The sequence below is a fragment of the Cupressus sempervirens genome, chromosome 10 (genome assembly GCF_028749045.1).
Source record: "Cupressus sempervirens isolate cs-2001-9-10 chromosome 10, ASM2874904v1, whole genome shotgun sequence".
In the NCBI taxonomy this organism is placed as follows: Eukaryota; Viridiplantae; Streptophyta; class Pinopsida; order Cupressales; family Cupressaceae; genus Cupressus; species Cupressus sempervirens.
This window is the reverse complement of record NC_143127.1, coordinates 459,384,526-459,528,704: the sequence shown is the minus strand read 5'-3', so window position 1 is coordinate 459,528,704 and position 144,179 is coordinate 459,384,526. Positions and strand designations below refer to the sequence as shown.

Sequence of the window (144,179 nt, the reverse complement as noted above, 5' to 3'; positions counted from 1 at the left end):
TTGCATGTTGCTTCTAATCAGCTGCATGTCAAAATTTATGGTTGCATGCAACTAAGTGAAAGAGAAAAAAGATATTTGCAGCGAGAAAAGAATAAAGAAATTTTGATCAAACCTCCAGTTGAAAGTAAAAGTACAAAATTCAAAGAAGGGAAAAGTATGGCTGATCTAGATGAGATGGCAAAGAAATTCTTCCATGACATCCAAAATACTCAGAAGCAAACAGTGGATAGTTTGGCAGAAACTAGAGAGGCTTTGCGAATATTGACAGAAAAACTACAAGGAGTTGCATCTATTAATGAGAAAGGGAGCACTTTAGAGGAGCCAAGAAATCTAAAATCCACACCATCTAAATCAACCAAAACTATTTTCTTGCCTGCAGATGAGCCACCAGTACCAAATCCAGCCATTAATCCTATGGAAGAGGTTACAGGTAACTTGATTACATTAAGAGCTACTTACAATGGCTTAGATGATGACTTTCATAGTTTAGTTCCTTTTAGAGAATATGTGGATATGATGAACACTTTGATGCCCAAGAAAGAGTTCAGAAGGGAGCATGACATAAGTGGAAGAGAGCTCAAAAATAAAATAAGCAAGTTTATAGCACCTACTTTTGATGGAACAAATAAAATTTCAGCTAGAGCATGGCTACAAAAATTACAGACCTTCTTCACACTTAACCCCATGAAGGAGAGTGATTCTATTCAAATTACAAGTCTACACTTGGAAGATGCAGCCTATGATTGGTGTTATCATGGAATGACTACTCAAGGTCATGATCAGGTAACTACATTTGATGATTTTAGTCAAAGAGTGATAGATAGATTTGACCTCAAGGATGACGATTATGAGGATGTTGGTTTTCATGATGGTGAGATACTTGGTAGAGATGAGTAGACATTGAGCATTCATGACTTTTTTGATAGAGAGTACCAGGCATAGTTAGATGTTTCGTCACATGAGGTTGAGGCTAGTAGTACTTCACATGATTTATCCTGCCAGCTGAAGGTGAGTGAAGACAGTATTGTGACTACATTATCTCATCATGATAGGTATGTGAAATTAGTTGGTATTGGTCATATTACTCAAGTGAAGATTTTTCTTGAGTTACCAGCTGATTATAGTTTACGGATATGGACTCAAGATTGTTATATTGGCATTTGGGATTCAGTTGACTGGAAATCTTTAACACTTTTTGGTAGCAGTGATTGTTTGGGTGCTATCATGGATTTGATTAGAAAATTGCACAGTGTTGTCTTTTCTTGTGCTAGGAGCTTATCCGATGTTGGTATTAGTTTTTATACACCGTTGTTGGGCTTTGTTCATATATCCAGTCGACCATACTTGCTGGAATGTGTTGATGATCTTTCATATTTGGCAGTGTGTACAGATGAGTCCCAGGATCATATTGGCATTGATGACATCCAGGAGGATGCAGTGGGTAGTTTTGAAGACTTAGTTTCTTTGGGTACAGAGGAGTTGGATAGCAGTGCTATAGTTTTTGATACTCCGTATGTTGATATGAGCTTTAGAGTTGATTCACAGGACATGGATGGTAATACTCTAGAGACTAGTAACTTTGAGGATACTCCGTTAGACAGTGCATCAAAGGAGGTTTGTAGGAGACAGTCAAGCAAGTGCCATCATGTGTCAAATTAGTTGAGAGTTAGTGACCGAGACATTGCTATCACTTGCCAGCATTTCGATGTTGCTCGTCAGTTGTTAGCAGTTTATGGATGGGGTTCTCCTACTAGTGATGAGCAGGAAGGCAGTTATCTTTCCTTGACAGAGATCCACTCTTTATGGGAGGCTATTTGGATTTTGAGACAGAATTATATGCAGTTGGTAGCCGACAGAGATTATCTTATGGAGTGGGGCAGTACAGCATATGATGCATTGTTGGCCAAGGAAGATGAGGTGAGTGAGCTTACTAAGCGACTTGAGGTGACTTCTGAGATTCTTGAGAGTACACAGTTGGCTTTCAAGGAGTCACAGTTTCATTTGGCTAAGGTGACCATGGAGTTAGAGCAACTACAGTCTTTGCCTAATTCTATACAGTCACAAGCTGTGGTGTTTGGTGATCTGAGGATGTCCATGGCCGAGATTGTCAGAGACAATGGAGATGGGGATGCATCCATCCTTGATACTAACATTGGCATATCAGGTTCATTCCCACTAGAGTTAGGTTTAGTTGAGTTGGGTGTTGTAGCAGACTGTTGTATGCCTGACATGGTGGTGGCCTCTAGTACTGATGGCACGGAGACTAGAGATGTATCAAAGATCATGTGTGATGTTGGTGAGTCGGCAGTTGGCATGGTTCCTGCTAGTAATACTACTCCCTTGGTGATATCTTCGGAGGTAGTAGTCAGTTCCAACATGGTTAATGATCAATTGCAGTTAGTTTCATCTAGATTACAGTCTGAGCCACTGACTAAGATTGGTGAATTCTATCGGCATTACACTATGAGGTACGCTCATCAATTTACCTTTGATGACCATGTTGATGAGATGATGATACAGAGATGTACTTTGGCTCCTAGTGCTTATCATCAGTTATGGGACAGTTTGATTCCTCAAGATGAGAGTTGTGATGGGCATGAAATGGCAATAGGTTCTGCAGTTGATAGCTTGATAATACATGACTTAGAGCAGGAGTTTTGGAGTGATGCTTCAGTGGGTGTTGTTATTGATTCTACTCCTTTGGCTATGACATCTCCTGACTTAGTTGGTGATCAATCACAGTGGGTTGTATCACTTGTTCATGGTGAGTTGTTGACTAAGGTTGGTTTTTTTTATCAACATTATATTGTAGGGTATGTACATCAGTTAGCATTTGATCCTTGTGTTGAGGAGTTGATGGCAGGCAAATTTGGTTTGGGTTCCATTTCTTGTTGTTTATCTTGTGATGGCTTTTCACCATCAGGGGTGCATGGGAGTTATGGTTATGAGATAGTGGCTGATGATCTATAGAGTTGTGTTGACTGCAAGAGTTGTACAGGGTGTGGATTCTCCATACTTGGTACAATTTCATTCAAGAGCGTTCACCATTGTTGCAGAGTTGGATTGTACATTCTGTATAGGCCAGTGGGATGCATTGATGGTATTTACTGTGTTGGTAGTTTGATTTGTCCACTTTACTTGGGTTTTGATGTTTTAAGAGTTTGTGTCTCATGGGTTTTTGACTATGGTGGTGGTGATTTTGGAGTTTGGTTGAGCTATAATTTTCAGTTTGATTATGGATTCCTCTTGGTCATATTGCAGAGGATATTGCAAGAGCTTGTGTTAATTGGTAGTAGTATAGTTCATGACTACATTTGGGATCCAGGTGGATTGATTGGTTTATTGTTCAGCCATTGCTTGAGGACAAGCAATGTTTGGGAGGGGAGGACTTGTCATGTCCCCTTTTCAAATAATAAAAAAATAATAATCTTTGCTAAGGCAGGCAGGCCCAAGTAAGTGAAGTTTCGGAAAAAGGGAGTTAATCTTTGGAAACTGTTGGACTAATAAATGAAATTATTATTAAAATATGTTTCATTAACCTCTCTTGGACGTGAGTTACGGTTATGGCCTCTTTTAAGGGGTTTGGAGGCATTTTGGGCAGATTCCAGAACTTGATTTTTGCTCATTCTTTGTTATTCTTCAGAGGCTGCCAAACCTGTGGAGAAGGAGACCCAAGAACGGGAGTTTGTAGGTTTCCAAGAAGGCTAAAGATGGTATTTTTAATTCATTCCATGTGCATGCTCATACAGAGTTTTCCTTTGTGTTGAACAGTGCAGATTTGTGGGTTTTCGGGTGTGTTTTTTGTATGAGTTTGGTGTTTTCAGTTGAGTATTTCATATCAGTTTGGGTTGCTGCTGTATTTCAGACTTTAAGGTGTTAAAATAGAGCTGAATATATGTATTGGGACGTGATTAAACTTCTGAGATAGATTATTAGTATTTTTGTGGTGTTTTCGAGCATTTTTGTGTTAATTTCGAGAGCCCGATGAGCATAGTTTTTGTCCTACATTTGAGAACTGTTTTGTAAAGGATATACAGATCTGGAAATGTCACTTTGTAGGCTGTTATGCTGCTGAAATTTCTGTAAAAATGTCCACTTTTAGATTTATTAATAATAGGTGAAGCTGTGAAGCTTTTGGCACAATTTCTGGCATACCCGATTTGGGGTTTCTTGAGAAATTTGGTGGATCTTTGTGATATTAGTTGTTTGATCTTGAAAATCTGATTAGAGGTCGAGAATATCATACAAAACCAGTAAAGGGACATTTCAATTTGCAGCTATTAATTGACAAAACAAATTTATTTTCTACTTTTAGAACTCTGTACTTAATAGAAACATGACTACTATACATGTTGCATAAAAAGAAGAAGTATTTAGTGTGTTTTTTACCTATACTTTGTCATCATCATTATTTTCATCTTTTATGTCAACAACATATTGGGAGCTAGTATGTCATCCTACAACTACTAGTGCACCTATTGTACCAATGGCATAGGTACTTGTGCTTGTGAGTAGCTGTTTGATTGTGGAGCTTGGTATGAATTTGTATTCTTGGCAAAGTCACGGTATAGTTTCAATTGTACTTGAATCTTGGAGCTTCAAGATGCAATCTGAATCTCCATGATCAAAGGTTGTTTTGTGTCCTAGTTGAAATCCTAACACTATAATGGATGTTCCTAGAACTATCTTGTGTTTGTACTCTTGTACTAAGTTCCCTGTGACATTCAAAGTTATTGTCATTTCTCCTTTAGAGTCTGTCAAGTCTACACGTAGCACCTCTCATGTTTTTTTTTCTCTATCTAGCGTTGTTGTATATATGACAAGTATGTCTCCTCCAAAAATGTTTCCTGCTTTTCTTGCATTCAAGTCTTCAATTGATATTGCATTGGGGTTTCCTAGTTTTGACCTGCACAAAGTATTATGGTGTTAGTCTAGTATTGTAGTTGTTTGGTATTTAACATTTCTTCAAATACTAGAAATTCATGTATTGATTTGTCATTTTTCATGTGGGAATTCATGTTATTGGAGATGAGAAAAGCTCAGTATCTTTTTGTTGTTTGATCTTGCTTGACATGTGTTCCCTTTCCTGTTCTTTTGCTTCCTTCCATTATTGTGCTACACAAAAAAGTAGAACATTGAAATATATACCATTATATTAGAGTTATTGTCTTTGATACATAAAACTCTTAGGTGTAAATTGTATTTGCATTCTTGTATGTGTTCTTCTATTTAATTTTGTGTTTGGTTGTCTATGTATTAGCAATCTAGAGTGGAGTATGGAACCTTATGAATGTAGCAAGGTGATCAGTCCAGTATGCTTTTTCTTTGTAACAACAACATATATTACTTGAGTTTGTCCAGATCTGATCAATTGATGGATTGTATACATTTTTTGTTTTTTCTGTGATGTAATTCATGTTGTGGTATTGCATATATTTTTGAAGATTTTCTTTCTTAGCATTTCTTATTGACATATCAATATTTAAATTTCCTACAATGTATAGATTAGTCATTGGTTTGACATATGCGATGACTTGTTGAATAATAGTGGCATATTCTTCAATGGGTGTGTTAGGTCTTGCATAAACATTACATATATTTAGTTCATTGCTTTTGATCAAAGTTGTTATTGTAATAGATTCTATATTTTTTGTGTTATATTGCTTTATCTTTGAAATGACTAGAGTTTTGTTGGCTAGTGTCATTATACCATGTATGTAGTAGGCATTGAAGTTGTTGAAATGTTGGAATTCATCATTTATTTTAGGGATTTGTATGTGTACTTCTTGAATGCACATGATGTCAAATGACATTAAATCATACTCATTAGTTATATCATTTATGTTAGGCTTTAAACTACATGTGTTTAGTGTGCATAATAGCATGGATGGTGTGTTATGAAAACATGTATCATCATTCTTGAATTGCCATTTTGCACTTGATTCTAGGCGAGACATTTCGAGATGTATTCTCTCTTTGATTATAAAATGTTTTGGTGTTAGAGGTTTTAAAAAGAATAATGAGTCAATTGTTTTAGTTCGTGATAGTGTTGTGTATGTTAATCCATGTTGTCTAATGCCTGTGGGGTCGAAAGCCATTGCCTCCATTGTAAGCCCTTATGACCTATGTATTATTCTTGCACATGCTATCTGTATAGGGAATTATTTTCGTACAATAATTTTATTTTTTATCGATGCCTTTTGGATAGGTCGAATAATGCGTAATATTAGTACCCAGTCATTTTCAATTTTTTCTGTATAACATTGTACGAGTTTCTTGCGTTGTTGCTATCCAATTGTATTGTTGTTAAATTTTATCCAAACTATGTCAAAATCATTATATTTTGTGTATGCTTTGAATATTCCATCTAATCATCTTTTGTGTTGTAGCTTCCTGCATATAGTTCTACCAGAATATTTGGTTTGAGATGAATTTGATGTGGGAGTGAAATTGTTCGTGTGTGTAGGTGTAATGCATTGTTATTTTCATCATGTTCATCAATGGCATTGAGGACATTCATTTCACCAGGAACTATTCAAGCATTTTTGTATTATGAGCATCGACATCGATTCTTCTATAGAAAAGGAATGGCAGTGTTGGGTCCAATGGTGGTTTTCTCATGCATTGTTCATTGATGTAGTGCAAATCTTCATTTGTTTGCATGCCTATTCGTATTTTGTTGAGAACATTAATGAATTTTTCATCATTTTGCCTTACTGTATGTGTTAACGAATAACATTTAACATTGTCTATCCAAAAATTGTAAGGCATCAATTCTGACATAGTTGCTTTATTTTCAAATACGACTGCATCAAGTACTGGTTGTGCTTGGTACAAGTCTCCACAAAAAATTATATCGACATTTCCAAAGTGTATAGTAGGCATTTGCATTATCTCACGCAATTGTTTGTCAATGTTACATAGGAATGTTGCACCAACTAATGATATCTCATCAATGAGACGTACACGTAATTGATCATAGTGCTTTGACATTGCATCTAGTATGTCGCTATTGAGTGGCAAGAAGTCAGATGTGATAAAAGGTATGTGGAATGTTGAATGTAATGTGACTCCACCTACATTGTGTGCTGCCTTTCCTGTGTAAGCCGTTATTAGGCCTTTTGGTTTTTTGGGATCACTGTCGATGTACTTATTGTAGATCCGAAGGAGAGCTTGGTATATAACTTTTGTCGTGAAAGTCTTTCCAGTTCTGGCTCCGCCTGTCAAGAATAGATGCAATGGGTTCTTGTTGTTTTTAATTTTTTTTTAACAATATCTTTGATGATTGCTTGTTGTTCTCTATTTAGCATTTGCCTCAATTTGTAGTACTCATTGTTGTCCATAATTTGTGGATGGTGGCTTATTTTAAATGTGTTATAACGTATGTTACTTTGTATTTGTTGTACCTTGTGTTGGATGTCTTTTTGTATGTCATATTGCTCAATTTTCTCGTGTTTTTTGACTGTGAGGGTTTGGCTATCCATTTTTTCATTTTCAGTATCTAGATCCTTGACTACTTTTTCCATGTCACCCCATGCAGGAGCTGTGTTATGGTTAAACTTTTCTTGATTCGTTATGATTATTTGCTGATAGTATAAATGTGCTTGTTCCCATGATGTAAAACTTTGTTTCAATGTGCTCTCATTGATTGTAAATGGAACATAGAGTATTAATTGTTCTCTACAATGATTTTCTAGATCCATGTGTTTGCTGAAGTTGATAAATCATATTATACTCGGTTTTGCTTTTTGTGTGTATTTTGTGCCCTTTTTGCTATACTTGGAGACAAATTCTGCAAGGCATGTGCTATGAAGGATTGGAGATCGATTTAAATAGTAGTCCACTAAGGATTTTGAGAGGACATTTTCTGACTCATCAGGTTCTTTAAGTAATTCTTTATTGCTTTTTAGTATAAATGTGCAATTGTGATCATCTCTTGTGTCTATGAATATGCACTTTCTTGAGCTATGATATAGTGGTAGTGATAGAACTATGTTTATTGCTTGTTGTGATGACATTTGTTGTAAATTTAGTAGCGCATTTCCTAGCTTTGTTATCATTCGTATTGCATCAATACTATCTTGTTTGTGGTCATTACATATTCTTTTAAATGTATTTGTCATTGTTTTGTCCACTTTTGTCATGTATGAGCTACAATACATTGTTGCAACATATGCGTTCAATACAAATTGTGCATCAGTATTGGCTCTCCATAGTTGTGGAATTCTCTTCGTAAAGCTGTTGTTCCAAATTTCTAATGGCTTTCATCGCAAAAAGAGCATTGATCATTGTAGAGTTGATCTTAGTGCCAAGATATATTCTTCTTCATTCATTCCAATTTCATCTAAGAACATTTGAAATGTGTATGATAGGTCATAGTTTGCCTTTTTCTAATATTGCAAAGATACTTGTTGCTTTTGAACTTATTGCTTCATTCTTCTCTGACAATGGTTCAAGTATTACTGTCCTTTGGAGGGGTGGAAAAGGAAAATTATATCTGCATGAAATCTTTCTTAGTCTTCTACATCACTTTGTGTGGTGGTGCTTATGAATTGTACGAAGACTAGGCTCTATATGTTCAGTTGCACAAGTAATGTACTTGTCAATAAAGTCTATGATGGATGTATTGCTATTTGTTCCATATATTGGTGCATTTTTACCCAGAGTAGGAAATGATCATGTTCATTTCCTCTATTTTGGAATTCAGTTACAAAGAAGTAATCCACAACATTTCCAAAGAACGATTCATCAATTAAAATTAATTTCTTCATTGCATCTATTCAGTGCCTATAGTATCGTGCACAAGTCACTAGGTCTTTCTTTATTAGATTGAATTTGTCACCTTTTGTTTCATACTCTTTTTGTTGTTCAATTTTTGACAGATGCACATTGTGCAATTGTTCGAGTGCACTTAATAGTGGATCCCAATTTTGTTCTGCACTAATAAAAGTAACAAAAAAAGTTGGAGGCCCTAGTTGGCATATCATTGCAAAAACATTCTTCTTAAGTTGGTGTACATAGTCTGGTGATATTCTTATTCTTTTGAAGTCAACGTATCCAATGTCTGATTTGAGAATTCTTTCCAAGTTGGGTTTTTGCTTAACATCTTTTGCTTGTAATTTGCATCCTTTCAATTGTCCCTTTCGTTTCTTATCCACATTGTAGAGAGTACCTGTTGCACCAATATCTTGATAGTCTTGAAGAATATATTTGTCGTGTGGTATGCAAAGTACCTTTTTGATTGTAGGAGTTCCCATCGTGCAATCTTTTGGTAAGAAAATCTTTGAATGATGTCTTCGTCACGTGGTTTACCAAAGAATAATGTGGGAAAATTCATTTTTTCAGCATATTTGTCTTTGAATATTCCAATTGGGTGGTGCTCTTGTGCAGGTGCGATGTCAATTATCTTGTCTTTCATTTTATGTATGGATCTAGATTCGGTGAATCCATGTACCAAGGTTTCTGAAGGCTCATTATGTTCTTCGTCATCGTTTGACTGTGTTGCATTTTCACTGAATGGAGAGGATGTTTCATCTTTGCAACTTACATATGTCCTTTCATTTTGAACATTAATCTCAAGAGCTTCTTTCCAATCTTCTTTTATTTTAACATTTTCGATTATGTATAGTGGTGTACTTGTGAGTTTTGAGAGTGCTTGCATCACTACATTTGGTCGCACCATTCCTATTTGAAATGCATTTTTGTATTGTAGTCACCTTTTGAGAGCAACAGAAATAGTTGTTGTGCTATTGGTTGTTTGTGGTAGTGCATTTTGTATGATATTCATGTTCACAGGAACATTGATAATAGAACCTGTCAATCCCACTTGCGATCTTTTCTATCCTAATTCCCATATTTGAGCAAATGCAATTCTCACTAACACTAATCGTTCTTCTAGTTGTGACAAGATTTGCACATCTTCTATTGCTTCATTAATTCTAATATTTTTTGGTGTACTATATGTTGGGAGCTTGAAGTGTTTTAATGCAAACAAGCATGTTCGATAGATGAAATTATTTGGCGCTTCATATTTTATTTGCGTCAGAGTATAACAGTTGTTCTTTTCCTTTTGTTTCATTGGTCTGATGTGTTTCATGAAACATAATAGTTGACAAATTGAGCATGTGTGTTTTGGTGTATCCTGGATTGTTGTTTCAAATATCTCTATTGGTGACAATCCAGTTTTTATTTTTTTACCAGATGACACTGTCCTGCCTCTTCTTTTTGTTCTTTGGATTCTAGATGTGCATGTTGACTTATTTTGAGTGTTCTTGCTTCGATTTTCATTATTCGTTGTATTATTTTGCGTATCTCTAATAAATTTCTTAAGATGACATAGTCGAAGTGCATTTGTTGTATTTTTTCTAGTATTACTTGGAGAATCTCTGATAAATCTCTTGAGGTGACATAGTCGAAGTACATGCTTTCTATTAGGGCTCTCTAGTTTGATATTTTTAATGTGCACCTTGTCATGTCCTATATTATTTTTGTTTGTAACTTCTACAATGTGTTGTGCGTTATGCTCTTTTATAAATCTCTTCAGTTTTTTGTATCGCATTTGTGCTCGATGAATGACTCTTTCTAACTGTAATCTTAGTAGTGGTTCAAAGTGACCAACAGTAGGATTTGTATCATGAAAGAGGATTGAGTATGCTTCTTCTTCTGTTGATTCATTGAAGTGCAAGTACTTTCTTGTTGTTGTTGTTGACCAAATGCATATTTGTATTTTTAACCACTTTGATAACCAATGAATGCAGAATATATCTCCCCATAGTTTGACTTCTCCATTGTGTATGTTTTACTTTGCAGAAAGTTGCATTCTACGCAAATATGTTTTTGGATCATGTACTCGGTGCAATTCATATAGAGTTTGTGGATGAAGTTTTGTACTATACGAATGCAATGCTTCTAATTCACCTTCTTGTTTGCATTGTAAGAAGTAATCAATGGTTCCATTTCTTAGCTCAAGTGATGTATATCTATAATTTAGTAGGAATTCCAAGGCATCAAATAAGTAGTCTCCTATGTTGTACTTGAATATTGGTACTCTGCATAGTCCTTCATTCTCTAGTGCAATGTCAATATTGCAAGTTCTATCTTGACGTGTTGGCTTGTAATGCTCTAGGTCTATAATTCCTATTTGATTTTGTATCATTTTATGTTTTAGAAAGGACTAGTACCACCTTGGTTTTCTTGTCACTTGTATACTTACACTATGTTTCTTTTCTACATGCAGATATTGCTTTCCTACATGACAAGATGCATCTTTTCAATATACTATTTTTAGTTATCTTGGATTATTTAGTTTGCGTTTTCTATTCTTTAAAATTACACTTGCCATAAGAAACTATACTATACATTGCAATATGTAGTCTCATTTATTCAGAAGTATCTAGTATGGAACAATTCAACTTTCATAGAATGATTTAGATTTGCACTATGGTCATCATGACAAGAAAGTGTACTTCCACATTGATATTTTAATAGAGGAATAATTTCATACACTATCTCACAATGATAAATGTAACTTGAAGACATGTAGACCATACAAAAACTTGTACTTCTTTCTACTATTGCATAGTAAAAAAAGATATATTATGATACTAGAACAGAAAATACATAACATGTTGCATCATTAGAATTCCTTGATGAAATATTCAAAAAACAACATGCTAATATTTTTATAGAGGAATAATTGCATGCACTATTTCACAATGATAAATGTAACCTAAAGACTAGGCAGTACAAAAACTTATACTTCTTATCTCTTCTACTATAGCATATTAGAAAAAGATATATTATGATACTAGACTAAAACACACATAACATATTGCATCATTAGAATTCCTTGATGAAATATTCAAAAAACATAATGCTAATAGAAAACACAAGTAGCAAATACAAACATTGATACTCCTCTTGTTTTTTGTTCATGTCTCCATGTTATCTTTATGTTTTTTTTCATGTTTCCTCTTCACATTGCCACCTCAATATTAAACAGTCATTGATGAAGTAAAGAAAAATGTTAATACAAAACACAAGTAGCAAATATACAAATTGCTACTATGCTTTTCTTCAATCATGCCTCCATATTATCTTTTTGCTTTTTCCACCTTCTCTTCACATCTCCACATCAAATATGATATGTTGACTATGTCATCAAGCAATAGAAATAATGTTGAGATTGCTCTATGTCTGCACCATTTGAATCATAACTTCAATGGTGAAGCTCAATGACATTATTCTCTAATGTCACATGGAAACTAGAGAAGTCAAATGTGTCATGGTTAACACCACGCATGTCTATATTGTTAGGATTTGTAGCAAGATTGTTTAGAAATGAAGGAACATTTTCATTGGGAACATTACTATCATATTTTTCTATAATTGGATCCATGTTGAAAATTACAGAATTCCATTTTTCATGAGACAGGTGCATGGGGGAAACAACTTGTTCTAGTTGTTGCAATGGGCATGAGTTTATCAAATTTGAGGGATGTATATTCTGATAACTTGTTTCAAAATTGGGTAGTCGAATTGTAGTAGGATAGGTTGATTCAAATAATGGATAGTGAATTTTTGTGTCACTTTCTAAAGAATACATGCTATCTATGCTAGTAGCATATATGGAATTGATATGTTCTTTCAATGGAAGATCTTGTACTAGATTTCTATGAAAACTTTCAAGGATGTTAGGTTTCATGTGCATCATGGTTAGATAGTGCTGGTTCTCAGTGATAGGTATTGTTTGACCAAAATGATCATTTGTATAGACCATTGACATTGGACCATTTTTTCCTATTTCTATTGTACATTGTTCAACTTGAAGGGTCAATCCAAGTTGACCTTTCTCTAAGTGAGAGATACTTTTTGTTTCATGTATCTCTGTATCAGGATGCACAATATTTGTAATGGCTTTGTATCCTTTGAAGGATATTGCAGCCAGATCATATGCGATAGTAGCTTCCTCTTTGGTATCAAATGTTCCTAGCCATTTTTGCTTTTTTTGTATAGGATTCCACACTTGTGCAACATAACAACCACTTGAACATTTCCATACACCTCAATATGACTTTTCTTTTGGACAGATTTTAGATCCATTGCAAAATGACATATGTCCTTTTTTTTCTTCAACTTTTTCCAAACGTTCTTGCAATTCAAACAATTTCATGTATTTAGTTTTCTTCCTGTTTGATCTCATTACATTTGAGATCTGAGTGCTTTGCACATTGGAAGATTGATTATGAGGTGTATAGTTGACATGGCAAAAGTTGGTGTATGCATTACTACCTCTCATTGACATGCTGGCCATATCATAGGCAAAGGCTGCTTGTTCTGCTGTGTCAAATGTTCCTAGCCATTTTTGTCTTCGTAGCTTGGGCAATGTTATCTCTGCTGAAAATTGACCAGATGCTTTCTTGCGAACACCCTTTATGTCTTCTCCATTTCTTCTTTTGTGTTTCTATAGCACAATTAAACTTTTGTTAAGACATGTCTCAATACACACATGTTTATATTACACTACAAATGACCAATCCTCTCAAACAACAATTTCAATTATAAAGAAATGAAAATGATATGCAATTCCAAAAATTAGTAGGTCAAAAATGACTGTTGTCATATTGTTCATAATCATCTTTTTTCAGTAGTTACTAGTAGCTTATCTCCATTATAAACATTATTTCCATACTATGATCAATTAGAACACTACCAGCCAATAAATACTAAATGTCATTACTACTGTCATGACTAGTGACATTATTGTTATTGTATGTTGCTTGGTTACATACCAAATGCATACAATATGGCTACCATACACAGTACAATTAACGTTACAAACAATGGAGTATTGTCCATTGTGAAGAATAGTGTAAAACCTACTAATGTTATCAAGATTAGTGTCATCCATGCTTTTATTACAAGTTCTTCATAGGTAGGCACATGCTCAATTTTGTTGTCAGCCAACTTAGTCACCATGTTCAGTGGATATGCTCCATTCACTGCAAGGGGGTCAGCAATCCAGAGACATTGTTCAAAAAGTGGAAAACAAATTCTTTGACTGTGAGTGGTCTCGACTTACAAATGTATATATGCATTTTAATCTATTCAATGAGGTTCTGATTATAGATTTTGTAGTCAAGAAGACAATACAATTAGTAATTTTGCATCTTTGAGATCTATTCAAGCACACTGTGTCTTTGACTTCTTTCGTTGGCAATCACTACTTTGAAGACAGAAACTTATGCCAATAGAGATCTTCTGAAATGCTAACATGGATCTTAAGGAAATAATACACAAAGAAACAAGCAAATTTTGGAAACTTGTAACTTTGAAATTTCTAGATTCTAATCAAATGTATAACTTTACTTACTATTTTTTTCTTCACTCAACTGCCAAGCTTGTGTATTTGGTCCTTGTTGATTTTCTTGCTTTGCAATCAAAATGTCATATTAAGAAAAGCATAATCAAACCTTCACAACATTAGATGTAATTAATTAGGTCACTAGTTCTTATTCTACATATGTGAAAAATAATGTATTGTGTGGCATAATCATTGTGCACAAATTAAACATAGTAGATCAAACTTTTACTAGTTCGTAGTCAACTTTGCAAAAAAATGATCAGCTAAATAAAGCTATCTGCATGTTTGCAACAGTCAAAGTTCAAAACAACTTCTAATATATTATAAAGTGAGATGGAAATTACTAGATACATATTGTAATATATTTTTTGAAGCCTCAAGGGATACTTCACTAAGAAGAAAATGACATTGAAATGACCAAATACATATTATACTATATCATAGTGAAAAATATTATAGCTTTTACATGCAAGTTGTGAACTTTCGTCATAGTAAGCATAAACTTATACATCATCACTATATTCTTGTGGTAATTGTCATCTTGTAATCATTAGTTCATCAATAAAGAAAGCGCCATCTCCCAATATCTGCTACAAGATGACTGCTAAGTGGCTCAAAACTATTCTCAAATACAAACAAAAAATGGCATGAGTAATGATGCTTTATGGTCTTAGCTGCCAACGCTCTTGTATCATTATCATACCATTGCCTGATAATTTATGTGTTTTCATGTCTTATAATACATTCAAGTGAAAACATTGGATATGTTACCACAAGGTTTATTATGGACAAAAGTGTTTCACCTTCAGCAACCGTGCTAAATGGTGATAGTTCGCAGAATAGTGTCTTGCATGCTGGATTGAAAATAGTTGTTAATTCTTGTGCAGTGTGATTTCCAGGAGGGAAATGTCTTATGATATCTTCACAATGAACTATGGTATGAGCTTCCCTATATTGCCGCACCAGATGTTTTAAGTAAATCAATTCACCATTATTCATGAATGGGGATAGAACACAAATTTGATTAGTGTGTGGTATTGGTTGAATGTCTCCCCATCCATCATATCTGAACATGACAACATGCTTATCATAAAAATATCTTTCCAATATTTTCCTTTGGCATTCCTCTGGAAGTTCTAGAATTTTTTCAAGAATACTAGATACTGGACTTTCAGAGAGGTGATCTGTATCACGATCTAATGAAACAAATGCATCAAGAAAATCCATTCTTGTGTAATATGGAGATGAAAAACCTGTTTGCAATGAGGAAAATTTCTTAGAATTTATTGAGCATCAGTTAGTTCTAAGATATATGTTGCACTTAGTGTCATTCTTTCATGGATATACTTTTTATGGCAATAATCATACAAATATCATTAATATAAATGATTCCATACATACTATTGAATAAATGTGCAATAGATGACTATCAATTACAATGTTTCATTTTCCATCAATGGTTTCCACTATTCATTGCATGTTAATAGTATACTATTCAATAAATGTGCAACAAATGACTATCAATTACAATGTTTAATTTTGCATCAACAAATTCCACTATGCATTGCATCTTAATAGTATAATTAGTATTCAAGTTCTAAACTTTGCTATAGTAATTATAGTATCATAAGTTTACAACCAATTATATTCATAACAAAGCTAGAAGAGACATTACTTTAATAATCTTTTTATTCATATATCGATACAATATTCACATTACTTGTACATACTTTTTCATTCATAGCATAAAGTACCTACATATAGCACCTAGTCTTTGCAGTATTCTCCATACTTTGTAGATACATGTAACAATACGCAAAGCACAATAGTTTATGTGCTATTTTTCACACTTCATACATACATGTAACCATAGGACAAGGACGATGTGGTAATTGAACTTTGACATTAGTACTTCCAATTTATGAGCAAAAGTCAGTTTATAGTACTACTAGACAATCAAACAGTTCATGAAGAGCTTGTAGTTGAAGGAGTTGGAGCAGTCAAATCTGTAGTTGGAGCAGTGAGATTTGCTTTAGTTGGGAGTTGTTTGTCACTTGGATGCTTCTGTTCACATGGAACACTAGTTTCCTTGGGTAGATTTGTGTACAAAGACATGAATGCATTATACAAATTTGTCACTCTTGTCACAAGATGTTCACCCAAATGAGTAGCATGTGCATTTAACACATGAACTAGAACAAGGTCACATTCATTAGTAATAGCTAGACGCACAGCACTATAAATGCATGATGCAACCTCACACTCTTCAACTGCTTTATGAGAAAAGAGGCTGCCAACAATAGATGCATGTGGAGTTCCTCGATATGCACAAATTGCTTCATGGTATCCTGTCGGTGGCACAAAGTACTCTCGTACATAAGCATTTGCTAGTTTCTCAACGATTGTTGCTTCTTGTACGAAGTCCATACAATTTGACAAGAATCGTGAAACAATATCAGCATAGAAAATTTTTTCTGAAGCATTTTGCAGAAAGTCCTCAGCTATCAGTGTCCTTAGAGATTGGTCAACACATGAACAGTCAAATATGAAGACATGTCGCATTGTGGTTGATTCAATTGGTCCTATAATAGGACAGTCCCACTGCGGCCTTGGAATACATACTGGCTTATCCATTTTCAAGTTGTAAAGTCTATTATCAACTTTTCAATTGTCAGATTCTACAGTACTTTGAATTTCTAAAGCTAGTTATATTAGTCACTAGTATAATTCTCCTAGTAGAGAAAGTAATTGCTCAAGATTTTGAAAAATATGTTGCAAGTATTGTCTATAGCACAAGTTTTTTTGATTGAAAAGAAAAATCAACAAGATGCACAATAATACTATTTATTTTTCTGTTATTTTGTTATGTTTTATTTATTATAGCAATCAATTAACATTCAAGATGCAGTAGATGAAAATATTGGCTTCTAGGTTTGCTTTCAAAAAACCAATAATCAGCATTGAAGTAGTCCTTTGAATTTCTAAAGCTAGTTATATTAATTGTTCAAGATTTTGAAAAATATGTTACAAGTATTGTCTATAGCACAAGTTTTATTGATTGAAAAGAAAAATCAACAAGATGCACAATAATACTATTTATTTTTCTATTATTTTATTATGTTTTATTTATTATGGCAATCAATTAACATTCAAGATGCAGTAGATGAAAATATTGGCTTCTAGGTTTGCTTTCAAAAAAACAATAATTAGCATTGAAATCTTCATTATTATTATTTTTAAAGAAATTTAGTGAAAGTTTGTATTTATAAAGAAATCAAATATTCTCTTTTACCAATGAGATATTCTAATGATGGAAAATATAATAAGAAAGTTCTTAAGTGGGAAATGTTGTTTTATTCATAGATTGGCAAAAATATTGTCAATAACATGAAATATGATTATGATCAACATCTTTATTTCCATTGTACCGTATGAATATATTGGTCCCACTCTGTATTACGTCTTCTTCAACATTAATGCTTTTTTCTAAGTGAAATATGTGATGATTGTATTTTAAGCTAATCAGTATCAAAATTGGTAATATTGCAGCTATGATATGCACATTAGATCTAGGGGTTTCATTTTGTTGAATGTTTGTGTAACTTTTCTAAACGTGAATTAGAAATATAGAAACTAATTATAACATTTCAAAAAATTTGATATAAAAATCCAAAAACAATACGTGAAAACTTATTTAATTTTCTTTGTTTTCAATGAATCATTATTATTAAAACATTTTAAATAGGTATCATAATGAAATGTAGTTATATATATAATAATAATAATATATTATACATAGTGCAATTAAAATAAAACAACACAAACACCTAATAATAATAATATATAAGTTTCACTACTACAAATTGCCACTCTTCTATGAGTGCTATTTCAAGGTCTCTTGTGGGGCCTTTTACATCACTATTTTTGTCCCCTCTCCAAACATCAAAGATGTCACATGTAGACAATGCAATATATTTTCATTAAGGCTTTGTTTCCTAGATGCTTTTTTTCACATTCTAGTATTTCTCACATTAGATCTAGGGGGTTCATTTTGTTGAATGTTTGTGTAACTTTTCTAAACATGAATTAGAAACATAGAAACTAATTATAACATTTCAAAAAATTTGATATAAAAATCAAAAAACAATATTTGAAGAGGAAAACTTATTCAATTTTCTTTGTTTTCAGTGAATCATTATTATTAAAACATCTTAAATAGGTATCATAATGAAATCTAGTTATATATATAATAATAATAATATATTCAACATAGTGCAATTAAAATAAAACAACACAAATATATAACCAAAGATGTCGCATGTAGACAATGCAATATATTTTCATTAAGGCTTTGTTTCCTAGATGTTTTTTTCACATTCTAGTATTTCTCACATTAGATCTAGGGGGTTCATTTTGTTGAATGTTTGTGTAACTTTTCTAAACATGAATTAGAAACATAGAAACTAATTATAACATTTCAAAAAATTTGATATAAAAATCAAAAAATAATATTTGAAGAGGAAAACTTATTTAATTTTCTTTGTTTTCAGTGAATCATTATTATTAAAATATCTTAAATAGGTATCATAATGAAATCTAGTTATATATATAATAATATTAATATATTCAACATAGTGCAATTAAAATAAAACAACACAAATATATAATAATAATAATAATATATAAGTTTCACTACCACAAATTACCACTCTTCTATGAATGTTATTTCAAGGTCTCTTGTGGGGCCTTTTACATCACTATTTTTGTCTGCTCTCCAAACACCAATAGAATGTGACCCTAGAAGGAACTAAATCATGGAAGCATCTCCACATAAATCTTGAGGAGAATGTGGGCATCAATTGACATCAAATCTTTTTCTTAAATTTAGTGGATGATGAATAATGCGATAAGGATAGAAATATCAAACAAAATGTGGTCACAACAGCCATGAACATGGAAAGAAGTCACGAAGTAGCTAACATCATAATTATGGAAGGAAGATAACCACAAACATTATGGCTTCTAGAAGGATTCCTTTGACCTACCACATTATGGCTTCTAGACAGAATATTTGGGCCTATCAAATTATGGCTGCTAGAAGGATACTTCCATGGCGTTTTCATGCTTCTTTGGCTTTGCATTCATCAATGTCAATCTCATGAGATTGTGGATTTGGAGGTAGTGGGAGATAGGTCTCTCGCATGACATAGGTGTATGAGAGGAGTATAAGTGCAGGATTCATACATCACTCCAACACATATTGAAGACTCAGGGGGAGTCTAGTAACCTTGACTAGTGCTTCACATAATTGAAGGTAGGTACACGAATTAGTTGGCCAATATGGAGGCAGGCACTCGAAGGATATTGGGCTTTTCTTGGTTATGGGCCATAAGGTAGTAGATCAAGATGTTAAGCAGTTGTCGGTGTCATTTTTTAACCTGATTGTAGGTTAGAAAAGAAAAACTGGGAGATAGAATCACAGCTTTACAACAGCTAGTATCTCCCTTTGGAAAGGTATTCCTATTATCATGACCCAATACAATGCTAATTATATCTATGATCCAAATGGGTCTCTTGAAAACATTTCAGACAGTTTTCAGTCTTCGAAAATACACCATTTTTTTGTTATTGAAAACTGTGATGGGTATATTTGCAGACTGACACTGCATCTGTGCTACTGGAAGCGATTGGCTATATTAAATTCCTTCAAGACCAAGTCTGGGTATAAAAATATAGTTTTTTTTTTCAATACAAAATAAGAGCATGAAGAATAATCAGAACAATCTCAGTGTCAGAAGAATTTCTAATACATTTCTTCTTTGTCATTTTCCCTACAGGCTCTGAGTATACCATACATGAAGACTGGCTGTAGCAGCATGGTACAAGGGGTATAATTCTTTCTTTAAAAAACTCTAAATTAATATGTGATATCTAGCAAGAATCAATAGTCATATGTATTATATTCAATTGTGGGTATGGGCATAGGGATCAGTTGGCAGTTGGAAGTACATTTGGCCCAGGAGAGGGTTGAGAGGGCAGCAAGGATGTAGGGTTGAACCATGAGACGAATGAGTGGATGCTGGTGGAGTCTTGCCTTCCTACAGCTATGGAGGAGATAGACATGAAGGATAAGGAGATCTCGGAGGCAACATTCATGGTGAAATCCACTTGGGAGGGATAGGTGTTAGCGGATTAATATTGCTTGAACTCTGCGACAGGCCTCATTTGGATTCCTCTAGTTTCATAACTTTAACTATACAGCCTGTGTATAGCAATACCATCATGGCAAAAATCTTGTTCGCTGGAAGATTTGGAAGGGACCGTTAAAGCATTTTGACTGATGAATTATCATGTCTACTTCTATCTTTGAGAAAGTATTTCACTTTCGGATTTATTTTCCTATTTGTCCTGTGTTTTTTATTGTCTACTGGTTCAAGATTCTCTAATATATATGCAGCTGTAACAAACCTTTTGAGTTTTGTCACGATGAACATTCGAAGGATCATATCATTAAACTTTTGACCTAGCTTATCTAGTATACCTGTCGAACATTTAATTACTTGCATGTACTTACCAAATTTGGTTGTCTTCTGCTCTAAAGTTGATGATATATTTTATTGGCTCCCTATCACGGAGGGCCAGGACCATGGCTCCCTATCAATGTGGAGAGCACATGGATACAGCCTTGTGGGATTCAAGCATATATAGAATCATTATATGTTGCTTATAGTTTAGAACATAATCCAAGATGGTTCAAATCAGGCTCTAAATTGGATAATGGCCCTCTTACAAGGGATCCCTGCAAGGAAGCTAAAAAGATCAACAATAAGCCCTTAGATCCCTAGAGAAATCACTCCCAGCATCCTTCCAACCAATAGGAATATAAATCACCACAAACATGCCGTTTAGATTTGTAAAATATAGGAAAATGACCATCAATGCTATCAGATAGTGGTCTGAAGATTCTCTTAATTAGAGTCTTTTAATTAAATTAGTAACTGATGTTTTTAAATTCCTACTCTCTACAAAAGAAATATAACTGTTTAAATTCCTCTATTTTAATTTACTCAACAACAGGAAATATTTTCAACTTCAGAAATTTTGACAAAATCCAGGTGACAACAAGAATACCAATTTATTCGGTTTATAAGAAAACGCATTGTGACACTCGGTAAAAACCTATCCTAAGTAATGTTGTTCAAGTTATTGCAGCAATTGCAAAACTGTTTGAGATAGAATCACATGATTGTACATAGTGCTAGTATTAGTATTGTTGGGCTAAGAAGAAAAGCTCTTTTCTACCATAGCTCATGGCTCTATGAAATTTTTTAATGCCCTCATTATCATCATAATTTATGAGTTTTGGACACCTTAAAGACTTGACAATATTTATATGTCCAAAAATATTGTTTACTTTAGCTAAAATCTGCTTTTATACTCGTGCGATTGATGTATAATTATGTATGCAATATAAGTAGCTTCTATGTAATTAACTAATTGTGTCTTCATATATTGTACATTGAAGGGTGCATGAAACTGGTTTGAAAGCCTTAAATTCATATAGTTCAGGGTTTTTCCAAATTGTCGCGTATTATAACACTGTTATAAATTCTAATACAGAACTTAAAATGTTTCAAATAATAAATAATTCTATATGGCAACACAACCGCCTCTATATCACCTTAACTTCCATAAACCAAAAATAGTAAGTAGTAAATTTGGAAAAAATTGAAATAATAATCGGGAGCTAGATGAAAATTTCATATCCTATGGAACCATTTCCCTCCAAAGGAATCCCAAATAGCTCACAAGCATTATTAACTCAAAAGGATCCTAAATTAACTCAGCTCCATTCCTTTAAGATATATCTAAACTTTGTTCATAGAAAAAATAAGACCTGAGCCGAGTGACCACTAAGACGTAAGCTTTATAGGCGATCTGGTGTTTCAATCAAAAATTCAAAATTTAATTTTCTGAAACAAAATACACAACATAAAACCATTCAATTATATAACTGAAAGTAAGAAACATATAAAATTATAGACCTTAACTTCGTCTGGAGGGACTTAAAGAGTGGCAGAGAATTGCAAATGAGCACAATAATGGCAATACAAATCACAAGCAATCATCAGAGCAGGCTAGGAGAAAAGAGATGGCCCGGGCACTGCTTCGCATAGTAAAAGTTAAGAGAGGCTCCATGGAATTTTGTGGAGAGCAAGGAGGCCCTGCGGTCTTCTTTTGCATCAAAAGAAGGGCCAAGATCTTCATTTTCAAAGGATTCTGAATTATAGCATTTGTCATCCCTCACCGACGATAGCTCCTCCATCCCGTGGTGGACCCTCGTCTATGCTTAAACATGGATATGAGACTTGTTTAAAGCTTGATCACATGCCTTCTTTAGTTGGCAAAGACACTGATTTGCAATCAGATCTTACATTCCAATCCAACCTGAGTAAGTTCAGGGCAAACAGTCCCTTATGCAACAAAGTGTTAGCAAAAACTATATTCTTATCTATTTGTAAAGAATGCTCTATAAATGCACTATTTGCATTAGTCTATACCATTTCATGTTTTTTGGGTCCTTACCTGATGAACCTAGGCACATGTTGTGCACATAGTAGGTTGACAATCATGATACCAGTGATTATTTCTCTTCATCGGGTATAATACAAACTCATACAACTATTCATCAGGCTGACATCAGTGCACACAGATGGTTGACATCGATGTTGACATTGAAAACATAATGCTAATAGAAGCTTACCAAACAATCCAAGTTAGCTGAGACAACTAATTGCCTTTACCATTAATAAAAGCAATTAGTTCAAAAATAACAAACATTCCCTTGCTCTTGGTTCGTCAAGATATTGGGTGAATGGGCTTCGGGTAACTTGATGTGAAAATGTTATTGGAAGCTTATGGAACAATCCAAGTTAGCCAAGACAACTAATTTCTTTTGGTTGGTTAAGACAGTGGATGAATGGGCTTCCATTAATCTAATGAAGTCACACTGGTGTGAAGATAAGATACAAGGCTCCTGTGACTTACAAAGGGAATGCTTTCTCTTGTAATAACAGTGTACATCCTTTATACCTTCCTAAAGTTAGATTCTCACTACAGGCTGTTCCTCAGGTACAAGCATCATCCTGATTATTTGTGGGCTTTTAGTTAGAAAACTGCATTATGCCTTCAAAATGTGCTGGTAATCAGTCAGTGATCCAATTGCCTGCCTAGTAAGCTTTTCATATAAAGTCTGAGAAAAATCTGAAACATTCATTGCCTTATGCCTAAAAGCAAAATTATGACTCACATTTAATATTGAGATCTCTGAATCAAATTGGATCTCTGCCACACATGAAATCTTGGTCAGCCTTAAAGCCCCAATATTTTGATATCTTTTTCGTTTCTGTGAATAGATTAAGTGGCAGCTGTATGGATTGGTTTTGGTTGATCTCATTAAAAAAACTCTGTTGAGTTAATTTGTTAAAGTCTTTACAGCATAGTTTGCCCGTTTTATTCTTTGTATCGTCCATGATGGCATGGTTCACGGGCAAGTTGTCTCATGCTGGACCAAATGACTATTGGGTAGTTGAAATATTCTACTCCACTCGGGTGGGCTCCTCGCTTTCATTTGAAGATGCCGCATAGTTCCTATTGAGTTGAGGTTTCCATACGATGGTAAGGAAATACCTCGTTCCTCATCTCTAAAAGTCAAAGAACCTCCAAGACTGTCCTTGGACAGTAGAGAATCTTCGAGAAATTTCGTTGATTCTAAAAGAAATGCTTCTGTTAATGACACACCCATTACTACGCAAAGGCATAGCCATTCTAATGGGGATTTCATAGAGTTGGAATGGTGTAGTGGAAATAAGCCTTCACCAAGTCTTGTTACACGACTGATGGGTTTAGAAGAGATGCCAACCGGTTCAGCTACTCCCTCTCAAAAAAGGGAACTACTGAACCAATGCTCATCTGAAGAAGCATCTGTCTCAAGAACTTCCGCAGAGATGAAGAAAAGCTTAGAATATTTGAAGGTTGAATCTCATAATCGGAGTAGAGAAAAAGAAAATAGTTTACTTGAATTGTTAAAGAGCCATAACTTTAAACAACAGTTCAAGACAGATAGATCTAATCTTGTTCAAGAAACATATGATGGAAAGTTGAATTCTACAAGACAAATTCAATGCTCAGATTCACCCAGATTTAAGCATCAGGAAACAATTCCAAAAACAATCTTGGCTCAAAGTTGTCCTGTTGAAACTGCTCCATGAGACAACCAGATAGTTGCCAGACATTACCAAGAAAAGCAGTTGAAGCTCAACACTTCTTGCCAGACTTGACCAAAAAGAACGATGGATCATCCCAAGATATTTACAGTGAAATTGAAAAGAGGCTAAAGCTACTAGAGCTTGAAAATTGTGATAAAGATCTTTGGACTCTCAAACAGATTTTTGAAGCAATGCAGCATAAGGATCTCCTGGATTCCACTAAAGAGAGGCTAAATTGGCATCAAAATGATAGAAGTTGCACACCTAGATCCAAAGTCTTTCAAGAAGCTAAACGTAATTCAAGGGCATCTGAAATGCAAGGATTCCATATGAAATCTGGAAGCTCAAACTCATCTCTGACCATAAATGGCAAATCACAATAACAGATTTTATATTTTTTGAATGCTCTTTATACTTCAAATAGTCGTATAACATGAAAGATATTATAACATCAAAGAAAAGTTGTGCCAAGCTTATAAAGATATTATAACATCAAAATAAAGTTGTGCTAAAAATGAAGGAAAAAACTAACACCTAACAGAAATAAAAGAAATAAGGACACTTATTTTAAAAGCAAAAAGAGTTATGAACTTATAAGAAAATGTTTGAGAGAAAGAGGAAGAAGAGCGAACTTGTTGGGAAGGAGTGAATATGCAACCTATAAGGTTTTCAATTGCATAAACCTCACTTTTAAATGTGAACCTCATTATAAGTCAAATTTAAGGCGCAGTATTCTTCTATTCATTATGTATTAACAATCATTGATTTTGATCTTGTTGTTGCACTAAGTAGTGGAATGTAGAATCCAACTATTCGCAAGTCAACATATTATTATTTCCTATTGTCATAGCTTGGCTCTTGACCAATTGTATGCAACTGATTTAACTACACTAATTGTGATGGGTCATCCATATTCCTATAAAGTAGTGGAATGTAGAATCGAATACAAAACACAAATATATAATAATAATAATAGTATATAAGTTACACTAGCACAAATTGTCAGTGTTGTGTGAATGCTATTTCAAGGTCTCTTGTTGCGCCTTTTACATCACTGTTTTTGTCCCCTCTCGAAACGCCAATAGAATGTGACCTTACAAGGCATTAAATCATGGAAGCTCCTCCACATCAAGTCTTTTTCTTAAATTTAGTGGATGATGAATAATGTGATAAGGATAGGCATATCAATGTGTTGATTGCAAGATTGATAATTGAAAAATGATATAATCAGAGCAAATACAAAATACTAACAAAAAACTACAAAATTATCTTGTATTTAAACCATTTTATTGTAAAATCCAACTATTTCCAAGTAAGCATACGATTATTTTTTCCTATTCCCATAGCTTGGTTCTTTTGATACAATTGTCATGTCATCAAATATAACTCTAAAGCATTCTTTTTTTTATAAGTATTTCAATAGCACAATATATGAGTTTAATAAAACCTTGAACAATACGAGTTTAGTAAAACTTTGGACAATCTTAATGATAAATCACAATAATAATATATTAAATAATATGAAATATTATTATCACCTTTTATTTCAAAATCTGTTATTTCAATCAAAATATAAACTAATACTTCAAAAAAAATCCACAGGCCTGTTACTATATAACTTTTGTATCCTTTAGAAAATGATATTCTCTTTCATTCAAACCCTATCTCCATAAAACTCAGAGATCTTTTCTAATGCCAAACAGTCGTGAGTCATAATGTTCCACTAGCAACAATCACAAACATACTGGAATCACAATAAACTACTAGTGATGCTATATTAGTTCATTGAGTTTGGCTTTACACCCTTTCTCAGGGGACTTTCCCCAACAATTTGACAAGATCCATGTTTTGTGATTGTGTTTTGGTAAACTCCTGAACCATTTTGTGGATTAAATTATAAAAATTATTGAGAATATGCATCTGAAGATTACCAAGGTTCATTCTATAGTAGCCAAGCTCATATATTTCAAAAGCTTCAAGGCTTTTTCTACTAACACAACAAAGTTACAAAAATACCATCAAACATAAAAAAAATCTAATAACATTTCGTGCACAAAAGTATTGTGATCTAACATATCTGCATAGATCTTCACACAAAAAACTCAATTTTTTACAACAAATTTGATTCTACACAATAGATCATTGATTTCAAATTTGGACCAATGGATCTGAAATTTTCAAACAAAAAACTCAATTCTTCTACAAAAAATCGATTCTAAACAATAGACTTGGAGAAGCTTCCATAGATAGATTTCATATAAATATGATGATCACAAAAAATAATACAACTACAACACAATATGTTCTAAACAATAGATTTGGACAAGATTTCATGTAAATATGATCATCACATAAAACAATACAACTAGAACACAATATAATCTCAAATAAAAAGAATAGAGAAATCTCTGACATACCTTGTACTCTAGTAGAAAGAGAAGAAAGCCAAGCCTTTAGAAATGTGAATTAAAAGTAATCAACCAATGCTATAAATAAGCAAATAACAATTCTAGAAGATTCCATAATCAATGCTCACACATGACAAATGTTGACTTAAAAATTATTTATAAGCCACAACTATAAAGAAATATATTCCCTAACATCCATAATCAATGCTCACAAGACAAATGTTGATTTAAAAATAATTTATAAGCCACAACTATAAAGAAACATCTTTTCCAAGGAAACTTATGCAACACTACAATCATAAACGACAAGACATGTCATCTCTCTAAGTGCTTATCATGTCATATTATTTTGTTTGTTTGTGTTAATTTTTTAAAAATGGAATACAACTGTAACCACAACAATAATAAACGACAAGAAATGTCATCTTTGTAAATGCTTCATGTTGTCTTGTTTTGTTTGTTTCTATTGATTTTTTAAAAATCAAATACAATTGTAACCACAATCTATAAATATTTGACAATATGTTTCATTCTATTACTAGTATTGATATCTAAAGTTTGAAAAAATGATAAAAATAAAAAATTATTTTGTGTGCACAAAACAATAATGAAAAAAAAACTTTCAAACTCATGACTGTAGCACACAGACCAATCAAATTGCATGAAAATAAGCTTGACTAATTTTGCAAAAATGTCAAGAAAAAGATATGTCTATAGTGGAAAATGGATACAAATAAATAAAAGCTCCTGATTGGACAAACTAATAAGATCATTCGCTTTTAACGAATGCATAAGTTTCCTGCCATGGCAGGAACTAAAAAATGAAGAATTTTAGAAAGAAAATATAGAGTTGAGATAATCTAGAAGGACTAATTCACTAAAGGGTTGACTAATGATAGAGCCACATGGACAGAGCAAAGAGGAAGTTAAGAAAGGTATGTTTATGGATTATATTTGTTTAATTATGTTTATATATTTATTTATATTAGTGAATCATACTTGTGGATAATTTATGCATATGCATATGTATATGCAAATATGTAATTCAAAATGGATAACACATATGACTTAATGGTTAATAGCTTAAGATCAAGAGAGTCTCTTTGGGAAGAGAATGATCTTAATGTGGTTAATAGCTTAAGATCAAGAGAGTCCCTTTGGGAAGAGAGTGATCTTAATATGGTTATAAGACCAAAATATTCCGTAGATGTTAACATATGAATGTGTTAAGGGCCCTAGATAGAGAATGTCTCTTCTAGGAATGACCTTAAAGGGAGCACTTCTTAGAAGATGGAGAAGTAACCAGGGATCCAAGGATCCCCAAGAGGGTGATCCCGATGTGGAGACATCTTTAAGGTTGGGTTGGAATAGAGGGTAGAATAGTAAAATATATTTTTTTATTGTATAAATTCTAACATTGATTTTGCAGGTATTATTGTCCTCACTAGCAGGGACATTACACAAGACCATTTGGTACACCAATGATCACATGATGTAAATTATCAAAGGAAGATGACTCTGCCAAGGTGAATGAAATATTTTATAGATCAATGATTGGTAAGTTACAGTATGTTGTTCATCGGAAACCAAATATTACTCATGCTTTTAATATGTGGCAAGATTTTCTTCTAATCCTAAAAAACACATATGGTTGTTATAGATAGAATCTTTAGATATCTAACATGAATAAAGCACTATGGTTTATGGTACAAAAAAGATGAAGATTTTGAGTTTAGAGTCTATATTGATGTTGATTGGGTAGGCAATGTGGATGATAGAAAAGGTACAAGTGGAGGAGCTTTCTTTTTTGGGAGAAAGATTAATGAAATGGATAAGCAAGAAACAAAGTTGTATTTCACAATCTACTATTCATGCAGAATATGTAGCAATTACAATCAATTTCTCTAACATTGTGTGATTTAAACAATTACTAGAAGGTATGCAAGAGTAAGTGATTGATCCTATAACAATCTATTGTGACAATAAAAGTCCTATAAACATTTCAAAGAATTTGGTGATGCATGCAAAAATAAAGAATATATCAACTAAGTATCATTATTTGATAGAGAAAGTTTAGAAGAAACGAGTGAGGATAGAAAATGTGAAGTCAAAAGAGTAGATTGTTGATATATTTACAAAGTCATTACCTAAGGATACCTTTGAATATCTAAGAGGTAAGTGCGAGGTCATTCCCTTATCTAATGTTCACTAGAGGAAGATGTAGGATTGTGTGAATTCAAGCTTTATCAGAACATATATTTTTGAGTTGATGCAAGAGTTCACTCTTTAGGAGCAACCTAAAGTTGTGAAAATATTGTGAGAAAATAGAGGTGACCAGTACAAGTAAGGTAAGTACAACTACAAAATAAATGAGTTTACAATAAGGTTTATAGATACCTTTGGAATTATTTTCAAATAGGGGGAATATTGTACGGGAGATGAGTATCCTAAGGGGGAGAAGAGTCAAAAAGATCAGTAAAATATAGAAGAGCTGAAAAAAGGAAGAGAATGAAGTAAGAAGTTTTCAATGGAGGAGAGAATTACTAAAAGGAAGATGAGTAAAGGAAGGGGATAATGTGAAGAGAAAGAAGAAAGATCAAAAAGGTGTTAGATTGTGGTGATTGATTAGGGAAGTACTATACATGCTCCATAATTTTTCGACAGATTTCGAGGTCGGGTCAGGCCCCAAGTGGGGGTTTGGGGGTGGCAACCCCCAATACAGTCGAGGCTATCTAAGGGTTCGAGGCAAAGCCCCTAAGGAAAAAAATTGGGCCTTATTTTATTGATATTTTGGGTTGACGTATAATTATTAATTATAATCGTAAAGCGGTAAAAATACTTGTATAAAAGCGGTTAGGGATTGTTTCATTGTGGGTGATGCGAAAATTATTTTTTACAGCAGTATTGAGTTGTAAGGAATTATAGATTGTAATCAGGTTGTAATCACTGGATCGTACTAATATTGAACTTGTTATTTGGTGGACATAGCCCAAAGATTGGGTGAACCACATTAAATCTTGGTGTCTCGTGTTCTTTTCTATGTGATATATTATTTTTTGATATTTTTTATATTTGCATGTAATTGTTATTTATGTCTGTGGTTTAATCCTAACAAGAGGGAGATGTTGAGATGGAAGAAGGAGAACATGAAGTAAAGAAGTATAATATGAGATGTGTTGCTGAGATGATGAAGCTTGGCATTGGATGGTATATATCATAAGTGTTAGAAGCATTTAAGTGTTGTCATCAATACCAAAGGGGGATATTGTTAGACACAATTGATATTTGTTAATGAGAGAACTATTGGGTAAGTGCACAAAGTTGTGGTGCCAAAAGGGGGGTATAAGTGGACACCTTTTTCCTGAAATCAACAAATTCTGGACTTCAACAAGAATTTGAAGATAGTTACGCTCAAAATTTTAAGATATGACAAAAACAAAAGTCATAGTCCGTTGAATCTAGTTTCTAAAATACTAATTTTTTTTCAAAATGGTTTAGTTTTAGGTCCTCAAAAAAGGAGGCCACAGAAAGTGGTACTGTTTATTCCAAAAAAACATAACATAGTACAAAGTGTGGCCCCCCTAAAATTTCAACTTTTTTTTTGAAATTCTTTAATCGCTCCAGTCAAAGTTTACCTAACACTATGTAGTTTATCCCAGATTTTTCGGGTAATTTTATAATGTGTATTTTTTTTAATGAATTTTTAAATTAGACCCATCCCAAAAACGTGAAATATCTATGTGCTCCCCCTAGAAATGATTGAAAACTAATCTAAAATCGAAACTTCTTTTTTTCAAAGTGTGTAGAATGGAGTCTAGTTTCTAAAAAACTAAGTTGTTACAAAATTCGATGAATGAGCTAAAATATACAGCCCAATTAGTACATGGTGGTTTTTGACAAAAAATGAACATACATTCAAAAGAAATTATAGATGAAAGAATTAAAATAGTTTAAATTAAAAATAAATTATATGGTTAGATAGCTAACACAGAGACCTATAATGTTATGTAACCTGATCTTATCGATATCCAACCACGAAGAATCTTGAAGGGGAGCACACCAGAAAAATCAATCATTTTTTGTATGTTTGCTGGAAAACACGTCTCAGACCTGTTTATAAACTCCAAACCTTTGGGTTGGATCTCCAAGGCAAAACCAAGCCTTAGGCTTGGTTTTAATGCAAAGCTTTGAATAGCGCGTGCGCCCTATAGCGCACACACCCTATTAAAACGCTATTGAATTCGAGGTAGTGCGCATGCGCTATAGTGCGCACGCACTATTGAGACCTAAATTGCAAACCAAAACCAAGAGAGAGCTGGGGGGTGGGGTGAGGGAATGGCTATTTGTGTGTGTGAGAGAGATAGAGAGAAAGTAGGGGATGGGAGAGGGGAGAGAGGAAGTGAGAAAGAGTAGGGGTGGCAGAGAGAGTATAGGATAGGAGATAGAGGAAATGTGAGAGAGTAGGGGTGGCAAAGAGAGTACAAGATTCAAGAGAGAGGAAGTGTGTGAGAGAGAGTAGAGGTGGCAAAGAGAGAGTATGGGATGGGAGAGAGAGATTGAAAGTAGGGGATGGGAGAGAGAGATTGAAAGTAGGGGATGGGAGAGAGAGGAAGTGTGAGAGAGAGAGAGTACAAGTTGGGAGAGAGAGATTGAGAGTAGGGGATGGGGGAGAGAGAGAGTAGGTGGTGGGAGACGGAGTGGGAGAGGAAGAGCGAGAGAGAGGAGGATGGGAGTGCATCTGTGTGAAAGAGAGAGAGTAGGGAATGGGAGAGGGGGAAGATAGAGTAGCTTGAGAGAGAGTAGGGGATGGAAGAGAGAGTAGGGGATGGAAGAGAGAGTAGGCGATGGGAGAGGGAGCGGGAGAGGGAGAGAGAGAGAGGGGGGATGGAAATGTGTGTAAGAGAGAAAGAGAGAGTGTGTGAAAATGTGAGAGAGGGTAGGGGGTAGCAGAGAGAGAGTAGAGAGGGAGAGAGTGAGAGAGAGAGAGAGAGAGAGAGAGAGAGAGTGAGAGTAGGTAGTGGGAGAGGGAGAGTGAGTGAGAGAAAAAGTAGAGGATGGGAGAGGAGAGAGGGGGGATGGGTGTGTGTGAAAGAGAGAGAGTAGGGAATGAGAGAGGGGAGAGAGAGATAGAGAAAGTAGGGGATGGGATAGAAAGAGAGTAGGCAATGGCAGAGGGAGTGGGAGAGGGAGAGAGAGGGTGGATGGAAGAGAAAGAGATTAGGCAATGGTAGAGGGAGTGGGAGAGGGAGAGAGAGGGGGGATGGAAGTGTGTGTAAGAGAGAAAGTAGGGGATGGGAGAGAGTGTGAGAGAGAGTAGGGGTGGCAAAGAGAGAGAGTGAGAGTAGGGGATGAGAGAGAGAGGGAGAGAGAGAGAGAGAGAGAGAGAGAGAGAGAGATAGTAGGCGATGGGAGAGGGAGTGGGAGGGAGAGAGAGGGGGAATGGAAGTGTGTAAGAGAGATAGAGTTGGGGATGGGAGAGAGTAGGCAATGGGAGAGGGAGTGAGAGAGAGAGAGGGGGGGGGAATGGGAATGTGTATAAGAGAGATAGAGTAGGGGATGGGAGAGAGTGTGAGAGTTTGAGAGAGAGTAGGGGGTGGTAGAGAGAGCTTGTACAGGATGGGGGTGAGAGAGAGAGAGAGTATGAGAGAGTGTAGGGGATGGAAGAGAGAGAGTGAGAGTAGGGGATGGGAGAGAGAAATTAAAGAGGGAAAGAGAGTACTTGAGAGAGAGAGAGAGAGATAGTAGGTGGTGCAAGAGGGAGTGGGAGAGGGAGAGAGAGGGGGGATGGGAGTGTGTGTGACAAATCTAGAGAGTAGAGGATGGGAGAGGAGAGAGAGATGGGGGGGATGGGAGTGTGTGTCTATGAAAGAGAGAGAGTAGGGGATGGGAGAGGGGATAGAGAGAGTAGGGGATGGGGGAGAGGGAGTGGGAGAGGGAGAGAGAGAGGGGGGGAATGGGAATGTGTGTAAGAGAGACAGAGTAGGGGATGGGAGAGAGTGTGAGAGTGTGAGAGAGAGTAGGTGGTGGCAGAGAGAGCTCGTATGGGATGGGAGAGAGAGAGTGAGATTAGGGGATGGGAGTGTGAGAGAGAGTAGGGGATGGGAGAGAGAGAGAGCGAGAGTAAGGGATGGGATGGGAGAGAGAGAGAGTAGAGAGGGAGAGAGAGAACTTGAGAGAGAGATCTAGTAGGCAGTAGGAGAGGGAGAGGGAGAGAGATAGGGGGGATGGGAGTGTGCGTGACAGATGTAGAGAGTAGGGGATGGGAGAGAAGAGAGTGGGGGGATAAGAGTGTGTGTGTCTGTGAAAGAGAGAGAGTAGGGGATGGGAGAGAGTGTGAGAGTGTGAGAGAGAGAGTAGGGGGTGGCAGAGAGAGTACGAGATGGGAGAGACAGAGTGAAAGGATGGGAGAGATAGAGTGAAAGGATGGGAGAGAGTGAGAGAGAGAGTAGGGGGCGGCAGAGAGAGAGAGAGATTACAGGATGGGAGAGACAGAGTGAAAGGATGGGAGAGAGTGTGAGAGAGAGTAGGGGATGGGAGAGAGTGTGAGAGAGAGTTGGGAATGGGAGAGAGAGAGAGAGAGAGAGTAAGAGTAGGGGATGGGAGAGAGAGAGTAGAGAGGGAGAGAGAGAAATAGTAGGTGACCTGGGAGAGGGAGTGGGAGAGGAGGAGAGAGAGGGATGGGAGTGTGTGTGACAAATCTAGAGAGTAGGGAATGGGAGAGAAGAGAGAGGGGGGATGGGAGTGTGAGTGTGTGTGTGTGTGTCTATGAAAGAGAGAGAGTAGGGGATAGGAGAGAGTGTGAGAGTGTGAGAGAGAGTAGGGGGTGGCAAAGAGAGAGTACGAGATGGGAGAGACAGAGTGAAAGGATGGGAAAGAGTGTGAGAGAGAGTAGGAGGTGACAGAGAGAGAGAGAGAGAGAGAGAGTACGAGATGAGAGAGACAGAGTGAAAGGATGAGAGAGAGTGTCAGAGAGAGTAGGGGATGGGAGAGAGTGTGAGAGAGAGTTGGGGATTGGAGAGAGAGAGAGAGAGTAAGAGTAGGGGATGGGAGAGAGAGAGAGAGAGAGAGTAGAGAGGGAGAGAGAGAACTTGAGAGAGAGAGAGAGATAGTAGGTGGTGGGAGAGGGAGTGGGAGAGGAGGAGAGAGAGGGATGGGAGTGCGTGTGAGCGATCTAGAGAGTAAGGGATGGGAGAGAGAGAGGGGGATGGGAGTGTGTATCTGCAAAAGAGAGAGTTTAGGGGATGGGAGAGGGGAGAGAGAGAGTAGCGGATGGGAGTGTGTGTAAGAGAGAGTAGGGGATGGGAGAGAGTGTGAGAGAGAGTAGGAGGTGGCAGAGAGAGAGAGAGAATAAGAAGTGGGAGAGGGAGGATGGGAGTGTGTGTGAGAGATCTAAAGAGTAAAGGATGGGAGAGGGGAGAGAGAGAGTGTGTAGCGGATGGGAGAGGGGAGAGAGAGTAGGAAGAGAGAGAGAGTAAGGAGAGAGAGAGAGTAGGGAGGGTGGAGAGTGATGTGTACTCATATAGTGCGTACGCGCTATAGCGCGTATGCACTATGTGAAATCACCTAAAAATGGTCAAAAAGCAACTTTGGGGCCCGTTTCATTCATTCTCTGCTTTTGTTCTGTTCTGCACTCTGTTATCCCGATAGAAATCATGGGTTTCAACACAGCAAACATTCTTTCAAAGTGGAAAACACTATTTCAAGCTAACAAACACTATTTAAAGGTGGCAAACACTTTTGGAAGCTAACAAACACCAAATTCAATCATTGGATACACGATTTGAAGACTTTTTGAATATTCCTTGTATAGAAAAGGTTAGTGCAATCTATTTTAAATATTGTTTGTTGATATATAGATACAAATTTGATTATAATTTGACACGTTGTTTAATATATAGTAAATTCATTGAAATTTGTATGTTTCAATGAAATGTTATTTCGAAATGGTTAGAAATTTGACAAGTCGTTTTATATATATATTGTGTATTCATTCAAATAATTATAATTTTTATATGTATTTGAATAATTTGTAATTTACACATTTTAAGTAATTCAAATGTTTGAATAATTTGACATGTAGAAATCATCATCATGCCAAGGAAGAAACCAAAAAATCAAACAAATGAAGATAGGGAGAGAGATTTGGCAATTAAAAGAGATAAAATGAAATTACTACATGAGCAAAGAAAATTGCAAAGCAATAATGAAGAATTGACTTTCGAAGAGGATCAAGAACCACCGGTACCAAGAAACAAAGAGGAAGAATTGGAAAGACAAAGAGGACGAATGAGACCGTTACGCTCAAGAAGACAATTGAATTGTGAAGCTACACCATCTTCTAATGTTGGAGTCATATCGTCCGCTACACCATCTTCCAATGTTGAAGTCATATCGTCTTCTCATGTTGAAGAGACATCGATTTGTAGATCTGACGATATACACACTCCATCATGTCATGTTGAAGGCACAACATCAACACATCAAGTAGGTGTTATTCCATCTTTTGCATCTTATTGCCAAGGCACATCATCTTCGGTTCAAGGTACGCAATACACTCAACCTTATGTTGATGTTCAAAATGTTGAGAGAATTGAAGAGATTATAACAACTTCTAGAATTCATTTTAGAAGACCAAAATATTTGATTGATATTGATAGTAACATTTTGAAATCAATGCCAATTATTTGTTGAAGCAAGCGTACTTGTCAAAGAAAAGTTAATCGTATGTGGAGATTATTTTTTGATGAATTAAATATTACAAGTCAATGCCAATTATTTGTTGAAATGATGAGGAATTTAAAATTTAGGCCTATCATGAAGATTCTTGGGCTAAGAACGATGGATGATTCAAATGAAAAAAACATTGTAAAGAATCTAATGAATGCTTATGAAAAAGTGGGTTCTAAATCACGCACCAAAGATAGTAATATCGCAAGACGAGTACTTACATCGACAATAGTAAGTAGCCAAATGAAGAAAGCTCGACTCATGAGAAAGACAAGCAAAACATTAAAAATTGGTAGAGGTACTCTAAGGAGAGCCATGCTAAAGCGTGAAAGATTGGAAGATCCAACAAAAAATGAGTTATGGACATTTAGCGGTAGACTACCATGAAAGGATAAAGAAATTAGTGAAGTCTTGAAATCATTGATCGAAGATTTTTGGAAAAATAACACACGTGTTTCCCCTAATCAAAGAGATGTTGTAAGAAGGAGGATTGGTAGCCAAAATCGCGAGCCACATGCAAAACATTTTTTGGACATAACTCAGACAAAATTTTTTGCAAAATTTATTGGTATGTATCCTCAAATTCGAATAAGTCAAAGATTTTTTGAGATGGGTAAACCTTTTTATGTGAAGATAAATCACACACGCACAACTTGTTGTTGTAGGATACATATTGAATTTTCTAACCATTTTGATATTTTTAGGCATATATGCATAATTTTGCATTCTCAATTTGTTTTGCAGGATTGTGACATAAATGAGCCACCAAGATCTTCAAGGGAATTCATATCCAACATTTTATGTGAAATAAGGGAGGGCCAACAATTTTACAAGACATCATGCTTGGATGGTACGTGCTTATTTTGTGGTTCTTTGCAACTTTTATCAACTTGTCAACATATGGATAGTACACATGCAATTGGAAATGAAATAGTAGATTATGGAAAATTTAAGACAGTGACATATGCTCTAAAAGATGGGAAACATGGTAAAAGATGTGATTTAGTCATTGAAAAGATTCCAGTATATGAGTTCATGAAGATTTTTTGTGAAAACATTATTTACGAGTATGCAAGGCATACCCATAGAGCTCGATGGTTGGATTTGCAATTCAAGTTGTGAAAGGATACGTTTCCACTGGATACCATTGTTTCGATTGTAGATTTCACAGAGAACTACACACTACAACCACAAAATGAGGTGCAAGCAAAGTATTATACTTCTCAACAGGTTTCCATATTTGTTCACATAACATTCATGCATTCACCTACAAGTACAGAGGATGACAGGAAGATTTTGAGGGAGTACCATTTTTACATCAACGATGATCGATCACATTCTATGGAGTTTGTACATGGTTGTTTTCAACTATTTTATGGAGATTTGGCTAACAGGGGCATCACATATCGTCAGCACATTATTTGGTCAGACAATTGTGCATCTCAATTCAAGAAAGCACGAATGTTCTATTGGTTGAGCAGGATGCACAAGTTGTGTAGAATTCAATACATGTGGAATTTCACAGAGGCTGGTCATGGAAAGGGAGAGCACGATGGTGCAGGCGCATGCATCAAAAGAGCCTTAGCTCATGAAGAACTAAAGTACAAAGATGGAGCAATATTGACAGATGCAAAATCCATCGTCTAGTGGTGTAACACTACAATGGGTCCAGGTAAGGAAGGTGAGTCTACGATTCGTAGATTTTTTTGGTTGATAGATAATACTAACATTGCACCATATCAGGATTGTTGCACACTAACAGGATCCAGTGAGTTGCACTCTTTTAGAAGCTCTGATGCAGGTTCATGGAGTATCCACACACGAAAAATGGCATGCTATTGTCCATCATGTGCAGAGGAAAATTGGGATGACTGTGAGTCAACTGAATGGGTGGACAAATGGGATATACGAGTTTTGGACCCAATTGACACCTATCGTCCCCCACAAGCACTGGAAATGGTACAGATGGAATCGTCTATTGATTTTGACCACTTGTCTAATCTAGTGCAACCTAGTAATATATATATTTATATATTTTTGTAATTTCAATATGTAACTTTATAACTTTTACGCAAGTATTTTCTGAATTAATGACCGCATTTTGTACATTTGTCACTACAGGCCATGTTTTTGTTGTTATTGCACCTGAAGACAATGAAGAAGGGACAGATTATTATTTGTGTCGTTGTGTTCAAGCCAAACAAAAATTGGATCACTCGGTTATAGATGGTGAAGGTTTAGAGTACCATGTCAATGCAGTGGTTGTAACCGGCACATGGCTTAGACGATATTCTATGAAGAACCCTAACTTGTGGTTATTCGAGGATTGGCAAACAGAGAGGAAGATTCTTCATTATTCAAATCTTGTTGTCGCATCAAATGTCCACTTGATAAAATATGGTGGAAAACCACATAATAAGAATCTTTGGAGAGTTCGTGAGTCAGACCACGAGGCAATACTTGAGACATTAAAATGTCGAGCAGATCCAATTGGCTCATTAGATTGAATACAGAGAGAGGGAGAGAGAGAAAGAGTGATCAACTGGATCCAAATATATTGTTGCAACCTCTTCCCCAAGACTGTCCACATGACTAAGGTGGACCGTATTGTTATGATGTGTAAGTGATGAGATTTAGTTTAAATCATAGATTTTATGTTTTGATTTGTTTAGAATCTAGATTTTATGTTTTGATGTCTCCAATTTTTTTAAAGCTAGAACAATATTTTTCATATTTTCTTATTGTGACGATATTTTTCTTTCATTGCATGTTCTCTTGGATGACAGGAGGGAGAGAAGAAAAATAAGTAGATTTCCAAATAGCCAGCCACCCTTCTTCATGTAATTTATTCATTTAAGGTAAAAGTCCCATTTCCTTTGTTTGGCTTTGGTATTTTGTTATTTAAAGTCATTATTCTAGTTGGACCTTCGTATGTTTGAATTTGGGATTGTTTAGTGTCTATTTGTTATGATTATACTGAATTATTAATTCTACGATGTTTCTATTATTTAATTATTTAAAATAAATTAAAACTTTTTGTATAAAATTATTATTTTTTATTTCTATCTATTTGTTATGATTATTTCTATTATTTAAAATAAATTAATTCTATAATATCTCTATGATGAACTATTTATATTTCTAAACTTTACATATTTTACGCCATGACCAACAATCAAACTATTATAACAATACAAATACATTTAAATAGTAATGTAAGAATGGTTTAGTTCACATAAAAAATAAGTCTATCTTAGATATTCTAAATACATCACAAAACTTTATCGCTTCAAAAAAATTGGAATTTCTCCCATCTACTTGAGTTCCCATCAATTGTCCGTAAAACTGGGAAAGGGAATAGGTGTTATGCTCCCAATCCCAACATCCTCCTGTCCACTACTAGGAGATGTGTGTAATGTAGGATTCAGCTCCATCAACTTAGTCATTTTTTTCACTAGTTGATTGGGACTCTCACCATTTGTTGCCAACTATGGTGACAATGCTTGGGGTTACACTTATTAAGTAAGAATATTTCCTAATCTAGGGATTAGAGCATTGAACATATCAGAATGTGATTTATGCTATGGGAGAAGAGGTATGTTGGGCATACTAATTGATTCTAGGGCTAGTGCAATTACATCTCCTTCCACTAGTGTTGTAAATATAATTTCTATAGTTGTTGAAGGTGCACCTCCAATATTTGGTCTATATCTCTTTCAAACATTTAGATTATCCTCTCTTTCTTTCCTCTTCTATTCCTTTAGTGCAACCTTCTCCACAACTCATTTTCCCCTCTCTATAGCATATAAGATCTCATTTCTTGCAATCTTTTCCTCTCTCCCATCTTTCCTATCCCTGATCTTCTCCTTCATGTAAAGTGCATTAGCCTCAAATAACTTCTTAGTCTCTCTTGTTCCTTAGAATTTTGTATCCTTTTCTTTGGTAGCTATAGGAATCTACTAGGTAAACCACTATGTTGTTTTCTGTCTAGTGGCATGTAACGTATAAAATCATCATCTCCATCATAGTCATTTTGGGCCTAGGTATCAAAAAATTGTTAACTATTTATTTCACCATGGTTGCCACCATTTGCAAAGCATTAGATGACGTCCTTGGGGTCAACATGTGGTGGGGATGGAATTAAAAGGGAAACATTTTCATCCCCACAAGTATTTGGTTACCCAAGGTTTGTGACAACCTCCTACAACCAATCTGGTTGTGAATCTTGCACTAGCAAGCTTAATCTAATATCAATGTTTGTTGTATGCTCAAGGTTTTATCTCCTATAATAGTCCACTGGTTGGTTCAGGTTTTCTGGTTGGGTATTTTTAGGTGCAATTGTACCTAGTCCCTTCATATTTTGTCCATAACTCCTCAAAAAAGTGTTAATTGGTTCATCTAATAAGCCATTGATTTTTAGGTAGGATTCAATAGTGATTTCCTCCCCCTCGCTTTACAACTCATCAATATTTGCATCATCTACAGTAGTTGTTTCTTGCAACTCATCTCTTACACTTTCTCAATTTTGCCTCTTCTAGGCTTGTTCCAACTAGCCCTTGCCAATCCTAAACTATTGGGTGATTAAAATACCCTTTTCCTCACTCTAAAATATACTCCAAAACCAACTACACTTGTTTTGTAAAATATCACTCAAAACTGGCTATTTCAGTCTGCCAACTAGGCCTAGTTTGAGGCCATTTACAAAGCAACTCACAATCCCTTGACTTTTGGAACTCCCATGACCCAAAAAAGTCTTAAGACACGACTCAAATGCAAGGATTCTTTTATTTTTTTGGTCTCATGATCAACTTTACAATGGTTTTTACAAAACCCTCCTTTCTAGCCCCTTTACCCTAGGGCTTTCTAGAACTCTTACTTTGCAACGTCTCTAGAACCCCAAAATGGTTCAACCACCTTCACTTTGGTTATATTAGATGACTTCAAACATAAAATGCAACTCTTGTTTGGAGAAAACACTAAATCCACCTTGGGAGCAATCACATACCCCTTTTTATGCACTCAAATTTTAGGGAAAACTATGCAAATACTTCTTAAATGGTTTCAACACTCGACTTTTCAGATGGAAATGGTTATTATAGACTCAAACCAACAAGAAAAATCCCAAACTTGAGGTTTCTCAACACTCAACAATCAAATTTCAAAACTATTACCAGCACGTACTACTAGGACAATTTCTAGTTTTAATGGTCAAACTCCCAAACCATACAAAGGACCCCCCATTGTTTTTGCATTTTTAAACACTCTTTTTAGAGACCTACAATAACCTCTCTCACTTTTTGGAGATCACACTCCGTTTTCATTTTACGACGCCATCTCGGGTGTTGCTGAAACTTGCAATGTCGGCTAGTACAAAGTTGCCAACTGCCAAATCTCTCTCACCTTTCCTCGTGGGATCGAACTGTCTACTCCATTAGCTCTACGTGGTTGGGTAAACCCTATCCCCAACCTCATCCTATCCCCTTCATTGCTCGAACGTTCTCAGGCACGCCAATCCAGAATGTCCCCAAGGGTCACTAAATGCCATAGGGCTGCGATCTTTGACGGGGCATATCTCAGAGCTCGTGCGAGGTATGGATGCAATTCTAGTTCCTACAAGACCGTGTTGCAAAGACCTACAATAACCTCTCTCACTTTTTGGAGATCACACTCCATTTTTGTTTTACAACGCCATCTCGGGTGATGCTGAAACTTGCAGTGTGGGCCAGTACAAAGTTGCCAACTGCCAAATCTCTCTCACCTTTCGTCGTAGGATCAAACTGTCTGCTCCGTTAGCTCCGGGTGGCCGGGTAAACCCTATCCCCAACCTCATCCTATCCCCTTCAATGCTCAAACGTTCTCAGGCACGCCAATCCGAAATGTCCCCAAGGGTCACTAAATGCCATAGGGCTGCGATCTTTGACGGGGCATATCTCGGAGCTCGTGCAAGGTATGGATGGGATTCCAGTTCCTACAGGACCGTGTTGCGAAGACCTACAATAACCTCTCTCACTTTTTGGAGATCACATTCTGTTTTCATTTTACAACGCCATCTCGGGTGATGTTGAAACTTGTAGTGTTGGCCAGTACAAAGTTGCCAACTGCCAAATCTCTCTCATCTTTCGTCGTGGGATCAAACTGTCTCCTCCATTAGCTCCGGGTGGCCAGGTAAACCTTATCCCCAACCTCTTCATGTCCCCTTCAGTGCTCAAACGTTCTCAGGCACGCTGAACCAGAATGTCCCTAAGGGTCACTAAATGCCTCAAGGCTGCGATCTTTGACGGGGCATATCTCGAAGCTCGTGCGAGGTATGGATGCAATTTCAGTTCCTACAGGACCTTGTTGCGGAGACCTACAATAACCTCTCTCGCTTTTTGGAGATCACATTCTATTTTCATTTTACAACGCCATCTCGGGTGATGCTAAAACTTGTAGTGTTGGCCAGTACAAAGTTGCCAACTGCCAAATCTCTCTCATCTTTCGTCGTGGGATCAAACGGTCTCCTCCATTAGCTCTGAATGGCCAGGTAAACCTTATCCCCAACCTCTTCCTATCCCCTTCAGTGCTTGAACGTTCTCAGGCACGCTGAACCAGAATGTCCCTAAGGGTCACTAAATGCCACAGGGCTGCGATCTTTGACAGGGCATATCTCGAAGCTCGTGCGAGGTATGGATACAATTCCAATTCCTACAGGACCGTGTTGCGGAGACCTACAATAACCTCTCTCACTTTTTGGAAATCACACTCCATTTTTGTTTTATAACGCCATCTCGGGTGATGCTAAAACTTGCAGTGTGGGCTAGTACAAAGTTGCCAACTGCCAAATCTCTCTCACCTTTTGTCGTGGGATCGAACTGTCTGCTCTATTAGCTTCGAGTGGTCGGGTAAACCCTATCCCCAACCTCGTCCTATCCCCTTTAGTGCTCGAACGTTCTCAGGCATGCCAATCCGAAATGTCCCCAAGGGTCACTAAATGCCATAGGGCTGCGATCTTTGACGGGGCATATCTCGGAGCTCGTGGGAGGTATGGATGTGATTCTAGTTCCTATAGGACCGTGTTGCAGAGACCTAAAATAACCTCTCTCACTTTTTGGAGATCGCATTATGTTTTCATTTTACAACACCATCTCGGGTGATGCTGAAACTTGTAGTGTTGGCCAGTACAAAGTTGCCAACTGCCAAATCTCTCTCATCTTTCGTCGTTGGATCAAACTGTCTGCTCCATTAGCTCCGAGTAGCCGGGTAAACCCTATCCCCAACCTTGTCTTGTCCCCTTCAATGCTTGAATGTTCTCAGGCACGCCGAACCAGAATGTCCCTAAGGGTCACTAAATGCCACAGGGCTGCGATCTTTGACGGGGCATATATCGAAGCTCGTACAATATATGGATGAGATTCCAATTCCTACAGGACTGTGTTGCAGAGACCTACAATAATCTCTCTCACTTTTTGGAGATCACATTCCATTTTCATTCTACAATGCCATCTCGGGTGATGCTGAAACTTGTAGTGTTGGCCAGTACAAAGTTGCCAACTGCCAAATCTCTCTCATCTTTCATCATGGGATCAAACTGTTTGCTCCATTAGCTCCAAGTGGCCGGGTAAACCCTATCCCCAACCTCTTCCTATCCCCTTCAATGCTCGAACGTTCTCAGGCACACTAAACCAGAATGTCCCTAAGGGTCACTAAATGCCACAGGGCTATGATCTTTGACGGGGCATATCTATGGGCTGTCAATACTTCGATTATACTTTAAGTCAACGATTATCAATATGTGAAAAAATGGAACTCGTTGTATTTTGATGTACTGAGAAGATGGCCTTGCCCTTCCCCAGGAGTTTCAGAAATGGGAGACATTAGGTAAGAGAGTGAAAATGTTACTATCACTTCAACGCACATGACGCAATTAGAAATGCAAATTTTGATGGTAATCATTTTGTGATAAGGGAGAGACTAGGGATGATCATTGTTGCTATCTCTTTAGTAGTGGAATTTTGTTTTCTCTTGAATTTGGTGGTGGGGGATCAGTGGTAAGACTCCTTGGATATTCCTTCTTATGATGTTAGTGACAAGTGTTGCTCTTTGAAAACACTTGTACAATCTGTTTTAGATTATTAGATAAAAACAGAGAATTGTAAGTATTAAACATGATTAGCCTTTAGTTCCTAGAAGATCTTTATTTCCCCATCAATGCATTTAGAAAGTTAAGTTTGAAGAAGATCATAAATAGAAAAAATTAGAGAAGCGATTTAAACATTTATATTGATTGGAAACATGTGAGTCTTGAGTTTCCTCTACCTTTTAAAGAACGTTCCTTAGCTAGCAGACCTAATTCCACATTCCATAAGACTGTCATTGTGCTAAAGATTTAGGAAACCAACTGCTCTAAGATAAAGCTTCCCGGTCAATAATAATCTAGCCTATTGAGGTACATAATACTTCTCAATTAAACTTGTGTTAATTCAGTATTAATTTCGTAATTAACCACAATTTCAGTATCTGTGTACAGGGGGTGACTGAGAAAACTATTTGACGTCCAATTTGAAAATATATTTGTAAGGATCTCGACCAAGGTTCATAACTTTGATGATTAATACATTCATTCAGGCCAAAACCTCACTACAAAAAAATAATATAAAAAAAAGGTAGTGAATAACGTCATGTCTAGACCCAAATCAACCAATGAAAGTCAAATTAGCATAATGTGGAACAACAATATATGCATTGAGTGGGTTGTCATAAAAAAGCTTCATAATAAAATTCATGTCTAGAATTAAAAGACCTTAAAGAACATTTATGCTTGTAACACAAATGGCCATTCAAAATTGAATATGATTACAATATGTGAAATAGCATTACAAGAACTTGTAATGCTCTTGTGAACATCGTGTTAATTCTTGTAAGAATCCCTAAGATTCTTGTTATACTCAAAAAATTTTTGAAATCGAATTAATTTTTATCCTGTCGGTTAATTGGCTTAGGGTGATATATGCTTCTTGGATGGAATAATGAGTTCGTGATTAACTCTGTATTAAGATTCATAGCATCTTCTAGTTATTTGCAAAGGAAATTTATAAATTACTTGCTAATGTCATATGGCTTGCTTGAGAAAGATGTTTGTGTTCTTATTGATGGGTACTAATGACTATCCACATTTAGTTCTTTAATATCCTATTTGACAAGCTTTCCATATACATTTCTTTGCCATACTAAGTATTTTTGAAAACATATTTGAGTAGGACTATAGTAGATACTACCAAAAACAGCTTCTTTGCAGTTTTTGAGACATACTAATAAAGCAAAAAAGAACATCTACTAGTTGGTAGACATAATGGCAACTCTCTAGAAATTGAATTTAATTTCATACATGCACATATCTAATTTAATGTCATACACGAACATATCTAATTTTACGTCATACATGAACAAACATATAATATAAAATGATAACCAATAATGTCATATACATTAACAAACACATAATATATTATGATAACCAATAATGTCGTATATGAACAAACATATCATATATTAACCAATAATGTCATAAATCAAATATAGAATGTCATATGTACATCAAATGTGTATCGAATATGTCTCTCAGATGCCTATATATATACATGGGGAAGGAAACAACTCTCTCTCTCTCTCTCTCTCTCTCTCTCTCTCTCTCTCTCTCTCTCTCTCTCTCTCTCTCTCTCTCTCTCTATATATATATATATATATATATATATATATATATATATGTATCAAATATCTCAACTACATCTTTTCCTTCCCACGAGGGGAAGGAAACAAGTCTCTCGACATCCTCTGTCGTCATGTGGAGGGAGACAGTGGAGATGACGGGGCCTTCCTGACACGCTCACTTGACCTCTTGTTGAGGCTCTTCTCCAGGTCCAACTAATACAAAGAAAGTAGATATGAATCAATATTTATTATACGTTGAAATCAAATATATGTACTCACAAAATCAATTATTTTCTTACCGCCAACAAATAGTCACTCTGTAAGTCCACCTCAAATGCTCGTGGATGATCAGGCATGACAAGACCCTACAACAATTCAATAAATATAATCACTTATAAATAACATTAGAAATTTTGATATTAACTATTATAAACAACAACTAAAATGAAGAAAATTCTTTCATACCTCCGTCAGTGGCTGTGAGCTAGCCCCAGCTGCGGCCACTCCACTATCAACAGACTGTCACAGATGAGGAGGTGTGTCCGACATCATGAGCTGCACATCATACAATACACATTATATCTAACATGAAACATGGAATAAATATAATCAAATGAATTAAATTAACATGAAACAACTGTACCTGTGTGAAGCTCATATGATGTCTCTGCTCTACGTCTATGGTAAAGGTTGAGGGTCCTGTGGAGAACTGATGCACATGCATATTTTTTTTGGTCAATCCTTAATATGATTACGTAATAGATATATGTATTAATTAAAATGATTAAATTGATACATACCTTAGGACTCGTCGAAGGGACAAAAAATGGGACTGGAGGATCACTGCTAGGCCCAGGAACACTTTGACCCTAAATTTTGAACAATGTCAATAAATCCTAATTAATTAATCATTCACTATACGTATGAAATGTGATCAAATTAGTAATTTACCTGTGTGTCAATGCCCAATGTCTCATTCAGGAACTGATCGGTGACAAGCCCATCATCTGCACCATCTCCGACATGAGTGCCAAATGTGCATAGGGATCCACATGAAGTGCACATGTGACCACGACGTATAGAAGGATCCCCCTCAACTAATGGGCTCGTGGAATGGATGAGGGTCTGTGTCAAAGCATTAATGGTCCCTAGAGTGATGGCCTCTACATGTTCCTTCACAACTGAAGGAATAATCACATGCTCACGTTGTGGATGGACCACGGGTGCCCTAACTACATTAGGGTCACGACGTGCTCCGGGCCTCTCAAATGATGATCCCCCACCTCTACCCTGGGAGTCTAACATATCAAAATAATTGGGGATCTCCCCAAGGACAAACTCACAATATAATTTCTTCAAAAAATACATGGGGACCTCGTGATTGTTGCAAGGAGGGGCATCAAAAACCATCCACCATCTATCCCAAAAATTATTTCTAATAGCATCATGTATGCACCAATGGATGGGGAATCATTTAGTACCCTCTATAACAATATTTTGCTCACCGGGTTTTCTAAATAATGCACATATACTACCTTTTGGTATTTCCTTTTTTTTAACATCTTCATATGACAATTTATTTGCATAAAATCTTTTTTGTTCATCCCTCTTAGCCCGCCAAATATCTAACTGACCACTAACTGAGGCTATCTGAGTGTTAATGGATTCGAGGGATGATGCCAATTGAGCCATCATTGGATTGGTTTGTCCGAATTCTTTCAACCGAGCAATGATTCCTTCTAATTCAGTTTTGCCTCTCTCTATTTCATTTCTTAGATTTTCTTGTGTGCCTGGTGGAGGTCTTGCAATTGGTTCGGGTTGTGGAATTTGTTCTTCTTCTTGAGGAGGGTTTTGGTTTTGGGGTTCTTGAGGGTTTTGATGTTCTTGTGGATTTTCTGGTTGATTATGAACATTTCTTGATAAAAAATCAATTGAAATTCAAATAAATAAACAAATCTAAATGAAATTTGTAAAAATCCTACAAAAGAATATAAAAAACTTACAAAACAATATGAAAAATATATCAAACAATGCAAAGTTAGGTTTATATCACTTACGGCGTCATCGTGGGTGCGCTTGTGGTCTTGGATTTCGTCGACAAGGAGACATTTTGGCAAATGGTGGTGCAAATGTTGAGTCTTCAACTCGCGTATGCGCTGCTCGCTGTAGGAGTAGAAGAAAATGGTAATGAAAATGATGGGCTGCGGGTTTGCAGCCCATCATACATACTTTTTTTTTTTTTTTAAAGCGCATACGCGCTATAGCGCGTGCGCGCTGTTTAAAATAGGAAGAAAAAAATTCGTTGTCACCTTTTTGGCACCACAACTTGGTGCATATGCCCTATTATGGTTATGCAAGTGATGTTGATGAGGAAAAAATTCAAATAATCGAGCTATGAATTGTATGTAGAAGAGTTAGATCAATTGTTATGTTGTCATTGATGTCAAGCTAATTGAAGTTATTGATTCATGCAAGTTGCAAATCATCTTAAGGATGTGGTGTTGAATAAAAAAATAGATAGTAAAGATAGAAGATGAGATGAAAAAGTGATGCTAAGTATTTGAACTTAATTGGGTGACTGATGAATTGGTCTATAGAAAGATAATATATTAATATATTAGTTTGATTACTTTACATGATTTTATGAAGTGTTAAGATGATGCACAAGAAATTTATTTTGGTTGTTAAGAAAGAATGTGTAATGACCCCTTTTTGAATTTCTTAAACCTGTGTTCAATTTAGGTATAAATTAGGAAATCATTCATTTTTTTAAAACAAACAGCCTAAGATCCTTTCTTCTATTGATTATGCAAGGAATTGAGCATTATCATTAATCTATGGATTTTCAAGGAATACTTTTCCTCATAGTGTCAGGTCACCTTTCATCCTAATTATGATTAGTCCAAGACGGTAGAATGACGGCGCAGAGGGAGCGTGAAACAAGGTCCAAGCGTATCCGACAAGTTCTCGAAATTACTCTGCCTTTCCCCCCCACCAACTCCCTATCTCAGGATTTCATAATTCAGGTGAAGGTACAGCCTTTACACTATAATTTGAAAAGCATCTTGATGTTATTTAAGTTTTGTAAATACATATAAGTTGATTTCTTGATTACCATATTTATTATTATCTTATATGTGAATATTCATTTGAGACCTTGATTATAACGTCTATATATATCACGTCTACACATATATATATATACATATATATATACATATATATACATATATATATACATATATACATATATATATACATATATACATATACATATATATATACATATATATATATATATATGCATATATACATATATATATACACACAATAAAAAATACAAAAAAAACATATTAAATTTTACTAAAATCATATGAAATTTAACTAAAAACATTAGAGAGGGTTAAAAAAAATGAAAATCCATACCTTTTTTCGAAGTTTCATGAGTTGGATGCTTGGTTTTACACTTCTGATCAAAACTATAGACTCCACTGCCAAAAATGACATGTGGGGTCAAATATGAGCCTTTTAAAGTTTCAAAAGTCTTTTTATTAGTTTCGATCAAAACTAAATTAGTTGGTTTCGATTGAACCTAGCTAGCATGTGAGTGGGGTTAAAAAACACCGTCTTAGATAGTTTCGATCAAAATTATCTTGGTAGTTTCTATTGAAACTACATGGCAACTTTAGTTTCTATCGAAACCATGCACATAGCTTGTTTCAATAGAAACTAAATAGTTTCTATCATAACTTTTAGAAACAAAAATTGGTTGTTGCGCATTTTTGGAGGAATTTCTTCCTCCAAAAAAGTGTAACCCACTATTATGGGTTCACCTGTTTACATGTGAAAATTGTTATTTAATGTTTTGTGTCTATTGATTATGCTTAATCTATTTACCAAGTGAATTTGCTGATAAGTTTAAGTTGTTGAAAGTTAGTGAGATTTTTTTTAATGGCTTGAGGATAACTAATTCAACATTGCACGACCAAATAAAATTGATACTTTACAAATCATTTATATATTCTTCCCTGTACCTATTCTTTCATCTATTACATAAAAAAATTTGAATGCATCTAAGCCAAAACTCAATCTCAAACCATAAAAGGAAGCAAAAGCAACTCACTAGTTAAATCATGAGATGTAACTATAGAGAAATGTGCCTCATAGATCCAATCTACAGTTGGCGTGCACCTTTGTAACCAATAAATTTGGGACCTACTAAGCTTGTCTTTGTCAATTCTATCTTGAATTTTTTGTATACCAAGCCTTAAAAAATACTCCACAAAGGTCTCATAATCATAAGGTTTATACAAAATCGTAGTCTAGAGGGAAAGAAGCTTCCTTCTCTGGGCTAAATCCCAAACATCTAATGGCACATGTAAGTTTGAAAGTAATCAACATCTTGATATAAAATCATATGGATCAAGATGAACTTATACCTAAATGTTGAGGTGTATGATAAGCTTGCAATTATTGAGTTATGTTATCTTCTATGAGGTATGCAAATTATATCAAATATTAGGATCCAAAGATTCTTTCAACCAGTAGGAAATTGCTACTTCAAATTCCTCAACTATTGTTTCTTCACCTATTTTACAAATGAAAGTAAGCATGGAGAAAATATCTCTTGAGTCATTTTTAATTCTTCATGCCCAAATAGAAATTTGGGCATTATTATAAATTTCATGGTGTTAATCTCCTTGTTAAGGAAAACAAGGAAATCACTTCTATTTTCCCAATCATAGTCCATTTTTTATTATCAAACACCATTATATTCCTTGGTTCATAAGCGATACAAAGCATTTATCTCACCTTGATTGGGCTTATAATTAATTTCAAATCTCCATGCTAAATAATTCTTCATCTATATTAGAATGACTAGACATAACTTCAATTAATTATGGGCAAGGATGGACATACAACACTATATGCAAGGCTAGCCCATATTTCCAAATTCATGGGCTCCCATGAAGATATATTTCTTGTTGTTTTTCCTTTGCAAGACTCTCTCTTTAAGGCCCTTGGATTTTTAAACCAACTATGGGTCTTGAATTTCATCTACAATATATTTCACAAATATTAGGTCTCTGAACTTTCTATCTAGTATTATCTTTGTTTTCTTAGGGTTGGCCTAGAAGATCCTATGAACTCTAAAAAATAATACATTTATGCAAAAATTTATAATATTTACAAATCAAAGCTTATTTGACTCAAAGAAGTTTCCTAAGAGACCATTCTCTACAGACAACCTATTAACAAGTTGTCACTTCAACTGTATTAGCTAAAATATTTTAACTATGATCCTTGTAGTGCCTACCCCTAGTTAACTTTTTTTATTTTATTGCCGAACTCTTTTAGGCCAACTTATGTTTATGCTTGATGATCGGTGACATTATTTTCTAGATTATTGGATATTGTTTTCATACTCAGTTGATTATATGATGAGACTACTTTGGTACTAGTTACTTCATGTATGCATGATTATACTTTGATGATGATTATTTATAGTAATTCCAGTTATTTAATGATGATAGTTGGATTATTTGTATGTGTTTTCTATGGATACTTACCCCATACTGCATGTGTGTGTGTGTGTGTGTGTGTGTGTGTGTGTGTGTATGTGTGTGTGTGTGTGTGTGTAAGTTTTCTTTATGTATGACATTTCTGATGTGGTTAAGGAAGAGAGTTGTAGTCACCTACTAGTCAAGATCTACAGGATGCACCACTTTCTGCCATTCAAATTTCAAATAACTTCTTTACTGCACATAACTTAAAACCCCTTAAAGGGAACTTAAATAACTAGTTATGTGCAAGTTAATTATATGAATTAGAGAACTTTATATAATTGTGTGTTCACTTTGTTAATTTAGAGTTATCATGTGTATGATGTGTTCACTATGGATACTTACCTCATACTACGTGTGTGTGTGTGTGTGTGTGTGTGTGTGTGTGTGTGTGTGTGTGTGTGTGTGTGTAAGTTTTCTTTATGTATAATGTTTATGATGTGGTTAAGGAAGGGAATCGTAGTCACTTGCTAGTCAAGATCTACAAGATGCACTACTTCCTGCCATTACCTATTTAGTTTAGAATATATGTGTTTGTACATGCATAGATTTTATGCAGATTGCAAGTACCAGGCATTGACTTGCCTGAATTGTCAAGATGAGCATACCTTATCGCAAGATCTCAATGGTAAGAGAGGGGAGATAAATTCTTGAGTCCAAATCCTAACCTTAAAACCAATTGTCCTAGAAAATTAGGACAAGTATCTGAGATGATTACCCTTCTAAATTTGTCATATGATGTAGATTTGTGATTATAACCCTTGAGTTTGATCTTGTATGTGGTATTTTATGATGGGTTTGCATATTTTGTCTTGTAGGTCTTTAGTGATTTTTATGTTAATTAAGTCAAATTAAAAGAATAATTAGTGATTTAATTTAGTAGAAAATTATTAAGATAATTTCAATATTTAATTAATTGAATAAAAAGAATTAAATTTAAAGAGAACATTATAGTTCTAATTTGAGAGCGTAATAATATTTATTTAATTTAATAATAATATATTTAGGAGATTATTTTTTAAATAAATGTTAAATATTATTATTACTTAAGTTGATAAATATTTTATCAAAAAATGCTTCGAAAATTAATTAAAGAGAGAAAGAGAAATAAATTTATTAAAGATGTTTCAAAATTGCAAAAAGTGTGCATGAATATTCAAAAAGTAAATAAAGAGTTAAAAGATTGTGAGCAACGAGTTACCTCGCGTGATCGCACAATCACTGCCCTAAATTTAGGGGAGAGCTCCATATCAGAGATTGTGAGTTCACTTCACAGGGACCGAGATTTTTGGAGAAGGGATTTTTAGAGAGAAGGTTTTGAGAGAAAAGAGAATTCTCTCACAATCTTTGGGTGGTTGAGTATTAGCATCAAATTCAGGTAAAATCTTGTGCTTTATTTGCATAATAAATTATGTTATTCAATATTCTTGTCTACATTGCGTCTGTTAAATCTGGTTGCAAAATTTTGTCTATGATGAATCTTTCATTGTGAATCTATTGGTATTCATATCAATTTCTATCTGTATATGGGGATTGAAAAAAAATTAGAAAACCCCTCGTTCTATAAATTAAATAGTTGATATTTTAATTAGAAAGGATTTTGGGAAGAAATTGAATTGTTAGAATGCAAAATTCGATTAGCTTCTCGTATTTTTCGTATCAGAGTATTGTTTGAACTTTTATATAAAAAAATAATGTTGGGGGGACTGTTTGTTTATTATTAAAATGCATATTGAAAAAAAAAAATTATTAAATTGTTTGTTTTAAAAAAAGAATTAATATTAAATAAATTTGAAAAGGAGGCAGGGCCACCAAACCCCCAACTCCCTTTTCTCCCTCTCAGCAACGATGTGAGCTACAGCTTCTCGCAGTAGTACTACGGCAGCAACAGCAGTACAAAGTACTACTACTGCAGTCGTAAGACTAATGCAGCAGCAATCATTGAAGGTCGATCGGCAGGCCTTTTCATATGCATATTTTTTTAATTATTTTATTAATTATAATTTTTATTAAATTTAATTATTATTCATTACTAATTTTATTAATAGTTTTTATTATTTATTAATTTAATTAATGACTAATGAATTTTTAATATAGTTTGTTTTAAATAATTATTAATTTAATTTAATTAATTTAGTTTAATTAAGTTTTTAATAAATAATAATTTATTATTTAATAATGTTTAAGTAATGTTTTTTGATATTATTATTTGATAATTTTAATTGTCAATAAAATCGTACTGATTTTAATTAATGGTTAATTATTATTATTATTATTATTATTTATTAGAGATAATTATTTTAAAGTAATCTTACGATATTTAATTGTGAACTTTGGAATTTCATAATTTAAGGGTATCTATGTAATTTGTTCTATCATGAGAAATGGGTTAATTGGTAAGGGTAAAAATGTAAATCTCATCTACTTACATTGAAACGAAAACTTAAACCTTACTGTTAACATAGACTGTGTCTTCAAAATCAAACCAAACTATGAAACTACATTGTTAACTATATGTTGTCTTATGTTTTGGGGTTTGGGTTGACTAGAGTGTTGACCAGTCCTAGGATGTTTACCAGAGGCTCGGGAGTTATGTATTTTGTGATGGTGTTTTGATCTCAATCTTTTATACTCAACCATGGTAATGTGTCCAGTATGCTCTATGAGGAGTTTTGATCTACTGATTATTATTGCTTTCTAGTGTTCTTGTGTGAAACTGAGGTGAACGATTGACCTATCTGATTTAACCTTTGAGCCTTTGATCAATTATTTTTTGATGCTTTCCAATTTCTTGTAAAGGACTGAGGTGTTATTGTGAATTGTCTTTTGACACTTTTAGTGTTAGCAAATAGTCTTACAATGTTAGCAAGGGCAGAGTGATAACGTTGGGAATAGCAGTGAGGAATCTTAGTAGGAGAAATTGGGAGGTTGTTGGAGTTCTGCTAATAAGAGCAAGGAATTTTGTAGCTCTTGATTTGATGAAATTAATATAATTCCTCATCTGTAGAACTAGTTTTCCCTTAGGAGTTTTTCCAGGGAAGATTTATCCAAAAATATTGTGTCATTGTGTTGCTTTTTTTCGTATTTTATTGGTGAAGTTGCAATTGTGTTATTTTTCGATATTAGTTATGAATTATTTTTCGGCGATTAAATAATTGTTTAAGATAGGAGATTAATAATCAGTGACTACAATAGTAATTTTCACAAAAAGGGTAAGCTTTCACAAGAATTGGATCCTCTTCTATAAATAGGTGATCATTTTGATGTTTTAAAAAACAAGTTTTTATGCAATGCTCCTTTTTAGAGCTGATGCATGGTTGAAGATCTTATTCTCATAATGTGTATTCAGTTGGAAAAGAATGTATCTATTTTCAATATAATATTATGATTTGATTAGTTATTTATGATTTCTATCTAATTGAGGTGGATGCTAAATGTGAAGTCATGTGGAATGGTATGTTGATTATGCTACAAATTGATTATGAGGATTAAGATTGGTTCTCAAATTAATTTTGTTTTGTTGGCCTTAACTAAGTAAAAGTTAAAATCAATAAGACGTAGTAACAATAATTCAAACTCCTTAAGCATATAGAAGTCCTCTAGTTGACAAACTTGTTTAAGGAACAAATTATAAAAATCTTTAATAAAGTCATACAAAGAATCATCTCAAACATAATCGCATTATTTTAAGGAAATAAGGCATTGGTCTTCAATTGTCTTAAGATAGATTAAATCAGCACTCATCAAAGCAATTTTAAACATAAGCTATTTAAATGCTCTCAATGTTTTCTAAGCAATTATACCAATGCAAGCAATCAAAGATTCTTAGATTTTAGTCTTCATACAATCAAATGTCACTCAAGAAATAACTTGCCACTTTGAAGAATCATCTTAAAGTTAAAATATAAATTTTGCAATCTTCTACAAAAAGACTCCAACCAATAGATTGAAGTTGAGGTATAAGCCCACCTGTCATAGTTCTATGAAGCCTAAAGTGTAGGGCAGGGGAAGCATAATCAATTGCTCCTATTCAAGCCAAGTCAATTGGAAAATCTCAAAATTGAGCAAGCAAGCTTATATGATTTCCAATTTGTTGATTTGGGAACCAACACGTGGTCTTGTCTTATATCCCATAGGTATGGCCTTACTAATTGCACGTTTTTACTACCTTGCTTATTGAGCTTCTACTTCTTGCTTATTTTCAAGGAGGGTTATATAAAAGAATACCTCATTCAAACTCCCATATCACTAAGGGACAAGTTCTCTTAGATCAATCTTGAGAGAGACAAAACTTCATAGTTGTGTTAATGATGAACCATCAAACATGAAAGTTATCTACATGTTGAATTTTGATGACATAATTTTATCTCTCACATGTTCATATATTAAATGTCTTTAGAATGTTAGGTTTTGAATTACCATAAGTTGTGAATAAATGTCTATAATGTATATCTATAAATGTTACTACACAATATCTGTGATGTACCCCAACACATGTTGAGAATGGGTTAGGCAAGGTCTCACAATATTCTAAATTTGAATTTTATTTCCAAAAATGTTACATCCATGTTAAACAAGATTTAACCAACAGTGAAACAACTAACTTTATGCAACAAATAAATGTGCAAACAGAGGACACAATAAATGTCAAAAAAACATATGTGAAAATGGTCAATGTTTTGTCAAATATATTAAAATGTGTATATATGTGAATATGTAAAAAATTAAGCAATAAACCCAATTTCACTTTACATGTATTACTTGTTTGTATGTATATTGCAATAAGTCATTCCCTCAAATAGAACCAAAATGCAAATTTCCACCATTCTTATATTATTTAAAATATTAAATAATTTTTATGACCCTGTAATTATGCCTCGAGCAATTTTGTGACAATTTGCATGTGCCACAATTCCAGAGTTTTTAAATGTTTTGAGTAGAGCAAATTTTGAAGTGCATTTGTTCAAGTTACTATGATAAATTCCTTTTTTAAATCATGGGTAAAGTTCTTAATTTTAAATTTTTTGGGGTTTTAGCACATTAATTCAAATAGTCGTTAATTTGACTTCATATTACTCATATATACAACTCTTAAATTTGTTCTCAATTTTACTTTAATTGTGCTCACAAGGACATGTGAATGTGCATGAACACAAACATGAACATGTATGACGAACTAAATCCACTATAATAGTAAAATACTTTTTCCAAAGATCATAAAGAAGAATTTGCTACATTCTATCGGTACAATGGAAAAAAATATAAGCAGACCTTGTGTCATCGATTTGTTGCATTATATTTGCTCAATCAAAATCTTCCTAAACTTAAATTAATTGTTGCAAAGGTGATGTGAGATGCATCATCTACCATTGATTTATCATGTAGACATAAATTTCAAGCTCCAAAACCACAAAACTTAATTCTTTATTATAATGGTTCATATCACAAAAAATGGTGCAATGATAAGACTATTGGCATGTATGTTATAACCACAAAAAGGTGTTCATTGTGAACACATCACTTGCATGATTATTTTTACAATATATAATGTTAAAAACTTTATAGAAGAAGATGACCAAATAAATGTTGCGTCACTTTCTAAATATTCTTAGAATTGTCTATGACTTCATTTTATTGAGACATTTTATTTTCAATCTAGAAACAACTTAATCTTCAGTCACCTTCTACATATTCTTACAATTATCTATAACTACATTTTCTTAAAATGATTTCAGGTGAACCTGGAAATAATAATTTCAATCTCAAATTAATAGGGTCATAGGAAAAAAACAATACACCAACACACTAGCACTCAAATGATGCTTGAGGGTCAACAATATTACATAATTAAATATTCATATCATGCTAAAAGTCAAATATATATATATGAAATTAGAATAAACAATGTTTGTTTCGACCCCTATAATGTAACATTATCTAAGAGAACCATTATTAGACAGGATGGGGCAGGAGCGAAATTCTCCATAAAAAATGTGCCACTTTTGAATAGGCTTCTACTTTTTGGAATCTATATAAGCAATAGTCAAAAGGTAAGGACTCCATTAGACATGCAAGGGCCATAAATATTCAACCTTTGTTTCGTTTACATAAAACTGAGAATTGGAAAAGAAAAATACACGCTGTAAGACACCATTACTTCATTCAGCCGACTAAGTTGACGTTACGATATTAGACATCCTTTCCTGTTAAATCCATAGGGAAACAATTGCGAGATGAGTGGGTTATGAATATAGATTAGGCGGAAGCATTCCCACTGGAAATTAATGCACGTAAATAGAATTAAGCTTGTGGAAACCTAAAGGTAATATAAAGTATGTTCAAATGGTCCAGGCACATACCCTACTAACAGTTCTAGGCTAGTCGTTAACCGTTTCTTGATCTCTTGTACAGCACAGCCCAAGGACTGTCATTGTCAAATATAAACACCATGATATTTAAATTTCATAGTACTATTCAAGTGAATCAGACTGGAAGACAAAATGTAGCCCAACTGGAGAAACACGAAAAAGCTATAAGAGCTCTTTCTCAGGTTTTAAAAGCATACAGCATCTTTATTTCTCAATTGTTTTCGTGAATAACATTTTTGGATATATTAATGACCATCAAAAGAGAAATTGTTTGATCCTTTCATTTGCAAATCTGAAATATCTACTTAATTGAATGGATTGAAATAATAGCATTTAAAAGCAAGAAAGAACCCACCTGATCTTAACAGAGTATTGCTTGAAGTCATGTGGGCTCGTATGATGAAATTTGCCCCCATGTTGCAATGAAATTGTACAATAGGCCCTCTGAATATCTTCAGTGACTTGAATATTAGAATAGATATCAATTTATCAATCTTCTGGGTGCTTAGAAGAGCTCCCCAGGTGCTGCCCGTAAAAAGCAGTACAATGGCCTGTAGTTATAGCTAAAAGGTGCTCTATCAAAAGTTGTTGAAAAGCCAATTACAAAGACAAGCTCAATAACTTGATAATCGTATATTGAAGCTATTTCAATGACTGCAATGTGACCCACAATTAAATAATAATAATTACAATTTAGCAATGTCAGGATTCACTTCCTTGACAACATATTGCTATCTAGTAATAATTTACCCGAATGAGGGCTTTTATACAAACAATTAATGTATAGGACCTTCAGTAAATAATCTAGCAAGGAATTGTTGTGGCTGATGATTAGCTGCTCATCGTCCATTCTTTTCAAATTTAGCATATTCATAGCTAATCCAATCCCGTGCATTAACAAATAGCTAAAAATTTGATACACCGGCATCTGTTGCTTGCACATTATGTGTTTGTGCTTTAACTGTATGCTCATTGACTTGTCCCTGTGCGAGCTGCTTTTTCCGCATTCCTGCCTCCAGTTTCTTCTGATGCTCTGTACAGCAAGAAGTGCATATCAAGGGAATGGAAATTATAACAAATTAAAAAGTACTGATGGGGGAGTAGGAAACTACATCAATCAAAAAGTGCATTTTTATGGAAATTACAACATGTAAAAAAGTGCTATGAGTAGGAAACTACATAAACAGACATATTCCTCAAGATAGCTGAAATCAAATTTGGCACTATGAAATCCCTTTCTTCTTGAAAATTCTGATAGCATTTGTGCAGGACGCACAATTCAATATCTCTATATTTGGTTATTGATAAGAAAAATGAAGTTTTTGGAAAGCTTCTTTATCATGATTTTTGGCTGACAGTTCATGAGAGGATACGGTGGCCTTCACAAATCATCAGCATGACTGGTGTTACTAATTATTTTTTAAGGCACTGACATTTGTGAGAAAAATCAGCCCCAAAGTTCACAAAATCTAATTTCATTTTTGCCTCACTGTTTAAATGCCATATTGCATATAAGAAGGGTTGATACTTGTTAGTAAACAGTTTTTCCCAAGATTTTGACAATTTTAAAGGGAAGATACTTGCATACTAACAAATTGAATTCTTAATTACAGGTAAGGAATTCTCTGCTTGAGATTTGCTTTGTGTTATACAAGGTGCAGCTAACTTCTTATAAAAAGATGATCATTAAGTCCTCTATTGAGGGAAAATCTTCCCAATGAGTATTTCACTGAAAATACTGAAAAGCTTTAAATTATCTCATGCATACAAGATAAATGCGAATACTGAAAAACCATTTTATTTTAACAATTAGTATCAACCACATGATCGAATGTTAAAACAAAGGATAAATAGTGAAGTAATATAGATTCCACCTCCCACGACCTTCAAGATTTAAAACAAATAATTCCAGAATGCACAGCAAATATAACTTCACTCCCACATATAACATACACCCTCAAGAATGTAAATCATCATAAAGCAGACAATAGTATCTACTTCAGGAAGCTTCAGCACATAAAACTATAGAATTTTACTTTAATTGCTGCTAATCCAGGAAATATTCTATTCAAAAATCAAAGTGCAGAGTATCAAAACAAAAGTATTTCTGTTTTAGTCTACGGAGAGATTAACCCTATTAGACATTATCTATTACATATTCATAGAGCATAGGGCTGGATAGTTATCCAAAATTACCCCACCAAGAGTAAATCGTGTCTTAGTTAACACAACCGTGTTAACTGAAATGCATTAAAGAAATAAACAGGAGCAAATAAAAATGCAGCTGCCTAATGAACATGTGCCATGTCAAGAGGAACTGTCAGTGCCAGTCACGATTCTTGCGGCCTTCCATGTTTCGTATGCAGTGGTAAATGCGGAGATAACTGACTGATGAGGTAAGCCGATGTATGCAATTCTCTGTTTCCAGACTTCATTTTCCCTCTTCAGTTCTATTACCTTTTCTTCATGCATCTCCAAATGTTTCAGGTTTATTATGAACATAGCTTCAGTATGACCGACATTTGAAAAATCTTGTCTACATGGCACTTTCTTCTCCTGAATCTCTTGGAATTTCTTTTGGACTTCATTTATCAATTCTTCCACAGGGGCTACGGAGTCACTTTCCTTACCCGCGCAATGCTTTTTGAACCACTTCAGATCACCTTGGATTATTTCGTCCACAAGCTTAAGACCGTCCAAGATTTCTTTGATTTCACTTACTGCCTGGACCAGTGCCTCATTCCTCCATTCGATACAATCTTTAATCACATACAAAGTTTTATCATCCAGACCGGCCACAGGGCATTCAACTTGGAATCTTTGTAATCCAAATCCTTGAATTTTCTCTATCTAGAGCACCACTTTTACCCAATTGTTTCTTTCTTTCTCAAAGCCTTCATTATTGGACTCCACCTTCTTGATGATGGCAGTAGTTTCTTTTGAAGCCTTATCCAAAAGGCTTATCTCCTTCACGATTTCACTCAGGACAAATTGCAACCATTCTTCAGACGTTTTTGCAACAGCTTTACATTTCTTGCAAATTATCTAGAAACTGATGGTTGGCCGAAGAAGATACATCCACAATTGCTGACATCTCATTCAAAGGTTTGGGTTCCAAGTGCAGGATAGCATTGATGTATTGCGCCATGCTCCTCAATGCTTCTTTCATACCTTGTTTATCCTGAGCATCCTTCCAATCCCTATCTACAATCTTTTTGTTAGAAGCTTCGAAAATTTTCATATCCACTGCATGACTCCCCTTTCCAAGATCAATCCTTGATACTTGATAATCTTGAGTGAGGTCCTCATGTGAACTACCTTCTGGTGGTTTGGCTATCTCAGCTGACCAGTGTCCTGAACTTTTTATCAAACTTTATCCTAGATTTCGTTCTAGCTTTCTTGGTTTTTGAAGACTTTCCTAGGCACTTGCTAACTAGGTCATCGATAGGCATTGACAAGGGCACCAAGCTTCTTTTCTTCTCGATGGAGGTTTCCAGCCACTTAGGTGTGGCAAGTTCTTTGCCTGCTATGGGGGAAACCTTAGTTAAAGCGAGGGTACCTGATTAAGTACCCACGCTTTCAGGTAACTTTTGAGAATCTGGTGTATTATTGGCCATGGGAGAACTAGGCGACTGCTCTGGATTTGACTTTGTTTCGGCGGGATCTAGATCAACTGTCACTATGTCCTTTCCTTTGCTCGACGTTGCTTTCTTAGTACTCGAGCAAGTTCCCTTTCTGACCTTCGGCCCATCCTTATGAACTTGAAGTTGAAGTGGCTGCGAAGTTACTTCTTCTTCAACTTCAGGAGAACCTACAATAGGATCATCAATACTTGGGTTAGTTATGGCCTTTAGCTTTGAGTGTACCTTTTTATGTTTGGCTCGAGTATTTCTCTGGGGCCCTAGGGATAGCTGTTTCAACATTCTTTGACTTTAACCATTTTTCAATTCTTAACACTTCTGAGGTACAGGAAAGTAGATCATCCTCTTCCCTTTTAGTCCAATCAATTTCAAAGATAGGCATGCATTCAATTTGATCAACATAAAACAGGTCAATCACTTTTTCAACTTCATCTTCCGTTATCCCATGGGTGTTGAGGTTAACTTTAAACATGTTAATCTGGCTTACTGTCACCCTAGACCATAATCTTTTTATGACTTCAAATTCATCAGGACTTTTGACCCAATAATCTTCCATATGTGGAACATGGACTAGTGAAGATCCATGCTTGAAATTATCCCTAGCAAAACCTATATAATCAAAATCTTCTCTAGGGGAGTAAGGTTTGAGGCGTAAGCGTGACAATGCAATTTTTGTTAACATAGCCTGCTTGAAGTTTGGGCATTTGTAATGGCCAATTTCAATGGGAAATATGGAAGATGACTTTTTAGTGCTTTTAGGAGACTCTATCACAAAAACAAACTACCTACATATCTCAGAAAAGACGATGTTGTCTAAACAATAGTGTGGCAACCAAAGAGGTTCACTAGAAAAACCTCCAACTCTGAGATACGTGAATTTAGGAAATTGAATATAAAAACAGCCATAAATCTTGATAGCTTGCATTGATTCTTCTGATAACCTGTGATTTTCGTGTCCTTGGAGCTCAAATACTAACCTCCCAAGGAATACATCATTAACCCTCCTGAATTCTTTACAAAATTTAGTTGCCTGGAGATCTTTGTAGTACTGATATATAGTCATTTCATCGGTCCAAGGCATGTGTGAAAGTCCCTCCCATTCCTTAGATGTCGCTAAAATGTAGATTAAGGAGGACAGAAAGAATGAGCTGAAACTACTCATAGCTATGAAACCCTTATGTAAATTTTCAGCTATTAAATCAGTCCAATCAATGAATTTTTCACCCTTGACAATCTTTTGAATAAAGAGGTACATCCAGCTTTTCCAGTGGAAGGCGTGGTCATTACCCTTGACTCTATTTAAAAGTAACACAATATCTGCAATCTCCCTAATGAAATGCTCAATAGTCAAGGGTTTGGGCAATCTAGAGCCTCCTTCAGCCAGTTTCAAAAGCCAAGACTCTGCCACAATAGAATCATAGTGCTTTTTTCTATCACCATATAGGCGTTCTGCTTCCTCAAATGTCCAGGGCTCGTAAGGTTCTTTATGAGGAATTCTTAGAGCCGAACTGACATTAACCTTGTTTATCCTAACCAATACCTCCCCGAAAGCCTTCTTTATGCACCTAGTGTTGGGGTCATTGTGATTTGCACATTCAACAACCAATTCTAGACATTCTATGGCTGATGGGAAGGTGGCGGCTTCGAGTAAACCGCTACTAGCTAATTTCTGATGTATGGGCCCAGACTAGACATTTTTCGCCCGCTTGACTATATCAGCTGGATTTTTATTTACTAGGAAAGTACCCCAAATTTTGGGGAGGGAACTCAAGAGGCATGGCTTTTCTAGCTTAGGCATCTTAGGGCGGAAAAGCGTCATCATTTAATTTGAAAGATGAAAGTTTTACAGAGATAAACGGAAGTAGCTAAACGAAAACTAGGCACAAAAATGACAGAGTAGAGGATAATGCACTTATAGTTCTTGACAAAGCCCAACCTTCCACTTCTCTTGCTTACCAATTCACGATGAGAGCTCAAAATGATTAAATGAGCAATTATGCAAGCCAAATGAGTAATTGGTAGGAAATGATTTCTTGAAAATCTCAGGACAGATAATGAGCAGGCAGAATTATTTATAACAATCATGTCGCTTTACCTGACAAGACTTGCAAGGTTGTTTGCAGTTAATGCAAATCAAATCCGCACGCAGCTTTACATCTCATGATATCACCAAATCTAAACGCCACCTTTTCCCATAAAAGTAACCGTACTTCGGCACAATTTTTCACAGCTGTCATATTTATTGCCTTTCATGTCTTTAAGATCGCCACTAGGTGGGACCCACTTCTTGCCTCGCAAATGAGTTCATAATTTCTTAATATAACCTGCGAGAAAACAAGCAAACGTCAGAAAACCACGAAGTCGAGGTTGAAGTTGAAGTTTCGAATCAACTCCTACTTCCACTTCAACTTCGAGAATATGAAGTTGGGTTGACAGGTAAAGACCTTGCCGAGGTGACGAGAAGTGGGTGGAGCTGAACTTGAACTTGAAGTAGGTTAAAACTTCAAGTTCGACTTCAAGTTACAAAAAGGACTCTTGGCTAACAATATTGCACATTGCGAAAAAGTGTAGGGTAACAATACTAAATAGTGAATTAAACCAATATTGCAGTTAGTCTGCATGTTTGCAATTTGTAGTTAGGACCTTAATGTCCTTACCCATACAGCACCTAGTGTAATTCACCATAGTAAGCTCTTCTGCCATAAAAGATAAAATAGAAAGTTCATGCAAAAATAAAATCCTGGCTGTTTGGAGTGATGAATTTTCTAGGCCTTAAATATCTTGAAGAGCAAATTATACTTTCTGCAACAATCTACCTACTCCAGACTATATGGCTCGTGATTTATGGGCCATTACATGGTTTTCTGCAAATTCTGCAAATACACAAACTTTTGTCCATGTGCTTCTTCTAGTTGGGGATTGTGGCTCCAATAAAATCCTTAATTTGAACACACAACATTTGGCACATCATTGCCAAATCAGATTTAACATAACTACACAGATGAGGCTGTACCAACCATGACCAAAGGACTCTCTTTGTACATATTAGAATTGTGTCTTGTAGAAACCTGTTGAGTTCACTGGGAAAACTCATTTAGCCGCACACAGCAAGTTCATAAGAAAAAATATACTTAACTTCTTTACATTTTTTATTGTTGTTCTTGCAGCAAGGATTTCAAATGACAAGACTAGGGTTTCAAACAATGAAGCAAATCAATATAATAGCATATAAGACTCAATTTCCTTGTTGGCTGAAGGGCAAGGGTTCATAGGAGCTGCAATTTATAAGTATTTCCACCAGTGGGAAGGGGTTTTCTTTCCTAATTCTTGATCTCAAAAAGTGCTGGAACACTTAATTGCACAAGCATCCTGAGCATTGGGCAGTCAGCATCTACAAGAGAAAAAAAACCTTTTTCAATTGTTAGCAGCATTAATGTAACAGAACAAGAGAATGTTTAAGGGATGGAAAGTTCATTGGTCAAGGAAACCCAATCAAATCATTGGTTTTATAATTAATGTTATAAACTAAATTGGAACTCGCAGAGAGGAGTTGGAAAAACTCCTATCAGATTTTGTAAAGAGAGTTTAAGTGAATGGTACAAGTGTATTTGAAAGCCTCCCATAAATTTTTTTATTCAAATCTGTGTCCTTGCTCAAGGTTCTTTGTGTGATTTAAAATCTGAATTAAAACCATTAAATTTTGTCACTTCTATGGGGCATCAAGGATATGTGTATTGAATACGAGTTTTGGCTGCAAGAGCAAGCCACCGTGTCTTGTCTCCCAGTCCTTGACTGTATCACACTTGGGCACGGGTGCTGAATCTCCATTTTCAATAGTAAGCAGGCACCTACGTTATTGAAAATTGAAACTAATTTTAATGCGCTTTAAATGCAAAAGGTCATTGAAAACTGGTCAAGGTTGCCAGGAGAGGGAATCAGGGGTGGGGCCTGGTGCAGAGGATAGCTGCCCTACCATGGCCCGTAGGGGGCGGGTGGTGCCCTTTATTATATTATTCTTCAGTAGGAAAGCTTTCTTTGCATGTTCCTCTCCCGCCAGTCTACATGCAGAGTGACTTCCTCTGCCCCACAAACGATCCTTCCTAATGCTACAGAAGGCGGGCCAGGTCCCTGACTGTGTCACACTTGGGCATGGGTTCTGAATCTCCATTTTTAATAGTAAGCAGGCAACTATGTTACTGAAAATTGAAAATGATTTTAATGCGCTTTAAATCCAAAAGGTCATTGAAAATTGATTCAATCATTTGTACATGAACTCAGATTTTTATAAGAAAAAATTGACAAGCTCCAAGTTGAAGATTAATTAGGTATAATCATCATTTTAAGCAAATTATTGCTTCTATGTTTCCAAGTACCATATCACCTTTTCATTGCTTTTAGTAATTTATATCATGGTATGAATGAAGATCATTCTCCTTTGCATTCTGGTTATTTTAAGAGAGAGAGAGAAACATTCCCCCCTCAAAAACCTGCATTTCAGAAACCAAGACACCTAGGAGACACCAAAGTTCAGAGGAAACCTCTACCCTTCCTCAACCTGCCAAAACCACCACCAATAAGGAGAGGTCTCTGAGATAAAGCCCTCCCATCACTCGGGTGGCCTAGGGACTTCAAGAAGTCCCTCAACCATCTTGTGGATGCTAGCGAGTCACCACAATTTCTTTGTCATGATAACAAATATGATTTATGTCAAAGCTTTGAACAACGTGACATGTACAAATGGTTGACCTTGGAAGATAGGAGGAATATTTACATGGTTTTGGAGGAAAATTAGACTATTAAACAGTTGTTACAGTATTTGTTTTCTCACATGCATACTCTATTATCTTATCTTTAGAAAGATGTTCAAATATTTCATAATTCGTATATCATCAACATGTCAGGCTCGGTAGAGTGGAGGCCGTGAAAGTGGCATGAGTGACAATGGATGTTATCAAGTTTACATAAATGTTTGAGTTTCTTCTGACTTCTGTAAGGAGTTTCTAGAAACTCTTCTACTAGGAAAAGGAAGGGGAAATAAGAAAAGAAAAAGAATCCAGAATGGTGATATTCCCGTCTTCAACTAGTACTAAGTACCTTATCTTTCTTCAAAGGAAATCAAACTCTGATAAATAAGAATATGACTACCACAAGGTTCTCTTAGTCAGGTCTTGAGTATGCAAAATCACTCAGTTGTCCATGTAATTGCTGTTTCACAAGGGGCCTTGCATTGACTAGCTTGAAACTGAATGAGAATTCTATATAGATTTGGACAAAATGTGAAAACCCTTGACAAATCTTGAGACGTGAGTCAGAAATTTAGCAGTGGTGCTCCTCTGCTTTCAAAATAATCTTTGAACTATAGGGTTAGAGAGGAAGAGACTACGGAACCCTAAGGACAATTGCAGAGATAACTCAATGCTGTAGATGATGAATCCCTCATAATAAAGCAATTTCTGCTTAATCAAAATGTTCAGAACTATTGAAGTAATATTGTTATATGTAGTTTATAATGGTTATTTAAGTCGTTTAGTTAGTTTTCAGTAACTTCCTTTTATATCTTTAATTCTCAATCGTTTCCACTAGAAAGATCTTTTGAAATCACTTAATTAAGGAGTATTCCTCTCCTTTGTTTAATATCAATTATCTCACATTTAATGTTATTTAAGCTTAGGTAAATTTTTGGCAATTTTTTGATGGTAAAAATATTGATCTTTTTACCTAGAAAGTTTGAAGAAATTTTTGAAATTTTTTTGATTGATTTTTTTAATAAAAACCTACCCAGTACTAATCTATGAATCCAACCAACCAAGGATCTTTGTTTCTGCTATAGAAAGTCAAGTGTCCCTTTCACAAATCTCAGTACTCGCTTCACTGCAACCCTATGCTTTGTCTATGGCGCTATCATGAAACGAGAAATGTAATTCGCGGCATAACTCATATCAGGTCTAGTAGTTGTATGATAGATGAGACTGCCTAATAGTTGCCAAATGCTGACTCAATCACCAGCGTTTCTGATTTGGATGAAAGTTCCAGCCCTTTCTCCACAAGTGTTGACCCAATTTTGCAATCTGTCATTCTGACCCTGTCTAGCAAACTGCTGACATACTTATACTAAGAAATGAAAATACTACCACCTGCCTGCCAAACTTCTGCACCTAGAAATTAATGCAAAAGACCTGAATTTTCCATATCAAAAGCTTGGCACTGATTCAATTCTATTTGCTCAAACAAACGTGCCTTGTTACCAGTAACAATAACATCCTCAGCATAAATGACAAGAATGATATCCCTAACAGTACTTTTGAATGTATAATTGGGATCTGAAGGACTTCATTGAAAGCTCTATTCATCCAAATACTCGTCAATCTTTATGTATCATATGCCTTGGGGCCTGCTTTAGGCCATAAAATGCCTTCACTAGTCTGCATACTTGACTTTCTTTTCCTACAACTTCAAAACCTTGAAGTTGTGTCATGTATGCTACTTCCTCCAAATCTCCATTGAGAAAGGCACTCTTCACGTCCATTTGATGAACTTTCCAGTCAAATTGTGCTACAATGGCTAAAACGGGACAAATAAATTCTCATCTTTGTTGTAGGAGCAGAAGTCTCCTCATGGTCTGTGCCTTCTCTCTGTGAGAATCCTTTAGCCACCAATGGTACCTCTATTTGTCGAGGGTCCCATCAGCTTTCTACTTGAATTTGTACATGCATAAGCAACCAACGGGTTTCTTCTTGGTGGAAGATCTGAAAGAACCCAAGTATTGTTCTTCAAAAGAGTGGTATTCATATGCCATAGCCTCTTCCGATTCAAGCTTACCTTTTACCTTTGAATAATTATGGGGCTCATAAACAGTTAAAGAGTGTTGGCCATGAGCAAAGTTCACTATACTCTGCTTGTTCTTACCTCTAGATGATCTATCCTCAACTAGCTCATCTTCTTCCAAATCAGTATGATCACCATGACTTGGGCTGCCTAGAATGAAATCATCTAGATACTGATCTAGGTTGTCTCGAGGAAAATATGCTCGTATGGGGTCTAGGAGATTCCAAATTGTCAAAATCATCATAATACTCCCTATAGGTGAAGCAAATGGAAAACAAACACCCTAATCTTAAGTCTTAAGAGGCTTATCTTCAGGATCATTGATGAGAGAAAAGAGCTGAAAAAGTCCACCTTCTCCATCAATAACTAAATCTTTGTTGTGTTAGGCAATCAGTATCCACATCAGTCAACATGTAGGTTTCGTGATTGCTACTTTATCCTATAAGCAGCAACTGACTTTTGGAATCCAGTTTGGTTCTCTTAGCATCTGGAAACGAAACATATGTTGTAGAACCTTAAACCTTAAGATGGCAAAATTTTGGTTTCCTCCTAGACCAAACTTCCTCTGGGGTCTTCTTGATGGCCTAAGTGGGAGACTTGTTAAGAAGGTATACTTCAGTGTAAACTGTCTCAACGTCGAACTTCTTTGGACATCTTTTCCAACTTACATCCAGCCATAGATGTATTACTAGCAGAGTAGTCACCAAGTTGCAAAAATTGGCCGAGTTTTCTTGCCTGGTGAGTTTCTATGACTTTTACTAGCACCAGAAACTCGATGAGTACTTGTCGAGTTTTTGTTAAAAACGATGTCGTATTTTTATAATGGCACTTAAAGGCAAAAAATGACCCTAATAAATTACATTTCTCATTCTTCACTTGTATTTTTCTTAGAGGGGGAAAATAGTCTTCCAACCACTTGCAAACTGATTTCTATTGATTTGAAACAGATTTGAGGTGGTTTTTGAAGAGGAAGACATCAAGGGTGGATTTGGTTTCACACTGGATGACACTGAATTAAATGAGTAGTCATTGTTAGTGTCAGGAGAAGCTAGAGGCAAAGCTATATCTAGGATGGAGGATGAGCCATAGACTGAGTCTGATATATCAAGTGACGAAGCACAATCAAACCCAGTGCAGACTTCTAGCACTAGAGCCTCTAGCTCTACCTTTCCCTTAGTTTTAACTAGAGCTGGGAGAGGAAGATGTGATTGTAATGATGTATTTATTTTTAGTTTTACATAAATTATTTACTACTTTGCTTCCAGCCATCAACATACATTATTGTAATGCGATTTTGTACCCACTTTGTATTTAATATATCTAGACTAAGCTTGTTTCTTTGGTGTTTTCATTTATTGACACATTGGATGCATCTTCTCATTGAATTTTGCAAAAAAAAATTGCATTTCTAATTGAACTTTGTTTTATTAAGATACTGATTTTTTTGCTGAAAACTTCCCGAATTTTTTCAAGCCTTGGCAAGTTTTTGGCTTTGGCGAGTTTTCCACTTATGCATCCAGCCCTGTAACAATACAATTTCTCTCAACTACATTCTGTTGAGGGGTATAGGGCGTGGTAAGTTGACCCTTCGTACTGGGTTTAGAATAGGATGTCCATGAATTTTGTTTGCCAGTGTATTCATTCAAACAAAATTCACCCCCATTATCTAAACTAAGAGTCATGATTGGGCATCCTGACTCTTTTTCAACGAAGGCTTTGAACTTCTAAAATTGATTTAACACATTTGATTTTTGCTTTGAGGAAATAAATGTACATTTTCCCTTCTAAAATCATCAATAAACAATAGAAAATGCATGGCACCAATAACTAATGCAATATTCATTGGTCCACAAATGTCTACATGAACCAGCTGAAGGACCTATAAAATTCAATATACTTGTCCTTCTGAAAATGGAGTTCAATGTTGCTTCCCTACTTCGCACACCACATGTATTTGGCGTTCAATCTTAGGTATGTCTTCTACCATTTTCTATTGAGCCAACTAGGAGAGATGAGATGCTCATAACACTAATTTTACTCAACCATTAAGGGAGGGTATAAAGTAATATTGTTATATTTTATTTTTAATAGTCATTTAAGTTTAGTTAGTTTTTAGTAACTTCCTTTTATGTCGTCAATTCTCAATCATTTCCCTTATGGAAAGAACTTTTGTAATCACTTTTTTAAGAAGTATTCCTCTCCTTTGTTTAATAACAATTATTTTAATCATTTCAACACACAAAAATGATGCAATCTTCAACGGAAACAACAGATTTTCAGATTGTAAGAATTCATTGAAATACCTAAAACAGGTATATCTCTAAAAAATGTTCACAATTGAACTGAGATAGGATATAAGGGATTAGAATACTGTACAAAGCAACTTACAGTCAACAAGCCACAAACAGTATGAACCAGAAATCCATCAAATACCCTGAAACTTTATTATTAATACAACTAGACATTATTTTAATATTGCAGTAAAAACCATGTACACAATTTAAACAAGAAGAAAAAATCGCAATCTATGTTTATAATTGCATCAATTTCGAGAAGTCCAGTAAAAATGATTCCTAGTCAACCAATCTTAATGAGAGTGTTCCCTTTGATAGGTAAGGACAACAGACTTGAGCTACAACCAACATAGGAGATCATCTCAATACCAAGGGCCAGGATTACATGAGAATCGATTGGTTCAGGCACATCATACCCCCTCATCCACATTCAATAAAATTAGGCTACAACAGTCTCAAATAAGACAAAATTGCAGCTTACAAGATGTTTTGAGTAAATGGATGGATTATACAGTTGATGCATGTTTAGCATGATATTCAAAACAATGGCAGCTAACACTTCAACTTGCATTCGAGAATTTACACCAATAGTAAGGCATTACAGTAGATACAAATTATACTTTTGTTTTTAGCTTTCTCTTGATGCGCATATTTTAATGAAGTTGTTAGTATTGTTATAGCATCCTCTTGCCGAGGACCTCGGGTAGCATGTATGCCATAGCAATATCACAATCATCAAAATAACCAAATGCACACCCTGTCAGTACCCTTTGATCTAGATGTGCTCCAGTCCAAACGTATGCTCTAGATGTAGTCCAAATGCACACAAGATGTCCATCTCAGAGGATTATTGTGCAACACACGCATCCATAGCCCAAGATTCGCATCCAACACATGTCTGAACACATCCACAACCTAGAATTCACATCCACTGCACATCCACATGCTAGTCACTTCTTACTTTAAAAACACACCAAAAAGAGAGTATTTTCTTTTTCCTTTTTTTGCTCAAAACCCTAAAACAGCCCTTTACGAGGCCACTCAAAACATACCATTTTGTTTGCTCTCATCTCATTTTGTCTCCATTTTGGCCTTTTGAAGGCCAGATGGTTTTTCCCGAAGGGAATCATTCGTGGAGTGCCAGATAGCTTCCACAAAGGAGATTTAAGCATCTAAGGTAAGCATTTGACCCTTTCTTTAATCTTTTAATGATTTTTTTTTAAAAAATCTGAATTTTTACAAGATTGTGGTGAATTTTTTTAAGATTATTTCTGTTTTTTTAGAAAAAGAGGAAAAAGTTTAGCTTTGTTATAAAGTTGTTGCATCTTTATTTTGCACTTGTATGCTTGTATTTATTATTATTTCTCTAATTTACAATTATGTAATTTCTTATAATGGCAACAATTATGTAATTTCTTATAATGGCAAAAAATCAGATTCCAAGAATGGTCAACAGTCAAAGTTCAGTGGGTGGGGGTGCGGAAGTAAACCAACAATTCAAACTTGATAATAAAGACATTCTACAAGGATTTAATAAATTCTAGGTGGGAGATATATTTGGGATTGTAATTGTTTAATTTATAAAAAAATAGCTCATTCTCGAGTGAAACCTCACTTTATGGGCCCTTCTGATAAAGGATGGAAATGTGTGAGGGGGCCCTTTGGAAGGGGCTGCCTATCGTAGAAACGACATTTGTAAAAGAACAAGAAGATGTTGATAAATTAATTGCTAGTAGAAAACAAAGTGTTAATCCTTTCAGAAAGGAAAAAACAATGAATTTAACCACTGATACAGCAGCAACCTCTAAAAATCCCTTCTTGCATATGCCCTCTACAGTTATCAAAGATGAGGTAGAAATTCCCAGCTGCAAAAGAGGTCCATTGGACAAGGCATTTAAAATAGAAGCAAGAGGTATTACAAAACGAAAAATTGCACCTAGCAACAATGCTAATTGTTTTCCATTCAACTTGGTTAGGTCACCATACTAACACAAAATGGTGTTGGCAATCAATAGTACACCTCCTAGTTTCATGAGTCGTAAGTATGAAAAGGTGTGTACCACCTACTAATGTGAGTTTTGTTCCACTACAACACACAGAATCAAATACTCAGTATTCCAGGATAAAACACCAAATCTCCAACTCTCTTGAATAAGGATGCTCATATGCTAAACAAGAACAAATGAGACAACCTCAAGGTTCCTACTTATTGTGGATTTTCAGAAAATTTTACGATGTGAAATGCTAGTTATCATAAAAGGACTTATGCTATTTATGGAGGTGGGGGATATATTTGTTAGTGTAATTGTTTATCTTTAAAAAAAATAGCTAATTCGCAAGTAAAACTTCACTATATGGGCCCTTCTAGTAAAGGGATGGGAATGTGTAGAGGCCAACTCGGAAGGGATTGCCTATCAAGAAAAAGCAACATTCATAAAAGAACAAGATGTTGATAAAATGATTGCAAGTGGTAAACAAAGAGTTCATCCTTTCAAAAAGAAAAAACAATGAATTTAACCACTGATACAACAACCTCTAAATATCCATTCATGCATATGCCCTCTACAAAAGTGAAAGATGAGGTAGAAATTCTCACTTGCAAATGTGGCCCATTGGACAAGACATTTAAAATAGAAGCAAGAGGTATTGGTGAACGGAAAATTGCACATTGCATCTATGCCAATGGTTTTTTGTTCAACTTGGTGAGATTACCATATTGACAAGAAATGATGTCGGCAATCAATAATGCACCTCCTAGTTTCACAAGTCCATATTGAAAAGTGTGTACCACCTATTGATGTGATTTTTGTTCCACTACAACATACAACATCAAATACATAGTATTTCAAGATGAAACACAAAATCTCCAACTCTCTCTTGAATAAGGATGCTCATATGCTAAACAATATATGGATTGTGTAGTCAAATGAGACAACCTCAAGGTTCTTTATTGTGGAATTTTACTCAATTTTATGACGTGATATGCTAGTTATCACAAAGGGACTTACACTTTTCACTCTATGGATATCAACTTGACTTCAACTTCTCTATTCACTTCCAACTAGACATCTTGCAAAGAGATATGGATTTAGAAATTTTATCTAATTCAAAGAATGTATGAGTGTTGATGATGGGGTAAGGTTCTAACCGATCCTTGCTTCATCATGTCAACTAGCATACGAGGGTGTTACCTTCTAGGGATGTAAGAATGGTTTTCACATTATCAATATTCATCTAAATACCCCATTGTTACATTCCAAATTTTGACCTAACTTTAAATTTATTCATAGCCGTTAGACTAAACGGATTTTTCTTTCATAATCATGTGAAGTAGGTAGTTATTTATATCCGTTGTATTCATTATATTAACTATTTAATGAAGATGGTTGTTATCCATTATATGTCATGTGATGTTTAGCAGATACTTGATTTTGGAATTATGGTTAATAATTAAATTTTTTATTTATATTAAATGTTATTATGAAAATTATTATGAAACTTGTTATTATCATGGAAGTATTGCACGTGTGATTGCCGGAGAAGATGAAGGGCGGAAACATTGCTAAACGGGATCAACAAAATGGGATACTAGCTTAGTCCAGTCATCAAGTTGACAGGTATGACCTTAAATTCCCTTGGTAAGGACCTAGCGACTTGAACTTCAAGATACAATGGAAGGACCCGCATGAGCTATTAAATAAACAATTTAGAACATGAATTAATTTAATTAAAAATAATGCGTACCTTAAAGGTTTTTGATTGATCTTTTATCCATGTCATTATAATATATACCTATGTATGTACACAGATATAAGAACAAAGTGGCACCATAATATTATATTCTTTATAATAAAATGATGTCACCTCATAAGTATATCTACGTGCACATAGATAGATATAAACCATAATTATTTTTGATTCATAACCTTCAAATCATTTTTTTATCTTTTTATATTTTTTCTTACTTGAAAACCGATTGAACACTTGGCATATTTATTTGGCGTCCAAGAGCCAAGACACTTCTTTTATGTTACGGCTTCTTGGAAGCCGAGGAGACATTATTTCTTAATATTAAGAAGTCGAGAGATGTCGAAGACATTCATATTTCCATCTCCAAGCACTCGACTTCCATTTTCAAGCACCCAACTTCCATGCGACTATATCATATTACCTGACCATGTTTATCATAGCATCCGATAGCTCTGTCAATTAGTAACCATTGCATTGTTTCCATCCACGATTCCTGGTTATACTAATGCCCTGCTGAAATCATGAGCAATACTCATTCCGGAATTTAGCGTTCAAGATCTTTTCTGAGGCGGGTTGTTGAGCATTCAGCAAGACTCCATTCATTCTTTCAGATTATACCATGTTATGCAGTTAACCAAAAGTCCCAAAACATTGCAATGTGATTTCTTTATCAGTTGTTACAGCATTTCAATTTATATAGCAGTAAGCTATAGATTATATCATGATGCAAAACAACTTGCTTAATATCATAGGTTAGACCTTCTCTAAGTTAGAGTGTTTATGGCAAATAAAAGCCAAGTAACCATGTTATGAACTCATGATTTACTTATGCCACTCGAATATAGAATCAAATGATATTTTTCTGCAAGTCTTAATGAACACATTCCTAAAATCACAGATTGTGATAAGTATTCATAAATCAATTGAGAATGAAAAAACAAAGCCGATTGCTCTAAGATCCGAGCACCTAGGACTCACCGGCTATCTAGCCATGGAAAAGGTGAAGAGGTGAGATGGAATCTGCAATGACATGGAAATAAAGTCAGATATGATACAATAAATCTAAAATAATTTTATTAAATAGCTCATGTTCGTCCATATTATTGTTCCCACATTGTCAAGTCCAGTAGTGGTGATTGGGTCAATGAACCCATCAGAAAACCTTGGCCAAGGTCATTTAAAGGCATGTTTGCCATCTACGATCACTTGATGTCAGTGGAGCTAATTATTCAAACACGTCTGTCCATAACGGTGCGAACATTCTAAACACCGAAATGCTCAAGTGGCTGGACTAAAAATATCCCAAGCCCGATTCCAAGGTAGGGAGGGCCTTTCTAATTCAATAGATTGTGTGGGGATAAGTATGGTCTGAGGTTGGGAGGTTAACCCTAAGTCAATGCTTCTCCTCTTAACGAAAGCCGAGGCTTGCACAACCAACTAAAGACTCACCTGATATTACTTATATGTTCTTTTCATGTTAAGTATTTACTTTATTTGTATGTAGAGAAAGATAGTAAATTGTTATTCCAGTTATTACAGTTGATCATTGATATAGTTATTTTCAGTTAATCGTTATTATAGTTATTACAGTTGATCACTATTCAGTTGATCATTGATATAGTTAATTCAATTGAGCTTGGTTATTTCAGTTGAGCGATGGTAGTTAAAAGCAGTTAATGTCCCATGAAAAGGAATTCAATTATTTGTTCAATAATTTGTTGGGAAAAACTCGTCTTTATTTTGTTATGAAAATCCGTTTGTTACACCCATGAAGGTACAATATAAATGAACATTTCCAATAGAAGTCTAACACTTGAAATTTTAGCCCAAACTAACATTGCACTGTTACTTTCAATCAACAAGTACCAAAAGGTATGGGCATTAGCTCTACCATTAAACACCAATTTCAACAAGTCTTCTCCTACTACTCTAAAACTAATGAGTTACAAATGAGGAGGCCTTGGCCTTTAATAGTTGTTCAATTACATTGTAGAGCCAAGACCGATTCAAGATCAAAGGCAAAGATTGATACATTAAAAACCCAAATTAGGAGTGCCAAACTATCATCCTATTACATGATGGCACCACCGTGTGGGCTAATAAGAAAATTACAATGCTTTTGAGAACCAATGAGAAAATTGACATGTATAACTATAATTTTTTGATTGGTTGAAGACAAGTGGGAACCACTTTAGTATCCTTATCTCATAGACTAGATTGAAGACAACTGTGTGCCACCTCAACATCCTTGTCTCATAGAATTGAGTAATCCTATGACGATGAGAAAATATCTCTTGATACTCAACATTATCAAGCCTTCAATTGTAATGGCATATCCCCAAATTGCTTCATCTTCTCAAATATTCTCCATCTTCCTTGGAAATTGTCTTGTTGTCATGATTTGAACTTGATTGTACTTGCAAAAATTCATGTCTCTTTTGATGCCTTGACCTTGATCTTCTTGATCTACTAGATGTTTCAAGGTAAACTTGGATTTTTGAGGGAAATTCATGTTAAATTTTCTCTCACTTGTAAGCTCTGATTTTCCTTTATCCTTATTCTTTGTTTTCTTGAACTCACTTGATCTTGTCTTGATTTTGCTCTTTGATAATCTGATTTTCAAGCCTCCTCATTTGAAGTCCTCGACCTTGATCGTAGCACCTACTCATTCTTTGAGCATCTACTTGCTCCATATTCACCTTGCAAAAGCAAAAGAGAAAATTCATCAAGCTCATGAAATGATGAAAATAAGGAAATTTGAAAGTTCTCATTAAGTAAAACTGCATCAACCCTTTCTTCTACATCAAAAGAAGAAGGCAAAAGGCATTTGATCATGAATTTTCTTAAGTTGAAGACCACATTTTTCTTCTTTTTTGCAAATCCTACGTTCTGATTTTGACAAAATGACTCCACTCCTTTACTTGAAATGAAACTTCTTCTAAATTTTGGAAATTAAAGGCGTTTGAGACCATTTTGTATGCCCAAATTTCTTCTCAATATAGCACTCTATTTCTGATTTTTAGGAGAGTGAAAGGCGTGTTTTTGACCATCAAATTTCATGCAACCGTACCTTGATCTCCCCATCGATTTCACCTAGTCCTAGGCAGAAAATTTGGGGAGACCTAGGATTTGAAATCCCAGCTAGGGGGCAGATTTTGCCCCTTAGTTGAGATTGAATCCATGTTTAGTTATTGAACTTGATTTACCCCTTGTCCTCTCATTTTGTTCCTCTTACTTCACCTCTAGATTGTCTCAAACACCATTGACTTAGCTCTTGTCCAAATTGCCTCTCGATTTGGTTGCTCTACAAAGAGGCAGAATTTAAAAAGGTGTTAGGATTACGAATTCCAAGAGGAGGGCAGATTCTGCTTGTTGGGATTCTTCCTTTGCTGTTTCAAACTCTTCCCAAGTCCATTACAACATGCCTTGGATGAGGGTGATCCTTCCTTTCCATCGCTCAAGTTTTGGCTAGTTCTACCAAGGAGGAAATTTCATGTCCATTGGGATTAAGAATCCCAAGTGGAAGGCAGATTCTGCCCTCTCCTTGGGATTTTTCTTTTATCTTCGCAGATTCTCCTCCAAAAATTATCATTTTATATTCTTCCTTAACCTTTCTCATTAATTTACACTCAAAACTTGCTCTTACTAGGGGAGGAATTTTGGGGTTTGCTGGGATTGTGAATCCTAAGACATGGTCAGATTCCGACCTAGTGTTAGGATTTTTGTTTGCAAGTTAACTCCCAAACTCCTCAAGTCAATTTCTTCAGCTCAAAGGGTAAATTGATTTATTAAGATATAACATTTAAGTTGCATTTACTCATAATTTAAGTGATGTTTTATATAAATACAGTTAGGATGTTTGAAATAGGTTTCAGGTTCATAGGAGTTATAATAGAGATTTTAGATTATGGGAGTTTCTAAAAAATTCCAGACTTCACCAAATTTCAAAGTTCAGCACACCTTCAGTTGTGCTATCTCCAACAACCTTTCCTAACTTTCTAAGATGAAATTGACACTAGAACAAGGATTTTCAAAAGGTTTTATCTCATTTCATCACAAATCCTTCGATTTCAACTCCAACTCCTTGACTAGCTTAGCCCAACTCTCACTCACAACCCTGACAGACTCGACTACCCAACAAGCCAAAGTTGCTCAAACTCATATCTTTGAGTTGGAGACTTGAAACTTGCTACCAAGACCACCTAAGACCACTACTCCTACCACCAAAACAAAAAGAGGGCTCCCTATTTGCAAAAGGGTGATGGTGCAAAAACCTCACAACACCGCCTTATTGAAAAAAGAAAACAATTGCAGAGGCCTCACTAAAACCAATTAGAGATTCTTGGCTTAAATCAGGTCTTTCTATTGTTGCTATTAGATGGAAAGATTGTCATAATCCTCCATTGAAAAAAATTATTGTGTTGCTCCCGAAAAGGGCAACATTTTTATAGCGGTTGATTGTGAAGGGGGAGTCAAAGATGCAAAGTTCATTTCTAAGATCCTCATTAAGTTCCTAGAGACTATGAGTCATGAGAATTTGATCCAAATAAACACGAACAATGCAAAAAAATTGTAGGGCTACAAGTGCCTTGATTGAGGCAAGATATGAGCATATTTTTTTAACACAATGCACTACCTTGATTGAGGCAAAATATGAGCATTTTTTTGAACACAATGCACTATCATTCCCTCAACTTGGTGATGCAAGTAATTGGCAAGCAAATAAAGTATGTGAAAGAAATATACCAAGAGGGCGAGGAGATCTAGATGTTTGTGACAAACCACCATATGCCACAAACAATTTTCAAGACTTTCACAAGATTGGAATTTTTGAAGGTAGACTTGATTTTATGTCATGTTCAATATATGAATATAAATTTTAATATTTTTTTAATGTGTTATATACATGTTTTTAATGTGTTACTAAATTACAAGTAATATGATCCTAGGTTATTGAGACCCGATTTGCATCTCACACAATTGTTTTAAGATAACTTTTGAAGGTGCGAGGAGCATTGGGTCAAATGGTTATTAGCAATCAATGGGGTGTTTAGAAGCAATCAAAATCAAATATAGCCAAAAAGTCAAGTTGTTGATCTTATATGGCAATCAGTGGGTTCGTGTGGAATGTGTTGGATTTCACTAAGCCTATCATGACTATGCTCTCATTTTCTAATACAAATGCACCATGTTTGGAGTTTGCCTATTATGGCATGGACACAATGATTGAGAAAATAAAAGTGCTAACATAAAAAAGAACGACCCCAAACAAATCTTTTTCAAAATTCTTTCAAATGTGTGGAAACAGTCATTCTTCATTGTTGGAACAACATAACCACCCCATTGCACCTCCTTGCATACACCCTATCTAGCAATGTTTTACTTTCTATGCCAAGGAGATAACCACCATATAGAAATTTTGAAGTTGCTAATGGATACGAGCAAGCATTTAGTAGACCCTTCCAAGATCCAAAAGTGGAGAAAAATGTTACAAGAGAATTCGTCTTGTTTGTCTCAAGAAGAAATCATACTCCTTGTGTTGTTAATGACCATTCTGAAATGGATGCCACGACATGGTGGTACCTCCATGGTCAAGATTATATGTACCTTCAACCTCTTCCAATCAAGATCCTCTCACAAGTTTTTTTTTTTAAATCCATTTGTATTCTAAAATTTAGTAATTAAAGCTCTTTAATTTATTTTGCATTTTTTATTTTTTACTGTGTTGGTTTTCTCTCCAAGTTGTAAGTTTTTATGCCATTGAACAGAATTGGAGTGCATACTCCTTTATCCACTTAGTGAAGCATAATCGGCTGGCTACAAAAAAGTTGAAAACTTGCTTTATATTCATTCCAATTTGCATCTTTGTTGTTCCTGTTCAAGCAGATTAGCATATTGATCTTCAATTTCTTCCGTATTCTCATGCTCTTGTGATTTCAATAAAATCACATTCTCTGGTGCATTTGGAGGCGAAAGAAAATTAATTTTGGCCATCTTCCTGGGCTTGTAATTCTTCACAGACACTTCAATAGCAACTACTGTTTTCAAATGCAAAATTGTAACCTGCATGCAGCTAGTATTTCTGTGCAAACAACATATCTATTGACAGAATTCATCATTCTAAGCCGAATCATGATTCTATACAAATATAGTTTGTAAACTGCTATCTAGAACATTGTACTATCTGAGATTAAGACTTAAGAAAAAAGCATACCATGGAGTCACTTTGAACATAATCGCGGGGTTCAACATAAAAGTTGAAGCTCGGACTGATGAGAGAAAAAAATGCCAAATGTCATGAAATATATATTGACAGAATATAATCAAGATCCATGGACTTTATTCTTAAGAGACAAATTTCTAATTAAAATGGCCTTGCTGAAGACACTGGTAATAATATTTTAGTTCTCAGCACTGATACAATCAGACCACAAATTACAAATGCATAATCTCTCTCTTTTTTGGTTCACTCCCCTATCTAATTCGATAATGACCATTCTTACTAAAGTTTACAGAGGGTATACGGCTGCAAGAAAGAATAATGACAAAGATTCTCCCTGCCAAACATGGGCTATGAAGTTGCTCCCTAATTTTAAGACCTTCAAAATGCAGTCTATCCAAACTGATAAAAAGAAGAGGACAGAGGAATACATATTTTTAACACAAAGAATCCATCTCACAACTAAGTCTATGGTCAATCACTTGTACTGAAGAAGCAATGGAAGAAAAAAACAACAGATATAAATAATTGCTCTGTTTATGTGACAAATTTAGAGCTGCAAAAGATGAAGCAAAAAAATTATCATTACCATTCACTGTTATTGTTTATATACTCCTAATATTGAAATTCCCTAACACATGATACTTTGAGGGAATCAAAATCTTTGGAGCACAATGTCAATCAATTGATAAGTAGGAGATATTTTCCACAGCAAGTCAAATTGTTAAGTGTCGCATTCATTCTCACGAGAGATGAGTTATTGTGAACCACTACTCTCATGAAACATGGTCAATGAATTTGACTCAAAAACTACACAGTTAAATCTTGATAGCAATATCATAAAGTTATCAAATAATGCAAGAATAATAAAGTTGCCTTGAGATTTAGCTCATGGAATTCAACCAACTCATAAAAAATGTCCAACCCTCCAATGTTGTGACATTGTACTGAAGTAGCATGCTCGCATTGCCTCTTTTCCACTTATCCCTACATGATATTATGATTATTCTGAAGACCCTGGACATACAAGAACCAAGAGGGATAACCGAACTAACATGCCAGAAAATTGGTTTAGCTTCAAAAGGAAGCTGTTATTCACATTAATATGAGACAAGTAGCAAAAGGAAAGCAGAAAACTAAAGCACGAGAAATCAAAACAATCTTCTGTTCAAAAAGTGAGCCATATGACTGTAAAGAAAAGAACAAACTACTTAGAGAGGTGAGCCAAATGAAAGGTAAGGCAACAGGCAAACCTTTTTAGCACAGTCTGAGGATCAAACAAGTTCATCGTCATAGATATCTTAAGATGTTACAAATTCTCTAGAATAAAAACATATAATATGCAGGAGGCCCAACACATGCAAAACATCTTTTTTCAGCAGAATGATTAGTAGACCAGCACTTGTTTCTAACAAAGTGCTGTAAAGTGGTCTGGAAAACATATGGAAGAGGAAGTATCACTCAACAAAGTGTCAGTGTATGCTGAAGGGAATTCACTATATATAATTTGCAACAACAGAAGCACAACACAAAGGAAACAACATCGTTTCCTTTCACAATTACTACTGCAGAACTGGTATCTTAGTGCATAGATGTTAAGCCATAGATGAAAATAAGGGCTAATAACTCGTGTGAAGGGAATTGCAACCAATATAGTCAAACTGAACATGCATAGACCTCTCTCATCCTGATGATGGAACATTGAGTATGATCCGAAACGTTGATGTTGATAAACTTACACAAAATCTCACCCAGAAGCATAAATGAATGCATAGAGCTGATTGTGCCTAGACCCAATCTTGGAGAACATGGCTACCCACACAAAGACAGATGGCTTTAATACCTTTGTGGTATCATTCATTTTAGCAGGTTGTATTATTAATCAGAAAGCTTAAAAAGTGAGCTATAGTTGCCAGTGTGATTGCACCGTTGCTGTGCCTCTGTGATTTTGGTACCCGGTTTAAATTTATATAAGAAATTAGTTAGGGATGTATATAATTTTCAGTGAAATTAGCATTTTTAGCAAATCTAATCAAAATCACAAGACAGGAAATGAATTGAAAATAGATAATTTGATCAGGTCAATTAAAAATGAAACAAACAGTGCCCCAGCAAAGTGAAAAATGAAAAACAAAATAAGCTCCTTAGTGCACTTACACTAACAGAACTGTTAAGCAATAATATATTAAAACTGATAACTATCAAGGGATAAAATTTGACATGCTAACAGTATATATTTTTTAATTCCAAAGAACTACAGAGAATGTTTGGCATAAGGAAGGATAATGGGAAAGGCCTGTCAGAATGAAAGAACTTACTTTTATTTGTAATCGCATTGCGTGTTAGTTCCAGAAATTCCTCCCAATTGAATTTACGCAGCTCCTGCTTCTCCTCTTCAGAAAGCTCAAAGTTTGGTTCCCTTCCACACATGAATGCTGCCCTGAGAAGACAATGTTCCAAATATTATTGGCATTGAGATATGCAAAATTTGAAGATAAGCAAATGTGCATGCTCCTCACCCGGCAAGACAATCTTCAGTTAAAACTATATAATTTCTTGTGAAGCCAAAAACAAGAGTTTATGAATCATAATATAGAGAGGTCTTGATTCTCTAGGAATGCAGTACTTAAGTGAACCAATTTCTGTCTTAGTAAGAAAAGTGAAACACCTTATGACAAAGGTATTCAGATGAGAAAAATACAGCAATTTGACCACATGTCCAAAAACCAGTTACAGAATCAATAACTAACAGAATAGGTAGTGAGATAATCAAATTACTGGTATTTTATTCCATGCATGCGCACTCTTGAAAGCAGACTCTGGTTCATTTTTGTGATTGCTAAAAGAAGCAGGAAAAAAATAATTTCTAATTACAAAATTATTTTACTGTCAGCGAGATATCACAATGGACTCAGATAGGAAAAATTGTAGTAACAACATAATTCTATCTTTTTCGAAGTTTCTGGTTTGGGTTTCAATATCTGAACAAATGTCAAGGATTATGTGAAAAAAATGTTTATCATTTCTTGTAACATAATATTATAAAGCTCTATCTGGTGGCTGGCAACAAGCATAATGTAGAAAAACGGTTTCAGGTGATAGATGTATAGCTTGAACCAATTGGCTCCAATCATAATTTTCATCTCAATACATGAAAGTACAGCCTGCGGTATAAAATAGGGGACTCACATGTGAAAAATACTAGAATATAAGTTTTTCAAGATAATCAGATGACTACCCTCTTGGTAAATCAATAAAACATCACTGATGCCCTTTAATTCAATCAGAAATAATATATTTAGCAGTATTTTCTTTAACTGTTGTTGTATACTTGCAAAATGTGTATGCATTCTCAACAATTTGTACAAAATGTTTCTTCTCTAGATGAATAAACAAGTTGATGCTCCAGAAATATCAGGCCTCAATGCAACTACCATCATCATTGGAATAACATATTAAAACGGGCTAAAAGTTAGTACACCAAGTGAACAATATTAATATTAGGCCAGGATTTGTTGTTTGGAATAGGAATGGATAAGTCATTTCAAGCCAAAAGAATCTATGAAATATGAGATGGACTTGTCATAGTGGCTTAGTCAGAATAAGATGAACTTATTGCCTAGACAAATGCATGAAAAGGGAGACAACTTTTTTTTTTCATTATTTCATCTTCTAAGTTCACATATCAGAAATTTAAATTAACAAAATCAAGAAAGATTGCTGTCTCATATATGAAATCTCACTTTTTCAAGTGACTGATTTCAAAAGAGGATAAATGGCACATAATATAAGACTAGTGAGATTTGAAATCCGGAACAGTCTGCATGACCAGACCCTAAGCACAGAATAACAAATAAGATATATATATGCAGTATTAAGGAAAATCAATGATCAACAATCTACTGGAATTCATAACAGTCCTGATACAATTAGTAAGGCATGTCTACTTTGCAACAGCAGACTGAAAACTATATAACCTGCAATAATCTTATGTTCTAACAAGTATAGTGATATGAAATAGAAGAATCAATAATTGTTATGTGATAATGTGAATTGCACATTCTAAAACATCAATCTATTTAACCCAGCAAATAAACACGCTGTGGAGAAAAGCAAATGCAAAAAAGGGGACATTATACAAGATCACCATCCAAGTAGACCACCCCCATGATGGATGTCCAATGTCCCTGCCACCTGGGGCCAAGGGGGTATAAAGTCCAGTCTTGGGCTTTAGATAGGAGGGTTTCCAGGCACCAAACCATCAAAAAAAGTCAGCAGAACATTTTGGAGCCATAACAGTTATAGCAAGCATATTATTAATTTGTTGATAATCCTAAAGTTTGGAGCTGACCGGAAAAAGTGCCTTACACCAAAGCACCAAAAGTCTCCTCCACAATTACATCCTGAGTTTAGTATCCAGTCAAGTGACAGTTCCAACAGACGTATTCAAATTGGTTCTTCAAGTTCCAAATTAATGTAAGAACTTTACGTATTAGTAACTATTACTCCTTTCTAAGAGCAATATCTTGCTCAGATCCAGGCAGCTAGAATTTCTGGCATGTACAAAGAGTCCTTAACATTTTACACAGGCACAGAGAAATTTCTTTCTGGATTCAACTAAGATTGAGCTGCAACCCAATAATACATCTTGATAGCATTTGCATGGACATGTCCCATTTTGATCATGGACATCGAGACTGTCACATTTAGAATTTTAATCGAGACTTTTGAAGAAAAAGCCTTTGACAAAGTATCAAAAATTGAGCTCTCCATGAAAAGATGAAACAGTTTAGAAACAGATTTATCCCAATCTTGTTTCCTATGCATATATTTACAAACATAGAATCGATTGAAGATAGAGAAGATGATAGAGAAACCATCTGATAAGTCAATATTTGTTTACATAGTACAAAACAAAATTTTCAAAGTTTGCAAGGCAGCAGAAAATAATTTTTAGACATAAAATTTAAATGCACTTAAGCCCTGGTATGAGAAGTATTCTGAAGAAGCAGAAACTCAACGCTGTGCAAGATGCCCACAGAAGTATCATGAATATTAAAAACATCCTGCTGTAATTCATCAATGCCTCATCTTGAAAACACTTAACACGGTAAAATTTTTTGGTATAATCCTAAGTTGCCACTTCTGGTATTTGGTTTGGGTTCAGGGATTCATTTCATGGGTTTGGCTAAAAATATTTGAGGGGTTTGGGTTCCTTTTGGGTTGGTCTGTACAAAAAAAATGTAAAAATCATAAATAAATTTCAAATTTTCCATTCTATTTTATTTAGAATAAAGTTTTGATCCAGTGTTATTTTACCTGTTGACCACTATGTATGCTTCACTTTCTGTGTTCAAATTCAAGTTTTGGAGTGTTATCTCAATTCTTTTATCTTTCATATAAATAATAAATTATAGACTAATTTTTATCGGGTTCACTGTTTGAAACGTTGATTCAGATATAATAAGAAATATTTCGGTCAGTTACTTCCAATAGTCCAATTTACTTCTGAGAGTAAACCATGTGAAAGGAATTGTCCGTACTTTATTTAACTTACAGAATTGATAGTAACATACAATTACATTTAATTTCTTGTGAAATAATAAACATTTTGAATGCTGATTACATTCCTGTTTTTAGAATGATGAAATCATTGTTTCAAAATTCTTGAAACTGAGTCAGACAAGGGAGAAACCATTCTGAATAACCCTGTTTTGCCTTTCATCGATACAAACTTTTCCTTTATACAGACGATTACTCAAGAACAGAAAATAACTGAAGTTCAAGATGCTTTGGCAGTGCATAAAATAAGAGTCCCTGTAGGAACAGAATAGCAAAAATTTTAAGAAACAGTTTAGGTCTCGATTAAGTTCTTAAACCGTTGCTGTATCCTTGTTACTATAGCTTATCAAATGTAAAAAAGACTCAAGATGCCATGTTATTCAAGATCTATATAAGCTATCTACAAACTGATCATGTTTGCAGGAAATGTGAACTAAGACAAATTGACATTTTCATGTCACTCTGAACATCTATGGACTTAAGCTGCAAAACTGACCCCTTGATTTAAAAGTATCAAATAATGCTACAGCTATGAGGGAGCATTATAAAGTATTCTTGGGTTGAAAGCATCAAAACTTATGGGCCAAATATAAAAATGCAAACCTGGTCAGTAAAGCTGTTAGGAGAAGTCAAGTATCCCCCTCTTAAGTTGGCATGAGCAACCCTAAAATCTTGACTTCTGGATATTCTAGCTGTAACTTGCAAGAAGCTTATGCTATGTTTAAGAAAACAAACGGTGTGCTTCTCTTTTGGCAATTTGATGACACAATGATCATATAGAAGGCCCTCAATAGAAAATGTATGGCACATGTTCTGCCACTGTGTTTCAAATGTAGGCCACCCAAATAATGATATTTGTTTCAGGGGACTAAAGCCAGAACCTGTTAAATAATGAAATCTAAAGAAAACAATTCAATTCATGATGCAGTTGAAAGATATCTAGTCCATATTCTTTGATGGAGTAAGGTGAATATTTAAAGTAATGGATGGCAAAATTTACCAATCGCCTCAATATAGTTGATTGAATTTTGTTTCACCTTAAGGTAGTTTAATTCAATTCTCATATACGTCGGAATTTGAGTGCCTACACAACATAGCAGAATATGAAGCTCTTAATCTTGGTTTATATGAATCTCTAGATCTGAAAATCAAAAATTAGAAGTATAATATTGATTGTCCACAAAGTTAATTTTATATACTAGGTTAAAAACAATTAAATTGGAGCACTAAAGATTGTGTCCGGTATCATATAGGATGTTTCATATCCATATAATTTCAAACGAGGACATTCAATTGGCAGATCCTATAGCTGTATCAACATCCTTATGTTATCCACATCCCAACCATTACAATAAATGTCTCTCTCTATTCCAGTAACTTCTCTATATTAATAAATGGTTTTCCAGTGTCTGATTAAGATAAATTGGCACAGCTTCAAATAATTCACAAAATTTTGAGGATTTTAAAGTAACCTATTAAATGATTAATACTAGCATAGATATTTTGAATTCATCTATGACCTATCTAAAAACTATCAAAATTCTACAGTTATTTTATTTTAATAAAAAATTACGAATTAAATTATTTTTTATTGACTTTAAGAGTTATTTTTTAATTATAGTTATTCTATTTCCTTTAAAGTTATTTTATCTTTCTTCAAAAATATCTATCTTTTATTTAGTTATAAATTATTTTATTTTTCTTTAGAACTATTTATTTTATTTTTATCTATATTGTTTGTTTTATTTTTAGTTTTCCTTTTACTTTGAAAACAGCAGTAACTTATATGTTACTTATCAATACTTTAAAAATTTTAATAAATAGATTCAGTTGTTTGATCTTTGTTACACATATGTCGTCTAATTTAGGTTTTTACCAAGGTCATCAGGAGACAGGGAGACTTTGAGGTCTCCGGTACTGGTACTGGTACTGGTACGGCAATTTTTCAAATAGGAGATGGGGGTACTTGGAGACGGCAATTTTCATTTTATTTTTTATTTTTAATAGTTTAAAGAGTAACAATAAAATTAAATACAAAATTTGAAAATAGTAATACTGTAAGACTAAAGTAAATAATAATAGTAATGTCACATTAAAAATTACAATAGACTCATAGGGTCAAAGATTTCAAAACTCACATGATCACAATATTGTATCTCATTGACATATTTGTTTTTCGAATATTGCTTATGATCACCATCATATCAGATTGATAATCGCTGAGATTATCATTACATATTCAAATTTTAAATTCAAAAAAGTATAGTTTGATGCTGAATTGCCGATATGCAAACAAAAATGAACACTTTGTACAATAAACAAAAATCAGAAATATATCTAGTATTAGTATGTCGATGGTACTATCATCTACTCTACAAGGTTGTGATCATCCATCTCAAAGTCTTCAGCTATCATGCTCTCCAAAAAATCATCACATCCAAAAATATTTTAAATGATTTAATCATTTAAATTGTTGAATAAAAATAAATTTTTAAAAGTGTTTCTAATGTTTTTAAAGTTATTAATTTATTAAATAAAATATTTTAAATGATTTAATCATTTAAATTGTTAGTGGTCTCAATTTTTGTATTAAAAACATTAAAATGAGGGCTAAAATATATAAAATTATTTAATATTATATTTTACATTTATATTTTACCAATAGACTTCGGGGACACTTCACTTTTTGGATTAGGAGACGGGGAGACTTCACGAGACTTCGTCATGAAGCCTCCAACCTTTTTTGAGGTCTCCGAGATGCGACTTTTAGGGGGGAGACGGGTCTCCTGGTAACCATGGTTTTTACAACACGGTAGCAAAATGAGACTCCTCCCCTTGATGCCACTGAAGAAAGCCTCTCGATGTAATAGAGGAGCATGGCTTTTTATAATGAGTAGAAATTTGGGAATTTTAAAGGCCTCAAGCTTTGAGGAATCTATTTTAATGACAGGTGATTTTAAGTTGAAAGCTACTTCTTGTACTTTTATGTATGAAAAAGAAACCTTAAGACTTGCTTATTAGGAAAAAGCAAACTCAAAAGAGTCTTCAAAGAGAGGTGCACAGAATCTTTCAAGTTAATATGGACACTGAGAAACATGCTAAGTTATTAAAGTTGGAGTCTATTGTATGGTTAAAAAAAGGAATAGATTTGAGTCTCGTTTAAAAATATACAAAAATATTTTTGCCCAATTCTGTAGCAACCTGAACGTTTTTAATTCTAACGGAAAGCAAAAGTGATGACTTTGAAAGAAATGTATTTCACATGTGTTGGACTTAAAAATTTGAATAGTTTGTAATCTCCATGTAAGATAGTTCTGATTAAGTAAAGTGGAAAAGGGCCCAAACCCATTACAAAATTAACATCAAGTTCATAAACAGAGAGATAGGGTCACAAGCAATGACACCCTACTAAAGAAGAACAGAACTAAACTAAGTAGCAGAAACAGCAAGACAAAAAACATGAGAAAGTATCAGGTTGGGAAGGCCAAAACAAAAATTCCCAGCAACAGCTAAAACACACAAAAAACTAACCAACAAGCAAAAACCATCAAATACCAAACCAGAAGCACAGAACCAGCAAAACCACGGCCAGAAACCAACGAACACCAAAACAGCAGCAACAAAACTAACAATCATCAGATCCCGGCAATCAAACACCCAGCATCCACCACCACCAGAGGCAAAGAAACAGAAGACCACCCAGCTACCTCCACAACTCCTTGAGCTGGTCCAGGAAGGACTGCATGAGGGGGTGGAAGGAAGTAGCCTCACCCATCCCCTGAGAAGCTTGCAGCTTAACCTCCTCTTTACTCAGAGCCTCCTCCCTTCTTTTCCTCTTTGTTTTCCTGTCCCACAGCTCCATTCTGATTCCACTAATGGCAGACTCCATCTTAATCTGGGCAGCATTGTGTTGAGAGGCCAACTCCTTAAGTTGTTCGCCAAGGTTATCCTGAGCCTTTTATATAGAGCCAAGAGTCATGAGTATTTTATTTTTCTCCTCCTCTGATGGCACCTTGTTACGAATCTCCAACACTTGCTCCTCCAGCTACTCCCAATTATGCAATTTTTCACCCAATTCTCTCCCCACAATCCACCAGGCCTCACCATGTCTGCCAGTGGTCCAATTTTCCTCTTTCTTTTCCGCCTCCGCAATCAAAATTTGGACTTTTCCACAGAAATAGAAAGAGAGGAAAAAATCCAGTAAGGAAAACAGAACAAATCCTTTCTTCTAAAGTGATTAAGCATCAGAAATAGGTGAGAATGAAAACGCTTAGTTTAGAACACTTTGTGATAGGTTCAGTAATTTAGAACATATTGTCCAGGCTTTAAGAAGGGTCCCCCAAGAAAATTGGGAGACATTTGTTACTATAGAATCTTTCAATTAATGAAAACAAATTATCTAGCAACAGATCTTATGAGAATTGTTGTTTCATGTAAGTTGATGGTAGTCATTAGCATAGGTACCTGTATAAGTGGAGGTGAAACTCTGGGGACAGAACCCCAGTCTCGCTTGAGGGAGTTTCTTGGTAACTATGCTTATTAACAATAACAGTGTAGTAAGGATGAATCTGTAGAAGCTGACTCCACTCACAAACCCTTTGGCTTGAGTTAAACCTCTTGGTGTAAGGAGTTCTTAGAAGTTGGAAAATTAATTCCTCTGGATCCCCACAACACCTATTGAAACTGATCAGAAGCCCAAGATAATTATTAAATTCTTGCCTGGAAAAATAACACATTTATAGCTTCTCCTTAGATGTTAGCATGGAATTCCCAAGATAATTTTGGAAAATTTCAACTGAGCTTCCAAATAGGTGTTAAAGAGCAAGATATCATCAAGAAATGTGCAATAATAAACTCTCTAATGGATGGCTGCATGATGTGATGCAATGCTCATGAAGGTTACACAAGCATAGATTGGGCCAAACAGCATTGCCAAACACTGAAAAAGACCAAACTCAAGAACCTTGTTGGTAACCAATTGTCCAATACAATCTTGCTAAACTAATCACCCCTTATAATTGATCAATGAGATAATGTGATGAGTAAGATACGTGTTTCAAGGTGATTCGTGTAAGGACACAACTACCGCAATCTTCCTTTTAAACGACTGGCAAAGTCAGAAACCCACAAGTAGATCTTCTATGCTATATCTTGATATATTAGGCGATCAGAACCTGGTTATGAAATTACCCAAGGAAATAAAATCTCTGAAAAGGACGATGATTATATCAGAAGCTAGGAAGAAGTTTCTTAACAAGGGCGCCTAGAATTTCATTTGTCCTGGATTTTGTGGCATAACTCATGATGATGAAAGCCCTTCTATGTGGGCTCGACCTGAACTTATTTATCCTTGTATGACTGAGATGCAAAAACAGTCTCCTAAATCCTAATGTATCTCAGGGATATTTTCATAAGCAAATAACTTAAGTGTTGATGCCTTCATCTTTGGAAAGAAAAAGTTGTCATGCTATGAGGAGGCGAAAGAGGTGCATATAAAAAAAAATGTTTTAGCAGCTGGTATGATGTCTTCCTCTGTCTTTTTCTTTTGTAGAAGCCTTGGGATTATTTTCTGTGAGGGAAACAGAACACTTCTCCTAGTGAGCCTTTGGTAATCATCATTGCCATCACCATTTTCATCTCCTATCATACTCAATGTAGCCTTTCATTTGAAGGATGGTGAGACAGGTCCATGCAAAAATCTCTATCAATATGACGACATAGGAGGTGACTTTGTGCTTATGGCAATGATTTTAAAAACAAGTTGATCGGTCAGATGTGATGTTGGGATCAATGGAATGACTTGTTGAAATGCACTAACATAAGGAAGCCCCTTAGGCTATTCGGAGACTTTCAATAAGCATCCTAAAGTTCTAAAGACTTATTTTGATGGAAGGCTTTTACAAGTGTGTTTAAGCCATTGTATTACAAAAAATGAGGGAAGCTTCTTGACGAATACCTAAAATTAAAGAGTTTTTCATCCTTTTCATTATAAAGTTGTGATTCACATCATAAACAAAACATTTTGTTATGCTAATAAGGTTGGCCACAAAAATCCATGGCATCTGCATTCATTGGGCCATGCAGGGTTCAACTGGAAAAGCAATATCACAAATTTTGCCAACAATGCCAACATTCTCCATTCCAAGTTTGTAAGAAATAATTTGTAAGGAGTCCTTTCCAAATATTAATCTTTTTATGGGCACAAACCTCTTAGGTGGTCTAATCCTACAGTTTTACAAGATAAACGAATTCCCTTCTGAACTCAAATATATTCTTTAAAAGACAAATACAATGAATGATGAGAAGCTGTTTCCCATACAATAAACCCCACGACAATTTGACAAGAGTTAGATCCCTCTATAATATAGAAAGCCACCATGTATTTTTTTATTTTTCTAACCTGTCAAGGACTCTATAAATCACCTTTTCTTGGAGAATAAATATTGCCTTGGAAAATAAATCAAACTTTATGATCCCACTCAATGTAAACTCGTGTATTATGAAAAAATACCTGTTCCTCTCATTTTTTTTCATCAAGGAAACTTTCTTGTTAATGCCACTCACACTTACTGAGAATGATTAGATAAATGATTTTGAGTAATATAAATTATTTAGTTAATCTGAGTTTATCAGAGTTTCAAGGATGCATGAATGGGGCAATGATTGCCAAGAATATTTGTATTTTGTATTTAGATGATTGTGTCATTGATGTCTCGTTGATGGAATATTTACTCTTACTGCCATTTCCTAAAGACATGCTTTACAATATATGCTGGACATATCACATATGTTTGAGTGCTGTATTACTATATGTCTTCAATCCAATCATGATCACTTGTCAAGTTTAATGAACCGTCTTAACACAAAACACAACTATTCATGACAACCATTAGCACATTATAGTATCAATTCATAAACTTCTGTGACTCTTGGAAACACAGTCTGGCTATCATGGGTCAGCACTACAGGTTTCTCATAGGATTTCCTCTGATTTTTGTGGATCAGAAGTTAGAACCATAGGCATCCCACAAAATCCCCTCCAACTCTCATGGTTCAAATCCACTAAAGCTCTATCTAGACATTTGCAAGCTGTCTTGCTTGCCTAGAGTTTTCCCATTGATGAGAAATAATCTATTAGTGTACCTACGGGGTAAATCCACTAATGCTCTAGCTAGACCTTGCTTGCCTAAGCTTTCTCATTCAAGAGAAGTCAACCATGCATGTACTACCACTAAGAATATTTATATGCATGTAAAACTATCAAAAAAGAAAAGACGAACAGGTGCAGCTACATGGATGAAGGAGAGAATGATATGGTAGATCATTTGGAAGATCTTATGGGAGGCAGCAGGAGTCATACTGGGAATAGAGAAAACCTGTCCAGGGTTAATCTTGCTACTTCAACAAGCACATACATTCTGCTCAAAATTCCTGTAAGTGCAGTATTTTGGAACCCTCTAAGACCTTGAATTCTGCAGCTGCGTAAGAGTGCAAAATAGCCTAAACAATTCTGCTACTGAGAAGAATTTCAGACAGTGGATTGCCCTTGATCATCCCAATTTATCTGCCCTTCTAATCGAGTGGTAGCAGTTTGTTCTTTGTTCTTCACCTGCTCTCCTCAAAGAGGACAAGTTGAGGGTTACAGTTGATGGTCTTCTTTAATATCCTTTGCATACAGCTTCTCCTCAAGGTAATGGTTCTGCAGATGGTTATGGGGCTCAGGCAAAAAAATGTTAAATTTTGTTTTGCAGGACGTTCCAATCTAAACAAGGGTGGATTCCACGACTGAACGTTCTTGCCAGTAGCTTTTGAAAACTCTCCATGGAGCAGGAATTTATTGGTTTACATTTTTTTGATAGTAGACCTCCATTCAATGAGATTTATATATGGGTGGAGACTGTTTGGAGCAATGCCACTCACCCTTTTAAACTTTTTTGGCATTATTATCAAAGACCTCGCAAGCTTAGTCAAGTGAAAATCATGTCTTTCCCAAAACAAATAGTCCTTTGTTTTTTGGCATTAAGTGGTTCACGTATTTATCCATGGACGTCATTATTTGATCCACGGAATGAAGTTGGATTCTCCACAACTAAATAATCTTTCCAGTAGCTTCTGAAAACTCTCCATGAAGCAGGAATTCATTGGTGTACATATTTTTGGGTAGGAAACCTCCATTCAATGAGATTTATATATGGATGGAGGCTGTTTCGAGAAATGCCACTCACCCTTTTTAGCATTGTTATCAAAGAACTCTTCACCAGCTTTAGTCAAGTGAAAATCATGTCTTTGCCGAAACAAATAGGCCTTTGTTTTTTCGCATAAGTGGTTTGCCTATTTATCCATGGACATCATTTTTTTGATCCACGGTATGAAGCTATTACAAAGGTCCCTCATGGATTCACTATATAGGCTTCCTTCAAGATTAGGGAATTTATAAATAGTTAAACTGTTGCAAGGAAGAATTGTAAATTCCATCAAATTTGATTCAAGGAAAGTTGATTTCCACAACCATTTTTGTGAGGTTATGCATTTGAACTTCCATTCCATCCATCCAAGTTGTCGCTAAACATGGTTATTGGCATGGTTACCAGGAGACCCGTCTCCCCACTAAAAGTTGCATCTCGGAGACTTTTCGCGTCTCCGGAGACCTCAAAAAAGGTTGGAAACTTCATGATGAAGTCTCTTGAAGTCTCCCCGTCTCCTAAACCAAAAAGTGAAGTCTCCCCGAAGTCTCCTAATAAAATATAAATTTAAAATATAATATTAAATAATTTTATATTTTAGCCCTCATTTTAATGTTTTTAATGCAAAAATTAAGACCACTGACAATTTAAATGATTAAATCATTTAAAATATTTTTGGAGAGTGATGATTTTTTGGAGAGCATGATAGCTGAAGACCTTGAGATGGATGATCACAACCTTGTGGAGTAGATGATAGTACCATCGACATACTAATACTAGATATATTTCTATTTTTTGTTTATTGTACAAAGTGTTCATTTTTGTTTGCATATCGGCAATTCAGCATCAAACTATACTTTTTTGAATTTAAAATTTGAATATGTAATGATCAGCGATTATCAATCTGATATGATGGTAATCATATGCAATATTCGAAAAACAAATATGTCTGAGATACAATATTGTGATCATGTGAGTTTTGATGATGGCTGAAGACCTTGAGATGGATGATCACAACCTTGTGGAGTAGATGATAGTACCATCAACATACTAATACTAGATATATTTCTGTTTTTTGTTTATTGTACAAAGTGTTCATTTTTGTTTGCATATCGGCAATTCAGCATCAAACTATACTTTTTTGAATTTTAAATTTGAATATGTAATGAAAATCTCAGCGATTATCAATCTGATATGATGGTGATCATATGCAATATTCGAAAAACAAATATGTCTAAGATACAATATTGTGATCATGTGAGTTTTGAAATCTTTGACTCTATGAGTCTATTTTAATTTTTAATGTGACATTACTATTATTATTTACTTTAGTCTTACAGTATTACTATTTTCAAATTTTGAATTTACTTTTAATATTAGACTCTTTAAACTATTAAAAAAAAAATTAAAAAATTTTGCCATCTCCAAGTACCCCCGTCTCCTATTTGAAAAATTGCCGTACCGGTACCAGTACCAGTACCGGAGACCTCGAAGTCCCCCCCATCTCCCGGTGACCTTGGTTATTGGGTTTGCTTTGTTAATTATTGGCATTTGTCAATCAAGCATTCAATATGTAACCTTTGGGGCATAACATTCCAGTTTGTGAGCACAGCCTTCTTGTTCTCCTCATTTTTATCTCCCAGTGGTTAAAACATCAGTTTCAACCAACGCTGACATTGTCCCCCTCCAGCGAGTAGCACAGAGGAAGCTAACCAGGCTTGTGCAGTCCTTTGAGTTCTAGTGGCTTCAAGAAGCCTAACATACCAAAATGTTCGAAGGATGATCATGTTTGCAGGGGTTGGACAATGTTGAGGGGTCAGATTTTGGAGGAGTCACAGGGGTTGGTTGAGAGCGAAGCTGAAGAATGACCAATTGATCTCCAATAATATTTTAAAAAATTAAGAAGACTAACCCAATTGTGACTCTTAAGGGTCGAGGGAGAATGTCTGAAGCCAAGAAGTGATGTGCAAATGATTCAGGGATTAAAGGATCACAGCAGACAATGATGGCCCTTTTGCCTTTAAAAGAGAGAAGGTTGCTAGCAACCAAGACATGATAATGCATAGCTTTTTGAAACAACTTGTGATGCCCCGAGCTGAACCCTCACAGCCATTCCTTCTTTAGACTAATGAGCACGTACCTAATTCAGAAGGTGAGGCCAACAGCCACACGTTCATGCAGGGATTCACCTGTGATGTTACTCTGGTGATTTGAAAGCCTCACTGTTTACATCAATTGGTACCTCCAGGCTTTCGGAGTAGTGTTAGCTTAATTGCTATGATACCTAATGAAATGCCCCTTAAATGTTAGCAAACGCTAATTTTTTAAAATATTTTAATGGCAAACCCTGATTTCTATTTTTGAATTTTCCAGTGAAAATGGAATGGTGACAAGCAGTATTAACTTTGAAGACTGAAGCTGTAAAATTGTATTCCTTTTTCCATTTTTCAATAAACTGGAATGTAACAGCCCACCAGTATTTAATTCAAAAAAATGCAATTTTCTTCAAATTTCAGAGAAAACCTTGGATAGGAAAAAAATATTGGTTTCCCAAAGATTCGTATCCCAGCCCCAGAGACACACCTTGGAGACGGAGACACAACTTCAGTGCCAGACGGCTGCCATCTCCTGCTGTCTCTTAATTCTCCCAACTAGAAATCGATGTCTTCCACCAAAAAACTTTAGGGCAAAATGTGTTAAATAGAAAAAAAAAGGAAGGCCAAAAATAAATTAAGCCTGCATAATGTTTAGTGCTGATATTTTGAACGATACAAAATCCATGCAAAATTATAGTGATCAGATCCACTAATAGTCTAATAGTGCAGACTTTTGGAGAGGGGCATTAATAGTTCTTTGACTGATTTCTTGTCCTTGTAATGGTCTAAAGAGGTATTTCCGTTGCTATTTACGGTTGTTGTATCACTATTTTACTTTTCTTTTTTTCAAAGTTCTAAGCCATGATATTTTCTGAAATTTTTAAGTTATATTAAAAAGGAATATTCAAGTACCCCCATCTCTATTTTTGAAAATTAGCCATACCAGTACCAGTCTCTGACATCTCAAAGTACCCAAGTCCTGGTAACTTTGGGAAAAAAATGCTTGATACCTCCCAAAATGACTTATTTAAATTATTTTACTTGTGAAAAATAGATTTCTCATTTTTTAATCAAACCCTACTACTATAGAAAATTTCAAATAAATTCTAGAGATAGAAAATAGCTGGAAAATTCTAGAGCTAGAAAATAGCTGGAAAATTCATACGATAGCACAGATTGGCTTTTCCACCATCTGAATGCTGAAAAATTCAAAGTTCCTTCTTCCTTTAAAAGTTTGGATCTGGGAACAATTCAGATTATGCTGAGAAACTCCTTTGAAAAGAGGAGAGCCCCAGGAAGAAAATCATTAAAAGTCTCCCTCTTCGACAGGTTGAAAGGTCAAATTCCAGTTCTGAAGAAGAAATAGTGATCATTAAGAAGAAGTAGAGAGGTTGATTAAATAGGACTGTGTTTAGTGTTTATATTAGGTCCTTTTTTCCTGCTTTTAGATTTGGTCGATCTATAGATTAAGCTAGTTTATTTCCTTAAAATGTTCAAATTCTCAGCATGCATACTGTATACATAAAGGGCATAACCTGTCTAGAATACATAAATCCTATAAACTCCGAAAAAGACTTATAAGCGGATATCATTCTAGTTTGATACTAACGCCAAACAGGTATGCAGCAAGAATATATCATAGACCTAACCAATCTGGAATAGGCATTTTTTATTACATTGTATAGGTCTTTTAATGCATGCAAACACTATAAATGGACTCACCTTCTTGGTAAGGCTATAATAGCCTGTTTACTGCTTTGCCATTATTGGTTTAAGCTTATTTCTAAATTTATGGTTGTTAGAAATAGGAGGTGAACTGGGGTGACCTCCATATAGGAGGTCTTAAGTTCCACACTCACCTACTAATATATGTGCCTGGCCTACTTTGCCTAAAAAAAGAAAAAATATCATGGCAGGATATTGTATCCTGGGTAATCAGTTACCTGGTTATAAAAGGGGTTAATATCCAGATAAAAGATTATCAAGATACAACAAGCTGAAATATTATTTGATCATAAAAAGAGGATAATGAGCTTTTGGAATTGTATCATAAATTGAGAATTGGTTAGGTTTTATTATAATCATTGAGATCAGTTTCCCAACATTAAAATTAATAATCCTCAATTGGAACCATCTTTATGAGGCTTCACATTCATTAACAACATACCCTTTTTGAAATCTACAAATTTTGCAGTAAATAAAATTGGTTAGATTTATTTTCAATTAGAATATTACAGCATAACATTACATTATTGATGATGACTGATTTCAAAATAAAGTTTCATTTAAAACATTTATTTAGTTTTAACTTCTGTACTATTAACCAGGTAACATTATTATTTTAATTCTTTTATCCCAACAGTCTAACAACTTGATCTAGCTGTTAAATGAGGAAGTATGTGCAGATCTATATCCTCAGTACAGAATGACAGGGAGGCACACTGGTCAAGTCACAGTTTCTATCTTTACTAATAAGGAGATTATAAAAAGGGGCTTTACTAATAAGAATATTATAAAAAGGGGTATGCCCCATTCTCATGTATTTCTATGTATAAAAGGGTAATGCCCTATTAATCAAATGTAAAATGAGGAATGCCTCATTATAGTTTTTGTAATCAGGACATAGGACGAAAGTCCTGGGCAAAAGGGAGGTTTTTCTTGCCTCCATTGCCCGCATTGGATGGAGGAGAATGTACAAATTATCTTGAGTTATTAATAAAAAGGCCTTTGCCATCGGTTTGGCTATAAAAACAAAGAAAAAAAGATAATAGCTGGAAACCCTTTCAAAAAATAATTATTTAATTCCAGAAAAATAAACTGTTTACAATGCCAAAATGCAAATATTCTCAAGTTTACAAAATTGTCACTCACTGTAACATCTGTACAAGCATATGGCTAGGGATTTTTACTGCTGTAGGAATGGTTGTACATGCACCTTTTGCAGCACAGCCATTGAAAAATTATAAATATTTTTATGCTGTTGTTTGAACCCTAAGAATGCAGTTTCAAATTCAATCCTTCCCCATGGTGCTGATCTGGTAGGATGTACAGAGCACTGAAAAACTGTACAAATGACTGGAGATAGTTTAGATCTGAAAAAAATCAAAAAAAGTATAAAAGACTGTAATGATGAATCCAATGTATGGTTACCAACATTCATAAGATTAGAATTTCATCTTGACACAGGTTCTACAGTGGATCTCCCATTCAACAAGTGATCTAGGTCATAGAATGGACAAAGAATATTTGCACCAATCCTTGTAATCTTAGTATTCAATTGTTTTTCTTGAATTCCACATGATTTATATTCAACTCAACCTATTAGGTACCTATTCTCAATCCCTTTTTCAAATATATGGTGAACATGAGATGAAATGAGTTTGAGGAGCTGAATTTAATAGACGAAAGCTAAGTCACAGGATTCGTCGAATTTCATCCATGAGATTCAGATTTCAGCGAACTTTTAATCTTTCCGAACTTCGAATTTTATGATATTTAATATAATAGTATTTTATTTTAAACTGATTTTGAGTTATTTAGTTAAATTGTTTAGCAGTGTTGAACTATTTTGACAATTTTGTGGTTATATTACTAATATTTAAAAATACATAAGTATATATAACTAAAATTTAAAGTCGAATTTTTTTCCAAATTTTTACCCTTGCTGAATTTCATTTGAATTTTATGATTGACGAACTCGAATTCGAATTCGAACCTTGTGACTTAGGACGAAAGTATCTAATAGTGTGCCTACATATCCAGAACTGCAGAATCAGGCTCATGTAGTTCTCCTAGGGACTCTACTATTTCTAATAAGTCAATTAAGAGATTCAAATTATATCTTGATTCTCTAAGACATGACACAAACTAAGCTTCATAATCAAAAGACTCAAAGGTTTGCTAAAGTCGAGAAAGATAATAATCTTTATTTTTTGCTTGATTAAAATTTTCATTCAAATAGCCAATAGTGGCATGTTGTGATGGTTAAGTTGTTGTGTTGTTATCCTTGCCATCAAGGTTCAAATCTCATGGGGATGAGGTCCCCCGTTTGTGGCCTCACTGGTTCATAGCTCCAGGTCAAAGCGTTACCCCTCAAATAAATAAATAAAATTTTCATTCAAATAGCATTTGGTTTTTGTTTTTGGTTCAATTTCTTCTGCACTCCAAATGATCCAAATTTTGGTTTAGGTGTTCAAACAAGCAAGTTTCACGGCTAGGAAAATGTCACAAGTGCACTTGCAGCAAGGTGTAAGTCACTGGCAACAATATTGCAAGTACTTGTTGAGCTGTTGCAGGTGATCAATAACGTGCTACAACACATGAGGTTGTTCTTGACCTTATCTTCTATCTGTTTGTTTCTTTTCTTGAAACCATAATAAATTGTTCCTCTTTTGACAGTCACTATAGCCAACCATTGCCGTTCACGGAAACAGTTTCTCTTGCATGCATAGGTGTAGTCATTCCCCTACACCTTGTAAGACTTCTATTATAATCCTAAGATAAGATACAAAGCCAACAACACATAAAGGCAAGGCACAATAGTGTCTAAGTACTCTAGTGTCTAGCACACTAGTAATGTCTTTAAGTTTCCAATGATTGATGCACTAACCAACCTATCTGATGAATCCTCAATGCCAACCTAAACTAATTCCACTCTAGACAATACATATTTTTACCTCATATGGACAAGAGTGTCATCATCAATTACCATCTTTCACATGTCCCCATTTAATATAGACATTTTACACAAGCTAATATCATGGAACCATATCGAATAAGGTAATTTATTGCTAAACATTCATTAGAGCAGCTATAGAATTAAACTTTCTATTAAGTAATGATGAATCCAATTATAAGTTAACTGATCATGAATCCAATGTATGGTTACCAACATTTATAAGATTAGAATTTCATCTTGATACAGGTTCTACGGTTGATCTCCCCATTCAACAAGTGATCTAGGTCATAGAATGGACAAAGTATGTTTGCACCAATCCTCGTAAATCTTAATATTCAGATGGTTTTCTTGAATTCAACATGATCTATATTCAACTCAACTTATTAGGTACCTATTCTCAAACCCTCTTCAAATATATTGTGAACATGAGATGAAATGAGTTTGAGGAGCTGAATTCAATAGACAAAAGTATCTAATGGTGTGCCTACATATCCAGAACTGCAGAATCACGCTCATGTAATTCTCCTAGGGACTCTACTATTTCCAATAAGTCAATTGAGAGTTTTAGATTATGTTTTGATTCACTAAAACATGACATAAACCAAGCTTCATTACCAAAAGACTCAAAGGTTCGCTATAGTCTAGAAAAATAATAATTTTTATAATTTGCTTGATCAAAATTTTCATTCAAATAGCATTTGATTTTTGTTTTTGGTTCAATTTCTTCTGCACTCCAAATGATCCAAATTTTGGTTTAGGTGTTCAAACAAGAAGGTTCCATGACTAGGAAAATGTCACAAGTACACTTGTAGCAAGGCACAAGTCACTTGCAACAATATTGCAAGTGTTTGTTGAGCTGTCGCAGGTTATCAATAACATGCTACAAGCTTTTTCTTCCTGCTGCAAATCACATAAGGTTGTTCTTGACCTTGTCTTCTATCTGTTTGTTTCTTTTCATGAAACCATAATAAATTGTTCCCCTTTTGGCAGTCACTATAGCCAACCATTGCAGTCATGGCAACAGTTTCTCTTGCATGCATAGGTGCAGTCAGGAGAGAATTTAGAGCAAAAAATGAGGTGATTGAGATTGGCTCGCTTGAGAGAAACTCTCATTGCAATACTGAAGAGGGCATCAGGTGTAAAAGGCTTGTCTTTGTAGCAAGAGCAGAATGGAGGCAGAAGAGACTGTAGAAATGTTGAAAAGCTCTGAAATAACCATTGGAATGGTATAATAACCAGCCCTTTGGGTATTCTCCAGCTAAAGATCTGTGTCATGTGTTCTTGCATGTGCCTTGTTTATTTGTCTGATTCCTTTCTGTTTATTTGCTTGATTCCTCTCTTTTTATGCTGCTGCAAGTTAATTAACCATCAGAGCATATGATGAAAATTGCGATTTTAGAGCTAACTTAAGAAAATACATAACCAATGCATTACTGGGGTTATAAAACAGTTGTTTGCAGATCACTGAAGATCTGTGTCGTGCATTCTTGCACATCATGTGCCTTGTTTATTTGTTTGATTGCTTTTTGTTTATTTGTTTGATATTTGATTCCTTTCTGTTTATTCAAATGTTTATGCTGCTGAAAGTTAATTAACCATTAGAGAAGTGTATGCTGAGAGCTGTAGTATTAGAGCTAACTTAAGAAAATCCGTAACCAGTGCATCACTAGGGTTATATACAGTGGTTTGGAGATCACATGGTATCAAAATGGGTTTGTATAACTGCTCTATGATCTTATTGGCTTGTACCCAACACAAGATCAAGTTGCTGTCAAAGTCTTGCATCTATTGAGCTTCATATTGAATCAAGATATTTGGATAAGAAGGGCAAGGTCAGCAAGAATGGAAACAGAAGATGGCAAAGCAAGATCCTAGTTGAAAGTGGATGTGACCAATATATTTCTGGTTGAGGTAAAGACAAATAGGCTAGAACGTATGATGTTCTCCTTTATAGCAAGAATGGACAGTCAAAGGGTGCACCAAAATGAAGGTGAACCTAAGAAAGTGAATATTAAGCAAGAAGACTCTTGGGAATTTGATTGCGGTGGAAGATTTGTGTCTTTTCAGCCTAAAATTGAATTGAAAGAGTGATTGAGGAGGGTGAGACCAGCAAGAATGGAGAGAGAAGATGGAGAAGCAAGATTCTAGTTGAAAGTGGATGTGGCCAATCTACTTTTTGGTTTGAGGTAAAGCTATAGATAGGCTAGGAAATAAGATGCTCAGCTTGATAGTGAGAATAAATAGTGGATGGACCAAGACTAAGGTGAATCTGAAAAAGCAAGTATTGAGCAAGAACACACTCAAAAACCTGATTGAACTGAAAGACTTGTGCCTTTTGAACCTAAAATTTTATGCAAGGGCTGGGGTTAAGAAAAGTGAGGTCGGCAAGAATGGAAAGAGAAGATAGGGAAGCAAGAATCTAACTGAAAGTGGATGTGGTAAAGATATTTGTGGTTGAGAGAAAACTAGATAGACTAGGAAGTAAGATGCTCTCTTTGATAGCGAGAATGGATGGTAGGAGGCTGCACCAAAACGAAGGTGAATCTGAGAACACAAATGCTGAGCAATAAGTCACACTAAAAAAACCAATAAATTCTTCTTAGTGGAGGCTTAAATTGATATCCAACCATATGATGGAGAAATAAGTGCAAGAATGTAGACCAATTGGGTGTTCCAAATGGAAATAACTTTCAGTTTGACTTTAGACCCATCAATTTCCATAACAACAAATATCTTCTTTGAGGCTAAAACTTGCCAGGCATGCTTATATCTAGTGTTAGAGTTGTGTGCATTCCTTCAAGACTCAAAAATTTGCACCTGTTTTGATGTAGGAAGATTTCAAATTACTGTTGCCTATGCAATTTTACCCCAGCTGCTATGAAAAAGAGTGGTTGATGGAATGACGCCATTTGAAGCAAGAACAAGGACAGAACAAAAAGCTCATTTGAGAAAATTGAAGAAAAAAAAGGTACAGCTTGGTAAGGACATCTTGGAACGTAAGGTGCTAATTAAGCATGTGTCAAGTTCACTTGACATTTATAAAGTGTAATTCTCATTGCTTAACTCCAAAATATTGATCAGGCGTACCCAAGCCAATACCTTGAATTCAATGGAAAGAGGGATCTGTTCACTTGCAGCAAGGGTGATGAGCAGCAATGTGATGGCAAGAAGAATCCAGCGGACAAAGGAAGAATTGTAGTTCCCTGTCAAAGACAAAAGGCAAAGGTAGAAATAAAATTCAACATAGTTATCAGAGATATGCATGAAGAGGTGAGTTGTTGGTATTTGCATCCCAGCTTAATACCTTCTTGGAGGAAGAAGAAGAAAGAAAAACCATAATCTACATGGAGGAAGAAAACAAAGATGCGGAGACTTTGAGGTTAATGAGCATCTTTCTTATCACATGTTGAACAAGGGTGTTGTTTTAGTGAGTGGCGAAGTCCAAGTGAAAAGCTGCTCATCAGGTTACTCCATGTCAAGATGAAAGCCAGAGGTAAAAAAAGTTTGATGCTTTTTTAATCTGTGTACTCAAGCAAATCTGATTGCTTGCAATATGTTAGAAGAGACTGATCTGAAAGAGGCTGACCAGCCATTTTCATATTCTTTGGGTTGGTTGAAAGATGACGTGAAGATAAAAATTACAAAATAGTGCAAGTTGTGATTTAGATTATCATTAGATTTAATTGATGAGGTTCTATTGATATGTTTTCTTTGGACAATAAGGGTGTGATCCTAGGAAGTTGCTTTGGCTTGTACTTCAAAAGGAAAATATTTGATCAATGCAAGTGAAATATTTTTAGTCTTACAGTCTAAGAGTGCAGCTTAAGGGGTTGAAACAGAGTTTCATGCATGAAAGGAACAAAAAGTCTGCTGAAGGGAAAAGAGCATCAAGACTTAGTTGTCATTCTTCTTGTGGCTTCTATTACTGTTTATGCGCTGCAAGTTGATTAGCAATTAAAACAGTGTATGTTGAGATTTGCACTTTTATAGCTAACTTAAGAAAATTCATAATTGGTGCATCAGTAGAGTTATCAAACCAATTGTTTAGGGATCGTCAAGGTTGTATCTTACTAAATTAGTAATTTGTAATGGTGTCCCTTTAAATACTAATCATTTTATGGGCTCAAACCTCTCGTGAAATCCAATCCAAAGTTCCAAAACTCGGGCTCAGTCGGACTCGGTAAGACTGACTTGTGACTTGGCAAAATGACTTGACAAAGTGAAAAAACCCTTGAAATTTAGAGATTTTTAAGGATGTAAAACTTGTTCTGTGCACCCCATTATTGAATAAAGCTTAAAGACACAATAATATCATCAAATAGAAGCTAATTTGATCACATACATAAATATACATCAATCACATAAGTTGATGTGCATTAATACATTGATGAAAATTAATACACAATATTCAAACATAACAATAGGCATTTTATGTTGACTACATCATGACCCCCAAAAGAAAAAGACAAGTATACATCAAGTAGTTATGGGCAGACTAATAACAAGAGTGTAAATAATGACTTGTATTGAGCAAACTCAAAGTTGAAGTGTACTTCAAAAATAAAATGGGGTTTGGGGCAGTGCCCCTTGTGGGGACCTAGGGGCAATACCCCTTGTGGGAATCAAGAAGCAGGCCCCTTGTGTGGGTCTGGGGTAGCACCCACAGCAAGGTCAAGGGGTAGAAACCCTTGTGAGGGTCGAGAGGTAACGCCCCTCACGGGGTCTAGGAGACAGGGTGAGGTTGATGGGCAGCGCCTCCATTGCTTAGACCAAATTCGCACCTTCAAAACTACAAAAAACTTCGTAGCCTGCATCATTTTCTTGAAATTTTAAGATACCCAAAGTAGTACTAATAAAGCCCAAAAATGCAATTTCCAAATCTTTTACTTGTCGAATAAAGCACAAGAACTAAAGTAACTGCAATTGCCGTAGGGTAGGGTGGCATTCACGTAGCTTCTGTTTGATGATGTTATCGCAACTCGATGGGCCACTCGAGTTCTAGACATGACTTGTGTACCTCAATTTGAATGTTTTTAGGGTTGCAAGGAAGGAAAAAATCAAAAAAGTTTCTTATGTCTTTTAAATGCCCAACTTTACATTGACATCAACCAAGTCATCTGGCTCGGAGACGGCAAGTCAAGCTATGCCTCGCAACTCGGCATGTCACATACCTGACTTGTCCAAGTTCAAGCCAAGGTCATTTTGACCTAGCAACCTTGACTCGATTCACAACTCGGCGAGTTTGGGAACTCTAATCCAATCTTACAATTCTTCATTATCTATAGATGAATTCCATTTTCAACTAAAATATATCCTTTAAAAGTAAAACACAGTCAATGACTATAAGTTGTTCCCCTTTGGCCACCAAAGCGATAATGACAATAGTTAGATTCTCCTACAATGAGAGCCACCTTTTATTTTTTATTTTGAAATTTAAACCTAATAAGGAACTCTAAAAATCACCTTCAGTCTAGGAGAAAAACTGAGTTTGAAAAACAAATCAACCTTTATAATTCTACTTCATAAAGTCATATCCTAGGAAAGAAACCATTTCCCTCTAGTTTTTTCATTAAGGAAATGGTACAGCACAAGAACATCCTACAAAATAAGGAACGAGTCTTCAATAGGAGAACTCTAGTATAAAATATATATATAATAATGATTGTTCAGTATCAAAACAAAGGTTCAGAATGTTGGATCAAAATACTTCGGGCCAAAACTGGGCAGCGCCATGCAGATTGTTAATGGCAACAGTGCAAGGAAGATGTCCCCAATTTGAGTTCTCGATTTCAGGATTACTTTACACTCGACTCTCTAATAGAGAATATTTATACAAGGAGATATGAAGATTTTGTGCAAATTCGACCATAAACCTCTTTCAAAAATGTCCTCAGTTCAATTTCTGACAGATCGAATTCAACTGTTACTGAAAGCCCAGAACAGGCAATTTACAGCTGTTTGGTCTTCTAAATGGAGTACATGATTGATTACTTAATGAAAGCTTCTTCACTTCATAAAAATGCTTGGGGATTGAGACATTTATATAGAGATCCAAAGCTTTGCTACCAACAAGGCATTTGAAGATGCAGTCTATGTTATTATAGAGCTCAGAGACAACTAGAGATTCCAAAGACAAATACAATTGAGTCTTCTACATGGGCAGCTTGATATTTTTACTCTATCTACTCTTTAAATTCAAGAGTGGATAGATGAAATGATCAGCATAGGAGTACAAAGCAGCACTTTCCATAGACATATGAAGCTGCCGATTCGCTAAACGTGTATCTAACTCAGATCATAGTAAAAAACTTTGGCAATAACTTGGCTGCCCTAAACGAATTAAAAACTCAAGTAGCTTAAGGATAAACTCAACAATAACTCAGCAAATTATCTAATACTGAAAAAAAATTAAATTAAATTAAATATTTTGGAAAAGACATGCATGTTATTGAAATTATGGACCATATTACTGATTTGCTTCATATATAGAACAAAATTATATTTCAATACACATCTCATACAAAATGATAAGTTCAAAACATATAAACTTCAAATTTCAATATCAATAAAATTTTAAATACACAATTTTTTTTTCCCAGACTGCAGTAATCAGGTACAATACCCCCTAAATACACAATTACTATCAAATATTTATGAAAATTTGAAAATTTACAGAAATATCAACTCAGATACATCATTAGCATCATTAAATATAATCAAACCACTCAATCAAAATATGACCCATTTCTGTCAGTATAAATTCTGTCTTGTGGTAGGAGTAATAAGCCCATTTTATTTTGTCTTACTTCAAGTAATAATGTAGTACAATATCTTCCTTGTGGTAGGATTAATAAGCACAATTTCAATTTGTCTTGTTTAAAATAATGATGGAGTAAATCAGGATAAGGTATAATATCTTCCTTGTGCTAGGAGTGATAAGGACAATTTCAATTTGTCTTTCTTGGAATAACGATGTAGCAAATCAGCATAATAGGTCACAAGTGAAGAAAATGGTCAAATAAACTATCAGTATGGACAATAGAAACAGACCCAAAATTTCTACACTGTAGCCCATCAGCCAAAAAACACTCATAAAATGTGACAATAATGTCATGAGGGTCCTATTTGAATTGACAGTCGAGTTTTTACCCTAAGTCACAAGTTTCAGTGCCTTTCTCTGCAAGTTTGGTATATTTTCAAGTCTGACTTGCACCAAAATTTTCACATTGCTGGGCCCCAAGTAATAGTGTGAGATACTCACTGCTCATATTGACTCAGTTATAAGTATGGAGAGTAATTGTAGGTTTTTCAACTATGACTCAGATGATGAAGTACGCCAGAAAGAATGCATTACATCCAAAATAACAGAATGATAGTAAAGTCATAAGACCAAATGCATGCAGAAAAAAGATTTTTGAAAAGTTTCTACTTGCAGACTTGAAGAAACATAGATGAAACAAACAACAATTTTGATCAGTAACTCAGTAATCAAAGAAGATAAAGCTTCTATAATGCAATATGTGGGCTATAGCACTCTACAAACCCTCTCACTAGCGGTTCAAGGATTCTATGATCAAGTGAGTAATAACAAGCTGATTATTGAGAACAAAATTGATGAAGAAGAGCTCCAGTGAACAATCAATTTCCAAGGGATTCAAAACTCTTGGTTTTCCCTTTCAAGATTTTGCAGCAGTGTTTCCTCAGATGGGACACTTCTGACTGTCCTTCATTCTTATTCCAAAATAGATATGGATCCATGACATAGGAAGCGTAGGTAAACCATAAGGGTTGTCCATGGAGGTCACCCACTCTGCTTGCAACCCCATTTGCAAAACCTTCACCAAGTGTTGTGCCTTGTGAACCATTCATTAGGAACCCCCTTAAACTCATCAATTGAAGTCGGAAATATTTTCCACAGCAAGTCAAAAATTGTTATATTGGATTCAACTGTGATATTAATAATGGATCCTGATTCATGATAATATGTTGATAACTAGCATAAGTAAGCATGTCTGATAGATTTTATGATCGACACGGCAAGGATTTTTGCACAAATTCCCAAGACATCTTTATTTCCTTTCAAATCTGGGTGGATTTTGACTATCATGCCAGCAACAAATGCATATGTACAAGTAGTCTTCTTTTCGGTCTCCACCATGGGCATGGCTGAAAGCTGATACAGGGATAGCAGTCAATAACAGAGAAACTCAGCTTTTCTCCATTCTCACAATTACGTAGCACATAAAACCTGGGATAGATAAAAAAAATCTTTACCTGCTCACAATAAATTGATATAGAATGCCATTACATTCCTATTATACCAAGAATTTGTTTACCATAAGAGTCCTTTTTACAACAAATTTGAGAGATTATTGTTTTACGGTCTACCCATTTGTTGTTTCCTTGAGACAAAAGAAAAGAGAGACAATTTTCAGACCTTGTCAAATACATTCTCTGATAATGTAAAAGAACTAGTCCAAAAGGCATTTTCTGGCCTTAAATTGACAACTTAATTAGGTTTGATAGAGGGTATATGGTATGACATTTGTGGGGTATTTTAAGTCATTATTGTTGGAGTTTATGAGAATTGATGTTGCAGAACATTTACCGATCATATAGATGAGCTGCCTCTTCTTGTGACCCCACTGTTCCCAAATGAATTTGTTTCTTTTCAACCTTAATAGCCGCTTGCCATTTCATGTTTTTGAAATAAACACCTCGCATCAAACATGGCTCCTGATTATCAAACTGCTTCCTTCTTTGACGCTTTCTCCGCTTCATTTCATGTCCTGCAGCATAGCAAAAAACCTCTAAAAGTTTGCTAGAAATCCTGTAAAAGAAGTGACTGCTCAATTTACCATCAACATTTGCAATACCAATTCACTTTGCTTTTGGTAGGCTTGAGGCCTGACTAGCCAAATATTTCTCCTACAAGAGCCAGAAATGTATTTGATTCATATGTTGAGGCTGAGGCCTATCTTTCCAAGTAAGCCATTTTTCACTAAAAGCTTGGGGCATAGCAAATTCTAGGTCTGTGTTTACCAGATAAATACTTACTGAACAAAGAGTTCTAATTCTGGGACAAAGTGTCAAGGAATCTACAAATACAGTACTTTACTTTTTTTTAAAGTTAAATGAATGCAAGGGTGGGAAAGTGTTTTGTTATCTACAAACAAGGGAGTTAACTTTTTGAGAAAGTTAAATGGATGCAAGGGCCTCAAGAATGCAATTTGAATCAATTCAATTTCGTCCATGTACTCATTTCTGAAAGCTGTCAAATCTAACACCAGAAAGAAGCATTTACAAGATGGCTCATTTTCTATTAAAAATACAACTACTGAACAATGCAATGCATGGTCCAACAGAAATGACTATAATACAATAAGAGCAATATGATATTTTTGATTATTCTAAAGCCATTCAACCATAAGTGTTGTGAACACGAAAAAATTTACCGACCTGAACTTTGCAATTTATGTTCCTTTGATGAGCTGCACCCAGACACATTTGATGATCCGAGGCTTGGCTCCAGAACCTGCCCCTCAGATCAATGATTAAATCAGCAATGAACTAGAACGTTCAATTTGAGATAGAATCACAAGAGCGCCATAAAGTAATTTACCAAGCCCAATAACTTTTCCCAGATGTTTCAGCCACACTCAACGGTGTACACATTGATCGAGGCAATTAATGTAATTTTGCCATATACTCAGTAGTAATCTTATATTTGAGTGTCGATTACCCAAACAAAAAAAGTTTCTTACCAACCTAAATGTTTGTACTTTTTGGTTATTATCACAAAAAAGAAGCCAAAATACAATTAAATAATAGAATAAAGTTGAAACATTAGCCACAACAAAGCAATTCAATTTCAGTTAAAATTCTAAAAACAATGAACAGAACAGAACTAATGAGTATGCTTCAATGTTTTTGTTTTTCTTTTTAACTAACTCTTGCTAAGGATGGACAACATGAAAAATCATCTTCAGGATTTTGAAAATATGTGCAAATACTCTGAAAATTTTCAATCAATGGTTCATCTTCTTATATTATTGCTCCATCTTTCCTGAAATGCAATTGGCAGTGGATAAATGATGACAAGCTAGTTTTCTGTGTAGCCAATTGGCTTGGTTTCAAATAAGTATTGATATCTGAGTGTTGACACGTTAGTATTGGCAATTCAATATGAATGCATTCAAAATCTTGCTTCAAGCAAATGTTCAAAACCACCTCTAAAAAAATGCAAACCGAAAAATGGCATGGATCCAGACAGGTTTTGAGTACAGTTTTTGAATATTACCTGTTTCTGCCGACTGAAATCAAATGAAAACATTGACTGCGTGGTTGCAGAATGAGTTTTAGGATTCTCGTTGGAATATTCTGCCACTTCACCATTTTCATTCAACCTCACAACTTGCACTAGGTATGTATTTGCTCCTGAAAAGTAAACAAGAATTATTTTCTCAAATAGTTTGTACCAAACCAAATGCCACTCTAATGAGCTTCTGATATCGTTCTCATGTCATTTTCAATTTGAACAAAAACACTGTCAGCAAGAAAGTACTGATCATGTTACTGTTGCACAAAATAATTACTACAATATTTGACTGAAACTACATCATAAAGGTAATTGTTGTGGTATACAGCCAAAGGCCACAATAATGGCAAAGCTCCTGCCTGAAGAAAACATCTCCAGATTCAGAATAATAGCATGAACCATAAAAGTAGAGATTTCCTTATCTTTATGAACAAAAAAATGAAGAGCTTGGAGCTATGTAGAACACTAGAGAAAATAACATGTCCAAGTTTTTCAAAATTCTTGCAGATTTGATTTCTTCTTCTTAAAATATGCAACTCTGAACCCAGCAGGCAGTTATGTTATTGTAACAACATTTACATTGAAGCTATAAGTACCTGGTGATAAACCCAAAAGTTTGCGCCGCCGAATGCTCACCATAGCTAATTTGTTGATTTCCCTGAAATTAAATGAATAGTTTAGCAATATTGCACCTTTATAGTCCCTGTTCAGATGTAAATTCCAGAAATTTAATGATTTAAAACATTACGCTAGTTTCTACTTTGATAACATAAATTGCCATAACTTTACTCTGAAGCAAAACCAATTTCACTAAACTGTATATTAGTAGTTTTCAGTACATAGACACTCCACTTTATTCATTTTCTATGTTAAATTACAGTTACAACAGTTTATCAAAAGCTAAAAGCATTGGAACAAGTAGCAGACATATCAACAAAAAGCCTTCCTTAATTCTAATTCTTAGCTTGTTTCTGATATTTTTCCTAATTCAAGAATTGCTATTGGAATGTGATTCATGTAGAAATTTATTTCACTTTCTAGCATTATATAAAAGGCATCAAGTATGTTTCGAACAAAAGAAGTTTGATACTGTGGTTTGCTCAGATTCTAAATGTCAATTTGCAAAGAGTGTCACCGTGCTTCCGAATTTGGAGAAACTTGTAAACACAGTATAGCCCTAGTACCATGAATAGGCTTTCTTGACATAAGGGTGAACAAGTTATTTCTTTATTGTCCTATAGCCTTTGAGTGATTACCTTGCTATTGGAGGGGAGGAATTAAATCATCTTCAGTTGAAGAAATAGTAGAATGCATCTTAAAGGAATTTAGAATGCATATAGCTTGGGACATGCCAATGTTCTCTCTCACCTCAACATTCAAAATTTTACCCTTAAGAAACTTGGAATGCCTTGTAATCATATTATGTCATGTCCCTGACATAATGGATCCCTAAAATAGACATTACTCATTACTCATCAGAAAATTCTTCTCTCACATCTCAACATTCAAAATGTTATCCCTAAATAAACTTGGAATGCACTGTAATCATATCATGTCACATACCCAACATTAAGGGGCCCTAGAATAGATGTTACTGGTCAGAAAAATCTTATTTAAGACTACAGAATTTTCTCATAAATATGGATATAGGCCAGAACCCTGCAGTAGCACTGAGGCAGCAATTTACACCAATAATTGTGTGGATTGTCACAATTCTATAGCAGATTAAATAACCAAAATAATGCAAAACACACCCCCATCACCATAGACAATGAATACAAACACTCAGTGTTATTAAAAGATGATTTATTTTGTGCGATCTGCTGAAGAAAGCAACCATGATTGATAAGGTTAGATTATTAACTTAACAAATGGAAACAACTGAAAGTGAAGGAGTAAAGATCATAACGGAAGGAAGCGTCACTTGAGAAGAGTTGCATTAGATCAAGGGCCACAATCTCTCAGCCCCATTGACCACTAGTGCTGGAAGGAAGGATATGGAAGAGGAAACGAGGAAGTCAATAGAAGAAGACAAATGTAAGTGTCCACTAAAACCAATACAAAGAACACAATCACAGACCAAGGGTAGATCACTGTGAGGAGAAAATGCAAAGTGGCTCAGACCTGTCACAGATCAAATCCAGTAACACTATATCCATCAGAAGGAAGAAGAATATCATGGGGAAATAAGCATGAAGAATATCGAATCACAAGGGAAGTAAACAGATTTGGAGTTACTCATTAATAATACACAACAGATTTGAACATGTACTGTGGTTTTTTCTCCTTATGCATGGCATGATGTGTAACATTTCTATCTGCACAAGACTAACTGACATTGCATTGTTGCAATGTGGTTAGCATAGCATAATAAATATTATCTGTATCTGCTCATTACTAATTAGGATATGCTGTTGATAACTGATTATCGCATATACAGAATACATGCATATTATTATTCTTTGTATGTACTGACTAATTCTTGAGATTAGCTACGGTGGGTAAATGAGGAATTACAAGTAGGGGAATGTTGATGGTGTCATTTTCTAGGTACACCACCTCATGGTACAAGGGTACAAAGGTCTGCCTTCGGGCTTTAGAAAGGATGGACTTCCAGGGCAGCCTACTGAGAATGCTCCTCCTGCTCTATCATGGTAAGTGAATGCTCTAAGAATGTTCTATCATCGAAACTAGGTTAGAAGCGGCAAGATTAAGGGAACAGTTATAAAACATCTCACTAGGTACTCCACCTCATATGGGTGACACGGGCTACAGGAGGGCAAGAGGGATGGTATATACACTCTTGAGCTTAGGGTAGAGGATCTCTAGGACCCTATCGAGTCACCCTATCTTTCCTGCAATCTTGTGATTAGATCTATACTTCTAGTTATGCTTATTTCTAATTAAAGATATCTATTATTAATTATATGAGTTATGGTTATAACTGATTCTTAACTTGCTTGCAGGGTCTTATAATCAAAGTGAAAGGTATCTCTAACCCTACTTGTTTCAATTAAAAATTGTGACCTAGGGCACAATTTGGGCATTTACGGTTTTATAGACATAAATATGAGTCATTCCATTGTCAGTAGCAATTTCTTTAAAGCTCTTCATTTGTTTTGATGAGGATTTTATAAGACAATGGCAAAGGGCTTAGAAATCACAACTCAACATGGTGGTTGCTTGGAAGGAGGTTAAATTGAGTTTTCTAAAATACGAGATTCCAGGGCTTTGATTCCTTTCCTCCCGATTTGTTTCAATCATGGCATTCTAAAGGCGGCCAATCATGGAACTTGTTGGCCAGGAGAGGTAGGCAACCTCACTCCCTTACAGATTTTAACACGATAGCATGGCTTGTTCCAACTTTTAGACTTTAACATTTAATTTGACTGATTAAGTACATCGAGGAATTAATTATGTAGTTTTGATCAGTTGAAAACCATATCTATAATGAAAGTTTGTCCACGAGAAGAAATATAAATTGAGTACTACGGTCAAAATTTATGCTTGGCATCAACATGTTGCAAAGCACACAGAAAAAGATACCGACCTCGCAACATAAGCCTTGAAGAACTTTCCGCTAGCTGGGAAAGCCATCCACTGACTTTGCAAAAATCAATAATCATGTTTCCGTAGGCAACACAAAAGACTCCCCAACTGCGAGAAAAGTGGGACTCACTGACCAGGTTACTTGTGATGAAAACGGGAAAACAGTTTATGAAAAAGGTACCTATTTATCCATCTAAAACACCCCCAATGTGGAACCCCCATCCGATAGTTCACCTGCGAAACACTAATTCAACCACCACCCAATATTATTAATGTGGTGACAATGGTGCCAACAAAGGGTTAAGCCGTCAACAGGCCAACCCAGACTTCAAATGACAAGAATCCTAAAGTTCAATAAAAGTATCCTCGTTTAACATGTGGATTGTACGCAAGCACACAATCCGTGACTCAACCTCCCCAATATAGGCCTGCCATCTCGACTCCATGGTGGCATACCGATGCCAGCAGAAATTTTCCGAAACCAACTCAAGTGAACTCTTTGCACTCAGCGCCGTCGTGTGACCGTGGCAGAGCAACCGAATTGAAGTAACACTCTTATCCAACTGAGCATCCGAAGCGCTACCACTGATTCAGTACACAAATGTCGCGTTTCATGTAACAAATTCAGTCAGTCAAAAGCATACGACCCCGACTCACAATTGCCACCGAACCCCCACTCCCCCACGGGCGTGAATACAACTAGAATAGAGCAAATAAACAGGGCGCCCTTAAGCAAGCAACCAAACTTACTTCCAATAAAAGCTGCAGCATAGCTGATAATGCTCAAAGTTGACCAAATTTCAGCACAAGCAATCACAGTTCCGCCAACTTTGGCACAAATGCGCCAAATAAGGGTACCAATTTAGAAGTAAAGTACCTACCTTTCACCTGCGCGTCCTCCTTCCTCTGACACCAGAAATACCGCTAACATAGACGAAACCGATCCAAATAAAGCAGCGGCAGCTCCATCAATCCCCAGCAGCCCCCGGATCGAAACCCGCAGAGGACCCTTTTCAGGCGTTCCAACACTGAGCGTAGGGTGGTGAGGGTTCACCAAGAAAGCCCGCGAGAGAGACAAAGGAAGAAGCAAACAAATGGGGAACAAATATGACTTGTAAAAGAAGCAGCTGTAAATATAAAAACAAAATCCCCTCGCATGTGAAAGCTGTGTGTGCTTCCCTTCTTCTCCCTCTTCGTCTTCTTCTACCACCTTTTTTAATATCTTCTTCTCCTCTGCTTCTGCTATATCTATCTATATCTGCCCGTCTAACTTGGGGGTGGATAGATGACTTACGTTAATTCTTTCCAAATTAATTAAGCCTGGATTAGCACTAAATATGGCGGGTGCTCCGAGGCCAATCAATGGATGGGCATTCATGAGCATGTGATGGATGATGCTGCCTCAGCACAGAAACATGTTGTCCAATCGAAGCGTAGAGGATGTGTGTTTTCTCAACGCGCAAAATTTTGATGGCTCTTATGTATGTGGGAGGAGTTGACCCTGACTTGTTTCTTCCCATGTTTCTTTGTTTTCTTTTCTTTTTTCCCACTTCCTCGTTTTTAACTGTGGGTTGTTTCTGGTTTTTTATTTTTATTATTTTTACTGCTGTGTTTGTCCTTTTCGCAATTCATTAGGGTTTTGGAGTAAGTACGTAGGAAGTAAAGCTCTGTGGGTTTACTCGTTACTTTCATCCAACAAAAGTTGGTGCTCAGGACTCTCCGGCCTCCTCATTTTCCAATCCGAAAGGACGTCACGTTGGATATAAATTTTCTGTTGGTGACTTTTTTATGGGTATTGATTATATTTTTCTTTTCTTTTTTATTTACATTTGTTTTTTTTTTTTTTTTTTTAAGGTGGGGTGGGGGTAGGGGGCGTTGTCTATGGTGCAATTTATATGCACCTTTTGTAATGAAAGTATAAATTTAAGGCTATTAACACTTTGTATCTACTGGGGTGGGGGAGGGGGAGGTTTGATAATGAATCTAGGTTGTTCTTTTCATTTGTTCTTTATTTATTTTGTTTTTGATAGCGAGGAATTGGCAAGGTAGTTGATAATATTAGTATGTCTGCCATTAAGAAAGGGAAAGTATAGAAAAATACCTCTTTGATAGATATTATTTTTGGAGACTTTGATAGTAAAGTTTTTGGGTCCAATTTAAGGTATGGTGTCAAGTTAGATCTTTGATTTGTAATAGATTTGTTGTTGGGAAAAAACCCTCGTATATATGCGAGATAGATCCATTTGGTGGGGCATTTACCTCAATGGCAAACCTCTTGCATTAATGCGATGTTGTTCTACTAATAGATGGCACAACTCAAGTATTTTTGTTATTCAAGACATATTGGTTGACAAGCATTTGGGGTCCTAGGAAGAAATCAACTCTAAATTTAACATAACAATTTCTCAAAAGAAAACCTTCACTCTCATCTCCAAGGCAATAGACAAATTCTTTCCCGGTAAGCCTATGAATTCACAACATTGGTTGGACCAAGTAAATTGGGTTGATGGCAATGGCTTGAGTACTTGTTCTTGTAAGCATGCTTAAACATAATGAAGACATTATTGTTAGAATTAATCATATTTGGGCTTTTAACTAGGTGAACGTTATCTGATACTTCATCTTTGATTTATTTTGGCACTCTTCTATTGAGCCTAAGATATGCTTGTTGAAAACAATTATTCAATTGCATGTTGTCTTTGATGTTACACAAAATGTCAAGCCTTTACCGAGCAATCAGTAATGGTCGAGCTCACTCAGGCATCGAAGACAGTTTCCTGTATATGTTGAGCATTTAGTTATAACCAAGTTCAGAGATAGTATTGATTGGGCTCAATCGGTTAATGAAGCGAAGTTTGTATTGACCGAGCTCAGTTGATGTTCAAAAGAAAGTCAACATGAAGTCAGTATTGACCGAGTTGGGTCAGTTAACATTAGAACTTTTGTGTTAACCTAGTACTCAATTTTGTATTAGCCGACTGTTGGTATATTAAGTCTAATAAATTTATCGGTTAATACAAGCTTACTTAAGGGATGATAATTGTTTGATTAAAAGAGTATTCAAGCCGACTTGACAAGGTGAATCATATATATGAAAGGTCAAGTTGAAGATTGAAGTAAGGAAATGTGGAATTGAAGAAGATGAATTAACATTTCTAGATTAAAGTGTCAAAAGACCTCTAACAAGGCCACTCCTAATAGGGTGAATCAAATCCTCTAACAAAGTCACACCTAACAGTGTGTTTTGTAACCTTTTGACAGGGTTGTCTCCTAACAAGGCTCACTTCAAAAGAGTGAAAAACAATAACTAGTTACAATGGTGGTTTTCTCAAATCGGGTTTCCACATTAAATCTTGGTGTCTTTTGTGTTCATATTATTTTCTTTATGCTTATGCAACTAAGTTATTTATATATAATTATCTCTATGCTAACCGAGTGACAATATTAAATTTAGTGTTAACCGAGTTACAACAGAAAATCTAGTGTTAACTAAGTATTAATAAGGATTTAGTTTAAAGTTTTGTTGACATCTTAAGGGACTTGGACTTGTTTTTGTAGTAATTGATTCACCCCTCCCCTCTCAATTAATCCTCATTTTCAACCATTGGTATTAGAGCTATTGGTGCTTGTAGATAAGGTTTCAAGGACCTAAGCTAAAGATCAAGATGTCTTACAGAAGGGAAATTCCTAATTTGAACTAGGATAACTTCAAGCATAGCAGGAACTCATGAAGCTGCATTTGGCAACCATTGGAGACATAGGCCTAAAATATCTAGAGAACAAGTATGTGGCACCTGTTGGACTTTTGACTATGGACCAAATTTTGGAAAAGAAGAATCATAGCATAATGATGGTTGACATTGCCTCTACTCTCAATTATGTTGAATTTGATGAAGTCAAAGATTGTCCTACTGCTCATGAAATGTGGATCATATCTATGGAGGATATGATAATGTAAGGAGAGCTAAGGCATAAAGTCTAAGAGGTCAGTTTGATCAAATGAAGATGAGAGAAGATGAAAACATTGCAAAATACAATGAAAGAATCAAAGCAAGTGTAAGTACAATTAGAGCCTCAGGAGCAAGAATTGATGATGTGATAGTGGTCAGTAAGGTACTCAAAACTCTTCTTCCTATTTATGTAATTAGAGTTTCGACTATTCAAGAAATGAGATGTGATCCCAAAAATGATATAACTTTGGATGCACTAGTAGGAAGGTTGATAGCCTTTGAGTTAGACAACTTTGATAACTATGTTCCTAACTTTGGTAGCATGGAGTATGCATTTCAAGCTAAACTATCACTCAAAAGAAAAGCTGGAAAATCTAAAAGAAAAAAGTCTAATACTGAAGATGAAAATGTTTCTAACGATGACATTGAAGTCATTGAAGCCATGCTTGCAAGAAGATTCCCTAAAGGCAAAGGAAAGTACAAAGGTAAAATACCTCTAATATGTTTTTCTTGTGAAGAAATTGGTCACATTGTTACAAGGTGTCCAAACAAAGAAGGCAAAGAAGAAAAGAAGCATGGCAAGAAAGATTTCAAAAGCTACAAAGATTACAAGGATAAAGGTAAGAAATCTTGTTACATGGCTAAAGGCTTTGATAATAGTGATGATGATGAAATGGTTTACATTGCTATTAAAGATAAATAAGATGATGAAAATGATAAGATGGCCCTTATTTTTCATATTAGCAAGAATGACACATGGATCATAGATAGTGGTTATTCTCACCACATGATTGGCGATAAAACAAAATTTGAGCACTTGGAACACTATGATGGTGGGAGTGTCAGATTTGGAAATGATGAACCTTGTTATGTAAAAGGAAAAGGTTGCATTGCATTAACTGATGAATTCATATGTGACAATGCTTGTTGGGTTGAAGAACTAAAACACAATCTACTTAGTGTGGCATAGTTGAACAATATTGGATTCAAGGTAGAATAGATGAATGGAAGGGCCAAGCTGTTGGATGGGAAAGGAAATCTAGTTGGGATTGACAATCAAACAAAAGGTAATCTATTCTATCTAGATCTAACTGAAAGTTCATGTTTCCTAGCTCAAGTAGAGGAAAGTTGGTTATGGCATAAAAGATTGTGTAATGTGAATTTTGATAACATAGTCAACGCAAGCAAGAATAAAAGAGTGAGAGGCATTCCAAGTCTAAGGAAACCTGATATGGGCATGTGCAAAAATTATCAAATTAGGAAGATGGGAAAGACAAGCTTCAAAAGCAAGAATTATCTTTCTAAAGAAGTTCTAGAGTTGGTTCATACAGATCTTTGTGGACCTATTGGCATAGAAAGCTACTGTGGAGATAAGTATTTCATTTTATTTGTTGATGATTATTCTAGGATGATGACAGTGATGCCTTTCAAAAATTCAAGTGGTATTTGGCTAGAGTGGAGAAAGAAAAAAAAAAGAAACTAAAATGTCTAAGGTCAGACAGAGGAGGAGAATTCATCTCAAATGAACTCAATGAATTGTACAATGAAAGAGGAATCAAAAGACAGGTATCTGCACCTAGTACACCTGAGCAAAATGGCATAGCAAAAAGAAGAAATAGATCCATCATGGATTGTGCAAGAACACTGATGATAGAGAAAAATGTTGCAATCAAATACTAGAAGGAAGTAATTAGTACAATAGTTCATACCTTGAACCGAGTCCAGTTGAAGAAAGATACATATCAAACACCTTATGAATTATGGTATGCAATATTCCTAGGATACTCCAACAAAAGCAAAGCATACAAATGTATGAATCTTACTACTCACGAGGTTATAGAAAGTGCACATGTAAAAATTGATGAGTTCACAGAAAAGAATGAAGAACAGAGAAAAAAAGAACTTGAAAACTACATAAACTTTGTCTACTTTGAACCTGATACTTTACCTGAAATTCAAGCAAATGCAATTGGAAATTAGTAGTCTTCACCACCCGAGTCCCCTAAATCTTCAGTTCGACCCGAGTTGCAGCCAGTGCAACCTAAGTCACAATCTGAAGGAGTCGAGTCTCATTTAGAAGGACCCAAGTTACAGATAGTGGGACCTAAGAATGATTCAAAAGATCATTTTGAGCATGGTGAACTGAGTGAATCAAGTCCAAAGTCCAGAAAGAAGGAACCTGTAATTGCTAGATATGTTAGAAGGCATCATGCACCTGAGAAAATCATTGGAGATTAGTCAAAAGGCACAATGACAAGGAACAAACTAAAAGGTACATGTTTGCTTACTGAGTTTGAACCTAGAATTGTTAAAGATGCATTAGACAATGAAAGTTGGATTAAGGCAATGAATGAAGAGATTGAACAAATTGAAAGAAACAAAACTTAGACTCTTGTTTATCACTAGTACATTTCCCCTTAATTTTCAATCTAAATTTTTGACCAAAGGCCATATTGGCCTATGGATTTTTATTTTTATTTTTATTTTTTGCCCGATTTGATCAAATTTTGACCAAATTAGGGTTTCCCAATTTGGTCAAAATTTCCACCAAATCGGGTTCAATAGCAAAAAAATGACAATCACATTTTCTTTTTTGGCAAAGGAGTTGGTTAGATGTGTTCTATAGGGATGAGAGCCATTTGAGGTAAGAAGTTTGCATTTTGAGTGGGCAATGTTCCGATGAGGAGAAATAACTACATAGTTTGAATCATAGTCACACCTGTCAAATTCTACCATAATCATTACTAGTTTTTTCTCTAATGATAGATTATATTTCTACCTATGTTGGTTCACCTATCACTTCTTTTGGGGCCCTTCTAAATGCTTTGATGAATGTGGAGTAGAGTTAGATGGAGAGCTTCTGCTAAATTTGGAGGAGAGAATCAATACAAGGTTGTTCTTGCACGATCTCAATATTCTCTAGCATTTGAGTAAGTATTAGCTCGCTTATTACTCTTTCTAATCTCTTCCTCATTTCTTTCTTTATGTTTGTTTAATTTGTATACCCAATTTTGCTAGATGGTTTTCCTTTGTAGTTAATTTGGAGGTAGATTGTCATTAGAGCTTGTTTTGGAGGTGGGTTTGAGTTCTTAATTGATTTTTTAATGAATTTATTGTTTTTTAAGTATTGGATCTTCTTAGCACTAAAATTTACATACTTTATTGTTGTAGGTTATAGTGAAATGCAAAAATAAAACAAAAATTTATCGGTCATCATTGCAGCTCCTTTTTCCAAATGCAATGAGTGATCATTCCAAATCTAGTGTTGTAGGATATAGTGATCAATATAGTTCCATCGCTCATAGCCATAGCATAAAGAACCACACAGAGTTCCTTGATAGCTTAATCAACACAACTATAGCGATAAGGGTAAATAAAAATAGGATTAGGGATGAGTAGATTTCTATTCTTCATAAGACATGTTGTGTTGCATTCCTCCATGTTTTATTCTTCTTTGACATATTTTTGAGCATTTGGAGGTTCATTAGCTGAGCAACATCCCTTTTCTCCATTCTACTTTATTCTTTCTGGTTCGGTGATGCCAATGAACATAACTATTATAAAATGATAGCATGAATCATGCAAGAACAAATTTTTCAAATTGCACTATAAGGCTTCACCTCTTCTTTTATATTTGACTCTTGTGACATCCATTATATCGAACCTTCTATGGAGAAGACATTCCACAAAGTTTCTTCATCAAATTCATACTTTTATGTCATGATTAGCTAGAAATGAAAATGTCAAGATGCATATTTATTACTTATTGACTGCATTCATGTAAGCCACTCTCTTGCCAACACATAATTCCACAAACCAGAATTCATTCTCTTTATTGTATCAGGCCAATATATAGAAGTGGACATAATTGTTGTGTCATAGGAGAAGAAAAAGATTGAATGTTCAGAATGCCTTTGATACAAAACAAAAAATATACTTTTATCATCACCTTCCAATGCTATCTCAAATTGTTAATTTTCATGAAAGTATTATCACAAAACCAATTTATTGTATTTTATTTAATGATGAGGAAGAATCAATATGTGACCTCTACTGACTTTTTTATACAGAAGGCATAGCTAATGTAAAACAATAATTGTTTTCCCTACCACATTCCTATATAGAAGGTGCATATTGTCTCTAAGTTCAATAAGTACAAGGCAAAATACATTTTCTTTGGAAATGCTCAGTATAGGTGGATATTAGGTACAAAAGACACAAAGATTTTGACTCATAACATAGTTCATGAAGTATAAGATAATAAAGGCATGCTTGGAAAAAATTTTAAACAACTAAAGCGACGTATAAAGTGATATGACCCTGCCATAGAGGTTCAGATCATAGAGTCATAATCAGTTTGCCCAATACAAAAAACACCAAAGAGGAGTTAGGATTATGGAGATTTGTTCTCCAAAGGGATGTGTATCTTAACAAAAAAGGTTTAAGCAAACATTGATTGATAAAAAGAAGTGATTAGCATCTCTTGTGGAGGACTGCTATGAATTCATGACTCCCATCTCTTTTAGGGTATTATAAAAGGACAGATCTAGTCTTGGAGAAGGCATCAAATGACCTAACAATAATAAGAAACAAAATTAAGGAATCATAGACAAATTAAGAGTAGAGATAAATATTTATAATATCAACAACTATATTAAAAGATAAATCCATGAATAAAGTAAAATTATAAGCGTGTGTGCACACACACACACACATATTGTTAGAGTAATTAGATATTTCCTAATTAACTCTAGTTGCTTAAGCTAAAATTTAGGCATCTAATAATTAATTTCTTTTATTAATTATTATGATGCAACCTAGGTTAGACCTTTTTAGGGTTTTGATCTCCTTTATAAGGATGATCTCTCTTTGTAAATTTAATTCATTTATTGTTGATTATAGCAATCTTCTTTTTTGCTCATCAAGAATGTCTCGTCTATGGATATGGCAATTTCTAACTCCACAGATTTTTGCTTTTCTCTTCTGTAACATGTGTTTGCATGCAAGTGATTCTTGGGAGCTGTGGGGTTAATATTTCATCAACTTCAAGTTTGGCATCAGTTTTCAGATATGAGCTTTCAGCAATTTTTTTGGATATTAGGGGGGCAGAGGTGGGTGGGCGGGAGGGGGTGGACATTGTTGAAATCTAAGGCAAAAATAAATTGCACCAAGGTTGTTTTGACATGGGAACGCATCCCAAGGTAGGATATTTTTGTCAAAAAAATTTATTTGCAAATTATTTTTTTTGCAAAAAAAATGCTTGCTGAAGTGGCCCATGCTCATTGGTGAAGGATTTTTTTTGTTGGACAACTAATGTTTTTGAAAATTGCACTCAACATTTCTTTGGTGAAAGTGTAGATTTTGTTTTGGGCCCCTGTAGCCACATGGTCCTTCACATCTATGGTTGGCATTAGAATTTGTGCAATTTGATTGATTGAGGTCCATCTCTACCTTGGACGTGCAATTTTTTGTGACCTCACCTCAGGCAAAACATGGATGACCTTTGCTTGTGCTTTGCTCGATGTTATTTTTGACCTTCTTTTTTAAGCCGATGTTTTTTAGCAGAGCGGGCACAATATTTTGTGAAGACCTGAAGGCTCAATCCCACACACTTCCTTTTTTTCAACGCATAAGGGAGGATTAAATGTTTTGGATGCATGCCTTTATGGAATTGTGGGCCCCATGATAGGGCTATCTTTAGCCCTGCAGTGGTGTTTTTCACAAGATTCCACCTTTGGTCTCCACACCTCTAATTTTCTACCCACACTTGCTCATTCCATCTAGTTTTCAGTAGATTAATCGATGGTCTTCATCCTCTTGTTTTTTAGCCACATCTGATTCCCTCACTCTACCTCTTCGTAGCCTACGATTTGTTTTGAATGGTGTTTGGTAGAGGCATTTTTGGGATCTATTGGTGATAGTCAAGTAGCTGGTTAATGCCTTTTTTTAAGGCACATTTTTTACCTCTCGTGAAGGCTCTTTGGGCTTGTCGAGCTCTCCTGTTGCAGCGCATCACATCACCGCTCGGCTTGAAGGCACTTTTTTGCATGAATTTCCTTCAACAATGGTGTGATTAGGTACTCTAGCTCATGATTTATTGCACAATTAGTAGCTCTCTATTTTGGGATGTATGGCAATTTTGGGCATCAATGTGGGATGTGTTTTCAAGCCTTCTTTAGTGACAAGGTGTTTGAAGTTGAGTTAACTCAACATGGTTGGAGGCCATGTTCTACGAAAGCATGCATGGCTGGAGGCATTGTTGACCGACCAATTTTTTGTCTCGTGTTCAATTCACTTGGAGCACAAGAAAAATGAGGTTAATATCTTTTGTGTGGATTGCAGTTCTAGCATCTGCCAACTTTGCCTCATCTCCCACTGGTCCCATCGTCTACTACAAGTGTGTTTTGGTTGGAACCAACAAATTTTTTTGCACCCAAAATGGTATCACGAATTTCCAAGAAGGTTTTATGCCATGGAATTGATGGGCTCCGTTTGGCTGGCCCCATCTCATTCCTGGTTTGATTCTTGTGTGAGCAACTTGTTTTTTTTATTTAAGCATGGTACTTTTAATTCTATGCATGGTTTGAGGATTTTGGTGGAGTGGTTTTGGGAGCTCCATATTCTGAGTGTGGAAGGAGTTGGTGTTTTTTTTACATGATCCAATATCGCTCGCCTTTGATTATGTGATACCTTTGATTGTATACTTTTTTTGGCCACTAGATTTGTGTGGTTTCAATATTTTCCAAACAAATTCAAGTGTTCTTTTGGCTACTCAATTTTTATCTAGCACCAGTCCTTTCTCCGGCATTGTGTTTTCAATGGTTGGATTTTTTTTTCTAATAGGGGTCATTTTCAGGCTTTTTTTTGCCTCGACAACCGTCTGATCCTCAAATCTAGGCTCATCACTTACTGACGTCAGCACCACATCAACATTGCATCACCACTTCATGTCACCTCCTCGGCCTCTATTTGGACCTATCTTCGCATTTTTTCTCATATCTCAGGCATATAGACTCCATTTTTGCAAACAAAATATTGCCAAAAAGCTAGTTCTGAGCCCGTCATAGTGGTACAGTTAGTTTTCAATTTTGATGTTGTTTTGAAGGCTTTTTCTAGCTGTCAAAGTTTGGAGTTCCTTTTTACACTCTAGGGGACATATCTTGAGCTTTCGATCTCTGATTGGGAATTCTTTATATCATTGGAAAGCTCTTTCCAGTGATGCTAGTTATTTTTCCAGATTCTACTCCAAGCACATTCTATTCAGTCTTCTACACTTTTGCATAATTGTGGATAACTTGATTGTTTTAGGTTCAGGGATTGATTTCTTTGCTTCAGATGACTCATCATGACTTGTGCTATCTATTGTACTAGTCTTATGTCTCTTTTGGTCAATTTAGACACCATTTGTATGTATTATTGCAAATACATTGAGATAAAGTGTCATCTTGCATCTATATTTTTGTTTCAGTTGTTTTGCCTTGTTTTTCCTTCTAATTCGAGTAGTGTCATCTGAGGACACTCATGCAGATTATTATATTCTTGGGATTCATTATGTCTTGTGCCTTATTGTACATGCACTACTCTGATAAAATGTCATGGGGGGTTGATGTTTTGCCTTTTTTTTCCATCTTCCTTTGTCCAATGAGTGTCCCTTCCGTGACATTAGCCTCATGATGTGTTTGAGATTGATCACCTCAATACACACATATGCACTCTTCCGTGTATCTTGATCATGGTTCCTTGACATGCAGTTCTTTTGGCCCACTTTTCTAGTTGCCTGTCACCTCTCCCCCTATCTACATTAGGGGGGTTCTTCTATTATTTCTCATGCTTTTGTGGTTTGATTGATCAGCTGTTCAAGATTTGGTGTTTCATGCCATCTGTATCTTTGAGTTCAGGTGTTTTTCTTTGTGTGTCTCTTGATTCAATGCAGATTATAGTCTTCTCTGCCTGGTTAGGTTCTATTTTAGTGGAGGTTCTTTAGATTAGCAGCTACTTTTGATAGAGCTTTGCAGCTTCTACATGCTTCAATGATGTTCTTCATGATCATCTCTTGTTCCTATCTTCTGGGACATTCCCTAGTTTGGAGGCTTCTTCGATCCTTCACTAGTTTCTTTAAACATGTTTTCCATCTCTTTTTGGAGTAGGGTTTTTCCCATGTCATTTTCTCTATTTCTCCTCTTTTCAGAGATTTGGTTGTGCTTGGGTACCTCATTAGGCCTTGTTTGTCGGGACCCATTCTACTTTCAATAGTAGTTTATTATTTATTTCTATTTGGATGATTGGGTCCCTTCTCTGACTCTTGTGCTTTGATTTTGGATGGATTTACTTTATTTGGTCAATGCTTTTTTGCTTCTACATGCTTCGGCTTCCTCCACCTATTCAAACAATGGTTATGTCTTAGTTTTTAATGTGATTGGCTATGTCCCCTATCCACGTGGATTGGTGCTTCTTTGGAAAGTATTTTTCCAACACATGCATATTTTTGCATGGTTTGTTGAGATCCCTGTGGGCCCATGCTTTCTACACTCCATGGCTCAATCTATCTTTTATTCCTCAGTTTGGAGTTGGAGAGAGGTTTCCTAGCATGAAGGATGGGTCCGCACCTTTGTTTTTTGGCCTTATTGATGTTTTGCTCTTGGAGTTGATTGTGCCCAGGCTTTCTTTTTCCATCATTCTATGATTGGCTTTTAATGGTGGTTCAGACTCAATGCAATTTAACAACTACCGTAACTCTTTTTTTGGCTCCAGCTAATAAAGCACATTGTTTTTGGCCTGTATGTTGCACTTTTTATGTGCTTTGGAAACATCATTTTTTTCCACCAAAAAAATATTTATTTGGCACATATTTTTGGCCACCAGATATTTTCCTCCAGCACCGGATCTTTTACTAGTGACAGATTCTTCAATTCTTTCTTATTTCTGGTAGTTGGATTTTTTTCGATAGGGGTCATTTTCAAGTTTTTTTTTGCCTCGATGCTCATTTGACCATCAAATTTGAGCTCGTTACTTGTTGATGTTAGTGCCACATCAGCATTGCATCACCACTTCCTGTCACCTCCTTGGCCTCTCTTTGGACCTACCTTCACATTTTTGCTCACATCTTGGGCATACAGACTCCTTGTTTGCAAATGAGATATCGTCAAAAAGCTGGTCCCGAGCCCATCATAGTGGTATAGTTAGTTTTTAGTTTTGATGTTATTTGATAGCTTTTTCTACTATCAAAGTCAAGAGTTCAGCTTTGCACTCTGGTGGACATATCTTGAGCATCTGATCTATGATTTGGGAATTCTTTATATCGTTGGAAAGGTCCTTCCAGGCTTTTTTCCAGTGATGCTAGTTGATTTTTCAGATTCTACTCTAGGTACATTCTATTTAGTCTTCTGTATTTTTGCATTCTAGTGGATATCTTGGTTGTTTCAGGTCTGGAGATCAATTTCTTTGCTTCAAATGATTTGTCATGACTTGTACTATCTATTGTACTAGTTTTATGTCTCTTCTAGTCTATTTAGACATTATTTGTATGAATTCTTGCAAATGCACTGAGATAAAGTGCCATACTACATCTATATTTTTGTTGCAGTTATTTGCCTTGTTTTGCCTTTTGATTCGAGCAATGCCATTTGAGGACACTCATGTAGATTATTGTATTCTTGGGATTCAATATATACTGTGTCTTATTGTACATGCACTACTCATGATTGAAGTGTCATGGGGGGTTGATATTTTTCCTTTATTTGCCATCTTCCTTTGTCCAGTGAGTGTCCCTTCCATGACATTAGCCTCATGTTGTGTTTGAGATTGATCACCTTAGTACACACATGTGTACTCTTTTGTACATCTTGATTTTTGTTCCTTGACATGCAATTCTTTTGGCCCACTTTTCCAGTTGCCTGTCACCTCACCCTTGTCTACATTAGGGGGGGTTCTTTTGTTGTTTCTTGTGCTTTCTTGGTTTGATTGATCAACTCTTTAGGCTTTGGTGTTTCATGTCATCTGTATCTTTGAGTTTAGTTGTTTTCCTTTATATGCCTCCTGATTTGATGCAGATTACAGTCTTCTCTACCTGGTCAGGTTCTATTACAATGGAGGTTCTTCATATTAGCAGTCATTTTTTACTAAGCTTTGCAACTTCTACATGCTTCAGTGGTGTTCTTCATAATCATCTTCAGTTCCTATCTTCTAGGATATTCCCTAGTTTGGAGGCTTCTTCAATCCTTCACTAGTTTCTTTCAGCATGTTTTCCATCTCTTTTTGGAGTAGGGTTTTTCCCATGTGGTTTTCTCTATTTCTCCTTTTTTTAGAGATCTGGTTGTGCTTGGGTACCTCATCAGGCTTTGTTTGTTAGGACCCATTTCTACTTTCAACAGTAGTTTCTAGGTTTTTTAGCTACTCCCTAAGTTTATCTTAAGGGGGGTGTTAGAGTAATTAGATATTTCCTAATTAACTCTAGTTTCTTAAGCTAAACTTTAGGCATCTAATAATTAATTTTTTTTATTAATTATTATGATGCAACCCAGGTTAGACCCTTTTAGGGTTTTGATCTCCTTTATGAGGATGATCTCTCTTTGTAAATTTAATTTATTCATTATTGATTATCATCAAGAATGTCTCGTTTATGGATCTGGCGATTTCTACCTCCATAGATTTTTTCTTCTCTCTTCAGTAATAGGGGTTTGCATGCAAGTGATTCTTGGGAGCTGTGGGGTTAATATTTCACCAACTTCAACATATATAATATGTGTGTATACAGGTCATTGATCTTTGTGAGTATCTATATGCTTCTCTTATTATAAATATGTTAAGTTACTAGTTCAGATTTGGGGATGGGGACAAGTGCAGGTGTGGGTGCGCGAACCTAATACTTGGGTGCGATAATTTTTTTAGGGGTTTGGGTGTGTATGGGAATATGTGTGTGTATATATGCACTTTTTTTACAAAAAAGATAGAGAAAAATACAAAATTGTAAAACTAAATAATTTCATTGTATGATACTTTATATTGATCAATGCCAAATGTGAAATATAAATATTGAATGCCAATTGATAGTTGAAAAATATTTATATAAAGCAATCAATGATATCATATATGTCTATGTTCACAACTCCCAATGAATATCATTCCAATTACTGAATTACAAAATGTAGCTCATAAAATATGATTCAGTGTTCATCAATCATCAAATACAAATCACCTTCCTTCAAAATTCCAAGATGGAGAGAAAATATTGTGACAACAAAATGAGAGGTAAAGACGAAATGAATGTATGTTTAAAGGCCACCTATTGGTTCATTTTAAGGTTAGGAAGATTTTTTATTTTTTTTAAAGATTTTTAAGTTAAGTTTGGGCCTACATTTTTTGAGGTAGGCTTGAGAGTTCACATAGGTGCACCTTGGTGTGTGAAAGTGGGATATTACCCTGATGAGTCTTTCCTCGAAAGAGATATTGAAAGTATTATTGAGTATCAACACTGACGATTGGAGAGATCTATTTTGGGAATGATCTTTTTATGAAATTATAGTTTGAAGTCTTCTAGTTGTCAGTAGTGAACATGATGAAGTCTATTTTCCATTACAAGTTGTAAAAAATTGACTGCATGGACCGCGATTGCTTAAAAAATCATAGACCTGAATATGCATCGGTATTGGTTTATTTTCCAAAGTCTTATCACAAATATAGGATAATAAATGGACATTCCAATCAATATATCTTTAGCTAGCTACAATATTAATACATTTGAAGTGGAATGACTAGATTAAGGACCACATACCTTGCAACATACAAGGTGTGCTTATTCCAAGAGATGATCATTAGCTTAAATGGGAGATCATGCAAAGTTTTATTATCTTTTGTGTACTCTATATAAGGAATCTAAATTACACTTGAGTGCAGATGTATGAATGACCTTGATTGATGTGCATGGAACTCTATTACCTACAGTGGAGGACTTATAATGAAGGGTGATCGAGCATTGAGTGCAATATATTTTGAGACTTTTGCAAATGGGTATTTATATGGATTGATCAAATATCTCCATCATCATAACTGTACAAGCTTAAGAGACTTCATTAATTGAATTCCTTATTTTTGTTTGCTCAGTACTAGAACCATAAATACAAGTGGATTATAAGTATGCTCCATGTAGGCTAGGAAAATTGTGTATATAATTTTTGTAGTGGGTTTTCATCAACTAATCTCTATGTTGGATAGAATTGTAGGTTAGCCACAGACCTGGAAAGTGATGTTTCATTAAAAAAATGAATTGTCTCCAATGTTACTCACTATTAGAGTTGATACAACCCTATGCAATTTGCACATCAACTAATAGCCTTTACCAAATCTGATATCTTTTTGAAGGGTAGGTTACTTCACTTGGAGATATTAATGTTGGTAGTTTTAGGTCTTGAATAAGGTGGTCAAACACCAAGGAGGAGAATATTGAAGGTCAATAAGTGTCCAAGATGACACAAGATACTTTAGGCATTCTTATTATGCATATAGGCAAGTTGATTTCATGTTATAATAAGGTTAGAAGCAAAGTCAAAGGGTGGTCAATGATTGCTCAAACTTTGGGAGTTCACCAAAAATCATCATTTTCAAATTTCTTAAACCTTTTAAGTGTTTTGATGTAGTTTGGTAGGAATTGTGAAGTTTTTGTGATTAGATTATGTAAAAATTTAAAAATTGCAAAAAATTGCAATAAAAGTTGTCATGCAACTTTTCTTGCAAAAATATTAAAGTTCAACAGTCAGGGCTCATTTTGGATCAAACATGAATAGGTGAATTTTTAAGGTCAAAGGGGAGGTTATATAAATTGTTTACCTTCCACCTAGAAGAGGTTAATGTGATATGTACAGATTTGGAATGTTAATATACAATTTTTAGGAGGGAATTTATACATAGTTAGCAATTATGTTTCCATATTCGATTCCAGGTGACGATAAGTGACTAATTCCATTCTTAGAAAGTTTTATCTTTTCTCTTAAATAAAGGAAATTATTGTTTTGTTCAAATATGATAAAGCAATAGTTGGTTTTAGACTTTTCCTTATATGTTTTTACCCTAGACTGTGATAAGGGTTTGTATGTACATTTTGTATTTCTCTTAATATACATGGTGAAAATTCCTGGTGTTTGGTAAAAAGGAAGGTTTTAATTTTTAATAAACATGCATGGTGAGGTTCCTGGTGTTCTATACCTTCCTGAGATGCAATAGCCATAGTTTGGAACTATTATTTATGTTGTTAACGTGTTGATGGACTAAAAACATAGCACAGTGATCATTTTATGAATCTTGGAGGTTGGAGCTTCGATGGAAGGTAAGTAAGGATGATCTTAATATTGGTGGAGAAAGAAAACCCACCTTTGGAATCAAGCTTGTGAGCCTACAAGGCTAAACAACATTTTCAAGCCATAAATCCTAGAAACTAGGGCTCGAGAGAAAAGGGCTTTATAGTTGAGACCCAAAAACCATCTTTGGGATTTAGATATGGTTTTTCATGTAATAATAGATTCTACAATTTTTTGGAAGGTTTTTTGCAATTTTGTGGAGTTTAGAGTTTTTTTTGGTAAAATAGAGCTACTAGGATTGAGCCCCTTTTAGGCTTCCTAGTGTAACTTGTGGTTTTGGTGTAGTAAGAAGCCCTAGACCTATCATTTGGCCAAGAATCTTGGTTCCAAAATAGTGGGTAATGATCTATTAGGGTGTAGGAAACTTTAAGATCTTGGAGGATGCAGGTGAAGTAAGGTGTATGGGTGGATTTGTGATTTAGGGAAGGTGTTAGACTACTTGGAAGATAGGGTGAAGTTGGTGTGTGTGTGTGTGTAAGACCATTTTGCCTCTGCCCTAGTCTTGAGTTGGTTTTAGGAAGGGATAGTAGGATATCCTTGGAGTGTGTGCCTCTTACTTGCATGACTAAGATGTCCATTGCCTCTTCATTTAATGATTCACAATATTGTGCATCTAGTTCGATGAGTGAATTTAAGGCCTCAAAACCACCATTGAGGATCCTCAAATTTTGGCAACCACCAACGTCGAGATATTTCAAAGACTTGAGTTGGCCAAATGACTCTAAAAGGCTCTCTAAGCTGGCATAGCCACTCAAATCCAGTAATTGTGCAAAGTGGAACAAGAATTGGAAAGGAACATAATCAAATATTTGTAGACATCAAATTAAAGTAGAAATAAAAAAATATTAAGTAAATCTAGATGACTATAGAATAATGGAAGTTGGAACCTACTCTGGATATTGATCCATATACTACTCTGAAACTACACTGATCTGTATATTGCTATAGAAAAATGGAAGATAGAACTAAACTTATGCATCCTTAAAGTGAGTATAAAAAATAAATGTAGTACTTGAGAACAAAATAATATACATGAACTAGGTGATAATGTGGAGATTGTAGAGGTGTCATGTTCTCGCTTTATAGTAGAGTTTCCCATTTTTGGCTTAGAATATATTTGAGTTAAAGGATATATACGAGTTAGATCATCTGAAGCAACCATTCATTTCAGCCCTACCCATAACAAAAATCACAAGCTAGCTGTTGATAAGAGAAGAAAAACCTTTTCACTTGTTAAGAAGAGAATAAAAATGTTATCACTATAGTTAATGAACTTTTCCATGATGATGAGCATACAAGGTTTCTTTATTTGAATGAAAGAACTGCATAATTACATCAACTTCTTAGTTAAATGTTCTTGCATGCATCATTGGCATTGCTAAGCAATAGAAATCATCTAAATTATCCAATAATATTTGGATGATATTTGTAAGCAATTTCCAAATCCTCTCAACTACCCAACAATCTTCAAATGCTCTCTTTAAATGTTCATAGTTTGTAGTTTCATGCACTATGATCAATAATATCCAGGGCTCAAAGACCAACAGTCGACTTTGGTCAACACAAACCAAGTACCTTTTCAAAGTGCATAGATTTCACATGTAAAAATGTTCAGCACCGTTGAGCAATTATTCTTACCTATCCTCATAAATGACTTGATCTAGAATTCATATACATTTTATTATAAATTCAATGGCTCAATCTGGTTTTTCAGCATTAAGTTTGGAAGTATTCTGATGTGAGTAACATTTGCTATGTGTTTTATATGTTCTATTTCATATGTGTTTTAAAAAACAATTGTATAGATTTCTTGAAGGAATACATGAACCATGGCTTGCAGAACTTGTCATATTCAAGAATAGACTTGCTTGAGAAACCGGGTATTGTGAAACAATATTTAGTAAGCTCTAACATGAAACAATAGGAAAATCCATATACCAGTCTTCAATTGCCATATTTATATATTGTGGAACAATCAAATTTATTTATAGAAGTTAACATCACAAGCAATGGGCTAAAGGAAGTGGAAAAAAAAAGTGCAATTGTTATTCACATAAGTTTTTGTTTTTGGCATAGTGTGAAAGTTGAAGGAGTATCTTCTGTAGTCATTTTTTCATACTAAATCAAGTAAATCACCAAACAAAACATCCATTCTCTGCCCTATTATGTTTCCCATAACCAAAATAACTTGAGGAGAAATGATCACAAAATAAGCAAATAGAACTCGTCAACCACCAAGTGAAAGTAAGAGCTCTATACAAATAAGGATCTAATACCAAGTATGCAATTTTATGTTGTTTGAACAACATAGGTACTCTATATACCAAAAACCAATGATAGTAAGATAATCAAGCAAACTTTATATACCTAGCACAAGCCTAATACCATTTGTGCATTAGATACTCACAAACTTCAAAGCCACATTTGTGATAATTGCATTCACACTTGTGATGTCCAACTTTCAAAATTCAACATAAAATAAGAAAGGGTTTTATTTTTTGATCGATGAACAATCTAATCAAATTGATACATATGCACCCACAACATCTCTGTTGAAGATTGAGGTACTTGAAAATAATATTTCATTATTTTGTCAATTTGTTCAATGAAAATTGCACTTACAATCTTTTCAAACTAGTTTTATTTGTTTGATGACACATCTTATAGGAATAATGGCTAATATATGTAACCTTATGTTTGTAGGAAGAGAGATATCTTCCTAAACTAATGAGAACTATTATGTGTAACTGTATATGGATTCAAGAGATGTTGAAGATAAGACTAACAATCATTATGAACTATTACCTAGTTATAAAATATAATTTTCCATGGTCATACAATAATGGATAGAATTGCCACAAAGACATTGGTCTATGCACCCAACTTTAAAAATGGAAAGGAATACCTAAGCCTTTGGAGAGTATATCTATCAAAAAGTGCTCTATAAAATGATTATAGACATACATTTAATGCTAATTTTGTGAACAATTTGTTTTGAAGATTTTAGAAATCTTTACAATTATGCCTAGTATAGCTAAGAACAATCTCTTGGGTAAAATATACATCTGTTGTACGATAAGTAGTTTGATCTACCAAACCCAATTTGCAAAATATGATAGACATCTATAGAAGCCATGTAAAAAGGATTAATGCATTCTGACTTTGTGTGGGAAGTCATGAATAATTTGATGTCAATATCTCTTATCATTAATCCTCTAGAGGGCACAATCCTATTGTACATCATATTTACAGCCTTGGACATTGACGATGTTCCTTTTATTATTTTGAAGGTCACATCTTCCATGCACATTACAAAATTCTTCAATGAAAAGGCTTTCCTTAAGAGATCTAATCTTTACTCCTATTGCTTGGATTTTTGAGGAGTAGGTTAATGCAAGGCGGAGTTGTTTATTGTCCCAAAATTACCACCACAAAATTTATGCATTTCATGATAGACACTATCTGAAATATGGGGAAAAATACCTAATTTGTCCATATTTTATGTAAAAATTGATACCACCACATTTGATCAATAGAATAGTAATATGTTTGGGTTAATATCTAACTATAGGTGCTTGAACACAAAACTATACATGTACACAAGGAAAGCCAAACAACTACCAGAATGAATCATACTGAACTACTAAAATAAATAGTCACAACTCTAATATGTGCACACTCTACACTAAATACAAACTTGCCCTATTAAACGACCCTGACTCATGACAAACAAGGAGTAATGGAAAGGCTCAACGAAAGTTGTTGAATTAATGTCAATGAAAGTTGTCGATATTATAATATGGGTGAATTTGAGTGAGGTGACCAAAATTTTATTTCAAAACCTTATTTGCAGATATAAACATTAAGTACAACATCTCCAATATTTTTGTAGATATACACATTATTTAGACCAACTTTTTCTTTCAAAACCATATGTGCAGATATAAACATAAAGTAAAACATGTCCAATATTTTTGAAGATATACACATTAATTACACCAAATTTTTCTTTCAAAACTATATTTGCATATATAAACATTAAGTAAAACATGTCCAATAATTTTGCAAATATATTTTCCTATGAAGAAAGACCACGCCCGACAATATGAACTGAAAAAAAATAACAAGAGAATTGCTAGATTGTGGTCTAAGTTTCGAAGAAAAGTTGATAAATGTAATTGTCCTTGCAAAAAGTGTAAGGGCTTAAAGAATCAAAGAATTCTAATCACAATAACCCAACATCATTATAGGCAACATGGTCACATTGAAGGGGGGCCACAATTTTTGTCGATTGCTGAATGTGGATTTCCTACTAGAGGAACATAGAGGTGTGAATATCTAAGCTGAGGATAACACTCCCAAGGAAGAAGATGATAATGTGCTAGAGTACATGATTGAATAAGATGGTATTGGCACAACTGATGAAGATTTTCATGATAATGGCACTAGTGCATCTGATAATGATGATGAAGATGGTCTTGATATACCTATACTTGAGAAGGCACAAGAGCCCCTATATGAAGGCTCCCAAACAACTCTCCTCTCTGCTATAGTGTTGTTGGTGAACTTGAAGGTTATGAATGGTTTACCCAATGTAGAAATGTCACGTATGCTAAGGTATGCCATTTTTGTCATCTTCAATGTTAGCATACCTTTACTATTCATTATATTAACAATTCATATTTTTTTATTGTAGGTTGATAGGTGAGTTTTTGTTACCACCATCAAACATTCTGTCTCATTAATACCAAGAATTATCTACTATTATGAATCAAAATTGGAATGAAGTATTAGACAATACATGCATGTCCTAGTGATCACATTGAACCGCCTCACATTAGGTGTATCATAGTCATGCACTAGGCCTTGCTTAGGAATAATATATTCAAACTAAGGACTATTTTACCCACCATGAGGTGCATTTAATCTTATCAACCCAGGGACGTATACTTGAAATGGTTGGCATAGTATGTGCACTAGGTCTCTTAATGAGTCACTAAGCTTATGCTGCAGGAAAGTAAAAATGCAAGGAAAAGAACTTACACTACTGCTGCAGGAAGGTAAAACACTTAACTCTATGAATACTGGAAATACAATAGAAAAGATAACAGATATTCCAACTTGGCTCATCCACTAATTTTTTTCTCACATATGTTGCAAGAACATTCACAGAGTGCGATGCTACAGGAACGAACTTACTACTTCTACTTAAGCTACTACTAATGCTTGAAAATAAATCTATTCTATCCTAATCTAATCCACCTCCTAAGTGGGCCCCCTTGGTTGGCTTCTCTAAACTATTAACATAGGATAGAAGCCAAAGAAAATTATTTCATTCCATTTAAATATTCATTACATAACACAGAATTGTAAAACACAAATTGTAAAAGTTAATTGTTTGCTCTCAGAACTTTTCTTCTTACTTGCTAAAAAAAACTTAACACACTAGGGTCGATTCCTACATATATAGGAGATCAACACTTTATTCCATAATAGAAAAGTAAATGTCCTAGCTTTAAATCTGCAGGAGAGAAAATAGGAAGAACAACTGAAGGTGGGAAGAACAAATAATGGCTTAAGGCGGGAATAATAAAGTCTTAACATTCGCTTGCCACAGAGTAAATGTAGAGAAGGTAATGAATCTTCATAGCTCCTCCTTACTTGCTGTCGTGTTTTCTGGAACCGTTACAACTTTCTCCACTGTGGTTGCTCCTTAGCGCTTGCTTCTCCTTGAATGTTGTTGACGCCTAACTTTTTAATCCCTCCAATCATCTTTCAGTCTTCATTAACAGGTTAGTTATGACACAAATCATGTTTGCAAATAAACATTTATCAAATTAAATTCAAACATAAGAACACACATTTTGATAACTATATGAAATACTGCATACTAGATATAATATGCGCAAAAGATGACATAGTTTCTACCCCATAGGTTCATCAAAGGTTCGGTAAACATAGGTCCATAAGTGTTTTAACAAAGACAAACAGAGTATCAACAAAGTATCTTAAACACCACAAAATAAAAGCAAATTTTAGCCTCATCATCTGCCCCCTGTAAAACTAATGCTTGTCCTCAAGCATTGTACTTCCTTGTTAGAGACCTGAACGCTCCAATTTATGTCCTCCCCTTTCTGTTGCTCTTAAAAGTGTAGTAAAATCCTCTGATTCTCTCCCACACTTCTCTCTGGTGATCTTCCTGCAACTTAGCAAGTCTATCAACATTGATATCATACAAGGGCCATAGGAACATTGGAGGTTGCATTGTTAAAGGACACCACAACTCTGGTCTTGGCTGCTTTCCCAGTTCTAAATATTTTGGAACTCTGTGTAGCATGGCTTCCAAGTTAATAGGGCTGTGTGGTTCTAATTTCTTAAGAGATTTAGGTAGTCTTGCCCACCTGCTCCTTACACTGGTCATGGCTCTCTGAAATGCAAAGTAGGGAAAATTTGCATATTCAGTATAAACCTTAGTTCTAGCAGTAAATATCTTCTCCCTTGCTGTTGGATTTTTGTTTCCATAGGTCAATGTAAACCAATCCCAGAGCATCTCCTCTGGCTTACTACTTTTTGCTCTCAAAGGTAAAGGTTCTGCTCTCTCCTCATCTCTATAGTCATTCAACTTCCTATCATAATTTGCTTCATTAGACATCCATGACATGAGAGCTTTTAAATGTACATCTCCTATGTAAATCAAAGGATTCCACTCAGTCTTTGTAGGAATAACAAAGTTATGAACATTTAATTCACACAATAAGTTTTGCTGCCGTGGTGGTAAAGTTTGATACAGCCCATAAAATTCCTATGCTAACTTAAACTCTGCATTCACATTCTTGAGAGTTAATATTAACTGAAACAAAAGAAATTTCTCTTTTAAGCAAAGAGCATAGACTCTAGGTGGTGGCCTACAAGCAAGGGCTTGGTTAGCTAGCTTAAGGGCATGGTCCATGCGTTATTTTTGGCTTTCTAGTTGTTCTTTCAATTTTGCAATTTCCTCATTTTGTGATACTATAATCTTATTCATCTTCTTCTTTTCTTCTTTCCGCAATGCTTTGGCAAACAAATATTGTCCATAAAGTTGAAAAAGGAGCTTCTGCAGGGTGACAACACTGTTGTCTTCTCCTTCATGATCCTTTTTCCTCCATCTTTGTTCCTGCCATAGATGCTCGACCAAACTATTGATCCATGGTGATCTATGTATAAATAAGGCAGTACTCGAATCAACATACTTAGGAACTGTTTCATCCCTACGGCTGGAAGTGTTTGGTAAATCTGCTAGGGTATCATCTATACTTTCTTTAATTTCTTTTCCACACTCTGCAGTAAGATTATCAAGAGTATTTGTTATCTCAGGATGAGGGGGAGAATGATCGAAAATAATTTGCATGGGAGATTCCTTGGTGGATGTTTTAGACAACATAGGATCCTTAGAAACCTGCCCTCTCATTCTAGGGCTTCTCCATACAGGGGTCTCTTCTTGTGTTACAACCTTTTGCCTACTTTTCTACTTCAACTATTATAGGATCAATTGCTGCAGGACCCTTCTTTGTTCTCTTTTGGTTTACAATTGTAGGACTTGGTTCTTGCTGAACAGAAGTTTCTTCTAGTAATTTTTGTTTCCTATTAGCTTTGCTGGTAGCAAGTTTAGGGATTTCTTGTACAGGTAGAGGCACATTTTCTTGAATAAGGGCAGTTTCTTGTTCATTTCCTTGAGTCTTTTCAGTTTCAACTCCTTGAATGTTTTGTTCTATAGGCTCACTACTGGGAGCTATGTTTTCCTCACTATACTGTTTGCTAGGGCCAGCTTGGGGTTGCAGGGTTTTAAGTTGCACAAACTCATCCAATGTTAAAGGGGATACATCCTTAAGAGACCTCTCTATTAACAACTTAATTAAAGCATGGTGAGTAACATAATTCTCTTTCCCTTTCTGAGTCTCCTCCGCTCTAATGCAAAGCATATTATATAAGAAATTCGAAATATTCATAGCAATATTATGCCTTACACAGCTAAGTAGCTTGAAATGATGTGCATGCAAGTGAGAAAATCTGTCTTCACAAGTAAAATACTTGATAATGTGCATCACTAATTCAGGGTATAGTGGCGGCAATGACAACCTCTTACATACTTGTTTTGTGACATCCAATTGAGGGTCATGTGGTCCAATAAATTGGGCCCTCGCTGACCTAGCGTCATGCATGCTTGGGTAGTGCTCTCCAATCACAAGTAACCCTGTTACTTCTGCGATGTGCTCCTCTATTGCAACTATTGTCAAGCCCCAAACAGAAGCTTTGCCCTCATCAAATGTCCTGGTAAATGCTACAGCCACCTCTTCATCATATGTCGTTAAACTTAAACAATAACCTAGCCATTCACAAGCGTTGAATCTTCTCACAGCTTCTACGTTAGAGAGCAACACAGTGTGCTCTACTAGCTCTCTCCTTTGCAAATTCCCACCCATTTCTCAGCACTTCCTCTGCTACTTTGTTTTCTCCCCTTTTCTAAATTCAAGCTTCAAACTCTACGTTATTCCTCAGACTCATCACACTGCTTTACTTTAGGAAGCAATTAATTGCCATAACAAATTGTTATGTACAATAATTAAGCTTTGAATGAAGGTAAATCATAAGTTTGTGTGGAAATTGTTTGGAAATAGGGTTCAAATGATGAAAATTTTAAAAATAGGTCACATCGTTGCTTGACACAAAAAATCATTCAAAAATAGGGAGTACAACGCCTTACTTTGCGTACTTATGGCAACAAATTTTCATTAATAAGGGGTAATGCAAAGATTTAGAAAATCATCATGGATAATCAGACATGCCATTGGATAGTATGACCTTCCCTTGCCCCCTGCTAATTTTAGACAATTTTCCTCACTTGTTAGATCAATATGAGTGAGGGACTGGCATACATTGCCATTATATATTTCATGCAGTGTTAAATATAATTGACGAAATCTATGCACTTATAAATGAAAGATAATTTGAAAATGTTATACTTGTTGAGTTGATTGTCACACATACCAAAAAGGTGGCAAAAATAATGTCAGTGACATCCTCCATTAGCATTTGTAGATTTTATTGAAAACATGGAAAATTTGATGATGTGGAAAGTGGGTGGATGGAAGATTAAGAAATGAGATGAGGTGGATGGGTGGAAGATAAAGATATGAAATGGAAAGAAAAAATGAATAGAAAGTGAACTTTATGCAAACATAAAATTATTATTATGAGGATGCAAACTAAAAACTAATGTTGAAGAGCAACAGTCGAAAGGTTGACACCTTCGACTGCAGGAAGAGTTGCTTGAGTTGTATTTGAATCTGACTGTTGGAACTATTGCAAGAAATTGGATTTTGTTTGTGGCCTTTTGTATAACTTGAGTCAGTGACCATTGAATCCATATGGTCCTAATCATCGTGTCTGCAGCTTCCCTGGCATATCCTTGAAGCGAGAGTCATATAATAATATCCAATCACCAACTTGAAATTGTTTACTAATAATATGAGAATCATGCCATTATTTCCTTTATTTTTGTACCAGTTCAATATGTTCCAAAGTGGCTTTACGCATCTCATCCAAAGAGTTAAGATGTAAAAGGCATTCTCGTTGTGCTACAGGAAGGTCAATATCCAATGCCAAGGTTGTCCTTAGAGTTTTATGTTCAAATTCAATTGGAAGCATTACCACCTTTCCATATAGGAGCTCAAATGGTGTGAATCTGTAGTAGTCTTCTAGGTTGTTCTATAAACCCAAACAACTTCTTGTAATCTGCTGGTCCAATCCCGACAATGCAAATGGACTATTTTTGTTAGAATATTTTCTAGCTCATGGTTTGTAACCTCTACTTATCCATTAACTTGTGGATGATAAGGACTGGATTTTTGGTGCCTGATGTTATACTATTTCATCAATTCTGAGATCAGGTTAGAAGTAAATTGTGCACCTTGGTCAGTAACTAGCTCTTTGGGAACACCATAGCGAGTAAAAATCTCTTCATACAAGAATTCAACAACTTTTTCATTACGGGCATGCTTCATAGCCTTAACTTTAACCCATTTTGTTAGATAGTCAGTGCATACTAGAATATAGGACTTCCCATTGGATGGAGGATCAATTGGACCAATGAAGTCCATTCCCCATTTATCAGATGGTGTCAACGCCATTTGAGGATTAAGAGGCATTTCATCTATTCTTGTTGTTTGACCCATCCTTTGACATTAGTTGCACTTCCTTGTATAGTTGACTACATCCTTATGAAGTGTAGGCCAATAATAACCAGTTGTCAAGATTTTGAAAGCTATCCTTTTGGCTGCAAAATGTCCTCTGCTTGGTTCATTATGACATGCATGTAGAATTTCATATGTCTCATCTTCTCTCACACATCTTCTCATAACTTGATCAGGTCCACTATAGAACAAAAGATTATCTATCCAAGAGAAACGAAAACTTTTCTCTACAAGCAGCTTTCTTTCCTTATAAGAAAAATGTGCTGGTATCTTATTGGCTGCAATATAGTTAGCAATATCTGCATACCATGGAATTTGAACAACAATATGAAACAAATGCTCATCCAGAAATGCATCATCTACCAGAGTAGTGTCAATATCATCATGATGGATTCTTGATAAATAATCAGCTACAATATTGGCTTTCCCAGGCTTATCAACTATGGTTATGTCAAATTCTTGTAACAATAGTAACCATCTTGCTAACCTACCTGTTATAGCAGGTTTGTTCATGAGATATTTGATTGCTGCATGATCAGTATGAACATAGATGGAATAACCAGTTATGTAATGCCATAATTTGTTCAGGGCATAAAGTACTGCTAGAAATTCTTTTTTTAGTCATGGTGTAGCTCAGCTCTGGCCATGAAGACTCTTACTAATTTAATAGATGGCATTTTAAAGATTTTGAGATTTCTGTGCTAGGACTGCACCAATGGAATAATTAGAGGCATCTGTATATATGTGAAAAGGTAAATTCCAATCAGGGCCTTATAAAACTGGGGCTGTGGTCAAAAGTTTCTTAAGCTACAGGAAGGTTTCATCACATTCAGATGTCCAACTAAATTCAACTTCTTTTGTAAGTAACTTATACAAAGGACTAGCTATTTTACTAAAATCTTTTATAAAACGCCTGTAATATCCAGCATGTCCTAGAAAGGATCTTACATCTTTTTATTTTGTAGGTATGGGCAATGTTTGAATTACCTCTATCTTAGCTGGGTCCACTTGTATTCCTGTAGTGCTCCTGCATGAGCATGAAACACTTTTCACTGTTCAGTGCCAAATTATGTTCTTGACATCTCACCAAAACCTTTTCAAGATTCATCATTACTTCTTCAAAAGTAACTCCAAATGTTGTGAAGTCATCCATGTAGATTTCCATACAATCATGTGATATATCAACAAAGATACTGATAACTGCTCGTTGAAATGTTGCAGGAGCATTACATAGACCAAATGGTAAAACAAAATATGCAAAAGTACCCCATGGACATGTAAATGTGGTTTTATCTTGATCTTTAGGAGCAATACTGATTTGATTATAACCACTATACCCATCTAAAAAGGAGAAATACTTCTTTTTAGCTAGTGTATCCAGAACTTGGTCTGTGAAGGGTAAAGGAAAATGATCCTTTTTAGTAGCCTTATTCAATTCTCTATAATCTACACAAATTCTCCATTTCCCTCCTTTCTTAGGCACTATAACCAGAGGTGATACCCATTTACTATCAGATATAGGATAAATGAAATCAACATCAAGCAATTTCTACAATTCAATTTTGACTATTTCTCTAAGGCTTAGATTTATCCTTCTCTGGTGTTGACGGAGTGGTAGACAACCTTCATTAATGTATATTCTATGAGTACACAATGTAGGGCTCAATCCTTTCATATCACCATAGTTCCATGCAAAAGCCTTCTCATGCCTCTGAAGCAATCCTTTTAACTATTCCATTTGTGTGGATGTTAATTTGTACTACTACATTTAACATCATTTTTCGACCAAAAATTTTGACCATCAACTAAATAAATTTAGGGTGGTCGAAATATAAAGGCAAAAATTTCATTTTTTTACATATAAGACCCGTGTTGGTTGAAATTTCGAACAACACAGGGCTTATACATCCGCAAAGTTAAAAAAACATTTGTCCAATTACGTCTTTTGCACTCGATTTCATTTGACATTTTTGAAGCATTTTCGCATGGTTTTCTCTGAGCCCAGTTTCGTTTTAGGTTTTCTCCACCCACTTGATTAATGACGCTTGCTAGCCCTGGGAATAATATAAAAGGGGGCCCTACATTTGCATCAGTATAGGGGGGGCAAAATAGTAGTTCGAAACTCTCGATATTGTCTTTCTTTCATTCTTC

At 35.2% G+C, this 144,179-nt stretch overlaps 1 protein-coding gene and 1 long non-coding RNA gene across 2 annotated transcripts; one reads left to right on the top strand and one right to left on the bottom strand.

The window, feature by feature from the left end:
• Window positions 1-19,490: 19,490 nt before the first annotated feature.
• Window positions 19,491-20,841, top strand: LOC149534683 (uncharacterized). Its single transcript, XR_016357225.1, has 3 exons — window positions 19,491-19,876; window positions 20,019-20,084; window positions 20,200-20,841. It is a non-coding gene; the product is annotated as an uncharacterized LOC149534683 (long non-coding RNA).
• Window positions 20,842-57,822: 36,981 nt separating this feature from the next.
• Window positions 57,823-115,878, bottom strand: LOC149534682 (Integrase-type DNA-binding superfamily protein). Its single transcript, XM_089804428.1, has 7 exons — window positions 115,382-115,878; window positions 111,548-111,609; window positions 110,934-111,070; window positions 110,093-110,168; window positions 109,242-109,422; window positions 82,433-82,554; window positions 57,823-58,417 (listed from the first exon to the last, which is right to left on the bottom strand). Exons 1-7 carry the CDS (start codon window positions 115,429-115,431, stop codon window positions 58,290-58,292), a joined length of 756 nt encoding a protein of 251 aa, XP_089660554.1. The 5' UTR covers window positions 115,432-115,878; the 3' UTR covers window positions 57,823-58,289.
• Window positions 115,879-144,179: the final 28,301 nt, after the last annotated feature.

What these genes read in the sequence shown, in the direction of transcription:
- LOC149534682 (XM_089804428.1), bottom strand. Translation starts at nt 115,431, where the DNA reads ATGTTAGCGGTATTTCTGGTGTCAGAGGAAGGAGGACGCGCAGGTGAA. An exon ending in GGAGGACGCGCAGGTGAAAG is followed by an intron (nt 111,610 to 115,381) that starts GTAGGTACTTTA and finishes ATTTAATTTCAG; the next exon opens with GGAAATCAACAAATTAGCTA. An exon ending in GCAGCTCATCTATATGATCG is followed by an intron (nt 82,555 to 109,241) that starts GTAAATGTTCTG and finishes TTGTCTTCTCAG; the next exon opens with GGCAGCATTCATGTGTGGAA.